The following is a 121,896-nucleotide window of genomic DNA, read 5'->3' on the forward strand; positions in this document are numbered from 1 at the left end:
GCAGTGAAGGAAGCTATCCTAACAACTATCTCTTAGCCACACAGCCATAAATCTAGAGAAATTTCAACAGTGGCGGACTGGCACATATTCAAGCATTTGAAAAAGTTACAGCAGTGAAAGGTCAGACGTAGGACTGTGATTCAAAGCATCAAATTATTTTCCAGATGTAAACCTGCACGGTGCCTTTCTGTTTCACATTACAAACAGTAAATATATCATCTAATCTATTCTAACTCATCACACGTGCTTCTCAATACGGCGTTACGTTAACAAGAATCTAAACCACAGAATGCTCGGGCCTGTGGGCCAGTTCAGCTTACGGTACAAGCAGCCATTTCAATCTTCCTCATGTTGTGAACCCTGTGAAGGTCCTCCACCTCTTTGTCGGTTCGTTCTTTCAGAGGATAGTTCTTCACCTGTTGTTCTGAGTAAAAGGCCTGTGGCAGACAGCCAGAAGGGATTTAGATTTTTTAGTACAGATCATACAATCCTGTGATAATTAAGAAATGCAACACTTCTCTGAGCTTGTTCCTCGGCCATCTTACCTTAACGGCTTTGCCTTTGACTTTCACGGAATCCCAGCATTCTCTTCTTAGGACATCACAGAGGTAACGCTTTGCTAAACTCTCCAACTCGATTTCATTTCTCACCTACAATGTGACTGCGTTAAGAATCTCTTCCATCATCATTGATCTCTACCGTCATTGAGTTCATGTTTGTGTGTGTGTGCATTACCCGAGTAACTTCCTGCTCCACCGTGGCCTCCAGTCTCCTCTGCTCCTCAACATCCAGGTTGAACTCTTGTTGTTCCAGACGCTCAATATCTGGGAGGTTCTCATTTTCGCACATCATCTCCTGGATCTGCAACACGGATTAAACGGTTTAGTCATCATATTGTTTGTTAGACAAACTTTTTGTGAATTGTTTCGTAACTGTGCAATTATCTTTAATATAACCCAAACCCTAAATACTGGATTGGACTGTTAATACATTACTACAAATATAACTTGGTTTTTTTTTACTTTTTCATGATGGACTTAGAGCATACAGTATTTGTATATCCTAGAAAACAATTCAAATGGAAATTAAAATGGTAGAACATTCAAAATAGGTCAAATGTTCTTGAGACAGACCTGATGATGCTTTGAAATACCATTGGATCACTTGGCATGGTTTGATAGTAGAGTATTTATTTATGTATTATTCAATTTAGTTCAATATGTATTTATTAACGGAATTCCACATACAGATTTTATCCTTTAGCTTATGATTGCTTTAGCTTTTTTTACTGTGTGTGTATGTGTCGCCCTGGTAGTGAGCTGCGGCGCGTAGTTACAGGGATGGTTCTCATTGAATTGAAAAGCACTTATCGAACATGTTTAATGATATAGTATTTAGGCTTACATGGACTGTGAGATGTTGTTTAATGTTTTTCATGACATGTTTCCTGCTAAAGAACCTGTGAGTTTCCTCTTAAGTGAAGATTTAAATGAACAAATATGTAATAAAACTCACTTACATCGTCACGTAACTCTTTGATGGTTTTCCTCAGGTTTTTCTTTGTCTCAGAATATTGCTCATTGTCTTCTTTTATAACCTGTTCAAAATATACAGATGGAAAACAAATGAGATATTTATTGAATATTAGTTAGTATTAAAGTGTGTACACTTATGTCAACTCACAACACTTTCCCATCTTCCTACAGTAAGTAAACCTGACTTGCAAACAAACAGCATGTTAATTCATTTTACAACATGGGGAAAAAATATTACTTATATTCCCCAGAACACGCGAGTCAGTTTAGATAGCATGTCGTAGCATAAAAGCAGGCTTGAAATTGCCTCTACCCGTTTTCCCATGTGTGAATGTCGATGAGGTGTAAAACCCACAATTCAAAGCCTGCCACACCTTCGGTATCAATTTATTGTTATCAAGAAGCTTTGTCAGGTGACAAAGTACTGCACATTTGTTTACAAATGCTTATCTGCTTTACAGCTCCATATCACTTGCTAATTGGTTTACTCCTAACTCTATAATACGTGGCGATAAATCAAGCTGTTGCACAGACAAACTGTGCCAAAAGCAACACAGCTAGATACCTCACAGAGGTGCAAAGGACACTTTCGAAATTCTCCAATTCTCCACCTGCAACGGCTGAAGTACCTTAACATAGTTATCCACATCTTATGCCACAACCACAACCATGAAGGCATGTTAAGTCACTGACCGCCACTCGCCTGCTTTCCAGCCAGGTGGGGTGTGAAGGTGGTGCAGACAGCAGGCTGTTATAACTCTCATCCTGCTCCGTCACATCCACAGTATCTGCTCCACTGCTGACCTACAGAGTGGTAACACATAAATAACGCACAGATACAGATAAATAAAAACATTTGCTTTGACACATTGCTTAACCTTTAATCTATTAATGAACGAGGGCTTTGCATGTATAATAAATTACATTTAATATCTATGGTTTTGTGTAATATTCATACCAGATTTATACCACGATGCTTTCATTAAGACCACAAAGTGCTCAGCTGTTTATCGCTGAAACAGCTCAGAAACAAACAATTCATATTTATCATTACTGCCTCACACTTTTATCACCTACAGCACCAACATAATCTGCTGCCTAGTAAAGTCTGTCATACAATGTACTTGTTGAAACTGTTTTAGGGAGGCATTGATTCAATTTCATAACTGTTATGGAGGTTGTAGTTTGTGTTGTGTTGTACTGAGAGGCGTTCATATTTTTTTTTCCCCAACACATAAAACATTCAGTATAAGTGAACAACATACCTTTCCTGAAGGTACAATTGTATAGCAGGGCTGTTGTATGAGACTGCATTAGTTTTAGCACGTGAGTGTATGTTCTGCAATTGCAGTGAACTGTTCGGAGTTCCAAAGGCAACAAACATCATCATAGTCAGTACACTGTTATGTAGTAGCCTACTAATTTACTGCTAAAACAGAATAGAATATAATTTACCTCAATTTCCTCTGGTTTTACTGTCCCTTGGCCCCACTCAGGCAAGTCAATGAGGATGGGATTCTCAGTATTGAATATGGTCTTCAAGAAATGATTCATAGACTGACTGTGCTTAGTAGCTTCATTCACCTTACCAGCATCCGTGCCTTTAATTCTGTATGGAGCCGTGGAAAACACAAGGTATACACAATAAGAGAGCAGATATATGAAGATAATGATGGCCAGTTGATCCATAAATCCAAATAAAATTTGAAATGAAATGTTATATGATCTTTCAAAAAAAAAAAATCATGCTGTCTATACATGGAATAAAGTGAATTGTAGAGTTCAAGGTCTTAATAATTAATTTCACATTAAGTAGCCAGTTTTTGTTTGTAATATAACCATGAATAATCAAGTGTAAGAGTAGAATAATCGTAACGGCTAAGGCTGACAATGTTCTACACTCTTATTATCTACAAATCCCAGTAAAACTTTTTAGGTGTGTCACAGTTAAATGAGTTTGTCTCTCTATAATTTCAGACTTCCCTACCTCACCTGTGGCACAGCACACCAAGCCCATTTGTTTCTACTGAAGACATACATTTTTGAAAAGTATGTGGTTTCATTTTTTAAAAAGGTTTTGAAGCTATTTCATAAAACTCTTGTTTTGTGAATGTTACTCAAACACGAGTAAGTTGTGCTTTAATGGAGGACTATTTTCAGCTGTGCTATTTGGTACACTGGTGAGTATTCATGTCAGCAGGAGCGTGTATACGGGATTGACTCAAAATACAGTAAATCACAGTGCCCGTGTTGTTTATACCAAAGGAGCAGGTCAGAGATGTGTAAAGCTGCGACTCATTGATGTGTTTTCAATAGTTTTTGGACAAAATTGATCTTCATGGCACAGAGGAATGAGCTATATATTGTAAGGCTTTGGCTACAGAGACACTACTTGTACTTTTCAATTAATTGTTGGCTTTGGTCTTTTCATGGGATTTGTAAAAAAAAAAAAAAAAAATCCAATTTCTGGAAGATTAAAATAGTTTTTCTACAAGTAGAATCTGCTATGGAAAAGGAAAAGATCTTTGAACTTCAGAACAAAAGCGTGCGGGTGCGAGCGGAGGAGACGGACGAGGAATGTGATCCTATTCAGTAGTGAGAGTCAGCTGTGAAATTTATTGGATCTTTGTTTTCCTTCAGATTATGATCAAGATCCCCCTTGACCCACCACTTCAGTTGTATCTATTTTACTTTCCTTGAGGCCAACGCTAAGAGAGGAAAAATACAGTTTAAAATGCACTCTATCAAACTGCATAAGAGCGGCATCAGGACTGCGAGCAACAGTTCCCTCTGCTGTTCACAGCTGTGCATTATGTAAGCATGACAGGCTGCTTGCTGGTTTACCTGAGATCAGTGCACACAAGAGAGCCGTCGTTAAAGCCAGCAGTGAGGAGTGTCTGGCTGTCTGCAGAAAAAGTCACGCTCCAAACTCCACCCAGACGGCATGAATGACATTGCAGTTCAATGTGCCGCTCCTATAGGTGCGTCAACAGCATTGTAATACACAGATAATGGAAACAAGATTCAAACATTTACAAGTAGCAATTAAAACTAAATAAAAGGAGCTTCTACCATGGAAGCCGTTTCTCGGATAAGTAGGAGGCCATCTCGGCCCACGGAAGCCAGCCATGACTGATGAGGAGACAGACTGAGAGAGGCGGGGCCCAGAGGGTGACCCCTCACTTCCTGCTCTGGTTTGAGCTGGACCAGCTGTTCACTGGAGAGACCGTCTGTGTCCTGGGCAGAATAATCAGGGTTCAGGATAATGTGTTGATGACTGGCAAAGTAAAATAGTAGTTTACTATAATTGAATCAATGATATTTCAGGTGGATGAAGACATCATAATAATCTGTCACATTAGGCAGCAGTGAACCTGGGGAAGCTTAAATCGCTGAAGAGTTTTCCTCTTTTGGCAGTAAGCAAAGACCTCATTGAGTCCCAGAACACAGGATTCCAGAGGATGAGGCACTTTGTATCTGGACACTTTGAGAACGAGAGTAGACAGACAACCCTGTCGGTCTACGCAATCTGGACCTGCAGGTCAGCAAAGGCACATCATCAATGTGTTAAAAATAATTGGAATTGGAAACAGTCAAAGCTTATTACCAAAGTCATTGTCATTGGTGTTTTTACGTGTCATGTAGACAGCACCTTAAAATACATTACAGACATATTTTTAGTTCTATAACTCTGATTTAACCAGTGTGAGGCACAATGCTCTTCTGCAGCCACACGTTAGATCTAATGTTTGCACTTTCCTCTCGAGACCCGTCTGTCTCGTGGTCTTTCTTACTCAACAGGCTGCATAAACTTTGGGTGTGGTTTTGTAAACCGCTCGGTCATTTTTTCCTCTCTTTTAAACAGTGTGTTAGTGACAACATGTCTAAACAATTGGATAAAAATGTCCAGTTGAGTACTATTAATGGGTTATGCTAATGTCTCTGGCTGTGGTTGTCTCTTCGAAAACAAACTGTAGTCCACTGTCAGAGCATTCCCATGGATGAATTATGAGACTCCCAGCCTTAAACTTAACACTAAGAACAAAAGGCAAGAGAAAGTATCGCTATTATTGACTGCTGACGCTCTCCTTACTGACAGGAGATGATTCATTAACCACCGGTTGCAAAGTAAATTATTATCTTATGTTCAATGTTCCATCGTTCATATTTGATACTGTCCCCACCAGATAGAGGTAGAAGCCCCTGAACCTAATCAAAGCTCTATTATCAACAGCTCTCTCTCTCCTCTGTACCAGATTATTTTATGAGGGTCAACCAGTGCTGACTTAAAAAACAACTTCTGACCCATATCCAAAATTCCCCTAATTAAAAAACAGTATATATATATATATTTAGGGAATGAATCCACTACATCAGTGCTGTACCTGAAAGGTCCCTGGTAGGCAAAGAGAGCACTGTGAGCTCCTGTCCTGTGCACAGTGCAAGAACTTTCACCTGCTCACTGGCTCTGATACACTGAGTGGAAAGTGACAAAACAGGTCCGGGAACAACTGGAAAATCAAATGACAAAAGGATGCAGGTGAGCTTGATCTCGCTTCTAGTTGAAGTGTTACAGTAATAGGACAATTACTTTCTACATAGTATAGATACATTCTAAGATAAAATGATAAAACTAACATGTCCAATCAACAAAATAAGGAGTATCTACCTGTGTATCCTATGACTGAAAATGTCTTTGATGGCCTTGCGTCTAGTACATAGATATATGAATCTGAGGCACCTGTGAGAAGGTAGTGCCCCTCTTGATCAAAACTGTAAAAGCACAAACACACACACACACACACACACACACACACACACACACACACACACACACACACACACACACACACACACACACACACACACACACACACACACGCTGATATACAGTATATAAACACAATAATAATAATTTAATTTGCTGACTAGAACGGGAGGAGCAGTTGTCGTCTCAGGGTTTTATGGGTAGAGATAACTCCTGCCTCTACTTCGTAAATGTATGATGTGTATAATACTGTGTTAGTGTTAAACTGAAGCTCTGTGGCATCACTGGGATAGGAGATGCTTACACCAGTTGATCCACAGGAGTGTGGTAAAGATGAACCTGGTGCACCAGGCGAGGTTGCTGCTCCCTGTTCAGGTCAATGAAGAGGACATTTCCTGAAGCCGTTCCAACAGCTGCGTATTGTGCAATAGGACAGCAGGCCAGACTTGTCACCTAATTAGACACAGATTACAAGCTTAAACTTTACTTCTATTCTGTTTAATTTCCCTCTTACATTTTCAGAACAGGTGTAATAATGCGGCACCGCTGATATGTTCTGAATTTTCATATGTTGTGACTCTAACCTCAGCTTGAAGAGACAGGGAACCAAGACAAACGCCATCTGCAGACCACAGCTGCAGTGCTCCAGAATCCCTCACCGACTGCAATCAGCACAAAAACACAAACATCCCCACTGACCTAAGACACATTGACCCAAATGACACATGCCATCATGAGACACTGTCATTCTTGAGTAAGACAACTGATTTACCACACAGATGTTTTTGTCAGTGTGTGACAAAGCCGCTGCCACAAAGTTGCCACTGAGAACATCCGGGAGCTTCACAATTTCGTCAGATGAGTTGAACACATAGATTTGACCCTGAAATACAAAAAGCCTGTTATGTTCTAATCATCTATTTTCTTTTCTCTCAGTTACATGTCATTATCTACATTATATCATGTGACTTTATGTACAATAAGCCACAGTGATGTATAATTTAAGTACTTACTGTATCAGACAAAATAAGTAATGTTTCATAGTCAGGGGAGTACATCACAGTTGTGACAGGTCCTTCTAACTAAGAATATTTCAAAATAAAAGTCAAGGCACCGTATGCAAGACATTCTTTGACTCCCCATTGATTTCCTCCTGTCTGACTTCTGGAGGGAGACTGTTACGTTAAAAGACGCCAGAGTTTAATTTAAAGTTTTGATTACTCTTATGTAACCTCCTCAATCCGGCGATGACTTGGCATTATTTAGCCTTTGTCATAAAGCTAACAGTACAGGTTTGTTAAAGGAGTGTATTGCACTGAGTCCAAACAGACACCAACTCCTATTTAACTTGAGTAATTATCTGTACCACTGAATGTAATTATTATTATTTAATTAAATAGCACGTGACTTTATGTACAATAAGCCACACTGAGGTACAATTTAAGTACTTACTGTATTAGACGACAAAAGCAATGTTTCATAGTCAGGGGAGTACATCACAGTTGTGACAGGTTCTTCTAATTGCCACGTTTGTGTGATGTTGATCTGAGTCGCTTTGATTTGCAGACAGTGCACCACACCCTCCTGTGAAACATACATTTTAAGGTGCTTTTAAATTTGAGAAATTGAGAATTCCTGATGGCTGAAATTGCAAATCACATCACAGATTAGCAGAAGAGTTTTGAATGTGTCATACTCAGTGAGCAGATGTTAATGGATGCGTGGGCCAGTACCTTTCCTACAGCAATCAAACCATTCCGGTCAAGGGTTAAACCAAGGAAGTTGCTCTGTCTGAGTTCAAGGATGGCATCAGCAGCTGAACAAAAGTGAAACACAAATCAGATGTAAATTGTCTTTTCTGTTGCAGAATAAAATAAGGCAATACAATGACGATTAAAATATCTGCCACGTGCCATGTGTGTATTTGTTTACTTGTGGGGTTGAAGATGACTGAGACAGAGAGGCTCTCTGGGTCAACAAGGAGCAGAAAGCCTTCCACACAGCCCACATAAAGCTCTGATGTGGGTGTCCAGCAGACGGCACAAGGAGTTAGTCTGGCTTTGGTGCAGAGTTTAGTCTGCGTAAACACAGGTGGAGTTGTGTAACAGTCTTTGTTTTTGTGCAAACATATCAAAAAATGTGGTGAAAGTGTATTGGATTTGTGTATTTGTGTATAAATGACAATACCACAATGCGTTCTGCCTTGTCTCCCTTGAGCCCTGAGATAGCTGATGGAGGCATCTCAAGACCGAAATAGGGCAGTTTGTCACTGACGGTATGAGAGGTGAGCACCAATCTCTCAACAAAGAAGCCATCATTTGCTGGAAGCTCTATCACACTGCAATGCAACAAATATGGCAAATATCAGTCTCCATTGCACTTGCTGCTTATTGAACATAAAGCAATAAAAACACAGGTAATGTATGTTAATTTATCAGTTACATCACATGCAATGCTACCACACCCAGGTCTGCTTCACCTTGGTTTTAGGACATGAAAGCTGGCACTCTTCTCAATAGTCCAGAAAGTGAGGGACGTGCTGCCCAAAGCACAGAGCTGGAGCCAATTCAGAGGGTTGAACACCAAAGAAGTGACATCCTGCCCAGCGTGTGGTTGTGTACAAATGGGCTCAGCGTTTTCCCAGTTCCTGCATCACAGTCATAATCACAGTAACAGAGCTGCTCAGACCTAAATAAACATAAATGAAAAATCTGGAATACACGATATATAAAGTGGTGTGCTGCTTCTTTCAATGGCTTACCACACTGTTATGGTATGATCTGGCAGAGATGAACAACAGCCCAAATAAGGACCACCAGTACTTAATGTAAGAGATGTGTAGTCCAGTTGTGCTGCGCCTAGAAGAAAGAAAATAGCATAAATGTAGGATGGATGCATACATACAAACAAACAAACATTAAGAACGCAACACATCTTGGAAGAAAATTACAGTTAAATCATGAATAAAAACATCACCTTCCAGTTGAAATTTTATTTAATTTGCATAGATTTAGCTAATGATCTCTGCTGGGACACAATATCTTACCTTTTAGTTCATTCTTCAACTGTAACTCGGGGAAAATGTACACAAATATAGACGGGGAGAGCTTTTCCTCAGAGAAAGCAAAAGTCCCATTGTTGCCATTGGCCGTCAATGCACCAACTCCTTTTCCAGGACTCTGGAGCACATTTAGCTTTTTTGTCTCCAGGTTGAGGAAACAGATATTATTCCCACATGTGTAGCAAACTGTTTCATTATCGACAAACTCGATACTCTTGTTTGTAAAGCCTCGTATCCACCTAGAGGGAGTAAAACAGAGGATATGCAACATGGGGTTGAGATAAAACTGTGATAAAAACGATACATTATTAAAATAGATATGTGTATTTATAGCAGCAACATACCTGACTTCTAAACTTCCAATGCCATCCATTGTATGGCAACAATAAAACTACACACGGTGAAATTAAACCCTTTTTTTCCCCATCAACACAACCGACAAACAAACAGCCAAGTCGTAACGTACACCTGGCAACCAGTAAACTTCTTCTTCTTCTTCGTCTTCTTCTTCTTCTTCTTCTTCTTCTTCTTCTGTTTTTACGGCGGTTGGCATCCAGTTTATTGGTGCATTAGCGCCACCTTCTGCTCAAGAGTGTGGAGCAGCCAATAGACTTTCTCAATAGACAATCTTTCCAAAATAAAATAAAATAAAATAAAATAAAATAAAATAAAATAAAATAAAATAAAATAAAATAAAATAAAATAAAATAAAAATAATACCACACTAACCTATATTTTCTCCTCCATGTTTTACACTCTAGACATATCAAATCCTAGCCTCTGACCCTTGTGCCATGTCATTCCTTTAAGGAAGCTAACAGCACCCTAACCTGTTCTGCCGCACCTATGCTCAGCACCAGAAGTCTCCTAGGCAACTACCCTGTCATGCTATTGGCTGATGCTCTAGCTGACACGCCCTTACCGGAAGTAGGCTAAACGTATATTTCAGCAATAGACGCCTGATATCGCCGTATATAGTCAGTCACCTGCTCCTCTCGTGCTCAGACTACGATACTTTCAGCACCTGCAGTGTGATCATGTCTACAGAGAAGTGTTTCTCCAAAGGTAAGACTCTACGTGCTGCCGGGTGTTCGACTGCTCGTTGGTTTCCTCCTGTCTCACTTCAGGAGGGAGACTGTTTGTTACGTTAAGAGACGCCAGAGTTTCATTTAAAGTTTTGATAACTCTTATGTAACCTCCTCAGTCCGGCGATGACTTGGCATTATTTAGCCTTTGTCATAAAGCTAACGGTACAGGTTTGTTACAGGAGTGTATTGAGTCCAAATAGACACCAACTACATTACATTATGAATTATATTATAATTATTATTATTACATTACAGACTGCTGTAACGCGATGGGTACATTTACGAGATTCTTTACTTACGTTAAAGTAGTAACGTTAATAGTACTTCGCACTCAAAAAGAACAGGCGTATTATCATATAATGTAATGTATCTAATACAAGTTTATCTTTTCATACCGCAGAATGTTCTCTTTAACATTATCGTATATATTGCATTACTGTGTTATTATGTATGGAGGTATTACCATGGATGAAGCATTGTAATGCTGTAGTTGGTCGAGGTGAGGCTAAATGTACTGTTATATATTTATGTACTGATAGTTTAATATGTAAAAAATCATCATGTTTTACATTTGTACAGGTTTGGCATGTAGATCATAAACCTACAAATAAACTCATAACTGTAGCTGTAAGATAAGTTGGTGTAAAGCACTTTTTTCAGTTGAAGTAAAAAGTAGCATGGAATGGGAATACTTAAGTTATGTACAAGTACCTCAAAAATGTACTCGTGTGCATCACTTGCCTAAATATTCTGTATTACTCACTACAGCTGTTTTAATGGGAAAACATAAAATTGCCAAAATAATGCCAGCTCACTGCTAGCTGTCTTTTCATGAATGTATACTATAATGTTCATGGATTTATAGTCTGCGTTGGTTGTGATTTTTAGAGCTTAAGTACAGAACAGCAACAGAGGTGAACGTTCAGGCATGAATGGTAGCAAACATAAATCAGTCGACAGTTGTGCTGAGTCATGTATGGGAATTGCCATATTTTTCTTTCAGGGAGCGCCGCACCCGGTCCTGTCCCCAGCGGTCTCATCAGACTTTACAGCATGAGATTCTGCCCCTTCGCCGAGAGGACCAGATTGGTGCTGAACGCCAAAGGGATCAAGTAAAGACACGTTTTATAATTATACTCTTATGTAAAACCACAGCATCACTACTTCCAGAACCTGAAATACCTATCTGCTTTTTGATTATACAACCTGCTTTTGTCTTTCAGACATGACATTATCAACATCAACCTGAAGGACAAGCCTGAGTGGTTCCTTGAGAAGAATCCTCTCGGACTGGTTCCAACCCTGGAGACCTTTGATGGTGAGGTGATATACGAGTCTCCCATCACCTGTGACTACCTGGATGAAGTTTACCCAGAGAAGAAGCTGCTTCCTTCCTGTGCTCTGGGTAAAGCTAAACAGAGGATGATGCTGGAGAATTTTTCCAAGGTGCACTCTATGAAGACTTTATATCAGATGTTTTGTTTAGTATACTTTCTACTGTTACTATCAAATAATCATATTAATGCCGCTGTTTACTACAGATTGTACCATACTTTTACAAGATTGTAATGGGGAAAAAGAAGGGCGAGGATGTCTCAGGACCAGAAGCTGAACTGAACGAGAAGCTTTGCAAATTGAATAAGGTAGGTAGTAGAGCGCTCTGGATTCTTTACACCTGATGTGATTTGGTAGGTTGTGAAGTTAAACCTGCACCCAGGAATAAGCGTGGACACAACTAGTTTACATTGTTTCGTACTAGGCTGTTTTAACGTATATTTATTTCTCAGGACCTGGAGAACAAGAAGTTCTTCGGTGGGGATTCCATCACAATGATCGACTACATGATGTGGCCATGGTTTGAGAGGCTGGAGAGCTTTGGGCTGAAACAGTAAGCAATACTCTCCCAAGACATTTAAAAAATAAATACATTTTATTTATGGAAGCATTTCACTCAAGGTAAAAGTACAAACATGAGGTACAGTACAACAGTAAGACATGCATAAAGAGCAAGGAATGTCATCAGAACAGAGCAAACAAGTCTTCTTCCACGTCTGATATGTCAGATTTCATGAGGGCGCCTCATGTTCATGTGTTGTATTCAGGGGAATGATTTGATTCCCGTCGTCTTTTGCAGCTTCCTTGACGGCAGACCTGAGCTGACGAAGTGGACCGAGCGAATGTTGGAGGACCCGACTGTCAAAGCCACAATGCACAGTGTGGACGCCCACAAGGCCTTCAACAAGTCCTTCGGGGAGGGGAAACCCAACTACGACTATGGCCTGTAGAAAAGAAGTGATCAAAAGCTCAAACCGTCCCATTTATTATTCATACCCATCTTTTGATTTATGTTACTCTGGGGTCATGTCTGTTTTTCTAACTTTGATGAAATAGGAAAAATATATTGTAGCAAATACTATGATGAGTTTTCATCGAAGGGGTACGTTTTTATTGGCCATGTATTTTGTTATTGACGGAAAAAGAGGAATCATAATGTAAATGAGGTTTAGTGAAGTAAATTGACTCAATGTGTTTTCAATGATCCAGCGCTTTCTCTAATAAAAACTGTGGATGTAATGACTCTGGTCTGTGTTTTAATAAACAATAACTACATTAGGTTTCCCCCCCCCCAGACTACGCAGGATGGTCTAATTTAATAAAGTGAAGACAACAGAGCAGAAATGTAACAGGCAAAACAAAATGCTTTTTGATAAGCAATACAAAACATTGCACTATTAATAGCTGCCATCAGATCTGCAACAGTATGAATGAAAAAAGCACTGCTATACTGTTTAGACCGGCGTAATATGAGAGGTATTTCTGTTCAAATGTTTTCCCAACTGACAAAAGTGCATTGTATTTAAAAAGGTAAATGATGAAATGCATTTCTAAAATGATCTTTTAATTAGATTGCAGCTGCTTCTCTTAAAGGCTGACTGATATCTACTGTAAAATCTCTCCTACAGTTGTTTAAATGGAGTGAATTGGAGTCTCTTAGTCCCACTGGTTACCTTGTCAAGTGTGAAGAAAGCAGCTGCAGCAACAAAAAAATACTTCATGTCAAGATATCAGCTGTAACTAAAATAACTGTTGTAAGTGCACCCTTCTCATCTGAGTAATTGTGTATCATGTGCAACTATTTGTAACACCGAATGATATTTAAAGAGCTGCCATGATAAGAAACATGGCCATAGCTCACAGACTACCATCTAGTCTGCGGTGTAAGTGCGGTGTGTGTACTCTTGTATGAGCACCGGTGCGTTTCTCAACATCTCGTGGAAATGCCCGACTGTCTCTGCATGAAGCTCCCTCTGCAGCACCAGGGACCGGAACAGATTGACGGGCTCTGCTTTGCGAAACATCTCGGGAACCCGGACTTCTTCCGGCACTTTACTGTTCCCAATCAGAACGTGATGAAGTCTCTTCTCGTTCAGGCTCCTCCGCAAGAAGCCGAGCACATCCCGGAGCCTGTGCTCCGTACTCTCGATGCCCCACACGGAGGGCCTTTGAGTCAGCAGCAGGTGCAGCAGAGCGGTTTTTAAATGGTAGCTAGTGAGGGCGCTTTTCCCCGTGAGCGCCGTCTGCTTCCTGTGTAGGAAAGTAACAATCTGAAGGCAGTGCAAATGACAGGAATTTTGCGGTAGGCGTTTAGAGAAATGCTTCAGCAAATTCCTCTCGTAGACGGCAAAAGAGAGGGGCCAGCACGGGTCCGGACAGCCGTCGCAATCTGACGGGAAGTGCGAGACAAAATAAGCGTCTGTATCCTCCAGCTGAACCGCCGGTATGATGTTCATCACCATCACTTTCCCGGAACAGAATCGGATCTTCAGAGCACCGGCGGCGTCCAGGTTGCGAAAAGTGAGCTCAAAGTCGTATTTGTAAGAGATGCGTCCCCACGCTTTGGTTAGCGAGACCTGAAACCACTTTGTGACCTGATCTTTGGCTAAGAAGCGCGTGTTCCTGGAGCACAGCAGTTCATTGGGGCTGCGGTCCACCTGGAGACCGCCATCCTCGCCGTGCAACAGACAAAGCATGTCCTCTCCCAGGTTAGCGGAGCCACAGACGCAGCCCTCCTCGTTCTCCCCGAACCTGGTCACCTTTATCCTGCCGCAGCCCTGCATGTCTGGAGGCACGTCACTGGAGGGGCTGCACCACAGCTGGAACTGGAAGGAGTGCGGATCTGGAGGCGAGAAAGGCACTATAAGGTCACACGTCAGCGGCTTGCACACCTTCCACGACTCAAACATGCTTCCGATCCCGACAAAGTCCCCGACTTCCATGTCCGCCTGCCTGTCACATACGCTCCTGAGCGATTCCAGCAAGTCGTATGCGAAACCCTCGACAAACTCCCTCACCCTCCAGTTTTCGTGGGCTGAAGTGTAGGTGCATTTGTCGCAGAAGTTGCTCAGGATCTCCTTATCCAGCGCCACCGTCCTCGGATTGACGGATCCACCCTCAGAAAACAAGTCTTCATCCTCAACTGGCCGATTTTCTGCGTCGGCGCCACCCTGCACCCTGCCCACCTCGACAGCGAAGAATACGACGAAAGACACAGCGCTCCAAAAGCACCAAATGTAACCTTCCTCCGAGCTGGTTTCTTCCTGCTCCGAGTCCAGCTGTGAGAGCTCTTTCTCCAGCCTCGCCCGCTCCATCTCCAGCCTCTCCTCGTGCTGCTGCATCCGAGCCATCAGCTCCTCGTCCTGCTCTGGGAGCGTGGCGTTCTCTTGAGGAAAGAGCAACGGGTGGTTTAATATGGCCGCGGCCACCACCATACACACCCGAGCAATGGCCCCCTGCATCTTCAGCTCCTTTCTAACACGTACATTCAGGCAGACATCCGGGCAGCTGCGGCTCAGATACTGAAACAAAAAAAAACAGAAATTGTTTTTTGTTTTTTTTTGGGAAGTGGAATTTAGCAAAAATTAGTGTTGATGTGCTGAATAAAATGAATGAAAATCATGGCGTGTAAACATTGTTTTTTTTGTAAAGCACTCCACCCAAGGGGGAAGCACAGATTGTCCCTCTAAATATAGAGGCAGTGGGCTGAGTGACACACTCGTCCAGTATCAGACTGTGCAACATGGGAGGAAGGAAGATCGGCCCCTTTGGTCCCCCTTCTCAGATAACCCTCTTCAGTTACCAACATTGTGCCTGTTAGCATTGACATCCTGTTAACATTTTGTCCAAAATAAAATGAGTAACGCCTCCCTTTCTGGAAAATGTCCAAAAGATTATATCTTATATATCTTATATATATATACACACACACACACGATGAAATTCAGCTTGTAAGTGAAACAATGTGGGAAACACTGACACTGACGTTATTATCTTCTTTCCTGGACGTCAGATAACCGACAACTCATGCAATATATTGCAGAGAAGAGGAAATTGCATAAGTCTGTTGCTTATGTTCCAAGCTTTTAGTAGAAGTTAAAGAGACAACTGCACTGGTGAGGATAGACTAGTCTAGCCATCACCATTATAATCTTTAAAGGAATACTATGTGTTTGAGGCTTCCTTCCTTCGGCAAACTAAGTGAACAAGAAATGGGAAGTACATCATGATCTCACTGTAAGATCATGAGAGTATGAGCTGTTCTGTCAAGACTTGAGCTTTAAAATGACAGCGGTAATGGCCGAGTATGTGCGGCCACGGAGCCGGGGAAACTTCCCATGACTTACTCACTGGGCTGTTCTCCAACACTTACATGGTTCAGTCCATCCAAACAAACATGAAGCCGGACAGAGAGAGGCCTGTGCAGTACAGTTCATTAAAAATCATCTGTTGTTACAGAACATGTAGTCCACATAAACAAGGCCAGAATACTGTGCTACTCAATTTTCCTCAAAAAGAGTTCAGTTACAACGTTAAGCGCTAAGGCCACTATGTAAAACTACTCTGGTAAAAGTAAAACTACTAAAAGGTACATAAGTGTTATCAGCAAGCATCGTGTGCAGCTGGTCGAGTTGGAGGAGACTTTAATTCACACATGATCATTTTTATACGAAACATCTTCATCTGAAATGTAACTACAGCTGTCAAATAAATGTAGTGGAGTAAAAAGTACAGTAGAGTACATGGAAATGTAATTACAGTCAGTGGTTTAAAGTAACATTAATGTACTCAAGCCCTGTACTTTTTTAGGTACTTGTACATTACTGCAGTAATTACTGAATAGAATTCTACACAACTATATTTCAGAAGGTAATATTGTACTTCAGATTATCAATACAAAAAAATGAGAACTATTATATTGTGATGTAATATTACAGATTAAGATCAACCTTTACTATCTACAACATTAAATGATTTACACATTGTTGCATCAGTAAGTCAAATCCAATAATAATAATAATAATAACAATAATAATACATAAATTAATCTGAAATTGATCACTATGCATAATGAGTACTTTTGACACTGCAAGTTTATGTTGATGCAAATACTCATTTTAAAAGCAGGAAATAGCATACAAGTATTTCTAAACCGTGATATTGCTGCTTTTATTTGAGTAAAAGTAGCAATAAGGAGTATTTTTGCACTTATTGTAAGTACTTTAGAAGGCCTCAATGTAAAAGTTCAACACCCACTATGACGTAACGGTGTACAGTGACGTCTTACACACACTGCCAACGGTTACCACCTCTGTTGTCTCAGCAACAAAATAGTAATCCGCTCATCACGAAAATGTCGCGGCAGCAAAAAAACGTTATTCCAGACACACGTGTCGCTTAACATCGAACAAACTGGGCTCTATAGTAGCTCTAGTAGCTGCGTAAAGCACTGAAGCAACAAAAAAAAGCGACAGTTAAAACTTTTATCTTCCAGGAAATATACGCAGCGAGCATCATTTGGGCAACACATTTGCATGTTTAACGACTTTGAACTCGCTCTTCGTTGATGTAAACGTCAAGAGAAGTACATTGAACAGATTAAAGTGTAAGAAAGCGGTGGTAAACCTACCTTTGTGCTGCTCTCTGTCTAAAGTCATGCTGATGAACTTATGTTGGTGGCTCTCCCCGGTGAAAGCAGCATCATGAAAAACTCGTGTGAACAACGAGGGAAACTATTTCGCAGCTCTTTTCTTATTTCCTGACTATGCGCTCCACCCATGAACAGAGACACCGCCCAGTTTCCCCCTCTTCATCCAAAATAGAGCTGTGACCTCTTACATACAGTCTATGGCTGTGAAAATAGTATGAACATTGACATTGAAATGGTTTTGCTTGATGTGATCCAGTATTCTGATTAGAGTTCAAATCAGTCTGAATAACAGCGTTTGCAGAAGTCACTCACTGTCTATTGCACGCATGCTGCTGTAACTGTGCAATTGTGTGTGGCCTATTTTTTATTGACTATTAAATCCATTTGAATGTAAAAAATACAGTCATCTTATAGAAAATGTGACAACGTAGGAAATATTGTTGGAGTTCAGCAACAGTTATTTCAGGGAGCTTTCCCCAAAGGTTGTTAAGAGTTGTTTAAAGGTTCGTAACCAGTGACGTGTGGTGACGTTCGTGGCTGGCGAGGCACTGACACTACATGAGTCATATTTACAAATATATGAACCCAATAGAGTAGCTTAAATCACCATTCAATTGGCAGCTTGCACATTGACAACTGGTTGTTTTTCATATCAGCATTATTTACACACACATAGGTAAGGTACATGTTTGATTCCACCGGGAGCGTGTGCGCCGCGATCTGCCCCACCGGGAGCGTTTCAGAAGCGGAGCGCTCGAGGGCACCACCCGCGAAAATCGTGAGATTCCGCGATAATCTGCGTAACAACCACGGATGTATAAAGAGAACAACAAACACATAAAAGGTTACTTTACCTGTCCAACGTTGAATTGCTGTTGATTTGGTCATATTTCCTTGTTTTTTGAGACATTTTTAAGCTTGGATATATAATGTTATATTCTTGCGGTCAAAGCAAAATAGAAGAAGAAGAAAAGTGTAGAAGAAGAGCAAAGACAGAACAAGCATGAACCCGACCCGTGGGCTCTCGCACGCCCTCTTCTTTGAGGCAGAGGTAGTGTTTGCCTCCCCTGTGTGCTTTTTCACTGCGGTTTAATGTCAGATCAGCAACACTAAATATGTTCTACACAGACGTGAAATACATTACCTATTCTATGTAAAGAAAGGACATATAATAAAAGTGTCTACAAATATTACAGTGGTGACAAACAATGAGAAAGCAAAAGACACGCGCTCAACCCAGTTTGTGAGGGATTCACAATCTGAGGTGAGGCACAGCTCGTCGCTGCCTCACCTCACTGTCTCCTCTGTTTGAACAGGACATGCGTTAATTCAGCGATTTTGATTATAAAATTACTTGAAATGATTGGAATCATACATAAATTACGTGTATAGCACAGATCAGTAGAGAAATATTAATATTTATTAAATTTATGAAAAAATTGAAATGTGTAAAGAAATAAGTGTCAGAGAAAACTGATCCACCATTCTCTTCCTCTTCTATGTATCCGAGTCTAACAGGCGCTGGCGGCCCTCTCCTCAACACATGCCCGCCACATGCACCACCACCACCACCACCATATCTACCCGCAGCAGTGGGTGAAATGCCACATCAGAATGCCCTGGTTCTCTTTGAGTGACACCTTGAGGTGGTCTGCTATTAACCTGAAGTGAAAGATGTTGTAACTATGCATCGTTTCCTCTAAAACAGAGATCTTCAACAGGGGTCCGCCACCCCTAGGGTGTCTGCAAAATTTGGGGTTGATTAGACAATTAATACATTTTTTTTATTCATTTATTTATTTTCCCAAACATGAATCTGTCCATTATTTTAATATTTCAGCATTGTATGCAAGATAACAGGTATGTTATCTCAGCAGAATACAACAAGATAAGCCCTAGAGGGTGTGACTCTCTTGATACATAACAACTGTATCAAGAGTATTGAATATTGTTTTTCGTTGAAGGCTTTTCCAACAGACTGCTGTGATACGTGTTCTGTTGTACAATCTTCCACTTGCAAGTCTATAAACAGACAAAGACAACTTTAAATCTTTTGAAGACTTTATTTATTAATTTGTGAATAAAATTCTTCTCCCGATTAAAATAGAAACTTTCCACAACATTTCATACGTACCAAAACCAAATGTCACATCTGGAAATGACAGGCATTCTAAAATTCACATGTGATTAGAGAAAACCTATGCAAATAATCTGAATATATTCAGTCTACACTGTAAAACTGCTCTATTACGTAAAAGCCCTGCATTGAAAATGTTACCTATATAAAAATATGTAAGTATAATCAGGAAAATGTAGCCAACTTTTTATTTTATAACCAATTATTTTATTTTGCAGAACTTGGATGATTAGAAAATCTGTAGTTTTGAAACCCCTAAAAACATAATCATCAGTGAACGGTCTAAATAAAAGCAGTTGTTTGTAATATTGCTAATTTCCACCTACTTGAACTAAGTTGCTGCAAAATGTAAACCAAACCAAACCTTTCTTCCGTTTTACTTCTGAAAATGAACATGTTTTTTTGCATCCACAGGGTGGCGCTTCATGCTTGAGCAAATTGGTCTAAAAGTAAAGGAGGGCAGGAGACACAAGACATACAGATTGAACACAGGCTACTCAGGAATAAACCGCAACAACAATCACAACTTTGGCCTTTGGAAGCAGAGGTCCACCAACTTACAGACATAAAACACATCAAAATTCTGTCCTTCATTATTAGACAATGTTTTGCATCGACACAGGGAATCTCATGGGTATATTAACCTCAAACAAATACATACATTTGCATACTTTTTACATACAGGAAACGGAAATGACAAATGTTTTGTTTTGCAGTGTACCATGCAAAAAAAACCTCAGGAAAAGCGTTTGTGTCTTACGTCATTAACACCACCCTTCACTAAGTATAAATGCATCAGTCCATTCAACTTATCAAAGACTGCAGAGATGACAACCTCAGAGGGCACAGGGAGACTCCTGCAGATTTTTTGGGACTGGTTAAGACATCAGAATCTCCTCAGATCCCCATTTTTCCCAGTTTTCTTCTCTCTGACAGTTTACCTGAGCTGCTGCTTACCTTATGTTTGCCTGGATTTGCTCTGTTCCAGACTGACCCTGGTGCGCCGCTTCAAGCTCCAGCCTCTAAGTGGGGTGACATGGGCGATGGCCTGGAGGTGCTTGCGCAAAACTCTCCACAACCATATCTGTTTCATTTTCCCCATTTCTGTTGTGCACTGGTACTGGAGGCCCGTGTTTTCTCCTGCACCGGCACCCGAGCTGCTGACTGTTGTCAAGGACGTGCTGGCCTGCCTCCTCCTGTTCGACATGCAGTACTTTTTGTGGCATCTGCTGCATCACAAGGTGCCCTGGCTCTATCATTTCTTCCACAAGGAGCACCACGTCTACACAGCCACCTTCTCGCTGACGACAGAAAACACGGGTGCCTGGGAGACGCTGAGCCTCAGCTTCTTCGCAGCCCTGAACCCTGCCCTGCTGGGCTGCCATCCGCTCACCGAGTTGTTCTTCTTTGTCACAAACATGTATCTGTCTGTGGAGGCGCACTCTGGCTATGAATTCCCCTGGTCTCCATGTAGACTGGTGCCGTTCGGCCTCTATGGAGGAGCTCGGCATCATGACCTCCATCACCTCAAATTCAAAGTCAACTACGCGCCGTACTTCACTCACTGGGACAGACTTCTTGGCACGCTGCAGGGGACACAGGGGAAGTTGAGGGACACTTTAAAGAGGTCATGATTATCAGTGAAGGACTTTTTTTCTGCTGTTAACCTGCAAGAAAAGCTACTAACAAAGAAAAACAAAATTGTATATATCTGTCATGCTGACATTTTTAAAGTTCAGACTTTTGATTCATCTTTTTATTGCAAAACAAATGTCTCTTTATTTGTTTCTCTATGTTGAAGTTGCTGTATCATTTCTCTCCATTTTGACAATTGTACATTTTATCTTGCGACCATCTCTTAGTGTTTAATTTCAAAGCAGTCACTTGTTATATTCTCAACTCACCTATGCACCGTCAGTTCTCCCTTCAGTGAAAATTCTAACCCTGTGCAATCCTTTTCTTATAATTTAGATATACATGTTAAATTGAATTTCCTTGAAAGGAAATGATGTTGAGTTGCTGTAGAAATAATAACACCAATGTGTCCCATATGATGTTTATGTCTCGACTAGAAGGATCCACGAAATTGTTATAAATTGAGGTTGGATGTCATTACAGATTACAAACATGATGCTTTTAAAGCAGTACTGCCTGATGTTAAAAGCAAATGAGGGCACATTGGTGCCAATGTCGCAACTTTGGGCTGATGAGAAATGAAAGTGGACAGGCTAATCAGCAGACCCGAAATAACCGGATAAACAGATGGGCTTCCTTCCTCTCAGATTTATGGGACGGATGAATCTGTAGAGGTGGTTTTCTGTTCTTATACAATTGTTCTGAGAGAAACTATTCATTTTGCTGTATGGGTATGTTTATATGGGTATAGTTGGATTGACAAATGAATGAATGATTAAAGGCCCTGCGCACTTTGTTATCTCTGCTCAGGTTGAAGATGGAGGTATGTCATGAACCATTTTTTTTTATTAACATCGAATGCTGAGCAGTCAGCAGTCAGCTGAGTCAGTTCACCCACATTACAAAATAAAATCATAATTTATCACTTCTACTGGTATATTGTAGTTATTTCTTTTTAGGTTTACCTACAAAGTTTCAACTATTCAAAGATTTTACTTGTCACATAAACTAATGTTAAAAACTCTTTAAGTGTGAAAAATAAGAATGAGAAAAAAAAGAAAACATGAAGGATAAGAAATATTGAATATGAAAAAAAATCTAATTTAAGGTGGGATCAGTGGATTATGTGACTACTTCACACTTAAGCACCACAAACAAATGTGCATTCAAGTGTTCCTCAGAAACAAATATTTCAAATTATGAACCAATAAAACCAAGATTCAAGTTTCATGTAGATCGGGTGATTTGGGTGAACTGACCCTTTAAGATCCATCAGTAGACAGAAACAAAGGATGACACAATGGAAAGCCCCTGAGATACTAAACCTGTTTAAAACATGTGCTGTCAAGCTGATGTATTGAAGTCATTATTTATTCATGCGTTTGACAATTTTTTCAATGATCTATTTTTTGTAATTATTTTGTAAATCCCATTTTAACTATGTTATTTATTGAGTAACTTTTTGAATTACACATTCTCACAATGTTTCTACCATTTAAAATCATTTCAATACAATCTCAAAGTTCAATTTCCCATGATTTCTTTCTTTCCTTTACATAATAAGTAACATTGAACCACGACTTGTTTGATCAGTTTCCCCATCCCAACTTCTTGTCGGTGTAGACTACTTAATCAGCATTTTAAAGAATGTGGCACTCGGACAGAGCAACTAAACCACAAGACAAAAAGGAAGGTGCACTTGGCAATACTCTCAATATCACATCACCACTACACTGAACTGGAAGTGGTTTATCTTTTCAGGCATTCATCAATTGTGGTGTACATTTTTCATTATAGTCTGAAATATTATGGACCAAACTAAAAAAAACAATTGTTAGCTGCAGCCCTACTTTCTGTTTTTTATCAAAACCACTTTTTACTAATTAAATTACAACTATGGAAGTAATTTAGTTGTACAAGCAAGGCGCCAATTGGTAATTAGTTGACAGGAATGTAATTGTCAGTAATTTAGCTAATTTTTAAAGCAAAAGTAAAGATGTACTGGTTGCAGCTTTTGTTGATTTTCTTTTACCTCATTAGAAAACTGAAACAAACTACATTTTGGGAAATTGCACCATTTTTCACTGTTGTCTGATACTGATCAGTTGATTAATTGAGATAATAATCATCAAATAAATCAATAATAAAAGTAATAGTTAGCTGCAGCCCTAGTCCCAATTAAATACTTGCTGGTAGACACCAAGACAATGTAGATACACGGCAATAAGAAATCAATGAGGATGTAGATGTATGACTGAACAGAAAAATCTGTCTATGAGCAACAGACAATAGACCACTCACAACATATTAGAAACCAACAGTGAAATGTTTCCTGAAAATACATTTAATGAGGTTTAATACACATTACACAAGCTGTGGCACAAATGGACTTTGTTCAGCCTTTGACCAGCATCGTTATATCAACACGATAAAACTGGAGGTAGATCACAGAAGTCCTAAATTCAGCTTTTACAAATGTTGGCAATGACAAGGAGCGAGTTTGGTTATCAGCAAATATGAAAAACAAAATTATTGACATCAATAGAATTATTAATGTCAGTAAGATTATTAACAATTATTAACAATAATGGGGCACCACCCTGAGAACAGGGACCAGTAAACTAAGTCTCATAATTAGTATTCACTCACAATGTCAATAGCCAAAGTACTATTTCACATTCAGAGTGAACAGTGAAGGTTTGAATTCGAGCACAGGGATAAAACCACTTTGTTGGCAGAGCGTTTTCCTCGGAAATAAAGGGTATTCTGCTTCCTTATAACCAGCACAAAGTCGACGTTAACGAGGAGAGAACGGGGCATAGAAGTTATCCGTTCTCTGCCTCAGGGTCCAAAAACAAAACAGTCTGTTCGTCCAGAGAAATTAATACTGTAGCCTAGGATTTTCTTTTAAAAGCAGCAAAGCCAAGAGCTGGATGGGACGGAGAGTTTTGTAGTTTCAGGGACAGGCAAAGCTGCACCACAGGAAGTCCTGGGGTGTCTGTGACTCAGTTGTGTGTTTGGATGAAGATTTCACATGACACAACGTCAGACCCCAACACAAAGTTCAAGTACAGACAGAGAGACATCTCAACTGAGTTCAAAATAATAATTCATACAGTACTGCAAATATTTAAAAAGTGCTCACAACAGACACATTCAAGCAGGACGTTATGAGCGAGACAATATATCCTTCACCTTCTCTGCTTTGCCCCTTTTGCCCCTGTCTTCAAGGATTTCGATCAAGACCTTTGAGGCCTCCCTTCCCTGCTTCTCCGTCCAGATCTTTAGTAGTTGAAGTGTCTGCTCCTGACTATCATTAGGGTGGTCCAGTTTACAAGACTCAATAACAGTGTTTTGTATATTGCTGCACATTGCTACATCCTGCATATCCCTCCATCCAATCACTTGTGCAATGTCAACCAGGTGAGGCTGGAGATCAACAACTGGAGCTACGTGAAAGACAGGAAAAGTGGGGATTAATGTGATAAAGGCATTTTGATTTTAATGGACAAAAAAACACCAATCTGGCCTGTTTCCAGACCACTAAATCACTGCCCACATCTTAAATGTTTTCAGTGATTCATTTAGGTCTGGTGTTGTGCTAACCAGTTAGAAATAAGTACTTAGAAACACAATATGTTCCTCACTACTTGGTTAGGACAAGACTATAAAATACAACTAACATACGCACAATATCAGACTGAATATTGACATCAAATGAAATGTCAATTCAGTCTGATTATCAATGGATCAGACATTTAATCTAACACACACAGAGTATAGAGAAATATCAATTAAAGGTCCAATATTGCATTCATACAAAAAGGACTTCTGGGGCTTTTCTTACCTGAAAGATGCTGCACCTCCTGAGAAACAGAAGAAGCATGAATGTTAATTTAGAACAAATTACAACTCCACAGTACTAAAATAACAAACTGCTTACACAGGCTTTACAAATACACCACAGCACAGTAGAAGTGACACAGAGCAAGCACACCAACACAGACAGCAAAGGTTTCAGACAACTAACCTGCACCTCCCATAGAAAGGGGCAGCTATGCCAGCATTAGAGGAGAGACAGAAACGTGTTTATCATACATGCACATGTGTACATGTGTGACAAAAGAAGAGAGATAAAACAGGACAAGGGACAAGCTTCCTAACAGCTGGTCAGAGAGTTATAAACGGAATGAAAGAGTTAACTCTGGAGAATGACTTACCACATCAGCAGCATTTGCCGTTTGGTCTGGTTTCGGGTTTCTCTTGCCTTATGAGATAAATCGTGAAGAAGACACACACATATATATTATTGAGTAGATACAAAAGCATTTGATTTGAACGTGAACAGAACTTCTGGTAATATTACTGTACTTTCCTAAAAACACATGAGGTTCTAGTGTCCTCTACTGGTCTTACTACATATAGTTGAGAAATACTCACAGTAGTGTTTCCATATACAATATGCAAGAAGAGCAATGAAAGCAATGAAGAGAAGTGATCCTACAACACTGCCAATAATTACCCCAATGTTATTTACCCCTGAAACACAAAGACACATTATATTTTAGCACAAACTAAATTATGACACCTCTGTTTATAAATGGCATGGCAAGCTACGAACCGAGGCCATCATGATGCAATGATGCAAAACTAAACCAAACCTTCAATTTTCTCATTGCAGACTGTGTTATTGCTGGCTGAACAGGCTACTTTGATGCCCTCCGGACACCTTTAACCAAAAGAAAAGAAAGTATGAGTGAGAAAAAAATGATTATTTCTTTATTTTCTGCTGGCAGTCTATGGGGACAGGTCAATAAACACGCTGTGACCCTGTTTTCAAGACATTTCTTGAAGAAGCTATATATATATATACATCTTCTAGTTTCGGGATATTAGAAGGAGCAGAACTTACTCTCTACAAGGATTGCAGATTCTACATGTTTCTGTGCCACTGCTGCAATAGTGATCCTTTTTACATCGGCACTTAGCGTCACTGCCAGAGGTACAGGGTTCCTTCTCCTCGAGATTAGCTAAAAGGACGGTAAAACCACACAACTGACATTAGAGGGGCCGACCAAACTTCACATGGCTTTGAACTGTATTAGTCCTTAAAAAAATAAAAAATAAACAGTGATGTCCTATTATGTCTATACCATTAGGCTGTGAGCAGGATGTGCAGGGCTCACAGGAGTCCAGGTCATTAGGCTGACTGCTATACATTTTTGGAGCACAGTTTTCGCATTTGCCATATTGTAGATCCGTAGTGCAGTGCTCCTTCAGGTACTGACCTACAGTATGGAGACACATGAGGCAGAGGCAGTTAAAAAAATACTTTTTAATCATGATTTACACACCTTCACAGAAAGCCACATACAAACATATTCTAGCTGATATTGTACCACTTTTCAAACAAAACCAACACTAACAGTTTCAGATGTTCATGTTTAGCAATATCTTAAAATGGCTAAAGGTTTTGCGTGATGGGCCTCTGTCCAACAACACAAAAGTTCCACTCATTGTACGATGTAGACCTACCTCACAGGTTGAGCTTACAAGTAAAGAGGCTGGGACGTATTACGTCAAGAAATACTGCCCAGGGGCCCCAGACCACAAGGGCCCCAAGGACCATGACATGCATCAGGTACTTAGTGGTTAATTTTGTGGAATAATTCCTGCATTCTTTTGTTTCTTTACCTTTTCTTGAGGCACTGTCATGTCAAAGGGCCCTGCATCAAAATGTTGTTTTCTTGCACTATATAATGAGTCTGTCAATCACATTTTAACCACTAGGACTTGGATTATTTGCCGCCCTCTTCATTAAAGAAGGCTGCAAAATGTGTAGACTGATTTCCATGACATTATTTAGGTTGGAAGTGAACTTCCAACCTGTGAACACATACAGCCTAACCACTACCTACCTGCATTGCACAGACAACATCTCCTTCCGCCGTGATCGTACGTGCCGTCGACGCACGGATTGCTCTCGTTCCTCCCTTCCGCCCTGGAGAGGAAGCGACAAAAGCGAAAGTGAAAGTAAGTTGTATTACTCGAACCCGACTTAAGCCTTAAAAACACATATATCTATATCTAATATCACACGTACCTCAACCCATCCCTTCCCCTAAACCTTATCAGTCGTCTCTAATTACAAATGAAGCGTTAACCCAAATTAAACGGTTAACGTTGACCGAGAGACCACGGCAACACGATCCAGTCAGTTAACGCCAGCTTTACAGACTTCTACGTAAACACAGTCTGTAACATACAGCGTAACTTCCGAGCTCACACACTTCATATCTGTTGTCTGTGTCACTGTACTTACACATAAACATGGAGGGAGAGCAACACAAAGGCGATGAACCACACGGGAAACTTGCTTGAAGCAGCATCCATCCTGCTGCTACAAATGATGTAATAACTGGTGAAGGTGCGCTGCCTTGTGCGAAGGCGGAGACTCAAGAGGGGACTTTTGTTTTCCTCATTTCCTTTTGCTTTCTCAGTTCCTGACACTAGTACACAACGAATCGTGCATTTTCTCCAGTATGTCTGCTTACAGTGTAGCCTGTACATATAATCAACAGTTCTGTAGGTTTTTCTAATGTGTGTTTCCAGCTGTATGTTATGATACAACTTAATTTATGCTGTAATTTGGTTATCATCGTTGCCAAATGTAATGCAATATCTCTGTGTTTTGGAAAAACCCCACATTAGGGCCATATACAGGGCATTAGAAATACCGAAAACACAATTTCTTTGGGTTAGTCAGTTAGCTGTTTATTTATCTTACATCTTATTTACCAACAGGTTCTAAATTGTGTTTCAAAGCCCTCTCCGTGATGCTGGGAATGTGTTTCTAGGACTTGTATTTATTATTTTTGTAGGCCTAAAAGTACCCACGCTCAAAACACACACCACGTGTGAGTTTCTACTTGCAGAATGTAAAGCACCTCAATGGTGGCAACGGCTCTGGTTAACAGGATCTACATGAATAGAAAGCCGGTGACATTTGTACGGTTTGAAGAGTGGAACCAAACTGCTAAACTCAGATTGTGCCACTAGGAGGTGTTATTGCTCTTTGTAAGGTATGATGGCTGGAAGAGTTTGCTAAAAGTCTAATTCATAGTCACATATATTCAAACTATTGCTTAAGAGATTCAATACTAACAGCAGATTTTCTAGACAACAAAAACTACCTGGACCTAAACTACCGAGTTTACCTGCCTGAATTATGTTTGTGATGCATTCCTTTTAAATCATACTTTAATTGTGTTGTCAGCACCCAGTTGTAAAGTTTAAAAACATGCATCTTTGTCATATCAGCACCACCAGTTACTGACTCATTTCTGTCTTTTTTGTTGTTGTTCCTGAACAGGGAATCAGTAAAATAAAGACATAAAGAAGGTTATGTAGGTAAGCAAAGCACTGCACAGCTGGACAGCTGCAACCGTGGTGCCATAATAACACATGAATCAATGTAATCTCACTCATTGATTGATAAAGTTACTATGAAGTGAATTAATGATGCTCTTAGTGTGCCATACAAGCCATTTCTGTAGCAGGAAATGCTTTCTGTCTGTGCCGCTAAGAAATTAATGCCTCACACTCACCTCATACCCTTAAAAAAAACGCCATAATTGTTTGATCTCTGCCAAGTGTAGTTAACAGCAAATTTATCTTTGAACAAAAGCGAAGGAAAAAAGTATTTGGCTGGGGAATAAGAACTTAACTTGAAGGAGAACTCCTGTGGGATTTGGTTGTTTTTGCAAGTGTATCAAATTTCAGGCCTTTGTAGTCCCAGGGAGTCCCGGTGTCGGATTTGTATCAGTCTGCTGCCTGCTCATTTGGCCCACTTATAGAGCAAAATTAACACACACACACACACACACACACACAAACACACACACACACACACATACACAGGTGTTTTAGAAAATCATGAATTAATTGTTTTAGCCACCCAAGCAGCATGGCACTGTGTGTGGCAATGTCGGTTCGGTCTCAACAGCCATTGGATGGATGACCAATGAAATTAAAATTATTACAGACATTTGTGGTCCCCAGAGAATGAATACTAATGAATTTGGTGATTCCCTGACTTTTCTTTTCTTTGAGTGAAGTGTTTCCACAACTGGTGGACAGACAGGACTTCAGTGTCATCACCAGGTCAAATCTTTATGAGCAAATCTGTGCAAAGCTAATGGCATTCCCATCCATCTCAGCTGAATGCTGAACATCATCAACTTTACGTTGTCATCGTGAGAATGTTAGCAGGCCGACATTAGCATTAGCTCAAAGTACCACTGTACCAGAGTACTTCCTCACAGAGCTGCTAGCGTGGCTGTGGAGTCTTCGTACTTTTGGAATATATTTCCATTTATTCGCAGAGTTCAAACAGGTAACATGTATTGCACAGCCAAATCTGGAAAAGCAAGTAGACCATGCTGGATTGATCTTGCAATTAGTTCTGCAGCTCTTTCACTATCATTCATTCTTCTCTTTTTGCATATATATTTAGTTATTGAAGGACAGATGCAAGTCATACAACGGACAGTTTCTGCAATATTTTCCTTCCGTCTTTCTTTTCAACAAACTTCATTCATTCTTTTATCAACAGAAGTAACTGTTTACAAAAATGGGCTATGAAAAGAGAAAAAAATATCTGTTGAAGGATGGTAACATATTGTGGACATCATGCAATTCAAAGAAGTGCACCTGATGGTCTCCTCCCTCAGCTGCTAGCTTTGAGGATAAATAAGTGGATGAGTTGGACATGGTCTTCTTGGCACAAGCTCCTGTATTTAGTTTGCTCATTCTCTGTTTTGAGTGGGCTACTGCTTAATGTAACAGCAGCATATACAACTGTTACCAATAGGCCACAATGAGAGCACGACTCTCCTCTACTCTGCTGAACTGCAACAAAACCAAATAGCTGCAAAACCACCAGCAGATAAGTGCCGCTCGCAGATTTCAGCTCTGTGGAAAGAACATTATCATCCACGGCCAATGCTGTTCCGCCTCCCATCGCCCCCAGCTCATATGCAGAATCCACAACCATATCTGTTTCATTTTCCCCATTTCTGTTGTGCACTGGTACTGGAGGCCCGTGTTTTCTCCTGCACCGGCACCCGAGCTGCTGACTGTTGTCAAGGACGTGCTGGCCTGCCTCCTCCTGTTCGACATGCAGTACTTTTTGTGGCATCTGCTGCATCACAAGGTGCCCTGGCTCTATCATTTCTTCCACAAGGAGCACCACGTCTACACAGCCACCTTCTCGCTGACGACAGAAAACACGGGTGCCTGGGAGACGCTGAGCCTCAGCTTCTTCGCAGCCCTGAACCCTGCCCTGCTGGGCTGCCATCCGCTCACCGAGTTGTTCTTCTTTGTCACAAACATGTATCTGTCTGTGGAGGCGCACTCTGGCTATGAATTCCCCTGGTCTCCATGTAGACTGGTGCCGTTCGGCCTCTATGGAGGAGCTCGGCATCATGACCTCCATCACCTCAAATTCAAAGTCAACTACGCGCCGTACTTCACTCACTGGGACAGACTTCTTGGCACGCTGCAGGGGACACAGGGGAATTTGAGGGACACTTTAAAGAGGTCATGATTATCAGTGAAGGACTTTTTTTCTGCTGTTAACCTGCAAGAAAAGCTACTAACAAAGAAAAACAAAATTGTATATATCTGTCATGCTGACATTTTTAAAATTCAGACTTTTCATTCATCTTTTTATTACAAAACAAATGTCTCTTTATTTGTTTCTCTATGTTGAAGTTGCTGTATCATTTCTCTCCATTTTGACAATTGTACATTTTATCTTGCGACCATCTCTTAGTGTTTAATTTCAAAGCAGTCACTTGTTATATTCTCAACTCACCGATGCACCGTCAGTTCTCCCTTCAGTGGAGATTCTAACCCTGTGCCAATGTCGCAACTTTGGGCCGATGAGAAATGAAAGTGGACAGGCTAATCAGCAGACCCGAAATAACCGGATAAACAGATGGGCTTCCTTCCTCTCAGATTTATGGGACGGATGAATCTGTAGAGGTGGTTTTCTGTTCTTATACAATTGTTCTGAGAGAAACTATTCATTTTGCTGTATGGGTATGTTTATATGGGTATAGTTGGATTGACAAATGAATGAATGATTAAAGGCCCTGCGCACTTTGTTATCTCTGCTCAGGTTGAAGATGGAGGTATGTCATGAACCATTTTTTTTTATTAACATCGAATGCTGAGCAGTCAGCAGTCAGCTGAGTCAGTTCACCCACATTACAAAATAAAATCATAATTTATCACTTCTACTGGTATATTGTAGTTATTTCTTTTTAGGTTTACCTACAAAGTTTCAACTATTCAAAGATTTTACTTGTCACATAAACTAATGTTAAAAACTCTTTAAGTGTGAAAAATAAGAATGAGAAAAAAAAGAAAACATGAAGGATAAGAAATATTGAATATGAAAAAAAATCTAATTTAAGGTGGGATCAGTGGATTATGTGACTACTTCACACTTAAGCACCACAAACAAATGTGCATTCAAGTGTTCCTCAGAAACAAATATTTCAAATTATGAACCAATAAAACCAAGATTCAAGTTTCATGTAGATCGGGTGATTTGGGTGAACTGACCCTTTAAGATCCATCAGTAGACAGAAACAAAGGATGACACAATGGAAAGCCCCTGAGATACTAAACCTGTTTAAAACATGTGCTGTCAAGCTGATGTATTGAAGTCATTATTTATTCATGCGTTTGACAATTTTTTCAATGATCTATTTTTTGTAATTATTTTGTAAATCCCATTTTAACTATGTTATTTATTGAGTAACTTTTTGAATTACACATTCTCACAATGTTTCTACCATTTAAAATCATTTCAATACAATCTCAAAGTTCAATTTCCCATGATTTCTTTCTTTCCTTTACATAATAAGTAACATTGAACCACGACTTGTTTGATCAGTTTCCCCATCCCAACTTCTTGTCGGTGTAGACTACTTAATCAGCATTTTAAAGAATGTGGCACTCGGACAGAGCAACTAAACCACAAGACAAAAAGGAAGGTGCACTTGGCAATACTCTCAATATCACATCACCACTACACTGAACTGGAAGTGGTTTATCTTTTCAGGCATTCATCAATTGTGGTGTACATTTTTCATTATAGTCTGAAAAATTATGGACCAAACTAAAAAAAACAATTGTTAGCTGCAGCCCTACTTTCTGTTTTTTATCAAAACCACTTTTTACTAATTAAATTACAACTATGGAAGTAATTTAGTTGTACAAGCAAGGCGCCAATTGGTAATTAGTTGACAGGAATGTAATTGTCAGTAATTTAGCTAATTTTTAAAGCAAAAGTAAAGATGTACTGGTTGCAGCTTTTGTTGATTTTCTTTTACCTCATTAGAAAACTGAAACAAACTACATTTTGGGAAATTGCACCATTTTTCACTGTTGTCTGATACTGATCAGTTGATTAATTGAGATAATAATCATCAAATAAATCAATAATAAAAGTAATAGTTAGCTGCAGCCCTAGTCCCAATTAAATACTTGCTGGTAGACACCAAGACAATGTAGATACACGGCAATAAGAAATCAATGAGGATGTAGATGTATGACTGAACAGAAAAATCTGTCTATGAGCAACAGACAATAGACCACTCACAACATATTAGAAACCAACAGTGAAATGTTTCCTGAAAATACATTTAATGAGGTTTAATACACATTACACAAGCTGTGGCACAAATGGACTTTGTTCAGCCTTTGACCAGCATCGTTATATCAACACGATAAAACTGGAGGTAGATCACAGAAGTCCTAAATTCAGCTTTTACAAATGTTGGCAATGACAAGGAGCGAGTTTGGTTATCAGCAAATATGAAAAACAAAATTATTGACATCAATAGAATTATTAATGTCAGTAAGATTATTAACAATTATTAACAATAATGGGGCACCACCCTGAGAACAGGGACCAGTAAACTAAGTCTCATAATTAGTATTCACTCACAATGTCAATAGCCAAAGTACTATTTCACATTCAGAGTGAACAGTGAAGGTTTGAATTCGAGCACAGGGATAAAACCACTTTGTTGGCAGAGCGTTTTCCTCGGAAATAAAGGGTATTCTGCTTCCTTATAACCAGCACAAAGTCGACGTTAACGAGGAGAGAACGGGGCATAGAAGTTATCCGTTCTCTGCCTCAGGGTCCAAAAACAAAACAGTCTGTTCGTCCAGAGAAATTAATACTGTAGCCTAGGATTTTCTTTTAAAAGCAGCAAAGCCAAGAGCTGGATGGGACGGAGAGTTTTGTAGTTTCAGGGACAGGCAAAGCTGCACCACAGGAAGTCCTGGGGTGTCTGTGACTCAGTTGTGTGTTTGGATGAAGATTTCACATGACACAACGTCAGACCCCAACACAAAGTTCAAGTACAGACAGAGAGACATCTCAACTGAGTTCAAAATAATAATTCATACAGTACTGCAAATATTTAAAAAGTGCTCACAACAGACACATTCAAGCAGGACGTTATGAGCGAGACAATATATCCTTCACCTTCTCTGCTTTGCCCCTTTTGCCCCTGTCTTCAAGGATTTCGATCAAGACCTTTGAGGCCTCCCTTCCCTGCTTCTCCGTCCAGATCTTTAGTAGTTGAAGTGTCTGCTCCTGACTATCATTAGGGTGGTCCAGTTTACAAGACTCAATAACAGTGTTTTGTATATTGCTGCACATTGCTACATCCTGCATATCCCTCCATCCAATCACTTGTGCAATGTCAACCAGGTGAGGCTGGAGATCAACAACTGGAGCTACGTGAAAGACAGGAAAAGTGGGGATTAATGTGATAAAGGCATTTTGATTTTAATGGACAAAAAAACACCAATCTGGCCTGTTTCCAGACCACTAAATCACTGCCCACATCTTAAATGTTTTCAGTGATTCATTTAGGTCTGGTGTTGTGCTAACCAGTTAGAAATAAGTACTTAGAAACACAATATGTTCCTCACTACTTGGTTAGGACAAGACTATAAAATACAACTAACATACGCACAATATCAGACTGAATATTGACATCAAATGAAATGTCAATTCAGTCTGATTATCAATGGATCAGACATTTAATCTAACACACACAGAGTATAGAGAAATATCAATTAAAGGTCCAATATTGCATTCATACAAAAAGGACTTCTGGGGCTTTTCTTACCTGAAAGATGCTGCACCTCCTGAGAAACAGAAGAAGCATGAATGTTAATTTAGAACAAATTACAACTCCACAGTACTAAAATAACAAACTGCTTACACAGGCTTTACAAATACACCACAGCACAGTAGAAGTGACACAGAGCAAGCACACCAACACAGACAGCAAAGGTTTCAGACAACTAACCTGCACCTCCCATAGAAAGGGGCAGCTATGCCAGCATTAGAGGAGAGACAGAAACGTGTTTATCATACATGCACATGTGTACATGTGTGACAAAAGAAGAGAGATAAAACAGGACAAGGGACAAGCTTCCTAACAGCTGGTCAGAGAGTTATAAACGGAATGAAAGAGTTAACTCTGGAGAATGACTTACCACATCAGCAGCATTTGCCGTTTGGTCTGGTTTCGGGTTTCTCTTGCCTTATGAGATAAATCGTGAAGAAGACACACACATATATATTATTGAGTAGATACAAAAGCATTTGATTTGAACGTGAACAGAACTTCTGGTAATATTACTGTACTTTCCTAAAAACACATGAGGTTCTAGTGTCCTCTACTGGTCTTACTACATATAGTTGAGAAATACTCACAGTAGTGTTTCCATATACAATATGCAAGAAGAGCAATGAAAGCAATGAAGAGAAGTGATCCTACAACACTGCCAATAATTACCCCAATGTTATTTACCCCTGAAACACAAAGACACATTATATTTTAGCACAAACTAAATTATGACACCTCTGTTTATAAATGGCATGGCAAGCTACGAACCGAGGCCATCATGATGCAATGATGCAAAACTAAACCAAACCTTCAATTTTCTCATTGCAGACTGTGTTATTGCTGGCTGAACAGGCTACTTTGATGCCCTCCGGACACCTTTAACCAAAAGAAAAGAAAGTATGAGTGAGAAAAAAATGATTATTTCTTTATTTTCTGCTGGCAGTCTATGGGGACAGGTCAATAAACACGCTGTGACCCTGTTTTCAAGACATTTCTTGAAGAAGCTATATATATATATACATCTTCTAGTTTCGGGATATTAGAAGGAGCAGAACTTACTCTCTACAAGGATTGCAGATTCTACATGTTTCTGTGCCACTGCTGCAATAGTGATCCTTTTTACATCGGCACTTAGCGTCACTGCCAGAGGTACAGGGTTCCTTCTCCTCGAGATTAGCTAAAAGGACGGTAAAACCACACAACTGACATTAGAGGGGCCGACCAAACTTCACATGGCTTTGAACTGTATTAGTCCTTAAAAAAATAAAAAATAAACAGTGATGTCCTATTATGTCTATACCATTAGGCTGTGAGCAGGATGTGCAGGGCTCACAGGAGTCCAGGTCATTAGGCTGACTGCTATACATTTTTGGAGCACAGTTTTCGCATTTGCCATATTGTAGATCCGTAGTGCAGTGCTCCTTCAGGTACTGACCTACAGTATGGAGACACATGAGGCAGAGGCAGTTAAAAAAATACTTTTTAATCATGATTTACACACCTTCACAGAAAGCCACATACAAACATATTCTAGCTGATATTGTACCACTTTTCAAACAAAACCAACACTAACAGTTTCAGATGTTCATGTTTAGCAATATCTTAAAATGGCTAAAGGTTTTGCGTGATGGGCCTCTGTCCAACAACACAAAAGTTCCACTCATTGTACGATGTAGACCTACCTCACAGGTTGAGCTTACAAGTAAAGAGGCTGGGACGTATTACGTCAAGAAATACTGCCCAGGGGCCCCAGACCACAAGGGCCCCAAGGACCATGACATGCATCAGGTACTTAGTGGTTAATTTTGTGGAATAATTCCTGCATTCTTTTGTTTCTTTACCTTTTCTTGAGGCACTGTCATGTCAAAGGGCCCTGCATCAAAATGTTGTTTTCTTGCACTATATAATGAGTCTGTCAATCACATTTTAACCACTAGGACTTGGATTATTTGCCGCCCTCTTCATTAAAGAAGGCTGCAAAATGTGTAGACTGATTTCCATGACATTATTTAGGTTGGAAGTGAACTTCCAACCTGTGAACACATACAGCCTAACCACTACCTACCTGCATTGCACAGACAACATCTCCTTCCGCCGTGATCGTACGTGCCGTCGACGCACGGATTGCTCTCGTTCCTCCCTTCCGCCCTGGAGAGGAAGCGACAAAAGCGAAAGTGAAAGTAAGTTGTATTACTCGAACCCGACTTAAGCCTTAAAAACACATATATCTATATCTAATATCACACGTACCTCAACCCATCCCTTCCCCTAAACCTTATCAGTCGTCTCTAATTACAAATGAAGCGTTAACCCAAATTAAACGGTTAACGTTGACCGAGAGACCACGGCAACACGATCCAGTCAGTTAACGCCAGCTTTACAGACTTCTACGTAAACACAGTCTGTAACATACAGCGTAACTTCCGAGCTCACACACTTCATATCTGTTGTCTGTGTCACTGTACTTACACATAAACATGGAGGGAGAGCAACACAAAGGCGATGAACCACACGGGAAACTTGCTTGAAGCAGCATCCATCCTGCTGCTACAAATGATGTAATAACTGGTGAAGGTGCGCTGCCTTGTGCGAAGGCGGAGACTCAAGAGGGGACTTTTGTTTTCCTCATTTCCTTTTGCTTTCTCAGTTCCTGACACTAGTACACAACGAATCGTGCATTTTCTCCAGTATGTCTGCTTACAGTGTAGCCTGTACATATAATCAACAGTTCTGTAGGTTTTTCTAATGTGTGTTTCCAGCTGTATGTTATGATACAACTTAATTTATGCTGTAATTTGGTTATCATCGTTGCCAAATGTAATGCAATATCTCTGTGTTTTGGAAAAACCCCACATTAGGGCCATATACAGGGCATTAGAAATACCGAAAACACAATTTCTTTGGGTTAGTCAGTTAGCTGTTTATTTATCTTACATCTTATTTACCAACAGGTTCTAAATTGTGTTTCAAAGCCCTCTCCGTGATGCTGGGAATGTGTTTCTAGGACTTGTATTTATTATTTTTGTAGGCCTAAAAGTACCCACGCTCAAAACACACACCACGTGTGAGTTTCTACTTGCAGAATGTAAAGCACCTCAATGGTGGCAACGGCTCTGGTTAACAGGATCTACATGAATAGAAAGCCGGTGACATTTGTACGGTTTGAAGAGTGGAACCAAACTGCTAAACTCAGATTGTGCCACTAGGAGGTGTTATTGCTCTTTGTAAGGTATGATGGCTGGAAGAGTTTGCTAAAAGTCTAATTCATAGTCACATATATTCAAACTATTGCTTAAGAGATTCAATACTAACAGCAGATTTTCTAGACAACAAAAACTACCTGGACCTAAACTACCGAGTTTACCTGCCTGAATTATGTTTGTGATGCATTCCTTTTAAATCATACTTTAATTGTGTTGTCAGCACCCAGTTGTAAAGTTTAAAAACATGCATCTTTGTCATATCAGCACCACCAGTTACTGACTCATTTCTGTCTTTTTTGTTGTTGTTCCTGAACAGGGAATCAGTAAAATAAAGACATAAAGAAGGTTATGTAGGTAAGCAAAGCACTGCACAGCTGGACAGCTGCAACCGTGGTGCCATAATAACACATGAATCAATGTAATCTCACTCATTGATTGATAAAGTTACTATGAAGTGAATTAATGATGCTCTTAGTGTGCCATACAAGCCATTTCTGTAGCAGGAAATGCTTTCTGTCTGTGCCGCTAAGAAATTAATGCCTCACACTCACCTCATACCCTTAAAAAAAACGCCATAATTGTTTGATCTCTGCCAAGTGTAGTTAACAGCAAATTTATCTTTGAACAAAAGCGAAGGAAAAAAGTATTTGGCTGGGGAATAAGAACTTAACTTGAAGGAGAACTCCTGTGGGATTTGGTTGTTTTTGCAAGTGTATCAAATTTCAGGCCTTTGTAGTCCCAGGGAGTCCCGGTGTCGGATTTGTATCAGTCTGCTGCCTGCTCATTTGGCCCACTTATAGAGCAAAATTAACACACACACACACACACACACACACACAAACACACACACACACACACATACACAGGTGTTTTAGAAAATCATGAATTAATTGTTTTAGCCACCCAAGCAGCATGGCACTGTGTGTGGCAATGTCGGTTCGGTCTCAACAGCCATTGGATGGATGACCAATGAAATTAAAATTATTACAGACATTTGTGGTCCCCAGAGAATGAATACTAATGAATTTGGTGATTCCCTGACTTTTCTTTTCTTTGAGTGAAGTGTTTCCACAACTGGTGGACAGACAGGACTTCAGTGTCATCACCAGGTCAAATCTTTATGAGCAAATCTGTGCAAAGCTAATGGCATTCCCATCCATCTCAGCTGAATGCTGAACATCATCAACTTTACGTTGTCATCGTGAGAATGTTAGCAGGCCGACATTAGCATTAGCTCAAAGTACCACAGTACCAGAGTACTTCCTCACAGAGCTGCTAGCGTGGCTGTGGAGTCTTCGTACTTTTGGAATATATTTCCATTTATTCGCAGAGTTCAAACAGGTAACATGTATTGCACAGCCAAATCTGGAAAAGCAAGTAGACCATGCTGGATTGATCTTGCAATTAGTTCTGCAGCTCTTTCACTATCATTCATTCTTCTCTTTTTGCATATATATTTAGTTATTGAAGGACAGATGCAAGTCATACAACGGACAGTTTCTGCAATATTTTCCTTCCGTCTTTCTTTTCAACAAACTTCATTCATTCTTTTATCAACAGAAGTAACTGTTTACAAAAATGGGCTATGAAAAGAGAAAAAAATATCTGTTGAAGGATGGTAACATATTGTGGACATCATGCAATTCAAAGAAGTGCACCTGATGGTCTCCTCCCTCAGCTGCTAGCTTTGAGGATAAATAAGTGGATGAGTTGGACATGGTCTTCTTGGCACAAGCTCCTGTATTTAGTTTGCTCATTCTCTGTTTTGAGTGGGCTACTGCTTAATGTAACAGCAGCATATACAACTGTTACCAATAGGCCACAATGAGAGCACGACTCTCCTCTACTCTGCTGAACTGCAACAAAACCAAATAGCTGCAAAACCACCAGCAGATAAGTGCCGCTCGCAGATTTCAGCTCTGTGGAAAGAACATTATCATCCACGGCCAATGCTGTTCCGCCTCCCATCGCCCCCAGCTCATATGCAGAATCCACAACCATATCTGTTTCATTTTCCCCATTTCTGTTGTGCACTGGTACTGGAGGCCCGTGTTTTCTCCTGCACCGGCACCCGAGCTGCTGACTGTTGTCAAGGACGTGCTGGCCTGCCTCCTCCTGTTCGACATGCAGTACTTTTTGTGGCATCTGCTGCATCACAAGGTGCCCTGGCTCTATCATTTCTTCCACAAGGAGCACCACGTCTACACAGCCACCTTCTCGCTGACGACAGAAAACACGGGTGCCTGGGAGACGCTGAGCCTCAGCTTCTTCGCAGCCCTGAACCCTGCCCTGCTGGGCTGCCATCCGCTCACCGAGTTGTTCTTCTTTGTCACAAACATGTATCTGTCTGTGGAGGCGCACTCTGGCTATGAATTCCCCTGGTCTCCATGTAGACTGGTGCCGTTCGGCCTCTATGGAGGAGCTCGGCATCATGACCTCCATCACCTCAAATTCAAAGTCAACTACGCGCCGTACTTCACTCACTGGGACAGACTTCTTGGCACGCTGCAGGGGACACAGGGGAATTTGAGGGACACTTTAAAGAGGTCATGATTATCAGTGAAGGACTTTTTTTCTGCTGTTAACCTGCAAGAAAAGCTACTAACAAAGAAAAACAAAATTGTATATATCTGTCATGCTGACATTTTTAAAATTCAGACTTTTCATTCATCTTTTTATTACAAAACAAATGTCTCTTTATTTGTTTCTCTATGTTGAAGTTGCTGTATCATTTCTCTCCATTTTGACAATTGTACATTTTATCTTGCGACCATCTCTTAGTGTTTAATTTCAAAGCAGTCACTTGTTATATTCTCAACTCACCGATGCACCGTCAGTTCTCCCTTCAGTGGAGATTCTAACCCTGTGCCAATGTCGCAACTTTGGGCCGATGAGAAATGAAAGTGGACAGGCTAATCAGCAGACCCGAAATAACCGGATAAACAGATGGGCTTCCTTCCTCTCAGATTTATGGGACGGATGAATCTGTAGAGGTGGTTTTCTGTTCTTATACAATTGTTCTGAGAGAAACTATTCATTTTGCTGTATGGGTATGTTTATATGGGTATAGTTGGATTGACAAATGAATGAATGATTAAAGGCCCTGCGCACTTTGTTATCTCTGCTCAGGTTGAAGATGGAGGTATGTCATGAACCATTTTTTTTTATTAACATCGAATGCTGAGCAGTCAGCAGTCAGCTGAGTCAGTTCACCCACATTACAAAATAAAATCATAATTTATCACTTCTACTGGTATATTGTAGTTATTTCTTTTTAGGTTTACCTACAAAGTTTCAACTATTCAAAGATTTTACTTGTCACATAAACTAATGTTAAAAACTCTTTAAGTGTGAAAAATAAGAATGAGAAAAAAAAGAAAACATGAAGGATAAGAAATATTGAATATGAAAAAAAATCTAATTTAAGGTGGGATCAGTGGATTATGTGACTACTTCACACTTAAGCACCACAAACAAATGTGCATTCAAGTGTTCCTCAGAAACAAATATTTCAAATTATGAACCAATAAAACCAAGATTCAAGTTTCATGTAGATCGGGTGATTTGGGTGAACTGACCCTTTAAGATCCATCAGTAGACAGAAACAAAGGATGACACAATGGAAAGCCCCTGAGATACTAAACCTGTTTAAAACATGTGCTGTCAAGCTGATGTATTGAAGTCATTATTTATTCATGCGTTTGACAATTTTTTCAATGATCTATTTTTTGTAATTATTTTGTAAATCCCATTTTAACTATGTTATTTATTGAGTAACTTTTTGAATTACACATTCTCACAATGTTTCTACCATTTAAAATCATTTCAATACAATCTCAAAGTTCAATTTCCCATGATTTCTTTCTTTCCTTTACATAATAAGTAACATTGAACCACGACTTGTTTGATCAGTTTCCCCATCCCAACTTCTTGTCGGTGTAGACTACTTAATCAGCATTTTAAAGAATGTGGCACTCGGACAGAGCAACTAAACCACAAGACAAAAAGGAAGGTGCACTTGGCAATACTCTCAATATCACATCACCACTACACTGAACTGGAAGTGGTTTATCTTTTCAGGCATTCATCAATTGTGGTGTACATTTTTCATTATAGTCTGAAATATTATGGACCAAACTAAAAAAAACAATTGTTAGCTGCAGCCCTACTTTCTGTTTTTTATCAAAACCACTTTTTACTAATTAAATTACAACTATGGAAGTAATTTAGTTGTACAAGCAAGGCGCCAATTGGTAATTAGTTGACAGGAATGTAATTGTCAGTAATTTAGCTAATTTTTAAAGCAAAAGTAAAGATGTACTGGTTGCAGCTTTTGTTGATTTTCTTTTACCTCATTAGAAAACTGAAACAAACTACATTTTGGGAAATTGCACCATTTTTCACTGTTGTCTGATACTGATCAGTTGATTAATTGAGATAATAATCATCAAATAAATCAATAATAAAAGTAATAGTTAGCTGCAGCCCTAGTCCCAATTAAATACTTGCTGGTAGACACCAAGACAATGTAGATACACGGCAATAAGAAATCAATGAGGATGTAGATGTATGACTGAACAGAAAAATCTGTCTATGAGCAACAGACAATAGACCACTCACAACATATTAGAAACCAACAGTGAAATGTTTCCTGAAAATACATTTAATGAGGTTTAATACACATTACACAAGCTGTGGCACAAATGGACTTTGTTCAGCCTTTGACCAGCATCGTTATATCAACACGATAAAACTGGAGGTAGATCACAGAAGTCCTAAATTCAGCTTTTACAAATGTTGGCAATGACAAGGAGCGAGTTTGGTTATCAGCAAATATGAAAAACAAAATTATTGACATCAATAGAATTATTAATGTCAGTAAGATTATTAACAATTATTAACAATAATGGGGCACCACCCTGAGAACAGGGACCAGTAAACTAAGTCTCATAATTAGTATTCACTCACAATGTCAATAGCCAAAGTACTATTTCACATTCAGAGTGAACAGTGAAGGTTTGAATTCGAGCACAGGGATAAAACCACTTTGTTGGCAGAGCGTTTTCCTCGGAAATAAAGGGTATTCTGCTTCCTTATAACCAGCACAAAGTCGACGTTAACGAGGAGAGAACGGGGCATAGAAGTTATCCGTTCTCTGCCTCAGGGTCCAAAAACAAAACAGTCTGTTCGTCCAGAGAAATTAATACTGTAGCCTAGGATTTTCTTTTAAAAGCAGCAAAGCCAAGAGCTGGATGGGACGGAGAGTTTTGTAGTTTCAGGGACAGGCAAAGCTGCACCACAGGAAGTCCTGGGGTGTCTGTGACTCAGTTGTGTGTTTGGATGAAGATTTCACATGACACAACGTCAGACCCCAACACAAAGTTCAAGTACAGACAGAGAGACATCTCAACTGAGTTCAAAATAATAATTCATACAGTACTGCAAATATTTAAAAAGTGCTCACAACAGACACATTCAAGCAGGACGTTATGAGCGAGACAATATATCCTTCACCTTCTCTGCTTTGCCCCTTTTGCCCCTGTCTTCAAGGATTTCGATCAAGACCTTTGAGGCCTCCCTTCCCTGCTTCTCCGTCCAGATCTTTAGTAGTTGAAGTGTCTGCTCCTGACTATCATTAGGGTGGTCCAGTTTACAAGACTCAATAACAGTGTTTTGTATATTGCTGCACATTGCTACATCCTGCATATCCCTCCATCCAATCACTTGTGCAATGTCAACCAGGTGAGGCTGGAGATCAACAACTGGAGCTACGTGAAAGACAGGAAAAGTGGGGATTAATGTGATAAAGGCATTTTGATTTTAATGGACAAAAAAACACCAATCTGGCCTGTTTCCAGACCACTAAATCACTGCCCACATCTTAAATGTTTTCAGTGATTCATTTAGGTCTGGTGTTGTGCTAACCAGTTAGAAATAAGTACTTAGAAACACAATATGTTCCTCACTACTTGGTTAGGACAAGACTATAAAATACAACTAACATACGCACAATATCAGACTGAATATTGACATCAAATGAAATGTCAATTCAGTCTGATTATCAATGGATCAGACATTTAATCTAACACACACAGAGTATAGAGAAATATCAATTAAAGGTCCAATATTGCATTCATACAAAAAGGACTTCTGGGGCTTTTCTTACCTGAAAGATGCTGCACCTCCTGAGAAACAGAAGAAGCATGAATGTTAATTTAGAACAAATTACAACTCCACAGTACTAAAATAACAAACTGCTTACACAGGCTTTACAAATACACCACAGCACAGTAGAAGTGACACAGAGCAAGCACACCAACACAGACAGCAAAGGTTTCAGACAACTAACCTGCACCTCCCATAGAAAGGGGCAGCTATGCCAGCATTAGAGGAGAGACAGAAACGTGTTTATCATACATGCACATGTGTACATGTGTGACAAAAGAAGAGAGATAAAACAGGACAAGGGACAAGCTTCCTAACAGCTGGTCAGAGAGTTATAAACGGAATGAAAGAGTTAACTCTGGAGAATGACTTACCACATCAGCAGCATTTGCCGTTTGGTCTGGTTTCGGGTTTCTCTTGCCTTATGAGATAAATCGTGAAGAAGACACACACATATATATTATTGAGTAGATACAAAAGCATTTGATTTGAACGTGAACAGAACTTCTGGTAATATTACTGTACTTTCCTAAAAACACATGAGGTTCTAGTGTCCTCTACTGGTCTTACTACATATAGTTGAGAAATACTCACAGTAGTGTTTCCATATACAATATGCAAGAAGAGCAATGAAAGCAATGAAGAGAAGTGATCCTACAACACTGCCAATAATTACCCCAATGTTATTTACCCCTGAAACACAAAGACACATTATATTTTAGCACAAACTAAATTATGACACCTCTGTTTATAAATGGCATGGCAAGCTACGAACCGAGGCCATCATGATGCAATGATGCAAAACTAAACCAAACCTTCAATTTTCTCATTGCAGACTGTGTTATTGCTGGCTGAACAGGCTACTTTGATGCCCTCCGGACACCTTTAACCAAAAGAAAAGAAAGTATGAGTGAGAAAAAAATGATTATTTCTTTATTTTCTGCTGGCAGTCTATGGGGACAGGTCAATAAACACGCTGTGACCCTGTTTTCAAGACATTTCTTGAAGAAGCTATATATATATATACATCTTCTAGTTTCGGGATATTAGAAGGAGCAGAACTTACTCTCTACAAGGATTGCAGATTCTACATGTTTCTGTGCCACTGCTGCAATAGTGATCCTTTTTACATCGGCACTTAGCGTCACTGCCAGAGGTACAGGGTTCCTTCTCCTCGAGATTAGCTAAAAGGACGGTAAAACCACACAACTGACATTAGAGGGGCCGACCAAACTTCACATGGCTTTGAACTGTATTAGTCCTTAAAAAAATAAAAAATAAACAGTGATGTCCTATTATGTCTATACCATTAGGCTGTGAGCAGGATGTGCAGGGCTCACAGGAGTCCAGGTCATTAGGCTGACTGCTATACATTTTTGGAGCACAGTTTTCGCATTTGCCATATTGTAGATCCGTAGTGCAGTGCTCCTTCAGGTACTGACCTACAGTATGGAGACACATGAGGCAGAGGCAGTTAAAAAAATACTTTTTAATCATGATTTACACACCTTCACAGAAAGCCACATACAAACATATTCTAGCTGATATTGTACCACTTTTCAAACAAAACCAACACTAACAGTTTCAGATGTTCATGTTTAGCAATATCTTAAAATGGCTAAAGGTTTTGCGTGATGGGCCTCTGTCCAACAACACAAAAGTTCCACTCATTGTACGATGTAGACCTACCTCACAGGTTGAGCTTACAAGTAAAGAGGCTGGGACGTATTACGTCAAGAAATACTGCCCAGGGGCCCCAGACCACAAGGGCCCCAAGGACCATGACATGCATCAGGTACTTAGTGGTTAATTTTGTGGAATAATTCCTGCATTCTTTTGTTTCTTTACCTTTTCTTGAGGCACTGTCATGTCAAAGGGCCCTGCATCAAAATGTTGTTTTCTTGCACTATATAATGAGTCTGTCAATCACATTTTAACCACTAGGACTTGGATTATTTGCCGCCCTCTTCATTAAAGAAGGCTGCAAAATGTGTAGACTGATTTCCATGACATTATTTAGGTTGGAAGTGAACTTCCAACCTGTGAACACATACAGCCTAACCACTACCTACCTGCATTGCACAGACAACATCTCCTTCCGCCGTGATCGTACGTGCCGTCGACGCACGGATTGCTCTCGTTCCTCCCTTCCGCCCTGGAGAGGAAGCGACAAAAGCGAAAGTGAAAGTAAGTTGTATTACTCGAACCCGACTTAAGCCTTAAAAACACATATATCTATATCTAATATCACACGTACCTCAACCCATCCCTTCCCCTAAACCTTATCAGTCGTCTCTAATTACAAATGAAGCGTTAACCCAAATTAAACGGTTAACGTTGACCGAGAGACCACGGCAACACGATCCAGTCAGTTAACGCCAGCTTTACAGACTTCTACGTAAACACAGTCTGTAACATACAGCGTAACTTCCGAGCTCACACACTTCATATCTGTTGTCTGTGTCACTGTACTTACACATAAACATGGAGGGAGAGCAACACAAAGGCGATGAACCACACGGGAAACTTGCTTGAAGCAGCATCCATCCTGCTGCTACAAATGATGTAATAACTGGTGAAGGTGCGCTGCCTTGTGCGAAGGCGGAGACTCAAGAGGGGACTTTTGTTTTCCTCATTTCCTTTTGCTTTCTCAGTTCCTGACACTAGTACACAACGAATCGTGCATTTTCTCCAGTATGTCTGCTTACAGTGTAGCCTGTACATATAATCAACAGTTCTGTAGGTTTTTCTAATGTGTGTTTCCAGCTGTATGTTATGATACAACTTAATTTATGCTGTAATTTGGTTATCATCGTTGCCAAATGTAATGCAATATCTCTGTGTTTTGGAAAAACCCCACATTAGGGCCATATACAGGGCATTAGAAATACCGAAAAACACAATTTCTTTGAGTTAGTCAGTTAGCTGTTTATTTATCTTACATCTTATTTACCAACAGGTTCTAAATTGTGTTTCAAAGCCCTCTCCGTGATGCTGGGAATGTGTTTCTAGGACTTGTATTTATTATTTTTGTAGGCCTAAAAGTACCCACGCTCAAAACACACACCACGTGTGAGTTTCTACTTGCAGAATGTAAAGCACCTCAATGGTGGCAACGGCTCTGGTTAACAGGATCTACATGAATAGAAAGCCGGTGACATTTGTACGGTTTGAAGAGTGGAACCAAACTGCTAAACTCAGATTGTGCCACTAGGAGGTGTTATTGCTCTTTGTAAGGTATGATGGCTGGAAGAGTTTGCTAAAAGTCTAATTCATAGTCACATATATTCAAACTATTGCTTAAGAGATTCAATACTAACAGCAGATTTTCTAGACAACAAAAACTACCTGGACCTAAACTACCGAGTTTACCTGCCTGAATTATGTTTGTGATGCATTCCTTTTAAATCATACTTTAATTGTGTTGTCAGCACCCAGTTGTAAAGTTTAAAAACATGCATCTTTGTCATATCAGCACCACCAGTTACTGACTCATTTCTGTCTTTTTTGTTGTTGTTCCTGAACAGGGAATCAGTAAAATAAAGACATAAAGAAGGTTATGTAGGTAAGCAAAGCACTGCACAGCTGGACAGCTGCAACCGTGGTGCCATAATAACACATGAATCAATGTAATCTCACTCATTGATTGATAAAGTTACTATGAAGTGAATTAATGATGCTCTTAGTGTGCCATACAAGCCATTTCTGTAGCAGGAAATGCTTTCTGTCTGTGCCGCTAAGAAATTAATGCCTCACACTCACCTCATACCCTTAAAAAAAACGCCATAATTGTTTGATCTCTGCCAAGTGTAGTTAACAGCAAATTTATCTTTGAACAAAAGCGAAGGAAAAAAGTATTTGGCTGGGGAATAAGAACTTAACTTGAAGGAGAACTCCTGTGGGATTTGGTTGTTTTTGCAAGTGTATCAAATTTCAGGCCTTTGTAGTCCCAGGGAGTCCCGGTGTCGGATTTGTATCAGTCTGCTGCCTGCTCATTTGGCCCACTTATAGAGCAAAATTAACACACACACACACACACACACACACACACACACACACACACACACACACACACACACACACACACATACACAGGTGTTTTAGAAAATCATGAATTAATTGTTTTAGCCACCCAAGCAGCATGGCACTGTGTGTGGCAATGTCGGTTCGGTCTCAACAGCCATTGGATGGATGACCAATGAAATTAAAATTATTACAGACATTTGTGGTCCCCAGAGAATGAATACTAATGAATTTGGTGATTCCCTGACTTTTCTTTTCTTTGAGTGAAGTGTTTCCACAACTGGTGGACAGACAGGACTTCAGTGTCATCACCAGGTCAAATCTTTATGAGCAAATCTGTGCAAAGCTAATGGCATTCCCATCCATCTCAGCTGAATGCTGAACATCATCAACTTTACGTTGTCATCGTGAGAATGTTAGCAGGCCGACATTAGCATTAGCTCAAAGTACCACAGTACCAGAGTACTTCCTCACAGAGCTGCTAGCGTGGCTGTGGAGTCTTCGTACTTTTGGAATATATTTCCATTTATTCGCAGAGTTCAAACAGGTAACATGTATTGCACAGCCAAATCTGGAAAAGCAAGTAGACCATGCTGGATTGATCTTGCAATTAGTTCTGCAGCTCTTTCACTATCATTCATTCTTCTCTTTTTGCATATATATTTAGTTATTGAAGGACAGATGCAAGTCATACAACGGACAGTTTCTGCAATATTTTCCTTCCGTCTTTCTTTTCAACAAACTTCATTCATTCTTTTATCAACAGAAGTAACTGTTTACAAAGATGGGCTATGAAAAGAGAAAAAAATATCTGTTGAAGGATGGTAACATATTGTGGACATCATGCAATTCAAAGAAGTGCACCTGATGGTCTCCTCCCTCAGCTGCTAGCTTTGAGGATAAATAAGTGGATGAGTTGGACATGGTCTTCTTGGCACAAGCTCCTGTATTTAGTTTGCTCATTCTCTGTTTTGAGTGGGCTACTGCTTAATGTAACAGCAGCATATACAACTGTTACCAATAGGCCACAATGAGAGCACGACTCTCCTCTACTCTGCTGAACTGCAACAAAACCAAATAGCTGCAAAACCACCAGCAGATAAGTGCCGCTCGCAGATTTCAGCTCTGTGGAAAGAACATTATCATCCACGGCCAATGCTGTTCCGCCTCCCATCGCCCCCAGCTCATATGCAGAATAAGGCAGAAGTAATGGCTCCACTGAGATGGAGGGGAGGAAAAATAAAATGGAATAAGACAATGTTTTTGTTGTTAGGAGGAAGCTGCTGGAAGGGACCGTGTTGCAGAGCCTCCCCGGGGACACAGAAGAGGAGGGAGGAGATGAGTCGAGGAAGTAGAAGGTAACAGCTCTTCTGTTTGGGTAAAAGAAGCGCCAGACGGAAAGACAGAAGACTTCAATGGTTGTGATTGTTTCTGCGTGTTGAAGTTCATTAATTCTGTATTGTAATATAATCGGTTTTATAGATTTAGTTAACTATAATCACGATGCACTAGGTCTTTTTTGGGGAAATTGGGTCACAACAGTGTTAACCTGAAAATCAAAATAACCAGCAAAGCAAAAGAAAATTTCCAGAAATGTTACTGCATGCATGTCAGTGCCACGTTGAAATACCCACCTCTAAAGTATACTATGCATCTGTTCATTTAAAATGTCATGCATGTTGCGGAATGAGTGCTTCATTTTTGATATTTTCTTCCATAAAGTTATGCTTCTTCTGTAACTTGAGCTGGAGCCAATGCTTTTAGGCCTACAGGTAGTAATCATAATCCATGAATGCACTGAGGCGAATGGTGAAAACTATACTTCCAAAGGGATAGGCTTCGCTCTTTCACTTCACAGCAGCTATACTGCTGCGACTTGACATTTAAACATAACCACCGTGACAGTTCTCACTTGAGTCTGCCTCAAAGTGAATATTTGAAACATTCACCTTAAAAAGAATCAGACTGATGAGACTGGCAGTATATGCAGGGCTCCTGTTGAGAAGCTGCAGGCGTGGTATTGGATTATTCAGACAGGGATATCTCTATTTGGGATATCTTGAATTCTTTAAGAGTGAAAGATGAAATAAGGACAAAATGTCGACTGCAAACTGCCTTGTAATGTGACCAGTAAGAAACTGGGACCGGGGGGGGGGGACTAACCTGACGCTTCTTCACACACACAGAACAGGAAGAGACTCATGCTGCTCTTCAACTACAGGAAATAACCTCTGTGCTGATGACGCATGTCTCAGGGGGAATGCTCAGCAAGTTCTGTAGATCTGAAGCGTACTGTGCACTCTGTAACTGCACGAGCAGCAGGGCTGTGCAAAGCCGTGCAACATGTTGCAGCACTGACACACACACACACACACACACACACACACACACACACACACACACACACACACACACACACAGTTTCTGATAGTCAGACATTTATTTGAGTGCAGCTTTGTGCCGTACATTAAAAGTAAGGATTGTGTTCATCGCTAAATCGTCAGCAGCAACTACAAGATCTCCCTGTCGTTCTCTCCCTCAGCACCAGCATACACACATGCAGACAAACTAGATGAAAAGACTTGAGTCTGTAAAGCTGCCACTAGACGATATGTCTGTGCAGAGAGATTTCACTCCCCCCCCCTTCTCGCAACACATCCAGCGGTCTGCCTAATTAGAGTCAAGCGCATCTGTGGGCAAGGGAGTCGGCGTCTGCACATGGAAGGGGGATTTGGCCAAGAGCATTCATTCACTGGGGCTGTCTGGTGGGGAAGACAATGGCGAGGAGTGCAGATTGGACGTCTTGTTCCAAACTGTGCCGAGCGCTTTTCCCCCAGCACAGAGGGAAGACAAGAATAATGTCGTTGAAAGTCCCATAGAGATGGATTTATTGGGACTATTGATATTGGAAAATCCAGTTAGGGACTGAATGAAAACAGAGTGGCAGCAGGGAGAGACTGAGCCGAGCCTGTAGGCCGGGACAAAGTGAGTCCAAGTCTGCCTGTGTTGTCCTTTACCTGTCCTCTCCGTCCTCCAGCCGTTTGTTGTTCGTCTCTAAACCATAACATGAAAGGGCGTCTGACCTCGAGGACAACCCCTCTCCTATTTCTGAGTCCGCCCTCGTGCAGAATAAATGAACGTTTTATGTGTCTGTGCTCCTCTCATTCCCCTTAACCTAGCATAAACTGTTGCTGTGGTTTACATCAGAGATTCTCAGTCAAGGCTACATCTGCTGCCGTCAGGGAGTACGAGGTATTAGCATTTGTTTAAAAAAACACAATATTGAGTCATCTGTAACTCTGTAACACAACATTTAGAATGTGTGAAAAGTAACATGGTTATTTAGTGAGGTGAGAAGTTGAAACTGTAGTTAAGTAATGATTACACAGTTGAAACTGGTGGCTAAAAGTAATGGATTTAAGGTTGAAGTAGTTCAAAGTAGTGGATACATGGCTGATAATCCAGCTTCTGCTCCTTCAAGTGATAGTATTACAAATGCAAACTAAAACCAAAACTACCTAAAAATAGAAAGTGCAATTGTATTGTATTACATTTTTGTAAGTGTAACATTTGGAACATAAAAGGTGGCGTCGAAGGAGGAGTAATTAAGTTCCTCTGTACAGAACCGTGGTGCTACATGACAGAAAAGGTTGGGAAACGTTGATCTTTATAATCTGACTTTCAGTGAGTGCATACACTTTGCACAGGGCTGCACAATCCTTTCACTTTGTAATTCTAATAACAGAAAATGTTCAGAAATGTCGCATCTGGATTAGAATCAAAAGACAGTGATAAACAATCATGAGCATCAGATTTATTTTCATGTGCAATAGTTCATGAGAAATACGGTAAAATGTTCGACAACTTTGTGTTCAGATAGTCGAGCAAACAGTGAGATGAATCCACTTTCCTGAGAACACGAAACTCTTCTATTTCACCCACACAGAAAACACACACACACACACACACACACACACACACACACACACACACACACACACACTACCAGCACTTACACACATGAACACACATGGCTATCACCTCCCACCCACCAGCCTGGAAAATATTAACCTTTTCATCTCATGTCACCTTTTCATCTAACTTCATGCATCACACTCACATGCCTACAGACACATGCCACGCTGCACACATGCACATCACGAGCTGGTGTGAGCACGCACCGATTCATACACAAGCATATAAAGACAAACCTCAGATACCTCAGAGGAACTCGAGAGCATTCAAGGAGTGGAGACTCATTTTGGTTAAAGAGGACCAAGCGGCAGGAAACGAGAATCATTGACCCTCCCTTGAGACCAAATTTACAATCTGTGCCTGAAATCAGTTGGAGGAAGAAAGAAAACAGAAAAGCTGGAGAAGGAAATGTTTGAGCGTCTATAAATAGAAGGCCCACGTTTGAAAGTATTCTGAAAGGCACGCAGTCATTTATTATTCAGCTCATATTGCTCAATGTTTATCACATATAATGAGTCAATAAAACCTGACATGCCTGTTTGGAATCTAGATTTATTTTCTTAAAAGATTTAAAACTCGTGAAGAATTTATGAAAGACATGGAAAGTCTTTTTGGTAATTATTCATATGTGTTTTTGTGTAGTATGATTTTTTGAAATTATACAAACTTACAGAATATCCTGCAGCATCAGGATGCAGCCACATAGAAGGACACGGAACTGAAGCTTTACTGTAAGTAACTAGATCAAAAACTGCATTTGCCAGAAAGTTGCTGTTTCTCTGTAAATCATAAATCAGTTCAGCTCCTCAAATGCAATAGCAAGCGATCTAATTGTCTCAGATCAGCACCTGCCTGTCTGCTACTGTATGTGCTCTGTTTGACTGTTCTCAGACAAAGGTGATTTAAATACTCCGTTAACCTTCATTTAAGACTGTTTAGCACAACCAACAGTGGCGACAGGAGGCCGGCGTTTTGAGTGCGAGGCGTTAACGAAAAACAAACAGCATATTGTGAGCGTGAAGAGGAGAAGGCTTTTGCATTGAAGAGGTGCACAGGGCCTCATTCATAATTCAGAGGCGTCGCAGCGATATGAGAGAGGAGGACGCATCTGTCTGCATTACGCCAGCGTTGCCTCTGCGTTGCATCACCCTCCCGGGGTGGTTCGTTTTTGAGAGTTTAATACGCTCTCTCTATCAGTTGTGCTCGGGCTGTGGCTAATTTCAGCCTCAGATAAGAGCCGTTATTTGTCACCCGGCTCCTTCGCCCCGTCACAGAGCCTAGAAGGGCCTTCTCTGTCTGACATCTTTGAAGGAGTGCTGACTGGATGAGCTGCCGTTTGTCTCTATATGTTACCGGGGACTGTTCAGGGTGCATTATCACAAGTAAGGATATTATGAACCCGCACTGCTAACTGGAAACCCATCCCCCACACACACATACACACACACGTATAGCTGTCTCCCCACACAAAGAGAGGCGCATGGGCCTTATTACACACACACACATACACAGCTGGCTGCTGGTCTGTCTGACCTAGTTTATTTCTGTAGGCTGCTCTAATGAAGGGAGCGAGCGTGGTGTATTATCTGACTGCATCTGATTTGCATTTCTGCCCTGTCACTAGCAGATGGCACCAGAGGTCGAAAGCAGAACTTTTTGGAGGCCCTGTCACACACATACTGCACGTACACAAACACACACACACACACACACACACAGAAGCTTCACACATGCAAACACTTAAATGATTAGAAAAGCTGATTTACTACATACTAAATGCTCTATACATCAAGTAGAAAATAACCATGCTGTATGTGATAGAGGCGTGCAGGTGCATAGTGTACGTAGTGCAACCATGCAGAGGGGCGTGGTGCTCTGAACTGTAGTGTTTGGTTTACACCCTTTGCTCTTGCACTGTTCGTGCTTAATAGGAAGGAAGTGATGAATCACACTCACTTATTTGTGGTAGTGGTGAGTTTTCAAGTATAGATAGGGCCTCTCTTTCTCACTTTATCAGACACACACACACTCTCTCTCTCTTGAAATCACAGAGGAAGTGAACAGACATGAAACCTCAGCACTTTGTTATTCTCTATCTGATGGAGGTCTTTGTCACGGTTGAAATCCTGCAGAAGGAGCGTGATGTTGGGTTAGTTGTGATGATGTGAAATGGCGTGTTTACGTCTCCTGTATTGCATCAGGACATGTAAGGCGTCACAGAGATGAGAGATGATACTGTGCACCATCTCTCTGTGTGTGTGCATGTGTGCGTGTTGCCTTATATTCAATCTAATCATATCTGTCTTTTGTATATCGCAGAATGAACACATGGTGACTTTAAGACACGTCCTTCTCGCCGTGATTTATCTGACTTGTACTGGAGCTCGCACAGAAACGAGTGGCAATGTCACAGGTGGTGTGTGTGTGTGTGTGTGTGTGTGTGAGAGTATGTGTGAGTATGTGTGAGTGTGTGTGTCCCATATGTATCTGGATGCACTGACATTTATTTAGATATGGCAGTTTTTGACATCTCGACTGCAGGAGCTGATTGCACTTTTTCATGTCATGCGCTAGATATCAAAAATTAAGAATGTAGCTTTCCAAACTCACACAAACTGTATCCGTGCGCACATGCACACACATGCACACATCAGTCTTTATTTGGAGACAGTATGCATCAGGGTGTGCTCTCACTCTCTTTACCTCTTTCTCACTCTCTTTCACACACACACACACACACACACACACACACACACACACACACACACACACACACACACACACACACACACACACGTAACCGTTATTTAAGGGTGTGGGGACATTTTCCAATGCGGTTTGAGTGGTTAAGCTTTGCAATTGTAAAAGTGTGAAAGAGTAAGAAATCAGCCACATCTGCTCAACGTGAAGACACAAATGGCTTAAGTGGAGTGGGGGTGAGACCAATTAGATTGAAGCTCACATGAAATGTTGGGCAAAAACTGGCGGAAAAAAAAACACAGCGTTGTCACACCAGAGAATAACTTTTCCATGAGCTTCGGTGCTCCTGATGCTGATTGAGATACAATGACATTGTTCAAATGTTATTCTCTGTGTTCAAAATCGTGAGCTAAGTTCAACCTCAATGCTACTTGAGTTTGAACCCTTTCCTCTTTCGTCTTTTGCTTTCACAATTTTCTTTGATACGGCCATCCCCTTTCTGACTCATCCTTCAGGTCTCGAGTGTATTGTGGTGAACCGCCGTAAAATTCGCTCAATTTTAATATCCTTTTTCTCTCCAGCATCCCGCTTTCTCCCTCTTTCCATTTCCGCTCTGTCTCTCGTTAGCAAAGGTTAAGTTCTAGTTCAATGTAGATAGCTTTAAATAATGCATATTTCTAATTAAATATAAATGAGATAGCTTCTTTTAAAAAAAAAGAAAATATTGTAAATTACACAGCGTAGGTCACTCTTGTGAGCAGAAATAGTTCAATATTGAGACAGAAATGCCAGACAGCGGGTGAATTGGCTTCTCTCTGCATTCAATGTGGCCTTTGGGTTTTTATAAGCGACAGAGAAGACTAGTCATTAACTCACAGGGAGCTAATTGTGTGGTTGGTGCTGCAGTTTAAACAAGCCAAAATCTGCGTGATACGTCGGGGTGCTCTATCTCAATTATTACGGGTAACACAGGTTCACAAGTGGAGGAGCAAATTTTTCAATAATTCACACAAGCATTTGTGCCCTTTTTATATGTTGACAGCATCACTGCTGTGCCATCCTTGCTTCAGGTGGTCTATGTGACAGTGTCGGGGACGGCCACATTGTGTGCTGTCTCTTCACACCAGCAAGTGTGTCATTTTTTACCTTAAAACCTGTTAGCTACGCAACAGTCTGGGCTTTTCGTGTCTTGCTTAAATGGATGCTAGTGGAACCGACATAAGCCGGTGTGTTTATCTGTTATTGTCTGCGGCTGTGAGCATGTGCTATGGGTGTCCTCTGTGTGGATGTGTATTTGGGATGCTGTGGTGCATGGATGTGGATGTGTGTGTGTGTGTGTGTGCTCGCTGTGTGTTCTCATTTGAAGGCTGCTTGCTATCAGTGTTTGTTTGGGGTTAAAAGCCGCTGTCTCTGAGGGTGTTAGCGGGGGTCATCTAAACCGGATCTGCAGCAGAATCGCTTGAGAGGCAGAAGCATAATCTGTAGCTGGCTTTGTGCACCCAGATTAAAGTGATGATGTTTTAAACCTTTCTCACGGCCGCAATATGCCTTTGCTTCTCCCTCCCTGCTACTCAGTATGTGTGTGTGTGTGTGACAGCAGATCCACACAGTCGGGTTCAAGAAAAGGACACCTTCACCCACTATTTATGAAACGGGGAGCTTTAGCACATTATCTGAGACAACGCATGCATGTTCTGTTCATCTATTAATTTGCCATCAGCGTGGTGTAGCTGCAGCGTATCTTCTCCAGTGTTTGAGGGGAAACAGCTGCTAATCCTAATCCCCCCCCTCCCCAAGGGATTCGGTCAAATCACAGGCCCTTTAAAAAGCTCTGGCTGGCTGGGTCCAGGGCTGGTTGAGTTGTTGGTTGACTGGCAGGATCTAAATGAGAGGATGGACACTCCCGTGACTGACGTCCACTCAGCAGAAAGTATGTCACTTGTTTGTACAAGTACACACACTCCAGAAATTTCCATTGCACACTGCTTCTCTAGGGGTATCGGCCAATATGGTGAAAAAAATAGCTTTACCCATAAACGTCTGCAGACAGGAAGGAAGGTTTTAATGAATGCATAGCGTACTGTTGCTGTAGTGTACTGAATAGATTAGACAAAGAGACGTTTTGGCTTGCACAAAATTCACAACGTTCAATATCTTTAATCTAAGAGGAAACCGACATACTATCTGGGCAACTGTATCCAGTGGGTCGACCATTGTTTAGTGGTTTAAACCTTTTCTTTTCCTCGCCACATGTTTAAAGGAATAGTTTGACATTTTGGGAAATATGCTTATTAGTTTAGCATAAAGCTAGCCTGGCTTTGTCCAAAGGTTAAACAAAATCAGTCTTGTTTTCCTTGTGTGGTTTCCAGGCAACCACTGAAGACTTTAGGAAGTCACTGTGTCCTGCCAAGAAATAGTCAATAGTCACTACATGGGAAAGCATGTAGAAAACTTGATGGAAACATGGTATTTATGTTTATTTCATTTAAGGAGAGATACAGTCTCCACATCGCTCCGCACAGATCTGATGTTTGCTAAGTCTGTTTCCGTTGCACAAAGGCTAACTTTAACCCACGGGAAGACCTAAACTGCAGAAAGGTCTCTTGATGCATTATTGGCTAACGGTGACCAAATGAGAGTCACTTAAAAAATGAACCTCATCTCACAAGCTGTAAAACCCTGAAGCCATTCCTCTTCTCTGAAACTTCTGAAAGTCTTCAAGGCCATTTTCTGACTTTCACTCTCCAGCCCCAAACACTAATATCGGTCTTGTCCATCAGCCGCTCTCACATCAGTCATTTCAGATAATGACTCTCAGCTGGGAGAGAATGAGAGCGGAGGGGAACTCGGAGGCTGAGCAGAGTATCAGCCGACACGCTGGTGTCTCCCTCCCTTGTTCTCGGTGTATGAGGATGAGATGGGGATGAGGAGCGCGCGGGTAACTATCAGTCATAGGCGTGAGGATTAGAGACTGTCATCAGCAGCACATATGCCTCATATTACCCTCACGGTGACACTAGATGGAGAGAGGGAAGAGAGCGTGGAGGAGTAGGAGGAGGCTCAGGGGAAGGATTATGCCGGCTCTAAGATTTCAGGGTAAAAGTCAGGTGGAGAACAAAGCCTGTCAAAGTAAAGTCTGATGAGCACACTGACTCGTAAGTTCGTATGAACTAACATTTTCACACACAGATGTACATAAAAGCCCTGCAGCAAAAGCACTTTTCACTACTGGGTTTCCTAAACACAATGCAAGTTCCTGTTGTAGAAATGTGTGTGTGTGCATGTGAGCTGGATGTATGTATGTAGGTATAGCTGATACACTTCTCTCTGTGTTTTCTTGCCTCTGGCTCTGCATGTTGAGGGTTTTTCAGTACAATGGACACATATGTGCTCTGCATTGATCACATAGAATAAGCAGTGTGTATGTGTGTGTGTGTGTGTGTGTGTGTGTGTGTGTGTGTGTGTGTGTGTGTGTGTGTGTGTGTGTGTGTGTGTTGAGGAAGGGGTGGGGTCAGCAGCGACAGCAATACAGTAAGTGTTTCCATGTGCTTCTCTTATTCATGAAGACGCACATAAACACACAGAGACTGACAAGCATGCTGGCATATCCATGTCAACAAAAACACACACACGCACACACACACACACACACACACACACACACACACACACACACTGACAAAACAGAGCTGGTGTGATTCATTAGTTGACTCAGGTCTTGACAGTAAAAATAACATCTGAAAACATTTACCGTAAATTCATTAACAGTTGGTCCAACGAGAAGCACTTTAATGGATATTCCATTAAAGTGCACCTTGCCAGCTCAACTGTTGCTTCATGCGTGTGAACAGCTACTTGTTTCCAAACATGTTCTTCTTCTTACCAATTCCACTTCCTCATTCACTATAGTTCCTGTGTGCATTCACACAAAAAGAAGAAAAAAAAACACTCAGAGGTCTCGCTAAAAGTTGAAGCAAGTTCACAGCAGATAAGATAATGACACTTTAAAAAGCTAAAATGTTAAACAAGGACAGCAGAGCGATAACATCCAACACCTAATATATTCTTTTTAGTGTTTGTGACAATGAGTCTCCTGCTGCTTTTGACCATAAGGTTTTTCATAAAGTTTGACCTAAAGAGATTAATCAAGAACTACAATATGTGTTTAATAATGTGCTGATGAAAGTGGTGATTGTTTTAATATTCGTCTTCATCGTCTTCAGAGAAGCGCTGGATGGGATTCCAGCTTTAATGTAGTGGACTAATTAAAAAAACTGCAAGAAATTAATGTTTCTACATCCCCGGACGTCGATGCTCGCTTGGTAATCAGAGTTTATGTTGTCTTCATCTCATTCATAGACATTTGTGTCTCCCATATCTGCAACGTTACGCTGGCCTGCTCCAACACTGATTGAGCGTGTTTGCTAGTTTTCCTCAGACCACCGTGAAGAGGGGAGGAGAGGCAGAGACGCACTTAGCATGTAAAAAGACCACATGTGTGAGCACGAGTGTGGGCACAGAGAAATGATACGCCTGTGGTCCTGCCTGGGCTTATGTGAGTCTGTGGGAGGCAGAATACGACTTTGTTCATGCTCTAGTATATTTGTGTATGTGCGATGGTTTTGCGTATGTGTGTGTGTGGGTGTGTGCACTTTTTCCACTGGCCGTCACTCGTGGTGCTGCTGTTGCTGCTGCCGAGTCTTTGGTAACTTACACTGCCTGTGTGTGTGAGTGTGTTTCTCTCTCTCTGTGTGTGTTTAAGCTTTTGTTTAATTTCTACTTCCTGTTTTATTCTTGGCCTAATCCAAACGCAACACAGCTGTGCAGTCAGCCAGAGAAAGAGGGCTTGGGGGATGGGTTGCCAGGTCCGGGTGACTGCAACCATGCTCGACAACTGAACTGCTACCAACAGATGGAAGGGAAATGGGGTTACCAGCTTGGGCTTATCTTGTCTTTGTAGGCCAGACTGACACCCCCCCCCCCCCATACACTCACACACACACACACTCTCCCCCACCCCCTCATTTGGTCATAATTCTAAGCTTAAATCTCAATATTTTGGTGTGCTTTTTTTTTTTTTTTCTTCTTCTTCTTTTCACTGTAGTTTGATGCATGCGCTCTGGAAGGCCAGAAAACAAAACAAAATAAAATGTGAAAAGTTATACATAATATAACAAGATAAATGCTAACGGTAAAACAATATTATGAGATACTAAGCCATAACCAAACAACCACCAACCAGACAGTGGAACAATACAAATGAATCTGTACATCTTTGCTAAATATGTGGTTCTTGAAACATTGCGACTGTCACAGAGCTCGTTGGTGAACTGCTGTTAGCTGTGGCGAGCTAATTGCTAACTTGCCACCCAGCCGGGTTTGCGTGCAGTAGCTCCTGGAGATTCTCTCTATTTCCTCTCTACTGATCTGTTTACTCCCCTTCTGGCATTTTTGATCACCAATGGACACAATTTTTGTTCAATGAAACGGTCATTGAAGAGGGAAAATACAGGGTTGACGCCAACTGGACAAAAAGTTTACAGGGTTCATTCAAAAGATGCACCACTGACTCCTCTCAATAAAACATAGGCGTCATGTCGTTTTCAGAAAGAAGTTATCGAGGGGTCAGAACAGCAATAAAACAACTCTCCATCCTTTGTTGAGTACTTCACACTCTGTCAGGGGAAGGTTGAATAAAAGTGAATGGTGCAACACAGCTAATATGCTACATATAGCTTCCTCCATTTTGCCTCTTCGGTCTTTGACAAAGTTGAACTTGACGTGAGCATTTTGCACGGATTAGTTTCATTAAATGAATGAGTTGCATTTGTCACAACTATTCACCACTTTAGATGCTGTTGTACAACACCTATAGTCTCTCACAGCTTTGACCCATCTCCGAATGTTGACTTATCTCTAGTAGGACCTAGATCTAGACCTCGTAGGCTATCTCGTAAGTTCAATAGATGTAGAATGAAACGTTTATATCATGTCTAACTTCTTTCTGTCTATCTTCTTTAAACGGGCGTCCAAAACGGATAGGCTTGGTGGGAGAAGTAGACCAACAGACTGTAAATAGAATTTCCTATTATTTTGCTGTGTTTCTTTTCATGTCATACCATAAAGTAGAGTATCACATGTTTATTTGGCTGGATGATGTGTCATATCTGACCCACATGAAGTAAATATTCATATCTCCACATTTTTGCCTCATCTCAAGAGAGGTGGCTGATGCAGAAAACCCCCAAAAAACTTTCAGAGGAGCCAGCGCTCAAGACATACAAATGAAGCAGTATATTGATTAGATTAATATTTCAGATGCTGCCGTGTCTGTGTGTGTGTGTGTGTGTGTGTGTGTGTGTGTGATGAGGAGGGCAATCAAAGGCTAAAGATGTGGACTCTTGAGCTCCACTGAAGTCAGCCCATCTTCAGTCTCGCCTGCCTGTGGAGAGCCGAGACGTCTCTCTCGACCCAGCACAGCACCATTCATTATTAATCTACCGGAGTCTCTCCCTCCTCCTCGGCTCAGCCAATTACAGTCGGGCCCCTGCGACTGCCGCCCGTCTCATTTGACGCTGCACTGGTTTTGGCTTTGATGTCTCTATCAACGCGAAGGAGCCGAGGACCAAGTCTTAATAGAGCAGAAGGGGATTATGTGACTGCCTGCCTCTAGGGGTGGAACATTTCATATATAAATATATGTACGTTTAATTCATACTTTATTTTATTATCAGGAGACTTTGGGCTATGCTTTAGCCGGGGTCTTGCCACTCTCTGCTCTCCTATCACAGCGACATGGTCGTTAATCCTGTTACTCTTTCATTTGGGGCTCCGTCTATACCCGAGGCCTTGCGCTCCTCCCTCCCGGGCTGGGAGCCTTGTTCCTTCCTCTGCTCATTTCATGTGGAGAACGCCTTGATTAACCAGCAGCAGCAGCAGCAGCAGCAGCAGCCACTCTCGCTCGCAGCACTGGTGGTTCGGTATGAGGTCGGGTGGCTTTTAGCTCATTAACGTTTGTGTCAAGAGGTCAGGAAATGGAAATGTTACTTTGCAAAACCATAGCAAAAAACAAAGATTCAACTTCAGTTAGCAGTCGAGTCTGAACCTCAACCTGTTGCTATGATAATCAACACCTCAATAGACTGTAGATGCTCAGCACCCTCGTTGAGTCACGTATTTGTTTGAAGTGAGCTTTTAATAATGGTCCTTCCATCACTTCCCTACCTCAAGTCCCACCCGCTATTTGCAGCGCTGACCTTTAAAGCAGGAAGTTACTGTTACCGCGGCTCCAGCAGCTGCAACGACAACCTGCTTTACAGCATTTTCCTTATCAAGTGCAGCGCTTGTGTGCACATTTTCCTTTACCTCTCACACGCCCAGAGTTCAGGTTTTCAGCTGGCTGTTTAAAATCCTGACTTGAAATGCCGCCTAGTTAAAGACTGCTTTAGCTTCGCTTTAGACTCAACTGCTTGTTGCAGAATACATTTTCGTTCTGCATGATTTCCATTAACTGCGAACAGCAAAAGGGAGAATATTACATAAACCTCTGATGTAATTTTCTGAGTATGACTCAAAGCACCGGGGAAACCCCACGCAGAAGACACATCTCAAGGCTGGTTTCTTTAAGAAAAGACAACATTGCATACATTTATTAGGGATGGACGCCAATTCCAAATACATGCAAATCACCATTGTCCTTTAAATGTAGTGTCGACATTATTGCAAACACTTGTCTCCCTGCTGTTTTGTGTATTATATTTTTATTATCTTAGGATAAAAAAAAACATTAACAATTACATGGGATGCCTTGTTCTGCATAATTTAAACGTATACACAGTGGGGACAGGAATGGCAATGCTTTAGACATCATCACAGCCTCTTCATAACCCCGCCCACCCCAAACCCACTGCCCGCATGCAGTTTGCACTGCACAAAGACCAAAAGTCACGTGAGACAGCCTGCAAAGAGCACAAGAAGCATTCACAGTAAAGGAGGATAGGAAGGAGGATAAGATGGAGGGGAGGGAGAGTAAAAGATGAGAGGAGAAGGAGGGAGGAGGGGGGGGAGAAGAGAGGGAGTGAAACAAAGTGACTGCAGCACTGGCCTTGGTTTATTTAGACAGGAGAAGGAGCAGCATAGTCCTAGTATATCATTCTTCTCCCACACTTCAACTCCCGTCTCCTGATTGTGGTTTCCATTGTCTTTGACACAAAAAAAGTTTTTATATATGCATGTATATATGTATATACATAGACGTATGTATATAGATATATATAAACACATGTTTATAGCTACAGCACCTTTTCCCATGGGGCAACAGTGTCAATACCTTGCACATGGTACATGGCCGTGCCAAAGAAAAAAAGAAAAATAAAAAAAACAATATATTGGTCAGGATATTTATCTTTTTTTCCCTAAAATTGGCATTTGACATGATGATATTCTATTGCCGTCTGGGGGAGGGAAGGGACAAAAGGTTCTTCTTTTGAGTTTATATTCAAGTTTTATCCTTTTTTTTCTGGTGTATAATTTCTTCTTTTCCTGTTTTAAAAAGAGTTCACACTTTTGTGATTTGCGTGTGCTGCTCTTCATCAAAAGGTTCATTTTCCGGATCAGAGTCAGTGGTGTCAGAGTATCGATAATGGTCTGGCTCATTGTCGCTAACGTCCGGGGTGACGGATGTCGAAGTGCTTGCCTCAGAATTCGAATCCTCCACGGTTTTCGTAAAATACAAATTCACCTGGAATTGCAAATCAGAAACTAACTTCAGTCTGTGCAATAAAAAAAAAACCTCGTAAACAAGTCTTAATCATTGCTCTTTGACAGACTTAAATGAAATCCTTACCTTGAAGTTTGGCGAGAAGTAGCGGTTAGCTTTGTCTTTGTTGGCCTTGTCCAAGTCGTTCTTCGTGAGCGTCAGGATGAGGTAGTCCCGGTCGCTTTCCCTGCTGCCGTCCCGGCACTCGGCGCTCTGCGGCTGGCCCGGTGCCAGTACCCCCGGCTGGCTGTCTGCGTTGTTCACCGCCCCGTTCTCCATCTTGTCCCCGCTTTCCTCTGGTCCGGGGATGAAGAAGGTGTTCACCCAGAAGTGAAACATTTTATCCTACGGGGCAAAAGAAGTGACGAGAGGAGATGTCGTGAGAAACTGGGCGAAGCAGAGGATTCAAAAAGGGACTTTTCATTACGGCTGGCTATAATTTTTATTGTCAACAAATCTCAATACAAAATCTAAACAAACACTGTTTTAGTCCACCTCAAAATACTTTCAAACTTGCCATCCCTGTCTGTAGTTCTCCGCCTTTTCTACTTCATTTTATTACTGAGCTTTCAGCCATTGTCGTTTTGAGCAATTGTACTCAAACACAAGTAAAAAAAAAAAAAAGCATTTGTTTATCTTAACTGTGGATTAATACAGTATTTATGCAGCAGGACGGATCGACTCAAAATAATCTTGAGTGCTGTGCTCTTGGTAATGAAGGAACATGTAAACCAGTTCAATAGTTTGGCTAATTGACGTTTTTAAACAGTTTTTGGACAACAAAAGACGTCTATGGCACAAAGTAATACACTTACCGGGCTTTTGCAATGAAAAGAACTACATTTATGTTTTTTTTTTAATTTAATGGGATTTGTTCACCATAAAAATAAAAACCCAGAATGGTGCCAGACTTAACATAATTATTGACACCCTGAAATAAGCTCTCAATGACAGAAACATGTTAAATTAAGCTGCAATTAAAAGACACACACCAACACAACTAACCTTCTTCATCATCTTATTCTGTTTATGGAAGAACTCCACTTTGATGTCTCCGCAAACTGGCAGCGGCTGGGGGAATTCGAAAAACATGTGCTTGTCCTCGCGGCGCGTGTGCGCCGGGTTTGACGTGTGAATCTTCACCTTCAGCTGGTACACCACGAACTGGGGATCTGCAAAATAAACGAGTCAACGTTGCACCAGAGGAGGGCAAGATTGAGAGAGTTATGAGGGAAAAGAGGGACAGAAAACACAAGAGTGAGCGATAGTAAGGGAGCAGGGAGTGTGCCAAGACAAGAAGCAAGACAAGATACCAGTGTTATTGCATGAGTTTGACAAAAAATGAAAAGAAAAAAGAAACAGCACACCACCACCTCTCCCCTACGAGTGTGAAACATGCTCAAATTAAGGAGGGGAAAGACCACAAAATGTAGCACCCAAAGAGACCCGGAGCCAGAGACATACAGTACGACCCTATTCTGAAAAACGATCACGGTTCGGTGTTGTACCGGCGCAACACGTTGCATATAGAAGCATTTCAACCGGTGGTGGTCGTGTTCACAGAAACTTGTCCTATCCTGCTCGGCAACATGACTACCTCAGACTGCTCCTGCCTGGTGGATCTCTGGGGCCATATAAAAAGCAAATGAGTGAAATGATAATAATGGATGAAAAGGCTCATTTACCCCAATGCCAATTCCCTTTCCTGAAGCCCTGAGGGGTCGGCTCGCTCCTGTTTTTAAAGGTACTGTCCCCTTAAGAGAGAAAGAAGGAGATTATTACAAACAGGACGTGGCTGGACCGTAAGGGGCCTGACAGCAGTCACAAACACAAGAGCTCCACACAAACATTTACAGATATGTGCATCTACAGTTTTACCTTAAAAAAAACAATCAGTACATGGCTACAAGGTGTGCATCGTTTGACCTGACGCATTGTGAGATGCACAAAGGGGAAGGAGGAAAGGGGGAACTCGAGATCGCTGACAACCACAAAACATCAGAGTTGAGTTTAGCAAAACAGAAATATGCAACATCGGAGTTATTTTTAACTGAATTTTCAAACTAGCTGCTCATCTTTTGCTGTGGTGAGCACGCAACAGAGGCTAGAAAAAGTTGATTTGAGTACATGTATGACGACGTCAAACTCAGAATAGGGCCTTTTTTTTTCTTTTCTTTTTTTTAAAGGGAGTGTTAGGAGGAAAGATCAATACAGTCGGGATGTTCAGCACAGTCAGGTGTTACGGTGAAAAGTCACAGAAATTAAGGTGGGCGGCGCATTCTTCTGACAGACAGCTAAGAGAGGAGAACTTCAGATACAGAGAGGCACAAGATTGAGGGACAGCAGCATACTTCCCCCGCTCATAAAGACATTATAGAGAACTATTAAACCTTTTAGATAGTAAAACACAGCATTAACATGTTGAGAAAATACGGACATGCACAATAAAAAATAAAGCGTCATTATCTGCTGAGGGATTTCACCCAAAGGTCTCACAAATGTCTCTGTGGGGATGACTTCAGTTGAATTATGAAATAAAATTAGCACCGATGTTGAAGTTTTGGTTTCAACGCACTTTTTAAATAAAGCACATTCCTAGTCATTTTTGTCTGTGCCACTCTGCCACTGAACACGGGGGACAAAAAAGCTCCAGTGTTTACACACACACACACACACACACACACACACACACACACACACACACACACACACACACACACACACCATTTTACAACAAAGTCATACCACTCAAGCTCAGAGAAAACATGCAGTGATATGTAAATACTCACATGAGCGGCTGAAACCACCACTACAGTGACTTATTAACACTAAAAATAAAACACCGACCAGAATATTCAATTGCTTTACTGTCTTTTAGTTACTTCCTGGTTATGTAAAGCACATAAAACTTATCTGGCGTTTTTTACTGTACTTGTCGGGTGTGTGCGTGCACAGTTCACTTCCCTTGTGTCGGACTCTAAGTGCTCTGCTCTATTTAAACAGTGAATATTGTAATTCCTCTGAATACTGTGCACACAAAGGTATTACACAGCAGAAAATGGACACATGAAAGCAGAACCTGGCTTCTTCAGAGGCCTCATGAGGAAGCTACAAATACTTTAAAAGATGGCTAAAATTTGTAAGTTTGTTGTACACTGTGACAAACTGAGGAGATCTGATTGAAAGCGGGTTTTAAAAGAAATACACTGCAGCTAATTCAGCCACGCTACGGCACAGGACCGTAGATGACCCGTTCTGTTCCACAGTGTGGGTGAGCCCCTACAGCGCAGAACACGTCCGAGGCTCTCGCTGCGTTTGAACAGCGGCGTGCATGCCTACGCCCTAGTGTGGAGTGAAAGTTGAACACAAGCGTGACTCACTGCAGGTGCCCCCGCTGAACATGGGGAGAGTCTCGAACACCATTTTGTGGAAGAGGAGCGCCACCGGCTTGTAGTCCAGCTGGTGCTTCAGTAGGTGGCTGTAGTAGTAGACGTAGCGGCGCTGGCTCGGGATCGTTACTCCCTGCAACGACAGGGACAAATGTTTACAATTGATCTGAAGCTGGAAAAGCAGCTGCTGTGTGAAGACATTTGGTCTCAGACTGACGTCCCACCTTCTTGTCCCTTGTCCTGACTTCTCCGTAGAAGTCGAGCGCTTCTTGGGCCTTCTGGAACTTGCCGCGGTGGAGGAGATAGGCGCAGATCATGACTCCGGTGCGGCCCTTCCCGGCCTTGCAGTGGATGGCCGCCACGTGATTGTCGTCCTCGCTGAGCCACTGGTCCAGGTCTTCGCAAAACGGCTTAATTAGCTCCAGCTGAGGAGGGTTGTGGTCTTCGAAGGGGTACTGTGCAACTGAATATTGCAACCAGAAGAAAAGCGTGGACACAGAGCAGACGGGTCAGAGGACACACAGTAAACACTTTATCAACCGTGTGTGTCATCAGGCTTTTAGGTCACACCGTATCTTTTTTTAAAGAGGGAAAGCATCTATAGAATATATCAAGCAGCCTACCTCTGCAGTTAAATTTGGCAGTATCGTAGTGTCTTTCTGCGCAGCTGAATTGGGAAGAACAGAATCCAGTTAGCAGTTAGTTAGAGAGAGGATGTTATTAAGTGAACAAAGCTCAGTTCAGGTACAAACAAAACGTGCAACACTTACAGGTTGTAGATTTTGTAATGGTTTTTATGCTTTGAATCCAAAAACCTGTTTTGCAAGAGAGAACATTGTATATTTATGAGATCAACTGCCAGAGCAAAATGAATAGACAGAAATAACGTGTGATAAATTGCTTTTCTGGGACGACATAACAGAAGCAACACAACTCACCGCACTACATCGTCTATATTGTTTCTGTACACGCCTTCGAGTCTCTCTGCTGGAAAGCCCATAGCAATGATGTTTGGGTAGATATCTGTTCAGGCTGGGGTCAAGGAGCTGTACATTGTGCATGACTGTGAACATCAAACCTTTTCAGAAAAGTAAGAGGCATGAAAGCAGCATTACCGAGGCACATCTTTAACCTGAAGAGTAAGTAGGTCTGCCTTCAACAGCTATCTAATAAGACCAAAAATTAAGCACACGTTACAATCTTTAGAGAAAGTTGCCATCAGAGCACAGTGACAAGAATGTAGAGACATGCAGCAGAGCGTTAAGAAGTAACAGCCAATGTCAATATGAGGGTGTCACTGTAGTTATGGATAGATGTGAGCACAGAGGAGGGGCACTGATCTGTGTGTGTGTGTGTGTGTGTGTGTGTGTGTGTGTGTGTGTGTGTGTGTGTGTGTGTGTGTGTGTGTGTTGTGACAGATGGCCTTGACAGTGAGAAGCAGGCAGAGAGGACAGGAGTAACGGCGCTCCTGCACAAGCGGGGCCCACATGTGGCTGCACGAGGAGAGTCTCCGCTCTCTGACCCGCATTTATTTTTAGAGCCCAAAAGTTATATCGGGATCATCGCAAATGTTCGGCTTATCTCTCTTTCAAAGCTCAGCCCGGAAAACTCATTTGAATATCTATAAGAGATCGAACGCAGGCAACAGCATGAAGACACACGGGTAGAAGAAGAAAAAAAACCTTCTGATCAAACAAAAAAACAGTTGTGTTTTGACTTGCACATGCAGCGGAAGGCAGTTGTGTTTGCGGCGTGGACACAAGTGGAAAGCACCACCTCGCTCGTGCTACACCTGCCTTTAAAAGTTGCCTTATACCATCAAACGGGGTTCCATATGTCAGCGCGCGATTGGGATGGAAAATGTGGCCAATTATACAGCTACATACATACAATTTTAAAGTGGCATGTTGCAGATAAAAGAATAATTGAGTTGGCACGCGTGTCTGTGAGGCCTCATCGCCTACCTGTAAACTGAAGTCTGCATGTCACCATAAGCTGTGGGATTTCACACTTCAACCACAGACTAAAAGGGCAACCTTTACTTACACTTCCTGCGCCACGGTGTCAAAAAATAGAAAAAAGCTGAATATTTCTTATTGGATGCGACCGTTTCATTTTGAGCAGACCTCATTTTTCTCAGAGTCAAATCACTTTTTAACTGGTCAGAAAGATTTGACACAGACATCTGACAAACTCTGGCTTAGCTGGTGTGTGCACACATACAAGTACCTGCACATGCAAATACAAGAACACACACACACACACACACACACACACACACACACACACCTTACTGAACAAATCAAAATCTTTAATAAACCCCTGTGAGAGGAACAGCTTTATGCAGCTAAGGTATGCTCAACACGGGCCTTGATGCATGAATTCAACAAGCCCAATAGCAAATCTACAGTTATATTAGCATACTGCCAAGCTACTGATCTGTAGCTCCTTATAGTGAGCTACCGGGACATACTGTGTACATACTGAGCCATTATCCAGTCCATTAATGCCTCAAAGACCTAATCAGGGGCCAAAACACAGCTTTCCTATGCTATTTGATGGGCTATCTAACCCTTGGACCTACTGGCAAAGTGATCCCAGTCTATTCTAAGTGTTTTTAAAAAGCTCCAGAGCTCCCAGGAGAGCCTCAGCCCAGGGCATTGGGGGGGGGCTTGTCTCTGCAGCTGGAAGGAAACGCACATACGGGACCCCCGACGGAAGCTCCAAGTAAGAGGGAAAAGAGGAAAGAAAAAAAATCTGCCGTTTCAGGGCACGCCTTTTCTTTAAAGCCAGCCCTGCCTCGGCTCTATCCATACGCCAAATCCACGGCTGAGAGCAAGAGGAAGGGGGGAAAAGGGAGAGTGGGAACCGGCAAGCGCCGAGTGAGGAGGGGGGTGGGGGAGGACAGGAAAGGAAAGGAAAGGAGGAGAGCAGAGGAAAAGGGGGCAAAGCAGAGGGAGGGAGAATTAGAGTGGGAGTAGTGATGAAAAAAGAGCAAAGGAGAGGTGGTGGGTTGAGAGGGTAAGAGAGGGAGAGAGAGCACTCAGACGGCAACGCTGATACAAGATCACTGGCAACTCTATTTTAAGGGCAATTCCCAGAACTGCGATACTGCATTACATAACTGCAGAGAGCCCATATTGTTTTTAGACACCATGCCAAAAAAAAAAATGATAAAAGGGATGGTTAGAAAAGGGCCCACATCTGAACAAGGAGACTTCAAGTGAAAAGAAAGATGTGCCCTTCACACCTGCACCGATCTCTAGAGGCAGCTTTGGTGTCGCCACAAGTTTTACCACATAAAAAAAACAGGTGAGAAACATCTGATTAAAATGTTGTGATGCACACGTTTCATCATCCGACACAAGCATCCCAGCAGACACTTCAGCTCAACGTTATCTTTAGCATTGAGTCGAGGTTCCATTCGTCTACAAAAGAAAAGAAACGCGATGCAGCAATGTTTTCAAGTTAATGCAACACCGAGGATAACCAGAGAAAATTATATGCAGAAATACAAAGGAATGTTTCATCTACATGCCGTACGGATTCAGATAGGGCGACAACTTAATCATTTTAATTTTCTAATCGTTTGGTCTATAAAGTGTCAAAAAATGCCAATCACAATTTCCCAGAACCCAAGCTGACATCTTCAAATGTCTTGTTTTATCAGACCAGTGGTCCAAAACAAAGATATTTAATTTAATCTCATATAACACTAGGAACACCAGCACATTGTCACATTTTTGACGCCCGAGGCAGACAATATTTGCCTTAAAACACGTCAAAATTAACTCATCTATTATTTGCCCACTTGTTTCAGCTCTACAACCAGAAATATCAAACTCAGGACTCAAAAAAGGCAAAGAACGTGTCTTGAAATTCTGATACAAAGTCAAGTGCAACTTGATCCAATCTCAGCACAGTCACACATTAGATTTCATATTTAGTTGCCCGTAAACTAAATCAGGTGTTAACAGTACCAGCTTCAGTACCAGCAGTACTGCACAGAGGAACCAGGTCAACTATCATCATCAGTGGTAATAGATTAGAAATGAGTCCTGCAGAAGGGCCTTAAAGATGGAAACGACTGCATCACCATTAAAAAAAGAAAAATATTAATTCGATTTTTCAAAAGATTTTGTCAAAATCCATCAATGAATACTCACCCATAGAGAACACAGCCGAGATGAAGGAAAGATGAGCTTACAGCAGGGATGGTAGTCTATTAAACCAAAACCTACCATATAACGGGATGTAAAACATCTAGATGTACAAACGTACAGAGAAAATACTAGACACCATCTAACCTACCCGTCTTCAAACACACACTGATTTTAAAAACCTGATTTACTGCCACTAACAATTTCACAACCCAAAGCTAGGTCCACCGCTGGTTGACTGGTATGTAACGTTAGGTAAACGTCGCTTTCTCAAACACACACTAATGTCCACTTGGACGTTTTTTTATCACATCTATAATACGACTGACATTTATCCGTGCAGGTTTGACAGATCCACCATCTTTCAAACATGCTGGGTGACAGCAGAAGCTAGCTAAGTTAGCATGGAAGCTAACTGCCTCACGTTACTCCACACTGACGTTTATTGGTCCGGTTCTGCTACTCAATGCTAATAGTACACATTACCGGTTAATGATCTGGGTGCTGAGGAAATTAAATTAATTAAAAAAAAAACACTGTGAAAGGATACATGTTAAGTCCAGGTCGAACCCATCCTCTTGATATCTCCTTTTGTTCCGGCTGACCATTTCTTTTATAATCGCAGCCATTGTAGCAGGTGACAGGAGTCTTTTAGGGGTAAATGATGAAAACAAGTTCTTCTAGTGTTACCCGGCTGGTCGTGTGTGTCACAGGTCAGTGGGTCAGGTCCTCGCGGAGACGTGCGAGCCAGCAGAGCTCTTGGTGTCCGTCGGTGGGATTAGAAAGGCTTCCTCTGGAGCATAAAGACGGGCCTCGCTCCGCTCCTCCGTGCAGGCCCGACTTTGCCAATCCCGCAACTCGTCTAGCAAACGCTCCCGAATAAAATACATGCAGTTGTCCTTTAAGATGCCAGACACGGTCCAAGCCGATGGTTCAGACAGCGAGACTATAGAGGACTCACCGGTAAACCCGTCTCCAGTCGCTCGGACGCAGCTAGCTCGCTAGCTGACGAGCTAAGCTAGCAGCAGCCAGCTAGCGACAATAGCTAACGCTGCCTCCTCTTTCGATCCAAGAGCCTCCTAACGATTCAACATCGTCATCGACTGATTGCCAAGAACACATCTGAAGAAAAGTGACAGGCTCCACCGTGAATGTATTTAAATTATACAAAAAGCTCAGAGATCTGCACAGATTGGTTTGACAGTTCCGTCCCGAGGAATCATCTTCTTTTCTTGCTCCTTTCGCTCCAGCTGAACTCTCAGGCTCCCATCATGGCCTCCACCGAAGGAAAAAAAGAAGGTAGAGCAGGCTGGGATTTTAGAACAAATATCCCTCCGCCTACTCCATATAGTTCTACCGTTTAAATAAAACCGGCCAATGCAGCATTAAATTATTGTGTTGCGACAATTGATTTTTGATGCTGATGAAAAACTGCTCTCAATAGTAATTGTTTTAGACTCGAAAAACACAATAGTCAAGTTATTTCATGCTTCTGGCGGAAGGATAAAGTGAGTCGGCATGCGACGCTCCCTTCTGTCAAAGTGATCACGTGTGACTGTAATTAGGGAAGTTTCCAACATAATGTCACTTTTCGCGGTTTAAACTGTCATTTCAGGCCGTATAAAATATATCTTGTAACTTATCAATCCATAAAACGTTTATTATGTTTATAGTTGAATATTAGTATACTTTGCAGTTCCTATATTGCCATCTTCATACAATCTCTTCAAAACAATCCTAAATTATACTAACGTTGTTCAATGCATGGACCATAGTCTGTTATTTTATTGTTAATTCTTGTCCTTGAAGCTCACTTATAGTGAAAAAGAATTACATTATGCACAACAAAATGACAAATAGAGTCATTGCCTAGATTCATATGATATTATTTTAGTGAATACTATAATAATAATAATAATAATAATAATAATAATAATAATAATGACACTTTACAAGAACACAAAGAAGTAATCAAAAATATTGAATGCACCAAAAATATTTATCTGAAGTAAGTGGGATTCTCAGTGGTTTGAATTAAATCTGGAACAATTAGTCAAATAATCAATTAGTCAAGCTACAGAAAATAATCAGCAAGCAATTTGATTATTGATTATTTAATCATTTATATAATTTTAAGAGCCAAAAATGTTCCAATTGCGTAAATGTAAACATTTGCTAGTTTTCTTATTCCTTAATGATTGTATATTGACTATCTTTGGTTTTGGACTGTTGTGAAGACATCACCTTCAACTCTGGAAAGTGTCTTCCTTACATGTTATAAACAAATTGTTTCAGTGATTAATTGGAAAAGCAATTGGCAGATTAATCGACAACAAAAGTAACCGTTAGTTGCAGCTCAGATGCATTTCCACTCCAGCAGCAAAAATCACTGTATGTGTCTATGTCCTGCTCTGGAGGCCCATTCTTGCTAAAGCCAAACAGCCACAGCATGAGGTCACTTTCACAATCTTCATGTTCATAATACAAAATAATTGGGGCACCATCTCTACTAATGAACTGTGTGTAAACATCAGCTTACATCTCAGGAGGCCCTATACTCAATCCATAGAGATTTACACCAGGAGCCGTCCTGGTCATTTCTCAGTGATATGACATGTTGGATGTACAGTAGTTGGAGATTTTATAAAGTACTGTGGTTGCAATTCAGCAGAATTAAATGGGGTTACCTGGAACATCGCAGATTAAATGATCTGGTCCCACGTGAGGCTAATTACAGCTTCTTACAGGAGATACTGGTTCTCCTCAAAGAAGAACACTCATCTGGCAGCAATGTAAGCCCTTACAGCTTAATGACGGCAAAATTAATCAGTCCTTCAAGTTCACTCAACCATCTCTTAAGTATAATTTGAAAGCGTCTCAGGATCTCCTTAATCTGTTACAACAGATCTGTCTGGCAAAGCCAATCCAGAGCCAAACCCCAGTGTTTTACAATTCAAACAAAAGTGCATACAGATATTAGACAGTTATAAAGAACATCTCCACTGACACTGCTGCTTGTCCAAGTTCACCCTCTATTTAACAGCTTTAATACAACAGGTAGAACACAGGACTATCTTTGGGTCTGGTGTCAGTGAGAGAAGTTATCACAATGAGTGTCGTTATCAAGCCCACCTCCTGTCAGAGAAACCCACAGTGACTGAGCCCTTTTGCATGCATTTAAAGTACTTCTGTTATTTCTGTTTTGCCGTACCACTTCTTGCCAGCAGATGGCAGCACTGCACTCTTGGAATTGCAGCCCCAGAATGCCACACTGCCCAGTGGACTTCAACCTTTAATTGATAAGTAGGCACCTTTTACAGACATAAGATAAATAGAGTGTGACGCAAAACAATGTGGCACAAAGACAAATCGGTACAAAGGAATCAGATAAAAGAGAATACATTTAATCCATTACATTAGAAGGCATCTTGTTTTTCGATGTGATTCATAATAACTTCTTTATTACTGCATTTGTCCCCCTAAAACTGCAGGTGTTTATTACATAATTGCACTTTATAAAATCACACAAATCACATAGACACTTCAGGGCAAATGCCAGCAAGAAATTTAAACAATTTCTGTTTTATAAAGTTAGCATTTGAGAGAAAGGCACTTTCACATTTTTAAAAAAACCTATGTTGCATTTCATAAAAACATAAAAACATTAACTGGAGGAGTTAATGAACATCCATAGGCCAGATGTAAAATAAAAAGAAAGAAAGAAAAAAGTGCACTGAAGGTAGTGATACAACAGCAAGTAACCTTCATTCAGATCATACATAATTTAACAGACAGTGATATAATCGGCATAAAATGTTATAAAAAGTGAATTTTCTTTTGCCATGCATCTCTCAGCTATTACATGTAAATATCACAAATGATTTCCCAGTCTTCGGTTGTGCTCCTAAATTAAAATATAACAATAACCTCAATCTACCTTTAATTTATTCAAATACATAGCTTAAAATAATATGGACTTATATGTTTTACAGGAATGTAAAAATGTAATGCTTTAACTGCTTAAGAAAAGTGATTTCTTTATGGTGAAGAGACGGATTATTTATAGCAATCTAAGGAAGTATTTTTGGATAAGATCTAAATACTCCCTTACCGATGGGTGAATTTTTACCCTCCTTTAAGAACCGATGTTTGTCCTTGGTGAGTTAAGCGCTCTGTTGATTACTTGTCCTTCTGCAGAGAGGTGTAGTACTCGACCAAAACCTTCCAGGCCTTGGGGGCCATGAAACCATCTGGAGGGTTTTCTGCACTCCGAGCCATGTTCCTCATCTTGGTTCCAGAGATAAACTCAAAGTCAGCATGTCTGAGAGAGTGAGGAAGGAGGGAAGGGCAGGACAGGTTATTAGAAATGTTGTTATAATATTTACATATCACATGATGAGGCCATAATTACACTTGCACAGAAAGGTAGATGTAAATCTACAAGAGCGAAGTCAGAATTCAGTAGCAGTTGTCTAAAGATGTATACGACATTGTTCTTGCAGTGCGAACAAGATAAGAGGCTGGGTCACGGATGGTTCACACTTCCATAAAAATCTTTAAAAAAAGATTTGGTCCTACAAATGATTTATCTGATTTATCACAGCAAGTCTGACATTGTTTTTACCAGTTCGCTCCAGTTTTATTGCACTTGGGTTCACACCGGGACAACCATGTCAGTAGATTCCAAGTTTTACATTAAAAAACAATTAATAAACAAATAATATGTAGTAGACAACAGGACATAAAAGAAAAATCTCTTCACTCACCGCTCTGCGTCATAAAAGTCCATGGCCTTCTTAGTCTTGTTGTAGGCAGCGACCCTGAAGGGAATGATCTCCACAGAGGTGAGGCCCGGGGCCATGGTGAGGACCTTCCCTCCATGGGTGGGTTCATACAGGTCCTGCTTGGTCACCGGGTGAGGCATGCCTGCAGGGTCCCTGCCAACAATGTAGAAGTTTGCTCCGGCAATCATTCTGGCTCTACAGTGCCACTGAACCTGATGAGGAAGACAAGCATGTTGATATTCAATCACACACACACACATATACTAAGGGTAAATGGTTAAACAGCAGGAAGCCGATAGAAACCGCTGACTAAACAATAAGACACACACTACTGCTCACCTCTGTGGGTCCAGCGTACATCATAGGAGAGGGGAAGATGGCAACGATGGTGTTCGCTGGGTCCAGGACGCCCTCTTCCAGGACTGCAGCGTGCTGCTTCATCCGCCAGTTCAGAGGCACATCGTCGTCTTTGGTCCAGCCGCCGAGTGGGTGCAGCAGGAGGACCGGATTCCTGTAGCCTCGCTCCAGCAGATGCCGCTTGGTGTCCTGCATCAGCAGGGCATGACCATTGTGGACCGGGTTACGCAGCTGGAAGGCAAACACCGCGTCTAAGGATGGACAACATGGAGGAGCACAAAATAAAGTTCACGTGACAATAACAGCAGCGGCGTCACAGTGTAATAGCAGCAGTACAACACAATGGAGGTGTTGAGCTGTCATGTCTGTGCAGTCCAAAATATGTGAAGAACAGTGTGCATTTTAGTAGCTGTCACAGTAAACATGCTCAAAATACCATCCACAAATATCTTTGTTTCACACATTTTTGATCTCACTAACAAGTATTTTCTGTGTAGCACTGCTAAACCTAATATAGCGTATTTTTCTAAGCCATAGAGCTCCGTTGTTATCAGAAGCAGTTACAAAGTCACCAATGTTGCACCGGCTGTCATCATTAACAAGAACATGCACAGTGTTGTTTATTCTGTGTCGGTCCCAAATATACTGCCCTAACTACTCACTAACATAATAAATCTGCTGCATAGAAAAATCCAAAACAAATGCACTGCATCCCTCTGTTTGAGTAATGGTTTGTCAAAACCACAGTCTATTTTAGGAAAGCATTTAGCCGTTTTTAAGTGAGTATATAACTCTGAATTCTTTCAAAAGGTTTAGTGCTTCAGCAGGAAGAAACAGACTTGAGTTTGAGAGCCACAAACAAAGTATTGAGAGATGGACTAATGGATTTCTGGTCTTTTCATGGGGTTTGTTAACAAAAAGAAAACCAAATGTTGCAAACCTAATCTGCTAAGTGCACATCACAACATGCCTGTACCAGTAACACAACTCAGGAGAGCAGCAAAGAACAAAAAATAACAAAATACAAACTATGTTTTGTTGCAGACAAATTAATGACTCAATCCTGAACACAGCATTCACATCAAAGTGAGCGAGTGAGAGTAAAAACATTTTGTTAATCTTTACTTTTAAGAAATATTCTGCATGTCTCCATTGATCATTAAACACAGAGCACAAACATCACCATGCAGCTTTAAATTTACCATTTTATTTTTTCATCAGGTCCTTTGTCAAGCTCTGCTGAAAGACAAATGGTGCACTGCTAAATACATTGCTTTCACGGTAAAGTCTATTCACGGTAATGTCTATTTATTATTTTACCAGCTGCGAAGGGTATTTTTTTGTCATAAACTAAACACAATTTATGTCATTGTGTGTTCCCTGATTGTTACGGTAGTTTGGCGATCGAGTAATTTAGATCCTCTAACCTGCTTTCATGTCTTTGAACTTCTGCTTGAGTTCCTGTGGAGTAAGGCGGTACTGGTCAAGTCCATCGTTCCATTTGATTCGCTCCAGCACCTCCAGGTCACCACCTACCAGCCAATCACCGCCCTCCATAACCATCTGGATAAAGGTGATGAACAGAGAATTATATTTGAGGATTTCAATATGTATCTGTACTATTGTTATTCAAGCACATTATTGACTTTAAGGGTTTATTATGTCACATTTTTCTGGTTGAATGATGTTCTGTTTGCCGCAAAATCCCAAAGTTCAATATTGACTCAGTGAAAGTTAACAAAGGTGTATGTACCAAAGGGCATTACTCTTTGCTGTGCAATCATGTGACAGGCATTGAAATTGCAACTGTACGTGTTGAAGATATTTGATGAATGCCTTGTCACCTTAATGTAAGGGTGCTGTGGACAAGTGGTGCCCCACTGTCTGGCACAGCGTTCCTCCTTGCGATGTTGGTAGAACTCTGGGTTCCTGAGAATAGCCACGCGTGAACCCTGGTACTCCAGAGCGACAGCCGCACAGCCGTCCAGGTCCTGCTTGGCCTCGGTGCTGACAGGCAGGACGATGGGAACGGACATGTTGATGGCCCCGTCTGGGACAAAAGAGGATGCAGTGATCTCAACCAGTGAACCAAAGAAAATATTACTCCAGAAATGTTATATTACACAATGAACACTGCGAAAACAAATACAAATCACTGCACGCTCAAGACAACCCGTGAGTTACAATTTATGTTTGGGGATGAGCACTTAAAGCAGTTATTCCACCAACAGGCGTACTTCTTAACCTAACTGGAAGCCTCAAACGTGTTGGAAGAGGAGAAAAAAACCCCAACTTCCATCGAGAAAAGCCCTCAGTGCCGTTCTTTGAAACAGGAGCAAAACGTAATGATTAAACTGTGGAAAATAGTATAACGTGTTTGGATAGGTGGGACTGAGTTGCTCTGTTTGGAAATAGGCTGTATAATTTTCTGTTGTACAACACTGATGTTATATTTCAAAATAAAAACAATTAATAATAATAACACCAATAAGAATTCATACCTTCAGTCATTCACACACATTTGCGGTCAATAATTGCACAACAATATATAATACAACATACAATCATATTTAATTGTCACTTATGTTCTCAATTGGAGAGGTTCCAAATAGCTAGTCGGGGTGATGATACTCTGCTTGTGCTTGCCTTTTAGTGCAATGTGGTGTAGACACAATGACCTGGCATGTTATAAGAACAGGTAATATGTGCAGCGGGCTCTTACCATCCAGCAGGTTGCCAAAGTGTAAGACCTGCAGGAACTCTCTCTCCCTCATGAAGCCCTTCAGGGGGCTCGCCCAGCCTTCTGACAGGACCTGCACCCACTGTAGATCCAGCTGTGGACGAGGAATCATGTCTCATCATGAACAGCACGACAGACATGTAATGCATGGACTCCACTGCACTAATAACGTTGAAGCGCTAAATCAACAAGTCTGTAAATACAGTATGAATGAAAGAATCAATTAATTATGGAAGTTAGAACACTGGATGGTTAAGGGTTAACATCCAGCTTATAGCGTCATTGAATGAGACATGTGGTGCTGCCACATTTACGATCATACATTCCTCGTAACGAGCTGGTTTGAGATAACATAATGTTGGATGAGTAACAGACTACAGATAGAGGTGTTACTATTTCAAATACACAAATACAAGAGTGTAATAACCATTGACTAAGCCCATTTTGAAGAAGATACAAATAGAAAGGCCGTTCACTTCAATTTGTATTAGTACCCAGGGAAGTGAGAGCAGACCATTAGTACACAGGCTCTAAACAGTGGGGAATGTTTATGGGCTCATCATGAGCAGCTCTCCGCCATGGTCCAGTATTGACCCCCTCGTCCATTTGCTTTGTGATCAAAAAGAAGGAACGATGGATACCTTGGTGATGCTGATCGTGGGAAGCGTGTTTGCGTCAGCCACAGCGAGATTCAGCTTGTTCTCCGTAACAAAGAGTTCATTCACCTCCTTCATGATCTCGTCTGGTACAATGTTCTATATACAAGGAGAAAAGGGGAATATTAATATCATGTGATTGGTATTGTAGGTCTGCAACTAAGGGTTATTTTCGTTATCGGTGAATCTGATGATTCATTTCCTGATAGCTGATGATAGCTTCCCAAATGGCCCACGTCATCTCGGCACCACTCTATTGTAATTGTGTCAAATGTTTGGTTAAGGGAAGCGAGCTAATATAGTCCACCTGTGCCAATACGAAACCTACTTTGAGACTAAGTCTGCTTGTTTAAATAGGGATGTAGCGTCCGTGACAGACTTACTTACCGTACGCTGTGAGCTTTAACATTTGTCTTGTACACAGGAAAATACAGCGCCCATTGTAACAGAAATGTAAAGTGACTGACACCGATGAAAGCCTGTGTGAGAAGCAACGTAAATAGTACAATTTGTGATGTTACACCCACCTGCTCCTTGAGCAGCTCCAACACCTGGTGGAGGCACTCGTTCACTGAGAGGTCTCCGGTTTTCAGCACAAGATCTGGCGCCTCAGGACGCTCGTAATCTGAGTCGATCCCAGTGAAACCTGGCAACAAATAAAAAGAAGACCCCCATCAGCATATATTTTCAATGATTTACTTAAATAAGGTTAGAGGACTTGGCTTTGCTCGTATATCACTCATAAAGAGCTAGCATATCAAACATTGGTGAGAAGTTTCGCTGAGGTAAGCACTGTCACACTGACCCTTGATCTCTCCAGCGCGAGCCTTCTTGTAAAGTCCTTTTACATCCCTGCTCTCACACACCTCAAGAGAAGCGTGGATAAACACCTCGAAAAACGGCAGCCCGGCACTCGCGTGAATCTTCCTCGCCTCGTCACGATCCTACGAAAGAATTCAGTACAATAGTACAGCCTTCATTGGAGGTTTTCAGCTATTTGTATAGCACAGATTGGCGTCGGCAGCGCGTGACTTTAACTGCTCGTGTTTTCTGACCTTGCCGAAAGGTGAAATGAAACTGGTGATGCACACCAGCCCAGCATCGGCAAACAGTTTGGCCACCTCAGCAATACGGCGGATATTCTCCTCACGGTCCACGGCCGAGAAGCCCAGATTCTTGTTCATGCCGTGGCGAATGTTGTCTCCGTCCAGGGAGTAGCAGGGAATGGCGTGGGACACGAGAAACTCTTCCAGGGCAAAACTGATGGTAGTCTTTCCAGCACCTGACAAACCTAGATGGAAACATGTGACAAGAGATATATCAGCATGACAACAATATATTTTTCCAGGTCAGCTTAACCCCGTCGGTTCCTATGCGACAGAGGAATGAGCCGCCTCGTGACCTTTAGATGGAGATCACATAGAGTGTAGACATTTACCGGTCAGCCATATGGTGCAGCCCCTGAAGCCTCCCCTGGTCCCCACGATCTGCCCTCTCTTGCTGCGGGTGACATGGTGGGCCTGGAACACCACGTTGGTCGACCTGTTGAGGTCCTGAAACAGAAGAACGCGTGCTCAGACGGAGGCAAGCGAAAGCGCTTCAGAGGAAGTTACATATGATGGGGAAAATAGGGCATACGGGACAGAACTGGTTGCACAACTTTTGACGCTGAACAAGACTTGTCACACAAAGCAGCACGACGTGGCAATTACAAATAGTTTTGCCCCCAGTTTCTCACAGCATGACTGGTTTTACTTGTCCTGCTGAAAGTGACTATGAGGAGCAGGCTGTGGATGAATGGGGCTGTATTGACTTTTAGATGGGAGGGGTAGCTGAGGGAGGCATGGAAGGAGAGGAGGGAGAGGACTGACTTGCACAATGTGTCCAGTGTGTGCAGCCCAGCGATGATGTGGCAGTGCTCGTGCCCACACGTTCGCCCTCTGCACCCACTTTCCCCGCGTCCCTGCATCCATCCCATGGCTTCACTTTTTGCAGGGGCATCCCCCCAGACTCAGAGAGAGTCTCAGTCTCAGTCTGACAGTCTACGTTTAAAGAGCCGCTGTCTTTCACACTCAAAATCGATGCCGTAACACATCACACATGTAGAGTGTTTCAATCGAGCATTTCAATATTAAGCATGTTGAACTGCATTCCCATGTTAGAAACACTGTACGTAACTCCATTCCTCTGGCTCCCAGTGCAGCTTACATCCTCTTTGTCAGGATATTACAAAAGATAGACTTTGATAATAAAGTGGCCTGAAGGCATATGTACAACAAAGTAATGTCAAAGTAATACCAGCATTTTGGGTACATTAAAGCTGTCATCTTCTCAATTAATTATTTTTAAAAAAGCCCATGTTTACATATCTAAATATGTGTGTTGTAGTGTGCTCTGTCCAATATCCAATGTCTAAAACCCAAAGGTATCCCATTTACACACTAATAATAATACTTTAATATGCAGTTCAAACGTGACTCAGACTCAAATCCAGCTCTGAGATTTTCTGGTGAAATCAGTCGTCTTGTCTGTAATTGTGCACAAAGTGAGGGGTGTGAATCTACAAAATGCAGCTTGTGGGGCAAACTAATACTCTAATACTAGACAAAGACACAAAACAGGTTTTTGAATGGATGTTTTTGAGCCTACAGTACGCTATTTTGTATAACAGTCTTTCTCGTTGCTCTCATTCTCATATAGCTCTCCTCCACACATGTTCTCCAAGTTAGCAGCATTCCTGTGCAGCGTCGGACCCCGCCGTCTCATAGTGGCCTCTTTCTCCAGCCTCGCTACATTATGAATGGGCCAAATTGACGTGGATATACGTGAATACAACAACCGGCCTATTATTCAGAGCCGAGGGCAGTCTGTGATCATCACACCTGGCAGCAGCCTCAGTTACAGTGAAGAGGGAGGCACCAAAAAGGGTTACCTTTGAAGGAAAAAAGTCATCAACTAATGAAACTACTTTTCACTGTGTGTTTCAAGGAGAACAGAGTGTTTATTAGCCTATAAATAAGACACACCGCGTTAAATAGTTAACGGGAGTTTTACATGTCGGGCGCTGGCGGCTGACACACACACACACACACACACACACACACACACACACACACACACACACACACACAACTTTTTTTAACTAACATTTTAAGGCTGATCTGATGACAGATTGCATTTCAGTTGTTTCTCTCTAACCGTTGTCTCCGCATCTACTCACCGTACGAAGCTTTTTCACCCCGTACATTTTGCTGTTGGAACACCGCTTACGGGCTGCTGAACACCGGGTCTCGAACCTCTTCACGCTCGTAGAGGCCTGGATGAGGGAGACGAGTTTGTAAAACCTCCAGAAACTTGGTAATCGAAAAAGACGAGGGGGGTTTAAAAGGGACTTCCAAGACACGTAGCATTCCGCTGGCCCAGCCTCCAGCCCTCCTCCTCCTCCTCCTCCGACAAAATAATCTGCATAATTTGCTGTGTACCGACCAATGCTCGAGCAAAACGACATGACGGGGCCGAGCATCAAACCCGGCAGAAGTGGGAGAGAGGTTGGACACAACGCTACTCTCTGACATTATTCAGGAAGCTGCTATGTGAATTGACACACACACTATCTCTCCCAGCAGCGAGTAAGTTGCGAGACGTTGCTCGTATTGTTTCAGTTACAGCTCCGGTTACAAAACCACATCTCTACGGTTTTATTGAAGCGGAACCGTTAAGAAAGCAGAAACGTTACTAGGTTAAACGAACTGTAACTGTAGCAGGCGAACATGAACTAATATCAACTCTATCGGGAGCAACACGACATAAGGATTAGGTCCAGTAACGTTAATGTCATTCAGCCGAAGTGACAAAGTTCAGACTAAATTATATCTTAATAGTTAACCAATGTTAAGTGAGGAAATATGGTTCTGTGCTTAGTTTAAAGGTACCTGTATTTTCGTTGAGTATTACCTTGTTAACGTAACTTGCATACTTCTACGCCACGACGGTTTGGAGGCAAATGTACTTTTCACTCGACTACATTTATTTTGACAGTTTTAATTACTTACTTTGCGGAGTCATATTATTAATGATAATTTAAAAAAAAATGACTGTAATGTAATTAATGTAATATATGAGCAAAAAAACTATACATGGTGATGAATCTTTATGAATTCACCTCCACCTGTTCAAACTGGTCCCATATTTACCACACTAATGAATTGCTGTAAATTTACGGTGGATTTTAAACAGTATATTACAGTATTTCATAATAACTGTAATATTCAGTTAAATATTCATCCCTCGCAGGTAAATTAACAGTGTAATGTTGTCAATTAACAGCAGATTACTGTAATGTATTGTTATGGAAAGTTTCTATGTAAATCGGGAGAAGAATTTGTAGTTCAATCAATTGAAATAAACAGAGTCTTGATGAGAATCAAAGTTGTCTTGTCATTTATTTGCTTGCAAGCGGAAGATTGTACAACAGAGCACGTATCACAGCAGTCTGTTGAAAAAGCCTTCAACGAAACACAACATTCAATATCCTTTATACAGTTGTTATCTCTTTAAGGGAGTCACACCCCCTAGGGCTTATCTCGTATTCTGCTGAGTTCCCTCAGCTTCGGTACACAAGGTAACAAAAAATATCACGAGCATAGACTGTTATTCCCAGATAGTTGTTTCTGCTACTTTTTCAGTAGCCTTTTCCTTTAATAGCTGACACGTAAGTTTTGGGTTCAGAGCAAGGACACACAGTTATTTATGCATATTTTTACCATTACAGTATCAGCATAATACAGTATTTTTGTGAACTGGTGGAAATATGCTTCTCTGTACAAGTTCAGTGAATCACAATCCATCTACATTGTACTGTCTATAATGTATCTGTAATGACGATAGAATATTTGTATTATTCAAACTGTTGAATAAAAGTCATTTTTGAGTGACAAGACGTGACCGACTGCTCGTGAACGTGACTTTGGACCGCACAGCTAATATTATTGGAGCTAGCTCTGTAACATTAGCTAGTTTGAGATAAATTAGCCTTAGAAAGGTTAGCTAGCCAACAGCATAGCAAGTTAAGTTAACATAAATAAAGTTAATCACCAATTACAGTGTTAAGATATAACGTTAGTAACCTAACTTGTGTTTACTTGTGCTCTTATTGAACCAACTGTAGGACCGCAAACGGGATGATTATTAAAAGGGAAAGGGAGCAGAAATCAGAACATTGAGTTTCTAAAGTTTTTCTTTTTTTTGTTTTACAGTCACATGTCATCAGAGATTGAGGATACCAACCAGACGCTGCAGTCAAGTCCTCTTTCAAGGTGTTCTCTCTCTATATTGTTTTCATTCATGTGTGAGTTCATGCAGTTGAAATGAACTATAAATGTGTATAAGACTCGTTTAACAAGATAGACTGTAAGGCAGTTCTATTACATTGTTCTTGATACTATTTTTAATTCAATGCCTGAGGGAGTGACGCCGACATCAAAAAAGTGGCTGATGGTATGTTGTTGTTCACCAGTTGGTACCTGTGGTGGCAGGGCATGGTTGGGCGCAGCTGCAGAGGGGACAGAGTGCGGGGGTGTGGTTCAGGGAACGGTGCCGGTAAGAGGATTTTCTCCCTTTGAACTACTGTTTGGCAGGACACCACGGGGTGTGCTCGACCTGATTAAAGAAAACTGGGCAGAAGGTCCGAGCACCGGGAAATGTGAGATTCAATACGTCCTGGACCTGCGAGCAAAACTCCACACACTGGGTCAGATATCACGTGAGAATTTGCTCCAGGCCCAGGAACGTCAACAACGGCTGTACAACAGAAGGGCCAAGCTGAGACAATTCACACTGGGAGAAAAGGTACTTGTATTGCTTCCTTCTTCCAGCTCTAAACTCCTCGCCAAGTTGCAAGGGCCTTTCATGGTCACACGGCAAGTGGGGGATGTCGACTATGAGGTTGTGCATTCTGACAGGGGTGGAGCTACACAGATCTACCACCTCAGACCCAGAGAACAGACATCGCCCAGTTGCAAAAGCAGTTTGCTGACGTGTTCTCCCTCCGGCCAGGACGCACAAACCTCATAGAGCACCAAATCGAGACTCCCCCGGGCATGACGGTGCGGTCACGACGCTACAGGTTACCTGAACACATAAGAAAAGTGGTTCAGAGGGAATTGGCGGCTATGCTGGAGATGGGGGTAATAGAAGAGTCCCACAGACGTTTGAGAAGGTAAAACAAGCTCTCTGTGGGGAACCACTCCTTCATACACCTAACTTCTCTCTTCCCTTTACTCTGCAGACTGACGCATCAAACAGAGGGCTGGGGGCCGTTTTGTCCCCGAGAGGGAGGCCAGGTACAACACGGTGGAAAAGGAGTGCCTGGCCATCCGGTGGGCGGTCGACTCCCTGCGCTACTACCTCCTGGGATGCTCATTCACCCTCTGTTCGGACCACGCCCCGCTCCAGTGGCTCCACCGCACGAAGGATACTAACAGCCGGATCACTCGGTGGTATCTGGCTTTACAGCCTTTTAACTTCAAGGTGGTCCATTCCATAGGCCGGGGACACAGATGGCCATGGCCGACTTCCTCTCCCGCTCTCAGGGGGGGGGGGGGGGGGGGTTAGGCCAGATGACTCCCTGGCCTAAGTTGGGCGTTCAGGGTATGTGGTGGCTGGTTCGAGATAAATTAGCCTTAGAAAGGTTAGCTAGCCAACAGCATAGCAAGTTAAGTTAACATAAATAAAGTTAATCACCAATTACAGTGTTAAGATATAACGTTAGTAACCTAACTTGTGTTTACTTGTGCTCTTATTGAACCAACTGTAGGACCGCAAACGGGATGATTATCAAAAGGGAAAGGGAGCAGAAATCAGAACATTGAGTTTCTAAAGTTTTTCTTTTTTTTGTTTTACAGTCACACGTCATCAGAGATTGAGGATACCAACCAGACGCTGCAGTCAAGTCCTCTTTCAAGGTGTTCTCTCTCTATATTGTTTTCATTCATGTGTGAGTTCATGCAGTTGAAATGAACTATAAATGTGTATAAGACTCGTTTAACAAGATAGACTGTAAGGCGGTTCTATTACATTGTTGTTGATACTATTTTTAATTCAATGCCTGAGGGAATGACGCCGACATCAAAAAAGTGGCTGATGGTATGTTGTTGTTCACCAGTTGGTACCTGTGGTGGCAGGGCATGGTTGGGTGCAGCTGCAGGGGGGACAGAGTGGGGGAGTGTGGTTCAGGGAACGATGCCGGTAAGAGGCTTAATTAGCCTCACCTGTAGTCAATCGTGGTGGGTGTCTCTCTGCTATTTAAACACAAACAGTGACAGGAGGCGGGAGAGGCCGCAGGAGAGCCAGAGACAGGCTGGGAGAGTTGCTGACGGAGACGAGAGACAAGCCACAGAGCAGACGGCGGTTGCAGTCGGAGGCATTGCAGGAGACTGCATGACCGGATAAAGCTGAAGAAGTGTGGTGAATAAAGCAATTTATAAACTGTATCTGAGTGTGTTGGAGTCATTGTGCTCACGAACCCCCCGGTGGTAGCCCGAAGTGTGTTACAGTACCTATCCATTGTGGTATGCTATATACCAAACGTATTCAGGAAATACAACTGGGGAGGCTCGACTGTCATCATTGGTGTCCATGAATCGAGAAGGACTTCTTACTGGAACTAAAACGCACGGCTGTACTGAACAACCGTGGGATTAAACTCTTTATTAACAAAGAAAGCAGGATGGACTTTGTCTTTAAATAGTGAACCGCAGCTTTGGTAAGTGAACCAGTAGCTTTAACCGCCATACATATTATTTAATATGCTTGTTTATATATTATTTGTACAACTTGTTTTTATGAATATGGATTTTCGTTTAGTTTTATTTGTGATAGAAACTATTGTTACGTCCTATGTAGCGCTGGGGACACATTTAGCTGGTGCACAGCAACAAGCAGATGCGCGAAGGGGCCGCGGTCTATATAATCCGCACAAAGTGCTAAAGTTAAGTTTAAGTGTTTAAGTGATCCACTTTGAAGATTCATGTGTTTTCAAGTGGACTCATTTTCCCTCTCGGTGTTGACAGACGAATATATCCGTCAGTAACAAGAACTACGGTGTTGTGTATTTCCTGGAGGGAGTGATAGGAGCGTTACTACTATGTTCATTTGTCTATCGTTTCGTTTTCATGATATGGGTAATATTGTTCCCTCTGATATGAATAATATTTGAATGGCCCATGCTCTTGAGTGTGTGGCGGAATGCGTGTTTTAGCTGAATTGATTTTGACTGTATGCATTGTTCGTTAATGCCGCCGATAGCTCCACTGTAAAAAAACAGTAAATTACTGGAGTCCCTGCTGCCAGTAGTTTACCGTTATTTTACGGTGAAATTGTTTATAATGCAGCTACCACTGCGAGTATTTTAATGCTAATACTTTTTTGTTTTGAATGCAGGACTTTTTCCTGTAATGTAACTATTCTACTCTGTGGCATTGCTACTTCTGACCACTACTGACTACTGACCACACAATCTCGAAGCAATATAAAATGTGTACACTGCAAATATATATTCTTTAATTCCTGGAATGAAACCTTGAAAAAAAATGAGCAATATATTTGAAGTAATACTGCAATAGTACATATGAACTTGGAATTAAACTGCTAGGCTGGGATCAGTTTCAGAGACACCAAATCTGCCTTTTCTCAGTTGGAAGACAAATAAAACACAAAGCCACTGCAAGGCCTCTTTTCCAGGATCCACCCTGTGTGCTTGGACTTAAGCTGGAGCCTTGAACAGCTGACACTCAGTCTCGAAGTCACAGCCTTGAAGCAGCTCCCTGTAGTGATCTCTGACGTCTTGATAGAGCGGCATGGAGCTCTGCTGGTTAGTCAAACCGGGGAAGGTCACGGGCTTCTCGTTGAGCAGCGGTTGCAGTCTCAAGTCGCCTCCTCCGCAGTCGTATAGCGCCAGGACTAAGTTAGCTGCATAGGGCAACATGTGGCTGGTGCGGAAGGAGCGCTGGGCCTGTGTGGCGTAGTTGGTGGAAGTCAAGGCCTCGCTGTCTTTGAAGAAGCCCAGGAGGGTGAGCAGTGGCAGGAGGGTCTCTGCATGGCCGACCTGGACCGTCACAGCCTCAGTCACCTGTTGCCCTGATCTGACGTACAAGATATACAAATATCAGTTTCAGGTCTAACACACAAGTTAGAAACGGAGAAAGATAAATGACTTGGAAGATACAGCTACAAAAATTGTGATTTTTTTTTTTTTTTTTTTTTTTTTTTTTTTTTTTTTTTTTTTTTCCTGTTAATGGATTAATTAATCATTTCATCTCTACTTGTAATGGTAACACATGCAGCATCTTTTTCTATTACGGAGTGTCTTACCATGCAGTGATTTAAAGGATACGGCTTGTGATGTTCTATATTTGTATTATTGTCAACAAATCCCATGAACAAGCATTGTCTGTGTATCCAATCCTTGATATAGCTTATACCAAAGACTTCCATTGCTGTACAAAATGTATAAAAAAATACATCATTGAGCCACACACTTGCACAGAAAAAAAGTTCTAGAAACACTCCACCAGAGCAACAAATTTGTATTAATTCACAGCTGAAAATAAACCCCATCAAAAGCCTTTAGTAGAAATGAATGGTCTTGGGTCCGAGAGCTAAAGGCAGGGTGAGAATTGAGAGATGGATTGTTTCTTTTGTCTTTTTCATTGGATTTGTTAACGATAACAAAACGGCCGAGTAACAGCATCCTACATTTTTTCATATTGAAGGACAAGGTTTACTCACTTGTTCTCGTTGGCTGCTTTGTTGAGTCGACTAAACACATCGTGGAAGAGAATGCAGCTCGACTTGCGGTTGATATCGTAACCGTAAGCTCTTTTCCAGAATTGCTTAAGGTCATTTGCATACTCCATCACCTGTTGAGGCACATAGTACAAAGACATGGGGTTTTAGGGAAGATTAAGGCCATGTCCATACTACTCCGTTTCTATTTGAAAACGCATATGTTTTGCTACGTTTACACTGAGCGTCCACACTACGGCGGCGTTTTCGAGCACCGAAAACGGAGGACTTTGGAAATGCTCCCGAGGACGGATAAGTTTGAAAACTCCGGGTTGCGTATTCGTGTGGACGGTCGTAAACGGATAAGTTTAGAAACGATGACGCCCACACCCGCGTTCGCTACTTGATTGGTTATTAGCAGTCATAACGTTCCTTCCCTGATTCGTCACACCCATATCACGTGACCGGAGATCTTAAACAACATTGATTATCGATCGACTAGCAGGTTAATTTAACATGGACAACTGATTACAGGCGTTGCTGACCTTGTCTTTACTAGGAGCTGTTGTCCAGCTAAAGTCTGCATGTCTGCGGAGGAAGCAGCTGTTATTGTACCGATTAGCGAGCGGCGTGACCAGGGGTGTTATCAGACCTACGGAGCGGCCGTCTGAAGTCACGGTTAGCGGCTTTGAGGAGAACGGACATAAAACGGAAGACTTTTCTGTCCTTATTTATGCTTATTTTGTTCTGCACAACTATTGTGTAGTCCGCAGATAAAATGTCAAGGAACAAAAGCAGTAATTGCTCTCCAGTAGGACAGATAGTTAAGCCACCAGCAGAGCTACGAGTGAGAACAGACAACAACAAAACTGAGAGGGAACGAGTGAGAGACGTGTGTTGACCACATTTATAGACCCATAATCTAGTAAACTTTTATGTGTAAGTGTTGATTAGAGAGAGAGAGAGAGAGACCGCAGTGGTGTAACTAACGTTAAGTCTGAAAAATAAAACTTTCCATGAACTGTGTCTGTTTGAGTTAGGAAGATTTTAGAGAAGATCTTAAGTGTCAAACACGACCTTTCGAAGACTACGTGATATTTGTTTTCAAGCGTGCTAGTCTGGACGGAGATTATTTCGAAAACGATACTGAAACGTCGTGTGGACGGAGATCGTTTTTGTTTTAAACGGAGTAGTATAGGCATGGCCTAAAAAACACAAGGATCTGTCTTTGTGACATGAATACTGCCAAGGTTTCTCAATGAATGAACACAACAGAGAAACCATTACCTACTAGGTAAGGCAGTCGTCTTAATATAACTTGGCCTTCCTAATGTTTCCTTCCTTTACAGACAGACAGATTAAATAGGAAAGTAGTGCAACAGGATATAGCAGGGGTCACTAATAGGCGGACCGCGGTCCGGTTCCAGACCCAAACGCCGTTGTATGTGGACCCGTACCTAAAACCGATAGTTGATAATTAATACATTCTAACAGAGTGCTTTTATTTTTACCGGCACAGCTTTTCCAGCCTTTACGGCAGACTCGTATATCTTCATTCTTCCTACAGGCAGATCAAAAGCAGTATGTCTCATATGTTCAGAGACCGTGGAGTGAGTTTAGAAGCGGTAATGTGAAGCGCCACTACGAGACAAAGCACACATCTTTTGAGCAAACGTAGCCATTCAAATCCGAAATGAAGGTACAAAAAATGAACGATCTAAGAGCCCAAAAAGATCAGAATCCTAAAACATGAATTCACCGTCCAACAATGATGTTAACAGAGAGGAATAGAGCTGAAACAAGTGGTAACAATAACCACAGATAAAGTCCCTGCACACTAATTTCTCTTTTTAGAAGAAATGAATATGGATATTGAGGCTTTTTTTGATTAATTTTCTAAAATTAAGTACTTTATTTTGAGTCACATTTGTCAAAGCTTACTGATATGTATTTCATTTTTTAATTCAGCCTACATCTTACTTAAGAGAACATTTATTTATTATTAGAGTATATATTATTTATAATTAATCCAGTTCAATTTGAAATCTGACAATAAATATTGTTTAGATATTATTCAATTGAACTTTCTTTATTTGATTTGACAGTCAGATGTTGACTACATACAGACGTTAATACACCTGTTGGCTACTTCAATATACATGGGACTAAATCACAGCGCAAGTTAAGACATTATTTGGTGTTCCGGACCTTTGGATGAGGAAATTCTCTCCAACTGGACCTCGCTGAACTTTAATTGAATACCCCTGGGATATAGGATGTGTAGTTAATTTGTAGAAGGCTTTTAAATCTGGGTTCAAAGAAATAGATAGAGCATTAAAGATATTTGATAACATTGTTTCCCACATGACTGGAGGGTTTAAGACTGATGGTGCTACGTCTAACATGATTAGAAGACCTGTACATAAATGAATAAACTCCACACAGTCTAATCCATTGGGATAAAGGATAAAGAGTAACTTAAGTTGAACAAGCACATCATCTCTAACTTTCATGAAGGAATCTGAGCTGCATGGTTGGCACATTTAATGATCTACAAACAGGGCCTTACCTGTGCGTCAACTTCATCAAACAGCCGACACCATGGGGAGTTCACAGTCTTGATGGCAAACTCATAAGCACACAAATAAAATGCAGCTTCGGCCATATCTGCAGGACAAGGATTGCAATAATAAACTGTAGATAAGTAGTGAAATCAGATGGGCTAGGCAGTCATTAAAGCATGCTCAATCAGAAGCACTGTGGCGTGACCTGATTTATCCTGAACACCATGGTGTGTGTGTGTGTGTGTGTGTGTGTGTGTGTGTGTGTGTGTGTGTGTGTCTCTTTGAGGCCTTCTTCAAAGCCAAAAATGAAGAGTCAATGTTGGCTACCAGCTCAGTCTAGTGGCGCTTTAACACTTTCAAATTAGAAAACAGCTCCATCTACTGTACACATACCCTCTGTGAAATATGAATGGGGTGTCCAGCACACTGTCTCCCTCATATCTCATCACTTTAGCGACTGCTAATTGTTGTGTTCAATGGCATCAGATGCATTTGAGAAGGTAATGATTGTCTTCAATTGCGACACTTTAAATGTATTATTTTTAATCACTTTGATAATTGTTCTAGTCATTGCACAGCAGACCAGATGTACATCCAAAAAATTTGAATTATGTAAATAAAGAATAAAGTGTACTTGAAAATAAAGTTTTTAATAATAAATGAATAATGAATGGGTTGAAATGGGACAATTTTGAAGGAAAATATTCAGCAACTGTGTATAATCCTAAATACTTAAGATCTTAGTCTCTATTTCCCCTATAGTCACTACTAAATTATAGTTTGTCCTCAGAAAATCTCTTAAGAAAATATTAGGATAATACAGGAGTGCAAAATAAAAACACACATTTACAGTGGGAAATATGACAAATACCTTCAGAAACAACTATTGCCAATCAGGAGTAGCTCTTTTCTTTTGGTTACCTGCAAGTAACAGACCTGGGACCCATATTCTTAAGAAACATACGACCTAAAATGATGGTAAATGAATCGGAGCACTTCACATACAGCGCACTCGACAGCAAAGTATTAGAAAAAATAGTCACAAATCCATTGTCCATTCCCAATAGTGGAATATAACTAAGTAGTATATTTACTTGATGCTATGTACTCGAGTAAAGGTTTGATATACATATATACTTTACATGGGTATTTACATTGTATGCTACTTCCCACTTCTAGTCCACTACTACGTACAGTATATTTGACAGCTGTTACTTTGAAGATCAAGCAATTACAGTGAATTGTAAACAGTCAATGCTATTCACACGTCCAATAAAATATATTAGAATTAATATGGCATCATAGCTGGATTATCAACTAGGCAAAACAGGCAACTGCTCTGAGGCCACCAAGAGTCCAAGCTTCACTGTGTTTATTTGTTAATTTGATTACTTGTAAATTTGTTTGGGAAACTGCATTTATTTTAATATTGCGGCCCTGTGTCTAAATTAAGTTCTAACATCTTTATTATTTTACTTAGCCTTGTGCTCACATGGTGCATCTTCCTAAATAAAGATGTGTTTCATCAAATTACCATAAACTAGTTGACACACAGACAACCTTTTACTTTAGAAACTTTAAGAACATATTTGTGTACTTTAACTGTAGTTCCTTTTCTAAATGTAGGGCTTTTACTTGTAAATGAAAATATTTTTTTATAATGTTGTAGTTGTAAATCAATTATTATGAAATAAAGGATCTGAGTACTTCCTCCACCACTGACCATCAGTGATGTCATTGTAGGGGACCCTGAGCCGGTCTGCGATCTTCTCCGTGACCCTCCTCATCTCTGGTCCCTGCCTGAACTGGTCCACCTCTGACAGAGCTGAGGGGTTCTTATCAACTTCCTGCACAAACCTGGTGCACTGGTCAAAAAACCTCATGAGAGCATCGTTCACTGCATGGTCAAACTCCTTATCTGGGTAGAGAGAAGGTAACAGGTTACATTGAGAATGTATCTAAGTTGTAGATCATCATATATTTTAGGTGGTTTTACCTGTAATAGCCCACAGCTCTGTCAGTCCTGCCTTGAAGGACAGTGTGCTGTTGACACACCTGTGCTTTGAGCTGGTTATGAACTTGATGAATCCACCTCTGAGCTTCTCCTCTGAAATCAGTGAGGGGAACAGCTTTGACAGCCTGACGGCCAGATGCTTGTGATCGTTCACACCTTTCTGGACGAGTCGGCCGTCCATGTCCTCCGTGTACCACATCGTCCACTGGGTCTGGATTCCACGCAGCCAGCTCTCTTCACCCGAGGCGTTGTGTAGGACGATGTCGTAGAGCTTCTGCATCTTCTTGACGTTTTTGCTCGTCGGGTACCTCGTGCCGTGTCTTATGATGGCGGTCAGGTGAATTTCGCGACATTGTGCTGATGGAGGCTGCAGGATGGACCTGTTTACAGCGAGTATGTCCTCTCTGAGATACGGGTTCACTTCCTCGTACCTCCCTTTCGTGCTGAAGTATTTTGCGATCGCTGGTATGTTTGGATTATCCTCAGGATTCACATTGTTACGAAAACAGCAGCTAAAGCCAATTATGGTGGTCAAATGAAGAAAAATGATTTTCCAAAAAGCGATCGGCATGGTGCAGACGAGCAACTTGTTTGTATGGCCGGGTGGACACCCCCAACCCCACCCCCACACACACAAAGACACACACACACACACACACACACACACACACACACACACACACACACACACACACACACACACACATACCAGACACAAAACCGAGTGACGTGGTCCACGTGGGACTGTTCAACCAATCCGTTACACAGAGCCTGTCCTAAAACAAAAACAGAGTTTACATAATGGACATTGCTCAATTTCATTTAATCACATGACAGCTTGTACTTTACTCAGTGGTGTACACGTTAACACAGTGTAGACATACACTGGTAAATAGTAAAAGTCCCGCATTAAAAAAATAGTGCTTGCATAAAACTACGGAGGAGCCTGAATAACACACATTATATTATTACGTTATTAATTGTAATTATTGATGCATTACTATGTACAAAAGTTGTTTTTAGCTTGTGAATTCCACCATAACAATGTCCACAATACTAACTTTTTTTGTTGATTATATTAAGTTATACCAATCTTAATCTGCAATGTATGGGGTCAAACAGATTGTGTGTGGTAAAAAGTGCAGTGCTTTTGTACATCTTAGTTCTAAATGGGTCTCTACAACTTAAAAAAAAAACTTTTATAAAAGATCATCAGAGATATGTGATTAACCCTGTAGCCAACAATGACTATATTTCTCTATGAATTCTTTAGTGTACTATTGTACAGCAGTGTGTCATGTTTAAAGAAACCAAAACAGCATTTAGCTGTTATAGCTGGTAGAGGTTGAGCTATAGTCTTAACTACTCTGTTGGGTAGTCACTAAATATTTCCCTGGCTGTATATTTGAGTCTATTATTTGCTTTATAATAAAAGTTAGTTCTAATTCACTAGGTATCTAAATAAAAAATATTGTACACACAACTTTTCTGGCCTTACAGAAATTCAATCAATTTAGACGTTACGAGTCAACCCACTGGTAAAAAATATCGAAGATATTCCATATAAAAAAGAAGTGATGTTGTTGAATAACATAACATGTTTGACAGTTCCAGATAAGTCAATCACAAATGTGAATTCAGTTTTCTTAGTAACAAAGGTGATATATTATTTTTATTGAATGAAAGAAAGAAAGACAAAAAAAAACATTTAGTCATTTCTTAATTTTTAATTCAGTGCCTTACAGCATCCATATTTAAATTTTCAAAAGCAGAACATTTAGAACACACATTCAACCAGTAACATTTTCATGGTAGGAGCATATGTTTGTTCTGTTTAGCAAATAAAACACAATAAAGCCACTGCAAGGCCTCTTTTCCAGGATCCACCCTGTGTGCTTAGACTTAAGCTGGAGTCTTGAACAGCTGACACTCAGTCTCGAAGTCACAGCCTTGAAGCAGCTCCCTGTAGTGATCTCTGACGTCTTGATAGAGCGGCATGGAGCTCTGCTGGTTAGTCAAACCGGGGAAGGTCACGGGCTTCTCGTTGAGCAGCGGTTGCAGTCTCAAGTCGCCTCCTCCGCAGTCGTATAGCGCCAGGACTAAGTTAGCTGCATAGGGCATCATGTGGCTGGTGCGGAAGGAGCGCTGGGCCTGTGTGGCAAAGTTTTTGGAAGTCAGGGCATCGCTGTCCTTGAAGAAGCCCAGGAGGGTGAGCAGTGGCAGGAGGGTGTCTGCATGGCCGACCTGGACCGTCACAGCCTCAGTCACCTGTTGCCCTGACCTGGCAAACACCACATGGGGTTCAGAATTTAACATGACTTATTTCATAGAATTAAGTGTAAATAAAACTCAAGAGAACACAAAAACACTTGCTACGAAGCAGAACAATATGCAGTATGCACCAAGAAATGTCTGGGTTGTTAGACAAGTGTTTGTATCACAGTTATTTGTCCTGCTATATCTGCGTATACCTCCATCATTTGAAACTGAAGGATAGAACACAGACTAGTCTAAGGGTACTTAACATTTCACAACAACAAAACAACCAAAATTAGGGGACAAGCATAAAAAACTGTGATATTTCATCTATTCCACTGAAGGTTTTCACCAAAGTCTTGAACAAGTATAACCCACAGTTGTACGGACTGTGCAGGTCATTTAAAGCTCACTTACTGGCTCTCGTTGGCTGCCTCGTTCAGTCGGTTAAACACATCATGGAAGAGAATGCAGCTCGACTTCCTGTTAATGTCGTAACCATAGCCTCTTGTCCAGAATTCCCTCAGGTCACTTGCATAATCCACGACCTGTTGATGCAGATAGTTCACATGTAGCCTGCGTGTGGGTGGCCTTTACACAAAGAAGAATTTCCCAAAATAGCCATTTTTGTGCGTTCTGTGAGATAACATTTCTCTGCGTGAGTGTTAGGTCAGCTTCTAACACAAGACACAAAACACAATTTGTAATACATATAATGCTAAAGGGTTTCTCAGTGAATGAATGATGTGGCTTAACAGAGAAGGCATGCATTGTGACTTTTCTTTTTGATTGTATACTTCTTAGAAAGAAGCAATAGTATATCTAAATTACTTGTCGAATGGTTTTCTTTTATTTATTTTTCATTTAAAAGGGACTATGTACAGTTAAAAACATTAATCTTCCCATGTAATGAACCGATTCTAAGCAAATTAGCATCTGTAGTCCTGTCGAGGGTGCTGTGTACCTCCGACCTAGATTAGACTGGCTGTTTGTTTGTTTTTGGGTTTGCTCCGATAGTCGGTTTATTTTCTGTGCCCCTGGTTGACCTATAAGTGCTCCTCTGGTCGGCTTAAAGTGCCCGTCTGATCAGCTGAAGTGCATCACTGCCACTTTGTTTTGAACCTAGACATATCCCTTACACGAGCCTATGTGTTTCTTTTTTTTTCCTCTGTAAAGTCAGGAGACTTTGTTGTGATTTGAACAGTATTTGCTTATGTAGGAAAACATCCTATTCTATGCGAAGAAGAGCTCTATAAATACATTGTGGTAGTCAAATAGCAGCCTACATAACTTTGCTGCCAAAGTTCCAGAGTATACATTTTTGAAACATTGGGCTGTTTCAGCAGTGTCTAATACACATTTTGACACATCACAGAAGAAAAGACGCAAATAATAAATTGATGATGGCTGAATTCCTTTTAACTGCTTCAGTTTCACAGTCCTGGTATTGTTTATGATGGCTCACTGTCACACTGGCATGTCTCACTGTCACACTGGCATGTCTCATTGGGACACTTTAATAGATCAGAGCCATTGTTAATGTCATTAGTAACACCTGTGCTTTTACGACTACGACAAAAGCCTGTGAAAAAGGCCTATTGTGCCGGAGAACATCCCAGTTGTTCTCTCTGTTATAAATGACTCAATAATAAATGAACTTGAAACAAACCATTTGCTGTTGCTGCATTAAATCTATGCAGTTGACCATTAATTGCTCCTACCTTTGCATCATCCTCATCGAAGAGTTGACACCATGGGGAGTTCACTGCCTTAATTGCAAATTCATAAGCACACAGGTAAAACGCCGCCTCAGTCATATCTGCAGGAGAGAGGTCGGCAACAACTGTTTAGCGGTTAAAGAACGCAGGGAATGCAGTCATATAAAGATCTGTGATAAGCGGCATCCTCTCAAAACAGGCTAAACAAGAAAGAAGTGCACTACAAGAACAGTACAGTTGATCAGAAAGTATTTGTCTTAATCTTAAAAATGAAGCACTTATAGGCACTTAATTATTGCACCTTCACTTTACCAGAATACTAAATCAAGCTCAGGACAAGGCTCTCTACCACCTGAGGCAGAGGCCTCAACACTTCTAAATTAGCTTATGATAAATGCTAAATATGTTAAGACACACATCAACAGCGTAAAAAGGCAGTGCTTCTGCTGATATGACCATCTGTGATGTCATTGTAGGGGACCCTGAGCCGGTCTGCGATCTTCTCCGTGACCCTCCTCATCTCTGGTCCCTGCCTGAACTGGTCCACCTCTGACAGAGCTGTTGGGTTCTTATCAACTTCCTGCACAAACCTGGTGCACCGGTCAAAAAACCTCATGAGAGCATCGTTCACTGCATGGTCAAACTCCTTATCTGGGTAGAGAGAAGGTAACAGGTTACATTGAGAATGTATCTAAGTTGTAGATCATCATATATTTTAGGTGGTTTTACCTGTAATAGCCCACAGCTCTGTCAGTCCTGCCTTGAAGGACAGTGTGCTGTTGACACACCTGTGCTTTGAGCTGGTTATGAACTTGATGAATCCACCTCTGAGCTTCTCCTCTGAAATCAGTGAGGGGAACAGCTTTGACAGCCTGACGGCCAGATGCTTGTGATCGTTCACACCTTTCTGGACGAGTCGGCCGTCCATGTCCTCCGTGTACCACATCGTCCACTGGGTCTGGATTCCACGCAGCCAGCTCTCTTCACCCGAAGCGTTGTGTAGGACGATGTCGTAGAGCTTCTGCATCTTCTTGACGTTTTTGCTCGTCGGGTACCTCGTGCCGTGTCTTATGATGGCGGTCAGGTGAATTTCGCGACATTGTGCTGATGGAGGCTGCAGCATGGACCTGTTCACAGCGAGTATGTCCTCTCTGAGATACGGGTTCACTTCCTCGTACCTCCCTTTCGTGTTGAAATATTTATAGATCGCTGGTGTATCCGGATTTTCCTCAGGATTCACATAGTTAAGTAAACAGCAGGAGAAGATGAGGAAACCAGAGACAGTGAATTTCCAAAGAAAGGTCAGCATGATGCACATAAGAATTGGTTTGAAAAGCAGCTGTCCCCAAAACCTTCTGTGTGACGGCGTCAAAAATGGGACTGAGCAGAGTCCAGTCCACTTTGTTTACCCCAATTTCCTCACAGCATATGCTAAAGTGAAAACACATTCTTACACAACAGCCATTGATTGATAACCTCAAAAGAAAAATTAAAAAAGTGAAATGAAAAATACATCAGACGTCTTGTCAGATTATCAAGGTATCTTGTGTTTCCAGTTCCTTCCTATGTAAATGTTTCCCTGTTTGCATTATAAAATTGCAACTTTCAGAAAAATCCTGTTGTTTATAATGATTTAATATATTACAGTGTCACTCTTGATTTATAGGGAGACAGTGTTGTTGTTGTTGTTTTTCTATTCTCTTACTACAACTTCATAGTTTGACAACCTTCTCATGTAACACTTACGATCACAGCTACTTTAGTGTCACTTCATCCACTTTCAGATCAGAGTTGCACATTAACCACAAAGCTTGCAGTCTAACAACTCATCAAGAGGCAGTGTGGATATCTGAGCGAAATCTGTCCTTATGCACAACATGGTGCAGTGTTGTGAAGGTTCATGGACTTCCGTTTTGTTATTAATTTCCCCATCCACATTAGATTATTGATGAGTCACTATGGCGCTTATTTGTCTTCTCACTTGTCTGTCAGTTAAATTTCAACCACTAGATCCTATTTGGTAGAAATCTAATCTAATAGCATTACACTTTAGTCTACGATTAATTGTTGCTTTTCCAGCCTTACACTTTGTATTTAACTCCAATAACCAATTGGTAAAAAGTAAAATGTATTATAATTTCAATACTTAAACCCTATGGCACTTCAGTTATATCTATCAGCATGTATTACACATGTATACGTGCTATAAAATGTCAAACTGACATTTTGAAACGGATACAGCAGGACCTCGAAAGTGCAAGACCCTTCATTTGTAGATTTTTACATAACTTATATTTAAATTCTTGCAATGACTGAAAATTAACGACTCTTAGTTAAATGCCAACTGGAAATTTTAAATATATTTAATTGCAATATGCAACTGTTAAACATGGTACTGACATATATAATAACCCTAACCCCATAACAATTAAGGCTTGTTTTTCTTGTTAACAATTTGTCAATAATTACTGATTGTTTAACCAGTATCCCATCCAATTTTACTAGTTATTATGATTCATTAATTACTACTCAAGTATCTATTATTTTGTATTCCAATTTTCAGTTTTGGTCTGCACAGGAAAATCCGACAAGATCCCTTTCAGTGGCCTAGTCCATTCTAAACTTAAACAACTAACAGGATCTAAAAGGAAAGTGGGAGCCGGCACTGGGAACCAAGTACTGGGATGAAAAAAAGCCTTCTGTGATAGCTGTAGTAGGAAAATTATGTGACCTTTGACAATTTGCATTTTGCAGAAGTTCAGTTAGGAGACAATGCAGGCATAGTTTCATTTGAAAAGCTGGTTTCAAACTGGATACAATTTATACTGTATTGTTTTAATATAAGTAATGACCTGTGCTTGGTTTTAAGGAGTTGTATGACCTGTCAAGGTCTATAACATACATTCCTGTTTTTTTATGCTGGAGAAAATGATGTACTGTACTGGTCTAAATAGCAGTCGGGCAACCGTGTTTTACACATCAAAAAGGTTACAAGTTAAACAGATTATGTCCTCAAAGATGGATTAAAAGTTATCCATTGTTGATCCATGATTGAATCACTTATTAGTTATTAAGGCTGAAGAGGATGTAAAGCTACCTATAGAAGCAATGAATGCTCTATCAGACTAAATACAAATTCAGTGGTTATTCAAGATATGCTGACTCAATTATCCTGTCTTATCAAGCATTATAAGCTGATCAGTGGTATTAAAAGCAATTTAACAATTTAATTATGTTGAAGATTTGGTCATATGTGTTATTGTTTTACAAGAGCCAATTGTCCATATTAATGATTTGAAGCATATAATTATTCAAAACTAACAATATTAATTATTGCAGGAAAAAACTTTTTTTTTTGTAATATTATGATATCGCTGCCCGACCCATTGCATGACCCATTTTTCCCCTTATTTCTCCTGCACTTTGGTAAAGCCCTCACAATAAAACATACAGTGTAGTATCCTGATCTAATGAACTAAATCGTAGAATAATCTGAACCTGCTTCTGAATTCAGAATGCTCATCCCTCCATTTTTGTATTATCCGAATAGAGAAAATATATTTTCAAAGCATAAATTATATCACAATACAGTGTGTGTGTGTGTGCTCAGTCCTTCACCAACAGATGGCTTCAGATGAGTGAGTGGGTAGGGTTCGCGCTCTTCCAACGCTGCATTTTCTTCGTAGATCTTACTGTTGCTGCATTCAAATGCGCTTCCTATGCTACAACTTCAGAGCTCGCATGTCTAAATATGTCTTTTTTGCGCTTTCTTTACCCAAATAAAGACAAAGACAAATTTTATGACATGTGTTGTTCATAGTGGTGTTATTGTGTTTGTGTTGTTCCGACCCATCCCACCGTATGCCAACTTTTGTCACACGGGCACTTAAGCACCGCGCCATATTTCTGATGGTACTTGAAGGCAGCACCGGTGACGGTATGAATAAGGGAACTCCCAGCTTTTCGAGTCCCAAACCGCCTCCCCATGAAAACACCGGATAAAACCACAGAGTATACGGCACAGTGCGGCGAAGAAAACCACTACGATTTAAAGAGAAGTCCTTAAACATTTCGACGGCAAGGTAATTTACACTACACACATGTTACTACTCTTTAGTCGACAGCAGACCTAGATATCCGCTGAGCCCTGAGGGAGAGAGAGAGAGAGGTAGGTGAGTTAACACTGTGGTTCGTGGTAAGGTAAGTGTTAGTTAACGCGTTATGCTGCATCACAAACTCGGTACCGTTGTGTTGTATAATGTCACTAAACCGCGCTCGGTGTGCGCTATTCGACAGACGGTCTATTCCTGACTAAATGTAACGCTAGCTAACGTTAACTAATGCTGCTCGCTGGCCTTGTGTTGAAACATTGTATCAGAATCCCGTCTCCCGTTATCGTTAATCCAGATCCAACGTGATGAACACAAGAAGCTATGGCCACTTCGCGCTGTGTTGATTTTTAAATAATTTTTTTTACCGGATCGAAATGTGTTGGTTAATATGTAGGTGACAAATACACATATATATTTAAAAAAACAGCCTTGTGATCCACAATCATGTACGTTAGCTAACCTATGAATACAAGAGCCCGGCTGTGTTTTAGCTGACGAGCTAACTTGGCTAAGCTCAAACACTGAAGACGCCAGCTTGTCTATTTTTAGGAGGTCAAACTAAGCTTGCTGAGCCACACGTTACAGTGGTACAGACCCCAGTGTGAATGGAGTGAATCTGTGTTTTCAGCATGTTGAGGAGCCACCTGTGTCAGCCATGATGTTGATGTTAACACTATCCCACAGCTGTGCCTACTAACGTTACAATGAATCGACTGATATATTCTCAGCTGCTGTGTCTCTGTGCACGTTAACCTGGAGTATTAATGGTAGTCACACGTGTGTGTGCGTGGTCATCATTTGAGATTTTTTTTACTCGTGTCACGTTATTCGCTGAAGAAAAGGGCGGAACGGGTGACCTGTTTTTTTTGCACGGTTTACCACAAAGTCTCGTGAACACGTCCATTGCTCCTACAGACATGTTTTTGAACAGTTGTGTCGTTGGGGAAAAGACACCACTACTATGTATGACTGCTAACCCGAGATCCACTAAGGCACGCGCAGTAAGAGTGCCTGGACAGACAAACCATGGACTGAAATAAACAGAGAGATGTCTGTGTAGCGAAACTGGTGAGAAAGCAACTTTTCACAGACATAAACAGTATGACTGCAGTGAGTGTCAACGGGGCAAAATGTAAGAGTGAGTCAATGGGGGTTATTGTCACCAATGCATCCAGCCCAGTTGCTGAGGAAGCCTCCCTGCCAAAGCTAAGGCATGTCAGACTATCAACAAGTGGAAACAAAGAGTTTTCTGTTGGCAAAGCTATGAATCAGCCTCGGAAAAACTGTCTAAGCTGATGACCAAACATATTGGCCAACATTAGCTTAGGTCACCAACTTCCTCTGGAAAAAGTGCTTTAATGTTACTCATGTCTTTAGAGAATAGGCATTACTATTTTGTCAGTATGTGTTTTTCATAAAGTCTCCTTTTTTTTTTTTTTTTAGTTTGGATCTGATCAATGTGCTTTTTTTTTGTAATTCTGGATTCATAGGCTGCAGATTAATAAATGACATCAGAGGGAGTTTTCATTATTATGACTGAAAACCGCAAAGCTTTACTGGATATGACTGAATTAGTCAGAGCTTCAGATATAAACCTCCATAGCTAACTAGTATTAGCATCCCTCTTAGTGATGTTTGCATTTATCAGCTACCTATGTTAGTGTCAGCTTGAGTCTAATAACTCACCATCAACTTACTAAGTTTAAATTAATATTAGGAGACAAATTGTTAACAATGGATACCAAAATGAGATTCTCAATTCAAAACATTACAATAGAACGGAGAATCTGTTGATCTGCTCGGCAGTTTAAAGCTACATCAATGCATATACTGTGTGTGTGTGTGTGTGTGTGTGTGTGTGTGTCTATATATATATATATATATATATATATATATATATATATATATATATATATATATATATATAAATAAATAAATAAATAAATAATCTATATCACTAGAGAGAGCACCAGCATTAACATTATCTTAATAAAGCCCCATTTCTAGGTATAAAACTACGTGAAATATGTGCCACAGCTGTATCCCTCTTCATCCAAAAATAGTTTTCATGCAGTGACAATAAAGAAGGTTAACATTCAGTGGCCACTTTATTCGGTATAATCTTATGCTATCTAACACAACATCAGTGCCATAACGGCTATCTTTATAAAGTTTATAATGTTCCATTTCTGGTGACATTGTTTTCAATTATATGTTTATTATGAGGTCACAGTTGAATGTGTTGTTGTTGTTGTTGTACTGGACTACATTGTATTAAAAGATGGGCTATTAGATAGAACACCTCAGTATAATGTAGAACTGTACAACATTGTCACTAACTATGACCTAAAAGCTCAAACATGTAATAGAATTAACACCTCAACAATCATTTTGTTGTGTCATCTATCTGTTTGTTTTTTACAAAACCCCATCAGATACATAGGAGGAAGTACTGTGTGGGACATTTTAATTTTTCTTTTTTTAAACAATTACAAATTTGCAAATGTGTCTGCTTCACTTGAGCCTCTGCTCAAACCACAGCGAGGGTATAATACTATTAGCTGATGGCCTCTGCCTGTTTGTTATTCCACTGAATGGTACTACAGTGTGAGTGCTGGGACAATAGCCATTGATCATTTGATTTCCATCATAGGTTTGCCTCCAGAGAAACTGCATGTAATGGGTTCAATCTTGTTTGTGCCATAATTAGAAACACATGAAGTTGTACCGCTCCTCACATGATGTCCCAGTTTCCTGTGGCCTAAAACTGCTTTTTTGGAAATCTAGGCTAGTAGAACTTCCATGTAGCCTATTTTGTGTGTTTCAGAAAATAAATCATCTCAAAAGTATGAGGTGAAATTTTGATTATACTTGCAGGACAGAAGGGCAGCGTTTAGGTGGTCTAATGTCCTCTGACTTTGCTCTGCTTTGTTTGAACACACGAAGGAGCCAAACAGACTTTAAATAAATTCGGAGTAGTTTGACAATTGTAAAGGATGTGTATTCAATATTACACTTGTTGATCCAGGTATACATGACCAATGCATGCGGATAAGGCAAGGGTGTCGAGTGGCAGCATCAGTCAGGAATGTTAAGTAGTGCAAGCTGCCCCTCTCTGTTTTGTGCTATTGTCTAGCCTGCTTACACCTGCGCCGGGTATCCCCCTGTCTTGACTTGTTTCATATGTCCTCCTGCATTCCTCTTATGTTAATCAAGTTTCTCACGGTGTTTGGTGTAAATATTGGGACACCAGTGTGTGACTATCTCATCAGTGAACACCCAGGAAGCTGTAGACCTGTTCCTGCCCTCATTTCTTCATGTTGTGGCCTCTTTTTGAAGGCAAAATGCAACATGATGCTATATTGAGAATAGCTGGTATGACTTTGGCCAATGGCAGGCCAGTGTCAGTTTGTGCTCACAACTGTTCAAAAGTGTGCATGTGAAAGAGACACTAATTATGAAGCAGGGCCAAAAGAGTCCCATGAGAGATGGTTTGTTCACTATCCTTTACTGGCTCCACAGAAACGTGGAGCTCCACCCACCTCAATTACCCTTTTAGGGTAGAAAAACATCCCAATGCTAATGCACAGTCGAATGATCTTGTTCCAATGGAACCGAGAAATCTTGGTTAAAACTCGGTTTGCTTTGTGATCAATTGCTCTTGAATTACAACATATCAGTCATATAAAAAAAAATCTCAACACACAGACTAGCAAAGAGCCGCCTTCTCTGTGATTTGTTTACGTAGCCAGACCGCGCACACGTATGTAAGTGTATGCGAGTGCACATATGTGTTTTCCATTGGCAAGCTAAGAGGCGCACTGCACCGAGGTCATGCAGCGGTTACCTCTGATAACACAGTCCTGATAAAGCCCACCCTCCGTAAACACCGCTAGCTCCATCAGCACCGTTGTCCTTGTTTTCACTGTTCATAGCTGTTAGCACTGTTAGCTTCTAGCTGCCCGCTCACCCACCACCACGTGGAGGCAATCCCTCAATCTGCTCTGAATGTAGCACCTTTAATTTAGCCCTTGTTGCTGGGTTCAAGGGATTTTTTTAAAAACAATTTGATAAAGGAGCACAATTATTTTGTTTCAGCCAAACAAAAATGCAGTTAGAAAATTGCGTCTCTCTGCTCAAACATGCAAAGTCTTCAGCTGTCAGTCTGGTTGACAGACCTTTAAGTTGATCTATGAAAAGGTGGGCTAAATGCTGTGCTGCACACTAATTACTCCCTGTTGACAGTAAGTCCCTTCAGTGCTATTCTAGATATCTTTTCTGATGTGTCTGCACCACATGGAGTTTAGTGTTGGTGCTCTGGGCTTGTGAGGGCCTCACAGCCTAATCAGTGACTCATAAAGCCACAGGTGGTTTTTCTCATTAGCAGATGTCACCGGTACACTGGTTGTTGTACCCATTGAGCTCAGCTCCCACAGGACTTCTCCAAAGAGCGTCTATGCTTCACGGCCTGTCTCATCCTAACGCTTGGCTAACGGCTTGCTCTGTTAATTAACCAACTGATAGGACATCATATTGTTCTGTGATAGCAGGGTTGCTATATTCTTTATGATAAACCACATTTCAAAGGTTTATTTGGCATTGTGGACGCTTTCATATCCGAGTTTTCCTTGTAGTGACAGATCAGCATTGTGGTTTTCGATTTAGAGATGAATAATGACTGAAATTGCAAAATATTATTACATTGAACAACAGTAAGAAAGATGATACCACACATTCAAAATGTAGTTTAATATGTGTACAAACAATACAGGCAATACAATGAAATGAGTTATGATCCCAGTTCAGCGACACTTGAATGTGTCCACACTGGAAATCCATTTTTATTTTTTTTAAACTGTCTTTAGTTTTCAGCCTCCCACTGCAACTGAAGTCTAGTTTTCTGACAAAATTAGAAGGGCATATTGCTAGGCAGTAGTGGGAGGGTGTTATGTAATGCATGTTTTGAGCTTCTGGTGTCAGCTGTTATGGCGAACAGATTGATTATTCCCTGACACAAATAAATATCAGACATTGTCGCCTGCGGCCCTACTTCACAATAACTGTACTAAGTCAAGGTCGTCATCAGACCTCTGTGTTAAATTTCTCATTTTCGTACTTTGTTTTTTTTGCCCTGAATAGCTTGTGTGACTGTTGAGACCTCCCTTATTAACAACTTCATAAAAGACTGATCTGAAATTTCTTGGAAATGGAATGATTTTTTATATATTTGATACAGGTTTATGTACATGCTATCTCAAGAAGCTCCTCCAGGAGCTGTTTCATGCTTGTTGTATTTATGGCAACATGCCAGATATTTGATTACTTGCTGATGGTCATTGTTTCCTGAGCTGAAGAGTAATCTGTTGCTCAAGGAAGCTGTCGGGTACAGACATTATTTCTTGACTGGACAACTAAGGCTAGTAGCAAAGTGTAGGCATAGTTTAAAAGACGTAAAATTGATGCCTGTGCTGATTCTAATTTACTTTTTAAAGGGAAAAAAACTTTTAAATGTTGAGGGATCCAAGGCTATGTTGATTTCTTCAATCTGCAGTTTGCTTGTATACACACAACATCATCAGAATCAGAATCAGAACCGTTTATTGCCATGGTATGTTGAACATACAAGGAATTTGACATGACGGGAGGTGCATAACAATTAACAATCAACAACAATCAACACAGTGCAAAGTATATAAACATGTTCAAATTTACAGAGAAATATAAAATAAAGTGCACAAACGAACAGATAACAGGACTATAAACAAGTGAGATAAAAGTGTCAAGTGTATTTAAATAAGAACCTAGAAGTGATGTGCAGGGGAGTGACCGGTAGGACAATTGTCCTGGGGATGACAGAGTCAGTGGGGGACCCGGGCTCTGTTAATGAGCCCGACTGCAACTGGGAAGAAACTGTTCATGTGTCATGAGGTCTTGGTCCTGAAGGACCTCAGCGGGCATGAACAGTTTCTGTCCAGGGTGAGAGGGGTCGGCTACAATCTTTCTTGCTCGCTTCAGGGTCCTTGAGGCAAACAAGTCTTGGAGGGACCTGGATTGCAGCCAATCAGCAGAGCGAATGATGCGCTGCAGCCTGCCCTTGTCCTTGGCTGTGGCTGCATCATACCAGACCGTGATGGAGGAGCAGAGGATGGATTCAATGATGGCAGTGTAGAAGTGCACCATCATTGTCTTTGGCAGGTTGAATTTCTTCAGCTGCCTTAGGAAGTACATCCTCTGCTGAGCCTTCTTGGTGATGGAGCTGGTGTTAAGCTCCCACTTGAGGTCCTGAGTTATGATGGAGCCCAGGAAGCAGAAAGACTCCACCGCGTCAATGGGGGAGTCGCACAGGGTGATAGGGGCAGGTGGGGCTGCATTCTTCCAGAAATCCACAACCATCTCCACTGTCTTTTGAGCGTTGAGCTCTAAGTTGTTCAGCTCTAAGTTGTTCAGACTGCACCAGGTCACCAGATGGTCAGTCTGAGTACAATGAGGGTGGTGTCATCCGCAAACTTCAGGAGCTTGACGGACTGGTGACTGGAGGTGCAGCTGTTTGTATACAGGGAGAAGAGCAGAGGGGAAAGAACGCAGCCTTGGGGGGGAACCGGTGCTGATGGTCTGGGAGGCTGAGACGTGCTTTCCCAGCTTCACGTGGTGCTTCCTGTCAGACAGGAAGTCTGTGATCCACTTGCAGGTGGAGTCGGGCACGTGCAGCTGGGAGAGCTGCAGTTCATAATCATACAGTTGATACAATCATGTGACGTGATGGTTTTGATTATATTTATTACCTGCAGTAAGCTAGTTAGTATCAAGCAGAGCAGATAATAATATCTAAGTACTTGTAAGTGGAAAGACAAGTTTATGATTATTTTTCAAATACTTTTCTTTCATTGCTTGAGATGTGCTGTTTCATTTTTTTTATTTATTTTTTTGGTCAAAACCGTGGCACAAAAAACTATCTGTATGGTGAGTAAGTGGTGATGTTTTTTGTGTGTGTGATTTTGGGAGAGTTGACCCTTTAATCTCTAAAATGCTGCACATTCCAAGCATGTTATTCATCTCCTTGGTGTACACTGAAGCCAAACACTGCTTCATTTAGCCTCTCCTTCCCCAATAGTTCAAAGAAGATCTGCTATGCATGTCCTGCTGCTCGCTGAGCACCCGAGAAGTTTACAGCGCATTACCAAAGTTGCTGAATGAATGATTTCAGCCACAGATTTTACAAATTAGAGTCTAGAAAATAGTTTATTAGAAATCAGAAAGCAGGAGCCACAGCCTAGTATAAAGCTTGGCGTAAGTTAATTATTTTTATTCTAATAATAGGACTGAACTACTGTGCAAGCCTGAACATACATAGTTAATATTTAACCATAACCACCTGAACCAGGCTTTCACAGTTGTGTAAATATTGGCATTGCATTGTCTACCTGTGGACCGTTTGTACACTATAGGTGTAAAGGGATACATGTGAGAGAGCGTGTTGTTCAACCATTGTCAAAAAAACAGTAAGGGGATACTTCTCTTTCAAAAACTGCATAGAAACTAAAGAAAAGGACAACACCCTCAGGGCACAACGCAGGCAGAGGACAATCATAGTATTAATATAAAAAAATATCCTCTTTGTTTGGCTTTTCTGTGACTGACATCGCTGGTTTGGTCAATGTCATATCTTCTCTGTTCAAATATTTAGTACATTTTGTGTGAAAGCATCACGCATATAGATAGATGGATCCTGGTTATTGTAGAGTTGGACGGTAGTAGTTAGTAGTCTGAATTGGGTATGATAAGCTGCTTAGAGCTACTCTCAGGAAGTTAAACTGGTTCTAATTCCCTCTGTAAGATGTATTTTATAATGCTGTGAGAACATCTCCTTCAAACAACTGTATTTATTCATGTTTCTCACCAAAACTACATTTTCCAAGATTACATATGAACAAATCATGATAACATTATAACTAACCTTGGCTCAATATGCATTTTAATAGCTGTCTAAGTGAGTTGTTCCTAATATCTTTAAGGTTGCTCCTCTGCGGCTTTTTTAAACTGACTAGCCAGCCTCCAGTCGTGGCGATCAGCTGGAAATCATCCAGCTTCGATTGGTGCATCTCTAGCTAAATGCAACATAAGCTGTCAAATTTGGGAAGTTTAATTTAAACCACGTACAGGACTGGATGTCACTTTTGTTTTTCGAGCTTCTGCACCGACACAGAAGTCGGTACTGGACTGGTGTTGGACGCTTTATGACCTGGCCCACCTTTCCACCAGCTTAAAAAATGATTGACCATACAGACACAGAGAATTGTGTACTTATTTTCTCAATTAATCGTGTCCATTAAATGATTGTAAAAAAAAAAAAAAAAAAATCTGTCTAAAAAACAATCCAAAACTCAAAAGATTCTTTTCAATTCACCGTCATCTGATCAGGATCTACTGTGGTTGACCCCGAACTCTCATATCATGTCAAACATATGTTGCTGAAACCAAACAGTGAGTGACCTGGTCAGTGTGTTTCTTATCTTTATGCTGTCAGCACGTTTTTTTTTTGTTCTGTTGTAATCACAGTTGTTTTTTTTAATCCTGATCTATTTCCGATTTGTTACACATTTCTGGATTTATGTTTCCCCGTCGTGAATTCTCTTATGCACTGCTGGTCATGTATGTGGTATGTGTTTTTCTTTTAAGATAGCTGAAATACAGTTGTCAGCTAGTCATACACCAGCGCTCTCATTAGGGTTCCTTAGTGGAAACACTGGAACAACCAGCTCAAGCACAGACACGCTTATGTTGTGAAAAGCCGTTATTCTTACCTAAGAAGCATACTGTATTCTTTAGAAGTTGATGTTAATGGGAACAGGTTGTAAGGCCAACTGTATTATAGCCTCAAGTTGATGTGTGTCTGTGTGTGTGTGTGTGTGTGTGTGTGTGTGTGTGTGTGCGCTGTATATCTGTTCTCACATCTCATTCACATTCACTCGTCTGTACTTCTGCCAATTTCGACGAAGGCCATTCTTTGCACTGGGAGATTTCAATTGTCACAAGTTGTAAGTGTTGTAGGGCCAAAAAAACTAAACAAAGAATGACGTGAACGGCAGGAAACAAATGTGCAGCAATAGATAGAGTGGGAGAGAAAGTACGATCAATAGGCGCTGGCTCCCGATCCTGCAGGCGGAGATGAGAATGAAGGAAGAGGTGGAAACTAAAAGATGGAAGGTGGCGACAGGTCAGAGAAAAAAATGTCCTCCCCTCTGAGGCCAATGGTGTTGAGCCGATGAAAGGAGAAGAGGGGATTTAGGAATACATAACATTAAGTTGTACAACACGGGTGCCTTTTTTTATTATGATGCTAAGATTCAGACCTGGCATTGGGAAAAGCTCCAGTGGTAGCACAACAGGTTTCTTTAGACAAACGGACTCTGCAGACTACATCCGGGCTGCTATTGACACAAGTAAATCTTTAGTTATTGCATGTCTTCATGAAACTTCCCTGAAAGGCCGTTCAAAGCTATTGTGAATGAGTCATATTCGTGCCTCTCTTGGTGGCCTGAAGACGGGCTACGGATGGTGTGTTTATGTTTGTGTTTGTGTTGGCATGACATATTGTCGCTCCTCGCTGGGTGGGATCTTTTCTGGTGATGTCACATGTGCGAAACCACCCGACCGCCTTCCACCAAACTTTCTGAGCCGAAAGACTTGCCCCATGAGGGAAAAGGGAAGTTGCAGTTTTGTGTTTTGAGTGTGTAATGCAATGTGTTTTTGAGTACAGCTATTTAGCTGTTTTGCAACCACCACTTTTATTTTTTTATATTATAGTTTTTTTAAAATCCGTGGTGAGATTTCTGCTTGATTTAAGGTGTGTGTGTGTGTGTGTGTGTGTGTGTGTGTGTGTGTGTGTGTGTGTGTGTGTGTGTGTGTGTGTGTGTGTGTGTGTGTGCGTGCCAGAGATGTGAAAGTAGGAGGAAGTGGTGACATGAAACACACGCAAGATCTTATTTATGCCTGTGATGTTTCAATTATGAAAATGACAAAAGAGAGCTTAGAGAAATGTTCACAGCACAGCTGGCCAATCATGGCGTGAAGTGAGTGGGATTGTCGGAAAGTTACAGAAATTGTTGGACCATCCAGCCATCAGTTGTGATTTAAGCGCACTGGTGGCTCAGAGGGGGACACACAGTCTTACCAGTGGCCTCACACTATTCCACTGATCCACAGGGTGTGGTAACATGCCACGATACGCTGCTATGGGTCAGCATAGGCATGGAGGACTGTAAGCTAACAAACATGTAAACAATGCTGGATTTATAATGCTCCAAAAAAATCTGCTTTGCAAATGTGTTATGAGTAAGGAAATGCACTCGACTCATTTGTTAGACCTCAAGGATACTCTAACACTGAATGTAAACTATCTTTTGTTTGTTTGTAAGAAAATGAATATGGCTGACCCCGAAAAGCACTGTAAATTCAACAGATTTTTGACTAACTTAACTAATCAGCGGCTGATCTGCCATCAGACCGATCTCTTTTTGTGGTGAGATAAATCAAACGCCCTCAAATTTATACTGTCATTCCTGTGAGCAGGGCTGCGATGAGTAAACGTATGACAATAGTACTCTCCCTGCTCAGTAAACACACGCCTCAGCACTTTTTCTCTGGTGTTGTCATATTTACTAAAGTTCTGAAGGGGAAACAAAAAGGCGTTCACGGTCAAAATGTTTAGGGAGTCGCTTCTATGTTTTTCTCTCATCTTGTATCAAAATTCACAACATCTTAAGGCTGAAGCGTTCGCAGAATTTCCTTTGTTTCTGCAGCCCTCAAACAATAGTGTTCTGAAGACTTGGCTCTGTTTCGCTTCTGATACAAACATTTTTCATCAAAGCCTGCTACGTGCGCATCAGGTGTTGGTTAACCTCAGCACACAAAGATTTGTCTTGGGAGAAGTATGTGTTTTCCACAACCTTGTGTTCCTGCAGGATATGTGTTTTCATACATATGTTCTCCAGATACTTGTATTATCTCCATGTCCAGATCTTTGCTTGAATAAGAATGCAATAGCATCATTCCACTACCAAAGTGGAAATTCATAATGTCGGCGATTTTAGCATAGAAATTACAAAACGTATCATATTTTAACCTTCATATCCAAGATTTCTGGGCGATTAGTTTGTTTTTCCCTTTCCCCAGTTCAGTGGAGTTATTATTTCTTCACTGAGCACGCTGTAAGCTGATTCATAGACCAAAGGTCCTCGGCACACAGCTGACTCAGTGACAGCTAATCTCTGAGCTGTCTCAATCCTATACTGTTAACGCGAGTGCTCTTTGTCTCCGTTTCTCTTTTTGTTTCCACTAAACACTGCTCTCCTTTGCACTCCTCACACTACGTTAAGGTACACAGCTGGGTTGTCACATAGCTGAGCTTGTTGCGTAAGTACTCTCCTGCTGGGCTGTTTGAATGCTTATCCATATGTTTATTTATACACGTGCTTATTTAGAATTGTGGGGGTATTTGTTCAAATCGAATCTGACGCCAGGTGTTGTCAGAGCTGTAGGCGACCCAGCTTACAGCCTCATTACTTTGGCTCTGTTCTGCTGACCCAGATGAATGGGCCTCTGAGGTGAGATGAGGTACTGATGTGTAGTTTGTTGTCCTGCCAACCGGCCCGGCCTGCCGGTGTATTTAGCTGCCGCTGGCCTTAGCTGAGCCGGCTGTGTTGCTGGCCTAACTGCTGGCTGACTGCCCTCCTATAGCAGGGGTGGGGCTGTCTCGGTGCTTCGGCGCTGACCTTCACTCTGATTTATGAGTTCCTTCTTTGCAGTCCGTTTCCCCCTCCCGTCCTCCCTCCTTCCTCGTATCCATGCAGTAGATCAGGACCTAGCCTCCGGTTGCACCTCGCACTCCCCCGAACACGAGCTGGGCCACCCTGTGTCCGCCACTGACATCACGCTCTATAAACAAACACATGATATGCAGCAGATGTGCGAGTTCATCCCCTTTTGTTAATGCTAAACCTCGGCCTGAAGCCCAGATGAGAAACTCGTAAAAACTTGATCTGGCAAAGAACTGGTAGTATTTTCTACCTGCTGTACTTACAGTTTAGACGATTAAATGGGTTAAGTAACCTGAGTTACATGCTCCGTTGACTTTGCTACGCCATCAAACTGTAGATATTAGTAAATATGTGTCTCAAATGAATGATTGATCACTGCCGCTGTGTTTTCCTTTTATCTTCACATGCATCACTTTCTCGTGCCTTCAGTTCAAACAGCACAGCAGTTCACTCTCTGTTTTATTAATAGACGGATACATATATTTATTAGTTAGCCCTTTCGGAAACTCGTGTGCCAAATGGCAAATGTCAGATACATTAACAGACAACTATAATCCCACCACTACCAACAACAACAGCTCAACAGCACAATGGACCTGTTCACCGCATCATTAAAGTGCTCTACGTATCGTATCATAAGGTCACGAGGTGCAGCGTCCTCACACACAGACGTTCAGTCTTCACTGTATTCTGATTCACAGCATTTTATTTTTCCTTCCACAGGGGTGCAGTGTGTTTGTGTGTGGGGGAGGAGCTGATGAGGTGAAGACAGCCAAAGAAGGCCACCGTGGTTCACCTGCTATCTGTCGGCCTTGATTCCCCCCCCCCCCGAGTGACCCTGCGGCCTACTTTTTCTCCACTCATCACTTCAAGAGGAGACTGGGCCTCCAGCCTGGGTGCAAGAAACACCATGTGCCAAAACCGGAGAGGACTTCCCACTGCCCCGTAGACTGCGAAACCTCTCGTGAACTTTCCCCAGTCCGAGGAGCCGTAAATTCTCCACGTTGCCCCGCCGGCCAAGATGAAGAAGGTGGCGGCATGGTCGGCAGAGGACGTCTGTGACTGGCTGAGCAAAGAGGGGATGCCGGAGTACATCGACGCCCTCCGGCAGACGGACGGCCCCGCTCTGCTCAGGCTCAACGAGGCACACTTCCAGATGCCCCCCATCTCGCTGGTGTCGTCCGACGGCGGGCAGCAGCTGTTGGAGCGACTGGAGACGCTGCGGATAGAGACTCACATTGAGGCTCACAAAAACGGCCATGCAAACGGACACGCCGGCAGGCTGCCCAACGGGACTAGCAAGCCTCAGAGGAACGGCACGATGGGGATGAAGGCCAGGATGGAGATGGTCCACATCCCCATCCCCACGGTAGAAACTATGCGCACCTCGTTCCCCGTCGAGTGGGGGAAGACGGGCATAGCGTTCTTCTACGCGGTGGTGTGCTTTGTGACCACCACGGTCGTCATTTCGGTGGTGCATGAGAGGGTACCGGCAAAGGAGCACACCCCACCGCTACCCGATAAGTTCTTCGACCTGTTTGACCGGGTGGAGTGGGCCTTCTCCATTTGTGAGATTAATGGCATGCTGCTGGTGGGACTGTGGCTGATACAGTGGATTCTACTCAAGCACAGGTACAGTTTACATATTATTATTTTTTTTTTAAATTTGTATTGAAATGGTCATATTATTAATTTTCTTCGTCTGTTTGTCCCAGGTCTATTATAGGCAGGCGATTCTTTTTCATTGTGGGCACACTCTATCTGTACCGGTGTATTACAATGTACATCACCACTCTGCCTGTTCCGGGGATGCACTTCAAATGCTCTCCAAAGGTATTACACACACACACACACACACACACACACACACACACACACACACACACACATTTCTCTCCCCAATGTAGGTCTGTTGAGCATGAAAGGCTTCTTTCTTACTTGCGCTTAACGCTTTAGGCAAAAAAAACGTGCTGAATAGGCAAATTCAGCAAAAAATGAGCTCTCTTTTGTAAGTTGAGAGGCTCTTGAGTGCTCTCCACTGACCACCGATTGTAAGATATGTGCATGTCCACTTTTTTTGTGAGTCACAGGAGCTTTGAGTGGTTGCTACACTTTTTGAATAGGTCCTGTTATTGCAATATTGCAAATGCTCTACTAGGAAAGCAGTTTCAATCCACCGTGTGTTCCTGTTGTGACATCTTTTGAAATATTGTGTTTTTGTTCATAAAACAATCCCGGTGAGAGTAGATTAGAAAATCAATGCAGTCTGTCGTCTTTGCATCTCTTAGCTATTAATGTAACAATCCGTGGCCTCCATAGTTGGAAGTAAAATCTTCTACACCCGCCCACCACACTACTGTATTTACTGTAAATTGAGATATTTTTTTTTAGTATTTGCAGTTTTTGCTACTTGAAATTCTGAACTTGATGTGTTGTAAGAAACAAAACTCCAGAAAAAATTGCTAAAGTAAAATTACCTCTAAAAGCAAGTGATTTGGACAAATCCAGACTCAACGGTCCTCTCTCTGTCTGGATTTAATCATGTTGTTCTTTCCTCTACATCCTACTTTTACACATCATATATTTCTTTAGCAGCTATGACTAATATTGTCAGCTTTTAGTACATTTGTAATAACTGGCTGTGTTTCTTTCAGCTTCTCGGGAACTGGGAGGTGCAGATGAGGAGAATAATGAAGATGATTGCTGGTGGGGGCCTCTCCATCACAGGTTCCCACACCATGTGTGGAGATTATCTGTACAGTGGCCACACCGTCATGTTAACGTTAACGTACCTCTTCATCAAGGAGTGTAAGTTCCATTGTCTCTAGACTATAGGTCAAGTACAAATACGCTCGCAGCTATCAATTCAGAAATCAGCATTAAGGTGAATTTATTGCAACATAACGCTCAATTTCATAACTGATATTTTTAGGTTCACACACAGTAATGTCTTCAGTAGCTTCTGCATCTTCCTGATAAAGCCCGGTGCTGCTTTGGCTTTCGCAACCCTTCTCTAAATTGTAGCAGGAAATGTAGCCATGAAGGAAACGTAGAGGAAATGTTGCACTATCCACGTCCACAGCTGTTCACACGTCAGTGTCACCGCGTTAAGACATTGCTCTTTTGCATAACCACATTTTTTGTTCCTCATCAGGCATTTCCTTTATCTAACGTAGCTGGTTTGCCCGCCCACTTGGTTCACCGCTAAGCACACGGGTCAGAAGTCAGAAGCATCTTAACTGCTTCTGGGTCAAGTTGTAGACATTGTTACATTTCTAAGGCTTTGAGTTAACAGTTACTCTGCTGCATCACATTACTACTGCAATGCTTTTCCACCACAGCAGTGACATCTAGTGGTGAAAAGGAGAAATGTTTGGTTAATATTTCTTCAGAAGAGACACAATCTGAACCTCTGAGGCCAAGTACAATGCATTTCCACCAGCCCTAGTGCCACATTTAGCTGTTAAAATGGATTTTCCTCTCGAGTTGATACTGCTGGGTTCGTCCTGCGTCTCTCCTCTATTAACCCTGCATGTTTTTAATGTTTGATTAACAGATTCCCCCAAGCGGTTCTGGTGGTACCACTGGTTTTGCTTGAGCTTGAGCACTGTGGGGATTTTCTGCATCCTTCTGGCCCATGACCATTACACCGTGGATGTGGTCGTTGCATACTTCATCACTACACGCCTCTTTTGGTGGTACCACACTATGGCCAACCAGCAGGTGAGTGCGACATGAGTTAGGTTCCTCAGTTGGACTCATTTGTATTAAAGTAGAGGGTTTATTAACTGGAACCTGTATTTCAGTACCTAGGTTACATAGAGTATGTACAGAGAGAGGGGTGCCCAGGTGGGAAAACATGTCATGTGAGTTCCTGTGTTGTCGTCAGCTGCTTGCAGAGGCCTTACAATGTACAGTCATATAGATTGTTAATCATCTACACACTTTCTTTTGTTGGCTTTGAAGTTGCAAAGCTACGGCACATTCTTGTGTTAGAAAGTGTTCATTCTTAAAATGATGTGTTTATAAAGTGGTGTTATTTTGAACCAATATTGAAGAATATAATGTATCTTGTATGTAGGGTTAGGAGATGTACTTTAATAACTTATAACTGAAGCTCTCGATAACACTCTTGTTTTTACACTTCTGCTTTTGTATTAAACAATTGAGGTGTGACTTGGATTTTTGGACAGAGCTAGGCTATTTTTAGTCTTTTTTTCTCTTGCATATTCAACGTACAGAAGAGAGTGGTATCAGTCTTCTAATCTGAGAGAGAAATGGATATTTCCAAAAATACCCAGCTATTCCTAAGATGTGTGCATCAATGTGAAGAAGTACCTTATGTTTATTTGGCTACTCCAACTAATTTAATACCTGAAACTCATTTTTGTCTGGTTATTTTAGCTCTGAAATGTTTCTCAAGTACAACATTGTATGTGATTTCCACTCGTCCGTGTTCGTGAAGAAGTCCACGTGAACGACTTTAGTGAACAGAAAGTACAGCGGACACGTTGTGAACGGACCGTAGGCCCTGAATAATGTAAATGAAATTGCTCAAGTTAAAAAATGAACTGGCATCAGATATTTAAAGACCCCACTTACACCATGTCTTTGTTTCAGTCGCTGAAGGAGACGTCGCAGAGCAACTTGTTCTCTCGCGTGTGGTGGTACAGACTGTTCCAGTACTTTGAGGAGAACGTCAGCGGCACGGTCCCTCGCAACTATCAGCTACCGTCATTGCGATCGTTGCAGTGGAGCCGCGGCGTGAAGTACAGCAAACTGGACATCCAGTGACCCCCTGTCCTGTCGAAGCAAGCAAGGACTATGACTTCCATAAGTGCTGTTTTTACCCGTGGAAGACGGCACTGTCAAACGTAGCGCTGTCCTTTCACCTCCAGTAACAGACACGTCCCTGTCCTCATGGGTAGCACTGTGACCCACCCGGTTCCTTTTTTAGTTTGTTTTTCTTCTTTCTCTTCTGGTAGTTTTGCCAACACAGAGCACTAATTTATATTTGTTTTGTGTGATTTTTCCTCGTCGTGGGCCACACAACGGTTTATGAAGCATTTCGACAAACTTCTCAAAGATTTTTTTTGGCCACAAGGACTCTAAACTTTTTCCCTCTCTGCACAAAACCGTAGTTAACGTCTGTGTGTTCTTACAAGATTTTTAGTGCAAAATAGTGTTGATCATTTGATAACCAAAATGCCATTAGCATTTTTTTTCCTTTTTTTATAGCAAATTACTTTTTGTAAACTGTCCTTGCTAAAATGAGTCAATGGTGCAAAAAAAATATTTTTTTTTAGTATGTCAAACTTTATTTTTCAAAAAGAAATGATGTCCAACAAAAGAGTTTTAGATTTTTACCTTTTTCAAGATGGATAACTGAGAGCATAAGAATCTAATGTGGTATAACATAATTCCAGTGCCTTTCTAGCTTGATTGTAAAACAGTTCAAGTACTCTGTGTCTTGTGTCTCTGTGCTGCGGCACAAGGTGGTACTTAGTTAACAGTCTCGTTCCCATGAATGTAAAAACAACTACGCCAGCCTTACCAGAAGATTGGTTTTCACAAAAATTAAGTGCAGTGAGTGAAATGTCCCGTTTATTTATTGATGCTTTATGATGTCAGTTTGTGCTTCGTTGGATAATGCGGTTCTAGCAGAAAACAAAAAAAATGACTGTTAATTGTATTTTTCTTTCTGTCTGTAACATTTAATTTTTTTTACCAATCAGTCTTTTAACCAACACCAGCCATGTTCTAAGCCTGATCATTTATGCTAAATTGTCTGTTAGTTTTACTTTTCCACAACTACATTATTTGTAAAACATCACTTCCTGATTGGAAATAGGAGAAGACGTGTCTCTAAGGTGCAGAGTGAAGTTATTCTGGACCTTTTGACATGTCTGTGCATCGTCTTCATCAGTGTCTCTCGCTCAGGAGACAGCGAGCTCCTCTCTTGTTCCCCATATTGAGTCCCATTTTGACATCAGATTCATCCTCGTTACTGTCTGGTCTTGTAACCTTTGTGGTGGTGATGAGATCTAGAGGAAAATGTTCAACGTCGATGCTCGTGTTAGGGAATCTTAGAGTATTAAAAAAAGCAACCCAGCAGCTTCAGATAAAGTACAGTACATGTCTGTAATGAATCTGTGTGTGTGTGTGTGTGTACTTTGTGTGGTTTGTCGCGCACTAAATCAAGCTGCTACCTTCCAGTTTAAAAACTAGAAGCAGCAAACACTCGACATGGAACTTGTGTGTGGGGAAGAAGCTGAAGCGTGATGCACAGCGCTGGTGATGTATTTGGCCACGTGTGTGTGTGTGTGTGTGTGTGTGTGTGCGTGTGCGTGTGCGCGGAGGATGACATTGATTTCCGTTAATGTGAAAATGCGTCTTTATTGATAATCCTAATCATGTACATGTTGGCTTGTTTTTTGTTGTTGTTTTGTTTTGCTTTCTTTGTGTAACTATGAACCGTAAAGAATAAGTATTGCACAAGTTCATCTATAGGGAAAGATTTAACGTTTTTTGAAACTTTTAATTTCAAGTTAAACTGGTAAGCTTTGATAAAGAGAAACTGCACTAAGCTTTAGATTATACGAATCCCAAATAAATATTAAGGATGATGTGATTTAATTTCTTTAAACTTTGTCTAAAGAAGGAGGTGAGAAAATAGCATTATTTCCAATTTATGAAGCCGATACCTTTCAATACCGACAAGAGTTTTAATGTTTGAGACAAATGGTCCGTAGCGTTGTCCAATCATTTCACTTAAAGAACGGTTCCACAGTTTTTAAAAGCACAGCAGGTTCCTCACATTCAGCCATTTTTTGATTTGATGTAACAGTTCGAACACGGCTCTCTAGTAATGTTTTAGGGGTTTGGTAAGGATGAAATTTGGCGTTACGGTTTGTCTTCTCGTTTGCCAATCAAGTTGGATTTATTTTTCAACGTTTGTTATCCTCGTATGTTCCTTTGTAAACTTCTTAACAACGTTGTCCCAATTTGTGTGTATTCCAGATATTTGTAAGATATGATAAAGGATTGTACTTGGGACGCTTTTGAATAAAACCTTTTACTAAAATGTATTTTATTTACTGTCCGTGTCTTTTCTTTTTTTAGTCTATCACAATCCGTTTTTCTTGGAGTAGATCACGTTCTCGTGGCAACTCATTGTGCCAAAAGATGACATCATGGCAGACCCACTAACAGCCAGCAGATGGAGTATTGAGTTGCATAAATAAGACGGGGTGGCCTCGCCTTCCTAAATGTATTTATGCATCCTGTTTGTGTTTATGTCTCACATAGTTCCCGCTTCCATTAATTTAGCCCATTCTGGGCCTCATGTTATCCCTTCAAACACATCATGCTGATGTTTCAAACGTTAGTCTTGTACTCTCTCCTCTCATCCACCCAGGTGTTTTAAAGTCTGCTGAGGTTTTTAAATACACACACACACACACACACACACACACACACACACACACACACACACACACACACACACACACACACACACACACACACACACACGCGCGCTTTCCAGTCCCTCGCAGCGACTGTTACATCTTTATAGTAATAACTTAAAGCGCCTGAAAATGTGGTTTAAAGTTTCAGTTTTTAACAATGACTAGTCATCACTTAAAGCTTGGAAAAAGACATTGCCAGGTATTATTTGTATTGAAACTCATCAGGACTGTATGAGTGTATTGTGATCAGATTTGATAAACAATCCCACATCATATTTTGATTTAAATGTTGCTAAATCCTAATCGGTGCACAGAAATGTGTGGCAGACAACTGATTCCCAACCAGTGAAAAGAGTACCTACTAAACTAAAATATAGAAAATCTCGTATGGAACAAAAAAACGAACTAAAACTGAAACTTTGTAAGAGAAGTTAGAATCCGATTAGGAGAGTAGGTTTTCTGGGCCTTTACAGCCAACATGTAAAGTTAGCTGCTGACTTTAACCCAATTTCTCTCTGTAGGATTGAAGCTGTTAATGTACTCTTGGAAGTCTAAAGTAAACGTGTCCAAAAAGTTTATCTTGCCAATTATCAAATGACTGATCCGTGCTTACTATGGAATCTCGCCTGAGCAGCCTCTGGGGATACGAGCGATCCAAACAAAAGCTAATTAGATCATGACCTCAGGTGCTGGTAAACTGTAGCAGAGGGGGTTTGATGAGTTTTCTCCAGTTGCCTGCTAAAAGAGCAAGAGGGCCCTCATAATTCGTTGCATGAAAAAGGATCATCTGTGAGTCTGGAGCTGGCTCCTGGGCCCGCT

At 41.2% G+C, this 121,896-nt stretch overlaps 14 protein-coding genes and 1 long non-coding RNA gene across 24 annotated transcripts in view; 6 read left to right on the plus strand and 9 right to left on the minus strand.

The window, feature by feature from the left end:
• Positions 1 to 9,885, minus strand: part of cfap43 (cilia and flagella associated protein 43) — a 16,131-nt gene extending 6,246 nt beyond the window's left edge. Inside the window, exons 1-22 of the mRNA XM_068721044.1 lie at positions 9,709 to 9,885; positions 9,350 to 9,603; positions 9,065 to 9,161; positions 8,783 to 8,950; positions 8,491 to 8,641; positions 8,236 to 8,380; positions 8,037 to 8,119; positions 7,756 to 7,887; positions 7,076 to 7,186; positions 6,888 to 6,965; positions 6,608 to 6,756; positions 6,205 to 6,308; positions 5,921 to 6,046; positions 4,910 to 5,070; positions 4,608 to 4,772; positions 4,380 to 4,510; positions 2,991 to 3,144; positions 2,229 to 2,339; positions 1,520 to 1,597; positions 736 to 861; positions 546 to 650; positions 321 to 437 (exon numbers count right to left, since the gene is read on the minus strand). Coding sequence (XP_068577145.1) covers positions 321 to 437; positions 546 to 650; positions 736 to 861; positions 1,520 to 1,597; positions 2,229 to 2,339; positions 2,991 to 3,144; positions 4,380 to 4,510; positions 4,608 to 4,772; positions 4,910 to 5,070; positions 5,921 to 6,046; positions 6,205 to 6,308; positions 6,608 to 6,756; positions 6,888 to 6,965; positions 7,076 to 7,186; positions 7,756 to 7,887; positions 8,037 to 8,119; positions 8,236 to 8,380; positions 8,491 to 8,641; positions 8,783 to 8,950; positions 9,065 to 9,161; positions 9,350 to 9,603; positions 9,709 to 9,737 — 2,775 coding nt within the window. The 5' untranslated portion in view covers positions 9,738 to 9,885. The remainder of the gene's footprint in view (positions 1 to 320; positions 438 to 545; positions 651 to 735; positions 862 to 1,519; positions 1,598 to 2,228; positions 2,340 to 2,990; positions 3,145 to 4,379; positions 4,511 to 4,607; positions 4,773 to 4,909; positions 5,071 to 5,920; positions 6,047 to 6,204; positions 6,309 to 6,607; positions 6,757 to 6,887; positions 6,966 to 7,075; positions 7,187 to 7,755; positions 7,888 to 8,036; positions 8,120 to 8,235; positions 8,381 to 8,490; positions 8,642 to 8,782; positions 8,951 to 9,064; positions 9,162 to 9,349; positions 9,604 to 9,708) is intronic.
• Positions 9,886 to 10,310: 425 nt separating this feature from the next.
• On the plus strand, positions 10,311 to 13,026 carry LOC137880014 (glutathione S-transferase omega-1-like). Its single transcript, XM_068721078.1, has 6 exons — positions 10,311 to 10,429; positions 11,456 to 11,564; positions 11,676 to 11,898; positions 11,994 to 12,095; positions 12,240 to 12,340; positions 12,587 to 13,026. Exons 1-6 carry the CDS (start codon positions 10,402 to 10,404, stop codon positions 12,735 to 12,737), a joined length of 714 nt encoding a protein of 237 aa, XP_068577179.1. The 5' UTR covers positions 10,311 to 10,401; the 3' UTR covers positions 12,738 to 13,026.
• On the minus strand, positions 12,360 to 17,496 carry itprip (inositol 1,4,5-trisphosphate receptor interacting protein). The gene is made up of 2 exons (XM_068721066.1): positions 17,417 to 17,496; positions 12,360 to 15,308 (listed from the first exon to the last, which is right to left on the minus strand). The coding sequence occupies exon 2, from the start codon at positions 15,246 to 15,248 to the stop codon at positions 13,659 to 13,661; it is 1,590 nt and encodes a 529-aa protein (XP_068577167.1). The 5' UTR covers positions 15,249 to 15,308; positions 17,417 to 17,496; the 3' UTR covers positions 12,360 to 13,658.
• A 2,905-nt stretch (positions 17,497 to 20,401) lies between these two features.
• LOC137878307 (cholesterol 25-hydroxylase-like protein) lies at positions 20,402 to 22,094 on the plus strand. The gene has a single exon (XM_068718573.1). It carries the CDS (start codon positions 20,402 to 20,404, stop codon positions 21,206 to 21,208), a length of 807 nt encoding a protein of 268 aa, XP_068574674.1. The 3' UTR covers positions 21,209 to 22,094.
• A 1,441-nt stretch (positions 22,095 to 23,535) lies between these two features.
• LOC137880023 (tumor necrosis factor receptor superfamily member 6-like) lies at positions 23,536 to 27,654 on the minus strand. Of its 2 annotated transcripts, none has more exons than XM_068721089.1 (9): positions 27,532 to 27,654; positions 27,128 to 27,210; positions 26,363 to 26,497; positions 26,122 to 26,239; positions 25,871 to 25,938; positions 25,650 to 25,748; positions 25,430 to 25,476; positions 25,057 to 25,075; positions 23,536 to 24,658 (listed from the first exon to the last, which is right to left on the minus strand). In XM_068721089.1, the coding sequence occupies exons 1-9, from the start codon at positions 27,600 to 27,602 to the stop codon at positions 24,378 to 24,380; spliced, it is 921 nt and encodes a 306-aa protein (XP_068577190.1). In that variant the 5' UTR covers positions 27,603 to 27,654; the 3' UTR covers positions 23,536 to 24,377. The 2 variants fall into 2 exon arrangements, with proteins under 2 accessions (XP_068577190.1, XP_068577198.1); XM_068721097.1 differs by having other exon boundaries at positions 24,516 to 24,658; positions 25,732 to 25,748.
• Positions 27,655 to 29,979: 2,325 nt separating this feature from the next.
• Positions 29,980 to 30,816, plus strand: LOC137878315 (cholesterol 25-hydroxylase-like protein). The gene is made up of 2 exons (XM_068718586.1): positions 29,980 to 30,003; positions 30,241 to 30,816. The coding sequence occupies exons 1-2, from the start codon at positions 29,980 to 29,982 to the stop codon at positions 30,814 to 30,816; spliced, it is 600 nt and encodes a 199-aa protein (XP_068574687.1).
• A 2,092-nt stretch (positions 30,817 to 32,908) lies between these two features.
• On the minus strand, positions 32,909 to 37,027 carry LOC137880037 (tumor necrosis factor receptor superfamily member 6-like). Of its 4 annotated transcripts, none has more exons than XM_068721110.1 (9): positions 36,905 to 37,027; positions 36,501 to 36,583; positions 35,736 to 35,870; positions 35,495 to 35,612; positions 35,244 to 35,311; positions 35,023 to 35,121; positions 34,803 to 34,849; positions 34,430 to 34,448; positions 32,909 to 34,031 (listed from the first exon to the last, which is right to left on the minus strand). In XM_068721110.1, exons 1-9 carry the CDS (start codon positions 36,973 to 36,975, stop codon positions 33,751 to 33,753), a joined length of 921 nt encoding a protein of 306 aa, XP_068577211.1. In that variant the 5' UTR covers positions 36,976 to 37,027; the 3' UTR covers positions 32,909 to 33,750. The 4 variants fall into 4 exon arrangements, 3 of the variants coding, with proteins under 3 accessions (XP_068577211.1, XP_068577224.1, XP_068577232.1); XM_068721123.1 differs by having other exon boundaries at positions 33,893 to 34,031; positions 35,105 to 35,121; XM_068721131.1 differs by lacking the exon at positions 35,023 to 35,121 and having other exon boundaries at positions 33,893 to 34,031; positions 34,803 to 34,850; positions 35,243 to 35,311.
• A 2,327-nt stretch (positions 37,028 to 39,354) lies between these two features.
• Positions 39,355 to 40,191, plus strand: LOC137878324 (cholesterol 25-hydroxylase-like protein). The gene is made up of 2 exons (XM_068718597.1): positions 39,355 to 39,378; positions 39,616 to 40,191. The coding sequence occupies exons 1-2, from the start codon at positions 39,355 to 39,357 to the stop codon at positions 40,189 to 40,191; spliced, it is 600 nt and encodes a 199-aa protein (XP_068574698.1).
• Positions 40,192 to 42,283: 2,092 nt separating this feature from the next.
• LOC137880056 (tumor necrosis factor receptor superfamily member 6-like) lies at positions 42,284 to 46,402 on the minus strand. Of its 4 annotated transcripts, none has more exons than XM_068721141.1 (9): positions 46,280 to 46,402; positions 45,876 to 45,958; positions 45,111 to 45,245; positions 44,870 to 44,987; positions 44,619 to 44,686; positions 44,398 to 44,496; positions 44,178 to 44,224; positions 43,805 to 43,823; positions 42,284 to 43,406 (listed from the first exon to the last, which is right to left on the minus strand). In XM_068721141.1, exons 1-9 carry the CDS (start codon positions 46,348 to 46,350, stop codon positions 43,126 to 43,128), a joined length of 921 nt encoding a protein of 306 aa, XP_068577242.1. In that variant the 5' UTR covers positions 46,351 to 46,402; the 3' UTR covers positions 42,284 to 43,125. The 4 variants fall into 4 exon arrangements, 3 of the variants coding, with proteins under 3 accessions (XP_068577242.1, XP_068577254.1, XP_068577259.1); XM_068721153.1 differs by having other exon boundaries at positions 43,268 to 43,406; positions 44,480 to 44,496; XM_068721158.1 differs by lacking the exon at positions 44,398 to 44,496 and having other exon boundaries at positions 43,268 to 43,406; positions 44,178 to 44,225; positions 44,618 to 44,686.
• Positions 46,403 to 62,241: 15,839 nt separating this feature from the next.
• On the minus strand, positions 62,242 to 72,095 carry LOC137880075 (phosphatidylinositol 3,4,5-trisphosphate 3-phosphatase and dual-specificity protein phosphatase PTEN). Of its 2 annotated transcripts, XM_068721167.1 has the most exons (10): positions 71,359 to 72,095; positions 67,587 to 67,671; positions 67,419 to 67,463; positions 67,272 to 67,315; positions 66,873 to 67,111; positions 66,640 to 66,781; positions 64,945 to 65,013; positions 64,265 to 64,431; positions 63,347 to 63,604; positions 62,242 to 63,241 (listed from the first exon to the last, which is right to left on the minus strand). In XM_068721167.1, exons 1-10 carry the CDS (start codon positions 71,435 to 71,437, stop codon positions 63,059 to 63,061), a joined length of 1,311 nt encoding a protein of 436 aa, XP_068577268.1. In that variant the 5' UTR covers positions 71,438 to 72,095; the 3' UTR covers positions 62,242 to 63,058. The 2 variants fall into 2 exon arrangements, with proteins under 2 accessions (XP_068577268.1, XP_068577277.1); XM_068721176.1 differs by lacking the exon at positions 64,945 to 65,013.
• A 2,096-nt stretch (positions 72,096 to 74,191) lies between these two features.
• Positions 74,192 to 82,770, minus strand: LOC137880085 (bifunctional 3'-phosphoadenosine 5'-phosphosulfate synthase 2-like). Its single transcript, XM_068721188.1, is given in 13 exon segments — positions 74,192 to 75,129; positions 75,575 to 75,804; positions 75,932 to 76,200; positions 77,377 to 77,512; positions 77,794 to 77,999; positions 78,672 to 78,783; positions 79,331 to 79,444; positions 79,873 to 79,991; positions 80,151 to 80,289; positions 80,401 to 80,636; positions 80,784 to 80,898; positions 82,566 to 82,620; positions 82,622 to 82,770. Coding segments are annotated over 13 exon segments (2,007 nt in total). The 5' UTR covers positions 82,756 to 82,770; the 3' UTR covers positions 74,192 to 74,987.
• A 2,937-nt stretch (positions 82,771 to 85,707) lies between these two features.
• Positions 85,708 to 86,835, plus strand: LOC137880114 (uncharacterized). Its single transcript, XR_011103788.1, has 2 exons — positions 85,708 to 85,993; positions 86,248 to 86,835. It is a non-coding gene; the product is annotated as an uncharacterized lncRNA (long non-coding RNA).
• A 143-nt stretch (positions 86,836 to 86,978) lies between these two features.
• On the plus strand, positions 86,979 to 120,696 carry sgms1a (sphingomyelin synthase 1a). Of its 2 annotated transcripts, none has more exons than XM_068721236.1 (6): positions 86,979 to 87,107; positions 114,332 to 115,240; positions 115,324 to 115,441; positions 116,263 to 116,416; positions 117,165 to 117,331; positions 118,229 to 120,696. In XM_068721236.1, exons 2-6 carry the CDS (start codon positions 114,630 to 114,632, stop codon positions 118,400 to 118,402), a joined length of 1,224 nt encoding a protein of 407 aa, XP_068577337.1. In that variant the 5' UTR covers positions 86,979 to 87,107; positions 114,332 to 114,629; the 3' UTR covers positions 118,403 to 120,696. The 2 variants fall into 2 exon arrangements, with proteins under 2 accessions (XP_068577337.1, XP_068577328.1); XM_068721227.1 differs by lacking the exon at positions 86,979 to 87,107 and adding an exon at positions 101,645 to 101,762.
• LOC137880092 (multiple inositol polyphosphate phosphatase 1-like) lies at positions 87,883 to 94,396 on the minus strand. The gene is made up of 5 exons (XM_068721201.1): positions 93,689 to 94,396; positions 93,416 to 93,610; positions 91,698 to 91,795; positions 89,132 to 89,262; positions 87,883 to 88,485 (listed from the first exon to the last, which is right to left on the minus strand). Exons 1-5 carry the CDS (start codon positions 94,275 to 94,277, stop codon positions 88,107 to 88,109), a joined length of 1,392 nt encoding a protein of 463 aa, XP_068577302.1. The 5' UTR covers positions 94,278 to 94,396; the 3' UTR covers positions 87,883 to 88,106.
• On the minus strand, positions 95,414 to 99,062 carry LOC137880101 (multiple inositol polyphosphate phosphatase 1-like). Its single transcript, XM_068721213.1, has 5 exons — positions 98,410 to 99,062; positions 98,137 to 98,331; positions 97,684 to 97,781; positions 96,380 to 96,510; positions 95,414 to 95,987 (listed from the first exon to the last, which is right to left on the minus strand). The coding sequence occupies exons 1-5, from the start codon at positions 98,996 to 98,998 to the stop codon at positions 95,609 to 95,611; spliced, it is 1,392 nt and encodes a 463-aa protein (XP_068577314.1). The 5' UTR covers positions 98,999 to 99,062; the 3' UTR covers positions 95,414 to 95,608.
• Positions 120,697 to 121,896: the final 1,200 nt, after the last annotated feature.

This window comes from Cebidichthys violaceus, unplaced genomic scaffold (assembly GCF_023349555.1).
Source record: "Cebidichthys violaceus isolate CVI_PGR_0920_01 unplaced genomic scaffold, fCebVio1.0.p SCAF_10, whole genome shotgun sequence".
NCBI classification, from domain to species: Eukaryota; Metazoa; Chordata; class Actinopteri; order Perciformes; family Stichaeidae; genus Cebidichthys; species Cebidichthys violaceus.

Coding starts and splice junctions, on each gene's coding strand:
- LOC137880014 (XM_068721078.1), top strand. CDS start 10,402: ATGTCTACAGAGAAGTGTTTCTCCAAAG. Junction 10,430..11,455: donor AGAGAAGTGTTTCTCCAAAG/GTAAGACTCTAC, acceptor TTTTTCTTTCAG/GGAGCGCCGCACCCGGTCCT. Junction 11,899..11,993: donor TGCTGGAGAATTTTTCCAAG/GTGCACTCTATG, acceptor TGTTTACTACAG/ATTGTACCATACTTTTACAA.
- LOC137880101 (XM_068721213.1), bottom strand. CDS start 98,998: ATGTGCATCATGCTGACCTTTCTTTGGAAATTCACTGTCTCTGGTTTC. Junction 96,511..97,683: donor TCGATGAGGATGATGCAAAG/GTAGGAGCAATT, acceptor CTGCATCAACAG/GTCGTGGATTATGCAAGTGA. Junction 95,988..96,379: donor GAGGCAGCCAACGAGAGCCA/GTAAGTGAGCTT, acceptor GGTGTTTGCCAG/GTCAGGGCAACAGGTGACTG.
- LOC137880075 (XM_068721167.1), bottom strand. CDS start 71,437: ATGGCTGCGATTATAAAAGAAATGGTCAGCCGGAACAAAAGGAGATAT. Junction 67,464..67,586: donor AATATAGACGATGTAGTGCG/GTGAGTTGTGTT, acceptor CTTGCAAAACAG/GTTTTTGGATTCAAAGCATA. Junction 66,782..66,872: donor TCAGGACAAGGGACAAGAAG/GTGGGACGTCAG, acceptor CTGTCGTTGCAG/GGAGTAACGATCCCGAGCCA.
- sgms1a (XM_068721236.1), top strand. CDS start 114,630: ATGAAGAAGGTGGCGGCATGGTCGGCAGAGGACGTCTGTGACTGGCTG. Junction 115,442..116,262: donor ACTTCAAATGCTCTCCAAAG/GTATTACACACA, acceptor TGTTTCTTTCAG/CTTCTCGGGAACTGGGAGGT. Junction 117,332..118,228: donor ACACTATGGCCAACCAGCAG/GTGAGTGCGACA, acceptor TCTTTGTTTCAG/TCGCTGAAGGAGACGTCGCA.
- LOC137880092 (XM_068721201.1), bottom strand. CDS start 94,277: ATGCCGATCGCTTTTTGGAAAATCATTTTTCTTCATTTGACCACCATA. Junction 89,263..91,697: donor TTGATGAAGTTGACGCACAG/GTAAGGCCCTGT, acceptor GTGCCTCAACAG/GTGATGGAGTATGCAAATGA. Junction 88,486..89,131: donor AAAGCAGCCAACGAGAACAA/GTGAGTAAACCT, acceptor CTTGTACGTCAG/ATCAGGGCAACAGGTGACTG.
- LOC137880037 (XM_068721110.1), bottom strand. CDS start 36,975: ATGGATGCTGCTTCAAGCAAGTTTCCCGTGTGGTTCATCGCCTTTGTG. Junction 35,871..36,500: donor ATGTTGTCTGTGCAATGCAG/GTAGGTAGTGGT, acceptor TCCATACTGTAG/GTCAGTACCTGAAGGAGCAC. Junction 35,312..35,494: donor ATCTGCAATCCTTGTAGAGA/GTAAGTTCTGCT, acceptor TTTTGGTTAAAG/GTGTCCGGAGGGCATCAAAG.
- LOC137880023 (XM_068721089.1), bottom strand. CDS start 27,602: ATGGATGCTGCTTCAAGCAAGTTTCCCGTGTGGTTCATCGCCTTTGTG. Junction 26,498..27,127: donor ATGTTGTCTGTGCAATGCAG/GTAGGTAGTGGT, acceptor TCCATACTGTAG/GTCAGTACCTGAAGGAGCAC. Junction 25,749..25,870: donor CTGCAATGAGAAAATTGAAG/GTTTGGTTTAGT, acceptor TTTGTGTTTCAG/GGGTAAATAACATTGGGGTA.
- LOC137878307 (XM_068718573.1), top strand. CDS start 20,402: ATGACAACCTCAGAGGGCACAGGGAGACTCCTGCAGATTTTTTGGGAC.
- LOC137878315 (XM_068718586.1), top strand. CDS start 29,980: ATGGTCTTCTTGGCACAAGCTCCT. Junction 30,004..30,240: donor TCTTCTTGGCACAAGCTCCT/GTATTTAGTTTG, acceptor CATCGCCCCCAG/CTCATATGCAGAATCCACAA.
- itprip (XM_068721066.1), bottom strand. CDS start 15,248: ATGCAGGGGGCCATTGCTCGGGTGTGTATGGTGGTGGCCGCGGCCATA.
- LOC137880056 (XM_068721141.1), bottom strand. CDS start 46,350: ATGGATGCTGCTTCAAGCAAGTTTCCCGTGTGGTTCATCGCCTTTGTG. Junction 44,988..45,110: donor ATCCTGCTCACAGCCTAATG/GTATAGACATAA, acceptor CCGTCCTTTTAG/CTAATCTCGAGGAGAAGGAA. Junction 44,687..44,869: donor ATCTGCAATCCTTGTAGAGA/GTAAGTTCTGCT, acceptor TTTTGGTTAAAG/GTGTCCGGAGGGCATCAAAG.
- LOC137878324 (XM_068718597.1), top strand. CDS start 39,355: ATGGTCTTCTTGGCACAAGCTCCT. Junction 39,379..39,615: donor TCTTCTTGGCACAAGCTCCT/GTATTTAGTTTG, acceptor CATCGCCCCCAG/CTCATATGCAGAATCCACAA.